Source organism: Coenobita brevimanus, chromosome 64 (assembly GCF_032717465.1).
Source record: "Coenobita brevimanus isolate Jiangsu-jjx chromosome 64, ASM3271746v2, whole genome shotgun sequence".
Classification (NCBI taxonomy): domain Eukaryota; kingdom Metazoa; phylum Arthropoda; class Malacostraca; order Decapoda; family Coenobitidae; genus Coenobita; species Coenobita brevimanus.
In genome coordinates, this window is record NC_137017.1 from 25,354,440 (window position 1) to 25,498,618 (window position 144,179).

At 43.0% G+C, this 144,179-nt stretch overlaps 1 protein-coding gene across 1 annotated transcript; it reads left to right on the forward strand.

Moving 5' to 3' along the window:
* Window positions 1-27,995: 27,995 nt before the first annotated feature.
* PolE1 (DNA polymerase epsilon catalytic subunit 1) lies at window positions 27,996-97,527 on the forward strand. The gene is made up of 29 exons (XM_080276090.1): window positions 27,996-28,063; window positions 29,082-29,211; window positions 30,523-30,603; window positions 32,684-32,821; window positions 33,106-33,177; window positions 34,101-34,255; window positions 39,360-39,603; window positions 40,573-40,722; window positions 43,105-43,271; window positions 47,002-47,134; window positions 49,942-50,055; window positions 50,694-50,906; window positions 54,655-54,903; window positions 56,540-56,739; window positions 58,242-58,461; window positions 59,183-59,383; window positions 60,434-60,673; window positions 62,337-62,564; window positions 65,273-65,523; window positions 68,422-68,602; window positions 73,713-73,874; window positions 75,905-76,105; window positions 78,451-78,666; window positions 80,496-80,789; window positions 81,600-82,529; window positions 84,553-85,662; window positions 91,934-92,112; window positions 95,107-95,239; window positions 97,345-97,527. Exons 1-29 carry the CDS (start codon window positions 27,996-27,998, stop codon window positions 97,525-97,527), a joined length of 6,843 nt encoding a protein of 2,280 aa, XP_080132216.1.
* Window positions 97,528-144,179: the final 46,652 nt, after the last annotated feature.

Below are 144,179 nucleotides of genomic sequence, written 5' to 3' on the forward strand. Positions count from 1 at the left end.
TTACTCATACTTCAGTATTCTATTTCATACTATTTTTACCTTCGTAATACCGAGTCAGATTGCATTATTTATACACAAGAGAATACTGAGGTGTCATATGCAGAAATAAATGGTATGGAAGAGGTGTTAGAATGTTTCCCAAGCTGACGAGAATAGGACATTATAATCACGTACAGCTGGTCACACATGAACATGGGATAGGATCCTTTTGAAGCGAAGGTCTATCTACACCTTTTAACAATCATTCATCACAATCACTTGGTCATTTCGTCTAATATTTGACAGCCCTGTTCATTCATATCACTGCCACCCACAAACATGTAAATACGACAAGCCTGTCCAGTGCAGCAGATGCCAGACCTCATGAGCTATGCACTGATGCTGTCCCAGGTTTATATGCAGCCAACTGTACATAATAATTTCATTGTGGTCCATGCAGAAATAAATGGTAAGGAAAAGGTGCAGCTATCAGAACTCCATATTATAATTACAAATCATAATAGATAGATAGATAAATAGATAGATAGACAGCTCTATGCGAGCCTGGGAATAGGAAATGAGCTTGTAAATTACACTGAGGAAAGCTGACGACAGTGGCCAGTAAGGAGATGATGCGGTTAGTTGTCAGCAATCCACCCGTGAACAAAGCCCTAATGACCATACACACACATACACACATACTCACACACAGGCTTCTTAAACTTTCCATCCACAAGGAAAACACGTGATACGTCTCCTGTTTCACCAGAATTTAGGAAAGAGAGCTCAGAAGGAGACAGGCCTTAGAAGAGACAGGTCGCAGGGAGAAGGGCTTGGCAACTTGAGAGAGAGACAGAGAGAGCGAGACAGAGAGATAGCTAGCGGGACTGGACTCTATACTTCACTCTGTGTAAGAGACTTGTTAATATTTCCAAGACAAATAAAAATAGTCTCATACTATTCTTTACCTCTCCTGTCACTACATGACAAATGGGAAAGAAGATTATCTACTACAAGCTACTCCAGTATAATAACCGCTCGTCCACAAGTCTAATATATATATAACTCAACCATAAAGGAACCACAAAGTCTTTTATGACATTTGGTAGCAGCGAATCTACGGACATCGTCTCCGAATCAAAAGCAAATTTCTACAAAAGCAGGCGAGACTCTACAAGATTAGCTTCAGTTCTACAGTGAATTCCTACAAAATACAGCCTACAATGCAAATAGCCTACAAGTCTACAAAACAACTCTATAATCTTCACGTAACTTCAAGCAGCAACAAGAAGAATATAAAACAAATCTTGTTTAGTAGATGATAGTCCAAAGCAACAAGCACACAAACCCCCACCACTCTCTCCCGCCTACGCTGACGCAGAGGTCAAGACGACGAAACAAACACCAAGTCCATATTCACAACTCATCTTACTCACCCGTCTTCACTCAAGTTACTCATCGCTATTCATTCACTCACCACAGCTACCAGTGTGGGAAGCCGACGTCACCATGTGCTGAGATGACATCACAACGCGAGTCTGCCATGCCAAGCAACGTGTGACTGACACCAGGCACTTCTCACCCACTACTCATTACTCATTATTCACATAGCTCCTACTCATACTCATTTATTTTCACAGTTGAATTGGAAATTCGACGTTCTATGCTGAGGTTTGCCTGGGACAGCTGTTAACCACCACAAGCACCAAGCCATGGAATTTCCTGAGTAATATCGTCCATCAACACACCACTAGAATTATCAAGAGATCTTCAATCAAACCTGTATTTTTCTTCCGAGATCGACTTTTGTATCGACACACCTCTACGATCTGTATCAAGTGGGTAAAATTATACTTACTCATTTCTTCTCAGTGCTAAAATTAGCTATATTCAACTTATTTACTCATCTATTTTGCTAGGACATAAATAAACAAGAGGCGTATTTCATAACACCATATCTTAATGACAGGAATATTTTCGCCACCACCCACGTTAACACCAGATGACACACAAATTGCCACAACATCAGACTCACAATTAAGAGAGCCTCAAGGCAGCCCACCCCTTGTACAAACCTCACCACACACTAAATATCGAGAAACAAATACGGCAGTTTCAGATGATGAGTGGGAAACCACCTCTGACGTAGGAAGTGCGGACTTTGCCGCTGCCTTGCACACATATGCCAATACACTTAACAGGGTTCATCGGTCCGGTCGTACATATTCCACCATTCCCTCACACAACGATAAACACGTCCAAGTTGAATTAAAAGGGCAAACAGTAAAAATGGATCAAGAAACAAATACCGCTGATCTAACAACCACACCTCACGTGTTTGTGTATCACGAGGATAAAACTGTCCCAAAATTCTCTGGCACAGACAAAGATCACATTGATGTCATTTCATTAGTCAGTCAGTGCGAACAAATGTTCATCAAGCGCCACATACTAGATGAACAAGAGAAAATTGCTATTTTTTCATCTTGCATAAGCCAGGAAAGATGTCCAGCGAGCAACTTGCTTCGCTCCGACAAGCTCTATCGTGCTAGGACATATGATGAATTTAAAACTGAATTTCTGAAGAAATTTTCTGGAGGTATGAACTTCTTGCCAGGTATAATTCCAGAATTACATAAAATTGTAGGTCTTGTAAGGGAGCACACTACAAACTATGTGCTCAGTGAAATAACTGCTGATGTCTCCACAATCAAGAGAACTTTATTAGCTACATTGGAGAATTCTAATTGGATAACAGATGATGGAAAGATGTCCCCAGACCTCGTCGTGGACATCACTGGTTATGTAGCTGCCTTGTGTAAATTACCTGATAGGACCCTTAAGATCGCTAAGACGATCGCGTACACCCCAGGAATGTGCTTGCTAGACTTAATGAACGAGGTAGAGATGCAGTGCAGTAAAGCAGGTGTGGTCGACACACATGCACATTCTGGTAGACTCAGGGTACCTGAGACAGTATCAGCTGTGAAAACATCTACACCGACCCCAAACAGACAACAAAATCGATCGCGACCAGCAATCAGGCAGGCCAAACAAGCAAACGCGCCAAGGCCTCGTTCCCAGACACCTTCCTACAGGCAGTTTCATAAGTTTTCGCGCAGCCCGAGCAGGTCTCGCGCCATAAACAACACTTCTTATGGGAAATCACCTCGTAGGTCACAGTCAAGGGATAGGTCCATTCTATGTCATTATTGTGCAAAACCAGGACACACAAGGTATGAATGCTTTATCAAGGCAAAAGAGGACAAACAAAAGACATAAGGATTTGGTCCTTACTGTAGGCATCATAGATACCAAGGGCACTGGACTAGTGATTGCAAAACAGTAGAAAAAACTGTGTCTATGTTCAAATCGGGGGAAGACCAAGTCATGACAAAAAATGAACAAACGTAAAGAAGAACAAGGCTAAACTTCACATAGGAGGCATGTTGGGAAATGAGTGTATCTTGATACCAGCTGTATGTGAGGATCAAAACGTTTCCTTATTTTTAGATACAGGCTCTCCAGTGAACTTAATAACACATGAAGAACTAAATAGAATTCTTAAAAATAAAAAGAAAGTAACTTTTCTGGATGAAGCTGATTTAGATTTTTACACAGTAGATGGACAAGAGATTACAGTGAAGGGTATGATAAGATTAAATCTCAGTTTCACAGAAACTACAAGACCATTCTCTGCATTCTTCTATATCGTTGAAAACTTAGCAATTAAAGCTCATATGTTACTGGGCTTAAGATCCATGAGAGCTGAGAACATAACTATACTCCCACAAATGAATGGAATAGACTTTGATAATGAATTCATAGAGGAAATAACTTCAGAGCCCTCACCGATTGGTAGAAGAGAGCCAAAAAGAATCGGTAATATTAAAAGCTTAAACAAACATACACAAACAGATGAGTGTATAGATCCACTCCCACCACCAACCCCATCCTCCAGAATTAGTGACCCAGATAACAGTACTGATTTATCAATTTTTCCAGCCCATCTCACTAATGATTTAGTTATACCACCTAATTCATACATGAAGGTTACCATAAAGAGCAAATTACGGAATAGTACTGTTCTTGTCTTAGAAGAATTATGTAAAGTAAAGGGATTGTCAGAAGAAAACGCATTATGTCATACGAACGACGAAGGGCAAACTCAAATATTCATAATTAATCACATGAATGGGGAAGTTCAGTTGAAAAAGGGAACTTGCATAGTTAATATTGAAAAATGTCCCGCCCCTGTGAAGGAAATAGTTATAGCTGGAGTAACAAGTGAGATAAAATCTACGGATAGAGAAAGAATAAAAGAGAATTTAATTCACTCAGGTGAATTTGATGAAGAAAATGATTTGTTAACCCTGCTGGAAACACACAGGGACACCGTAGCATTGCCCGGAGAACAATTAGGATGTACTAACTTGATTAATCACATGATTAATGTGCACCCAGAAACACCACCAATTTTCGTACCAGCTTACCGCATACCACACTCCCAACGTACACTTGCAAATCAGTATGTCGATGAAATGTTAAAACTTGGAATCATTGAGCCTTCAGTCTCCCCGTGGAATGCCCCCCTATTCTTCGTGCCCAAACGAAATGGAGAAATGCGTGCGGTAGTAGATTACCGTAAACTAAATAATCACACAATCCCAGACAAATTTCCCATGCCATTGCTAAGCGATGTTCTACAGAATATTGGTCCTGAGAATAATATATTCTCGACCATCGATCTCCTAAACGGCTACTATCAGATTCTGGTATCTAAGGAGTCACGTAAATACACTGCCTTTTCAACAAACAGAGGCCATTATCAACATACAAGAATGCCAATGGGACTGAGGACAGCCCCAGGCACATTCCAGCGTCTTATGAATTACGTATTGTCCGGAATTTTAGGACAAGGAATATTTGTTTATCTTGACGATATAATAATCGCAACGAAGAATATTAAGGATCATCTCAGGAAATTAGACTTACTCTTACAAAAGCTAAGTGATGCTGGATTAAAAATTAAACTTTCTAAATGCAAATTTTGCTTTAAGGAAATAAATTTCTTAGGCCACAAATTAAGTTCTGATGGTATTCACACCACTGATGACAAAATACAGGCAGTGGGAGATTTTCCTGAACCCACTACGACTGACGAAGTTAGACAATTTTTAGGTCTGGCTGGGTACTATAGGTCATTCGTACCACAGTTCTCTCATATAGCCTTTCCTCTATTCCAACTACTCAAAAAAGATGCTGTATTCCAATGGGAAGAAGAACAAAAAAGGGCATTTAATAATCTAAAAATTAAACTAACAAATGCACCTTGTTTAGCATATCCGGATTACACAAAATCACTTCTTATTTGTACAGACGCATCAGTTAAAGGATTAGGGGCTGTACTGATGCAGGAAGATAAAAGAGGAAAGAATCAACCAATTGCATTTGCCAGCAGACAAACAAGAGGTGCGGAGAAAAATTATTGCACTTAGAGGCACTTGCAGTGGTTTTTGCATTACAAAAGTTTCGAGATTTGGTATATGGTTACGAAATCCACTTATTCACCGACCATAAACCACTGGTGGGTATGTTTAAAGAAAAACTCCTTTCTGGGAGAAGAGCAAGATGGAAGTGTACAGTTGAAAACTACAATGTACAAATTCATTATATACAAGGTAAAATGAACATAGTAGCTGACGCTTTATCTAGGAACCCGAACACAATTCAGGTCGCGGCGTTAGATCTCAAAGGAAATATCCCAAACCACGAGGATATCGCAAAGGCACAAAGACTTGACCCAATATGGTCTAAAGTAATATACAAGTTAGAAAGTGGAGATGACATACAACTACCCAAACTGCATGTCCCACTTGAACAATTCACAATGGTCAATAATACATTATACAAAATTAACTCTAAACAACCAAAACGCCAAAGAAATACTAACCAGTTGGTAGTACCTAATGACATGATACCCCAAGTATTACGATTGATACACGACAGCCCATGCAGGACATCCTGGAAAGGATAAGACATTCAACCAAGCCCAGCTATTATATTACTGGCCTTCTTTACGAAAAGATATAAACAATCATATAGACAGATGCGAATCATGTGCGAAACACAAAGGATACCCAATCACACCTGCACCGATGGGTAATTACCCTGTACCACATCAACCATGGGACATTGTCGCTGTTGATTTACTCAAGATGCCATTATCATACAATAATAACCTATACTTATTCGTAGCAACGGATCATTTTTCCCGTTATGTCATTTTAGCTCCAATTAAAGATAAGACAGCAGAGACAGTAGCAAAGGCAATAACAGATAATGTAATATGTCGCTTTACTACCCCAAAGGTACTAATAAGTGATAATGGAGGAGAATTTAATTCTGAGATCTTACAAGAAATATGTAAACAATACAACATCAAAAAGGTTAACGTTTTGGCCTATCACTGAAAGCATCGAATGGGTTGGTAGAGACAAAATAAAAGGTATTAGATGTGCTACGACACATTCTCAGTGAAAATTATGCAAGCTGGGATGATTGGATTCCCAGAGTAGAAGCCTCAATTAATGGGTCTATAAATAAATCCATCGGTGACACACCACATTTCATTATATATGGCACAGATAAAAAATTACCATATGAGCTCCTAGAAGGTGACAGCATGCCTATATACAATTACGATGATTACTCTAAACTCCGATTACGTGAATTCCATGACATTCACAAAAGAGTCAAAAAACAATTAACGATGTCCAAGGAAGAAATGACGGAGGCATTTAACAAGAAGGCAAAAGATTCACCTATCAGCTTAGGAGACATTGTTTACGGTGTCATTCATACGAGAGACAATAAATTATCCCCAAAATTTGAGGGCTCATACAGAGTAATTAACATAAAAGCAAACAAAGTTTTAATTAAGTCACTTTCAAGTGGCGAGGAGAAACAAGTTCATATTGACCATTTAAAACGAGTTTCAAGGGAATTATCACACAATTATTCAGCCTCGGATACAACCGAACAGGTGAACGTACCTCAAGAAACCAAGCAAGAACACAACAATGATTACAAAAAGAAATTAAGGTCATATACCAAACAATCGAACATAGGTGCAACTGTTCCAATCAAATCTACAGTACATCATTTACGAGAATTAAATATCGATTTAAACTCCTTCTATAAATGAAATAACAATCAACCGTAACGCACATCATCACTATCATCGACCACAGCATTATAGGAAATTAATAGATTTTTTTTTCGGTAGGTTACGATGAAGGGACTTATGCTATGGATTCTCCTTTACATAGCAAGAGGATATGCGCACTTAGACCCCAAACATATAGTACGACAAGGATGCCTCATAGCTCCAACGGCCACGACTACAATCGTTAAGGACGTCATGAGTACTGAAATAAGTCTAGATTACTTGTATGACTTACCTACTTATCTAGACAGACTTGCGACGCCGATGCGAACTCTGGACTTCATGATAGGAAATTATGTTTCACAAGCACATAACACCAAGGAAGTGAATGAAATGGTAAAGTTAGCGAAATGGAAACTAGAACAGGCGAAGTCAACTATGCTCGTCATGATCCAAGATCTCCCATCTTATGGAACGGAGGTACTGAGCCACAGGAACAACATCACCCGTACTCGCCAAAAGCGCAGTTTGTTCGACCTGGGCGGCGCAGTTCTTGGAAACATCTTTGGATTGGCTACAGAGGATGACCTTAAAGAAATAAACAACAAATTTAATAAGATAACTCAGGTACTAACATACCAAGATAAATTCATCACAGGACAGAACTCAGCAATGAAGACAATTGTGAAAAATCTGAAACAAGCAGAAAACATAGCTCTCGAGAGTGTAGATAAAATAAATGAATTGGAGGGAAACGTTACACTTTTCCAACACTTCTCCATCATCACAGAACATATTGACACGATTCTACTACAATTAGAGAACACTAGAGATCGTTTCAGGGCACTTATGCAAGGAATTTCGAATGCTGGTGATGGCAAGATCACAATTGACTTACTCCCTGTTCATGAGCTACGTCAGATAATTAGTCAAGGCATACATAAACATAAATTGAAGCCGTTGTTCCGCAGTAGGGAATTTATGCAATATTACCTGTATTTAGAAGCAACACTAACACCAACATCAGTGGTAGTTCATGTACCATTCATCACTGAAGACCTGTTCACAGTATACCAAATACACCCCTTCCCCTATAAAAATAACAACACTTTGGTCATCATCAACATCAACACAGACACCGAACTCATCATGGTCTCCAAGAGACGGGACACTGTCACTTTCGCAAGTGAATCAACGATTGAACGAAAGTGCCGCACATCCTTACATGCTGTTCATCTTTGTCCTGCGTACATTTTCACGTTTCAGCCTACTGATACAGTCCCTTGTGAAATGGCTATCATCAGAAATGACAATATTCATCATCATTGCAACTTCACTTTTGCTCCAGATAAACTTGTACACCATCAACGCATTGGACACTCACAGTTTTTTTAGTTCCCTCATAACACATCAGTTTACATAGTCTGTCCAGATATACCACCATCTCATACATCAGCATCAGGATTATACATAGCACCAGACTACTGTGCGGTATTTACACCAGCCATGTCTACTTTATCCACCATCAATCACTACGCCATTCTCAGTCATACACACAAACATTTCCACCCACTGCCTGATATGAACTTAAACATGAGCACAAGTATTAAGCTGACTTCACCTAAGTTTGAAACTATGCAGCTGATCAATGAAACAATGAAGCCCTGGGAAGATTTGAGTTTGAGTATGTTCAACCCATATTATGTGTATAGCCCAGCACCTACTGTCTTTATAATCGTCTGCATTGTAGTTGCAGTACTGCTGTTCGCAATGCACAGAATGCTTGCAAGAATTGCTAATTTGGAGTCATTATTTAGTGGGGGGAGAGTTAACATCAAAGTTAACCACCCTGAATGAAGTGTATATATTTTGTGTATAGTATTAATTATATATATATATATATATATATATATATATATATATATATATATATATATATATATATATATATATATATACAAAGAAGAATGACCCATGTATGGCAGACCAGTACCATTATCTTTAAATGAAATATTAATAACTCTTACCATAATCTTAATTTTAAATTATTTTTTTTTTCTTGCATGTATTCATTTCACTACAATAACCCAAGTACATACTGTATTACAGTTAAATAATTTACTTTAATGCATTTATTCAAATATGTATACAACTTGTTTAAAATGTAATATTACTGAATAATCACTATTTACTATGAATATTATATGTATACAATATTCATACAATTATGTTACTTTTACAATATTATGTATTTCACTTAATTAGCTTATAAGTTCATTATAATGTGTATATAATGTGTATTAATATGTTAGGACTATTAACTGTCGATGGTACACCATTTTCGGGTGACCAAGCAGATATCAGAACTCCATATTATAATTACAAATCATAATAGATAGATAGATAAATAGATAGATAGACAGCTCTATGCAAGCCTGGGAATAGGAAATGAGCTTGTAAATTACACTGAGGAAAGCTGACGACAGTGGCCAGTAAGGAGATGATGCAGTTAGTTGTCAGCAATCCACCCGTGAACAAAGCCCTAGTGACCATACACACACATACACACATACTCACACACAGGCTTCTTAAACTTTCCATCCACAAGGAACACACGTGATACGTCTCCTGTTTCACCAGAATTTAGGAAAGAGAGCTCAGAAGGAGACAGGCCTTAGAAGAGACAGGTCGCAGGGAGAAGGGCTTGGCAACTTGAGAGAGAGACAGAGAGAGCGAGACAGAGAGATAGCTAGCGGGACTGGACTCTATACTTCGCTCTGTGTGAGAGACTTGTTAATATTTCCAAGACAAATAAAAATAGTCCCATACTATTCTTTACCTCTCCTGTCACTACATGACAAATGGGAAAGAAGATTATCTACTACAAGCTACTCCAGTATAATAACCGCTCGTCCACAAGTCTAATATATATATAACTCAACCGCAAAGGAACCACAAAGTCTTTTATGACACAGCAAAGTCTCCTGAGCTGACGACAATGCAGGGGGTGGTGTTTGGGGGCGCAGGTAAAACACCACCATTTAAACACCCGGTATTATGAACCATACATCACAGTACATCCATTTACTAACTCATTCAGGCCTTTCATGCTGGTAATTCAGACAACGTCGTTACACAGTTAAGTGGACCATTAAAATGTTTACAGCGATGACAGTGGCAGTTGATTACTAATTGTAGTACTGATAGTTAAAAGGCAGCCGATCACAGGGTACTGAACTTAGGAGGCTCCCTTGCCCATACACTCTATTAATCAACAAATTTTTATTACCAAGTGTATCTATCTGCCCATATATGTGTTTGTACAGCATATAATTTTCACATTTACGAAGATGGACAGAGTACAAAGTAAAACAATTCGTTCTCAATGTTCCAGCAGACCTCCAACCCACGACAGCAGATGGTGTCATACATCTTCACATGTCACCACTTCGACGCTAATACCAACCGCCCGACCACAATGATTACATACATATAAAATTAAGTACATGAATATGTAAACAAAACAATAAATAAATAAATGTGTGTGTGTGTGTGTGTGTGTGTGTCCACCCTCAGTATCAATAACACTAAAGGTCCAAGTCTTCCTCACTCCCCACGCCACCCCAGCCTATCCTCTCTCTCTCTCTCTCTCTCTCTCTCTCCAGTTCCCCGCCTTTCCTCCCCTACTCTCAAGGGGGGGGGGTCCAATTCCCCCTTTACAACACATGGGTAAATAATGGCCTTGTGCCTTTGTCCAGTGGAGAGAGAGAGAGAGAGAGAGAGAGAGAGAGAGAGAGAGAGAGAGAGAGAGAGAGAGAGAGAGAGAGAGAGAGAGAGAAAGAGAGAGAGAGAGATCCAAAAGGACATAAAACTAATACTGAAAAATGGGATGCCTGAGTATAATGTGCCGTTAAAGATGGCATTAAAGACTGGAATTGTTAGACCCCCCGTCTCTCTCTCTCTCTCTCTCTCTCTCTCATGCACCTATCCATTAAATTTCCAGTATCCAAGTCCCTTTCTTCTGATGTCTTAAATCACTCTCTCACTTCACGTCAGTAACTTAAAGGAATATATTCACAGCTGATGAGGTCTGTGTCAGGCAATCCATTCCTTGCTATACTCTTTTCACCTTAATTTGGCCCAGAATTTCGTCCTTTTGCAGCCTATTTCACGTAGCTCATTGACGGGAACAAACCATGCTTCAGGTCTGCATTCTTCCCACAACAATTCCTCGAGACTAGCATCATATTCTTGTGTTAATCTGTTACTATTCCTCAGCATTCACTGCAACTTTAAGCCGAGAAGAAGTAAAAGGAATATAGGAGGTGTGATCCCAGCTGTGGCAGAGAACAGCATTGGGAATTTGGCATTTCCATTAACCGCTTGCATCCCACGAGACATTATTTTATTCTGGCTACCTTCATATCATTTCATTCAGCTGAGAGAGAGGAAGCAGGCTGTGAAGGGGCATGTGGACTATGTTTCTAACCCTCTCACTTCACATTTTTTCCAAAGCTTTACAAAATCGACTGGAGGCAACAAGAACGTTTAAAATTTATATCTACTGTACTCGTATATGTATATCATCACAGGAAAGAGGTTAAAATTATGAAGCTAGGCTTAAAAAAAAAAAAAAAAAAGTCTTTGCTATGATAATATTTTAGATTTCATTCTTCCTTCCCCCAAACGATTTTATTCAACTTAGGAAAGGTCTCACGTACTCAAGGGAAAATAAAAACCGTATGTTATAGTAAAAAAAAATAGCCTGGAGAGGTACCATAAAATGATTTTTATTTTTATCTTTTCTCGATTTTATTCAGAGGCTTTTCGACCTGGAGGGATTATATACACTCCCTATTAATCCCTTGGCTACCTGGTGCCTCTCCTAAGCTCATGAAACCCCTCTCTCTCTCTCGCTCTCTGTATATATATCATCATCATCAGCCGTTTGAGTATCCACTGCAGGACCGGCCTATCCCAACTGAAGTCGGGACGATACAGCCAATGTATCTCTACCAATATATATATATATATATATATATATATATATATATATATATATATATATATATATATATATATATATATATATATATGTGTGTGTGTGTGTGTGTGTAAAAACATCATATTATTTAACCTTTCAGTTCGATGACAATTTTTATTTTACTCTGGCTATTTCAAGGTGATTATATTGAATTTACGGTAAGCATTTTTTTTTTTTTTTTTATGTAGTACGCACTCCTATTATTTTTCAGCGACCCACCCGCAACAGAAAATCTCCTCCAGGATGAATAAGAGCGTCTGGATGCAGCAAGAATTAATCAATGGACTATGTAATCGGCCTGAAGAGATCAAAACAAGAATGAACTACATTATTTTAAAAGAGTGAACTGAATGTGAAATGAGAAATGGTTGGACATGCCACTCATCATTACTCCTCTCTCCCTTACTCCTCTCTCCCTTACCCTTCTCCCCATTACTCCTCTCTCCATTATCCCTCTCACTATTACTCCTTTCTCCCTTACTCCTCTCTCCCTTACTCCTCTCTCCCTTACCCTTCTCCCCATTACTCCTCTCTCCATTACCCCTATCACTATTACTCCTTTCTCCCTTACTCCTCTCACAGTTACTCCTCTCTCCCATACATCTCCCTCCCTTACTCCTCTCTCCCTTACCACTTTCTCCCTTATTACTCTCTCCATTACTCCTCTCTCTCTTTCCCTCATAGTCCAGCATAGCCCTCAATTTCAGAACCAGAAAATAGCGAGGAAAAATGAGTGGAATGTCTGTTAATGAGAAAAAACAGATGAAAAAATAAACTGGTGTAGATTGAGATGAAAATAAAATACGTGAAGTTCAAATGAGAGGTACTGGGCCCTGTTCACATCTCATCACCGCACTCTGGCTCTCTCTCACTATCCTGCTTAACCCTTCATTACGCAACCACACCTGCGGCACGTATTCTCCTCTCTCTCTCTCTCTCTGGTTTTCGTGGACTACGGAAGCTGCCTGGCACCTCTGTTCCACTTTTCTTTCCTGACTGGGCAAAGTAATATTGTATTTATGTGGTTTGTGTCAGCTAGATGTGCGTTACCTGCGTCATGGTGAGGACAACTCTTGTTTTAATTCCAGCTGGCCTTGTTTTAGACGATTTTATTCAACTGGGACTGAGCTGAAGAAGCCGAGGTATTAATACTGTCTTTATTGATGTTTACAGCAACTATTTCGACGTAGGTGCTGATATTAGACAATACTACTTCTACCACTACTACTACTACTACTACTAGTACCACTACCACTACCACCACTACTACTACTACTACTACTACTAATGATAATGAGGGACACCTTCCCGTTGGTGCATCGAAGTAGCCTGGTGAGTCTGCTGTCACTTTTATAAAAACGTCCCTCAACTTCCCTATCCTCTGCAAGGAGGATGGTGGACTGCAAAAGAAGGCATCCTCAGCCTGCAGTTCGCTAGGTTCACATTCAGATGGGCTTGGACCTGCCACAGTAACATTTCGACGTTAACATGACCGCACCAACAGATAAAATAGTCATGTATTTAGTGTGATGATGATGATGATGATGATGATGATGACGATGACGATACTGATAATGATGAGGAGGATGACGATACTGATGATGATGATGATGATGACTGATTGATGATGACTGATTGATGTAAATGATGATGATGATGATGATGATAACTGACGGCGACGATGACGACGACGACGACGACGACGCTGCTGCTGCTGATGATGATGATGATGATGACGAAAGACATGAAGAGTGAGAGACGTATACACCGTTAAGAATGAGAGATCAGCTTTAATGTACAGTAAATATTCTCTTTCCTGATGAATAGAAAATGAATTGATTACAACCCCTCTCTGCCAGTACCCCATTTCTTATTTACGTATCATTTTACTCTTACCATTGCCAGACGATTTTATTTACCTTGATAGAAAGTTTTGGATGTAGAGGTTAGATGTACACTTAATTAAATTTTTCGTAATTTTTTCGTACGCTCAAAAACATTATCGCGCCAATGGGATTCGATTAATATGAAAACAGTAAAAATCCTTCATACACAAATGAATCTATTAGTTTAGTACCTAAGCTATATACCACTAAAAATTTTCAGTGAGCATAATTATTCAGAATGTTAGTGATCCTGTACTTCATTTATGAGAGAATGTACCATACTTTATGTAACACCCTGGCCTGGTGCCCTGAAAAGTATTGTGCTATAATACGTGTCTTAATGTGACCTAGTCCTTTGTAATGTATACTGTAATCTGTTTAGCCTATGCAGCACCCTGGCCTACTCCTCTGCAATCTACTGCATCGGTAATGTACTCTATGCAACACGATGGCTTAATCCTCTGCAGTGTACTGTACTGTAATTTGTGTAGTTATGTAACACTCTGGTCTACATACACACACACACACACACACACACACACACACACACACACACACACACACACACACACACACACACACACACACACACACACACACACACACACACACACACACACACACACACACACACACACACACACACACACACACACACACACATACACACACACACACACACACAGTTGGAAAAGCTAGTACCATAAATGACATTAGCATTCCCACTCACAGCCAGACTAACGACATCAACACTGGACCAAATCACATCAACCTTATCCATAACAAACAGACTCTCTCTCTCTCTCTCTCTCTCTCTCTCTCTCTCTCTCTCTCTTAAAAAAAAAAAAAAAACTCTTCAACCTGTCCTGGCATGCTAATTGCAGTAATTAATCATGTTTCCCGGAACCTGTCTTGTCTGAAAGCCCACAAAAGATCCGGATGGAATTTATCTGACGTTATTTCTGTGTATTTTTATTGAATGTTTTGTTGATAGTGATGTGTGGAGAGAGTCAGATGAAGGCGAAATTGGAGGGATTTTTATTGTAGTGATTGTTTACTTATGTGTTGAGAAGTGGCCGGGAGAATGGTAGGAAGTAGAAATAGGAGAGGAACAAGAAGGTGGTGAAGAGATTATGAGGGACTGAGTACATTTCGTTCATCTCAGCTTGGCGGAGATTACTGTCCTTTTGCAGCTTATCTCACGGAGCTCAATGACGGAATTAGACAAAACTATGGCTCTACATTCTTCCTAGCACCTTTTCGAGGCTAGCACCATATTCTACTGTTAGTATCTTGTCACAGTAAAGCATTCAAGTCGGAGAGATGGAATTTTAAGCTTATATAAGGCGGACACAGAACACGGGAATGCAACAGCTTAACTGGGGAGGGGTTGGAAGGAGGAAGGGAGGAGGACCGAGAACTAAGTCAGGTAGTACATGGAGCGAACGAAAATTATGAGAGCATTGGTGTGTTAGAAAATGGTCGTTGTTAGAAGAACAACAACGAGAACACGGTATGTTCAAAGGCCTAAATTACGGAGATGAGCACTGTAGACAAGCGTATCATGGCGTCTGCTTCTACCTTTACGTTTACCATACCTTTAGATGATCCTGCTCACATAAGGAGTATCTTTTCTAAGTGAAGGGGTTAGACATGGCCTTCACTGATCAATTATATATAGGGCGCTCCTAATCTAAATAAAATCGACATGTACCAACAACAATAAAATATACATGACGGACTTGGGCTGAAGCGGAAAAAACCCACATAATAATACGAGAAGTGCTAAGTAACATGCAAGAGGACATTATGACGTCTTATATTTTGTTTTGTCTATTCACAGTTTCTTAAGAGTAAGAAAGATGTCTGAGGGTAAAGGGGCAAACGCATACTGTATATAATCCCTTCAGTATGAAAAGTAGCAATCATCTAAACTAAACAGCTACAATCACCAGGCGACAGGGGGTAATACCCTCTTTATTAATATAGGAAACTATGTTAGTAATAAAATGATATAAATAACATTGAGAATATTCAAGTGTAATGTGCATAATAAATCGGTAAGCAAGAGGTGTTACGGATTCTCCAGTGTTAATGATAATACGGCAGTTTATAAAAAGTCACCTAATACTCTACCGTTTCTATTTCTGGCTTTCCTGAACGGGCTAAGTTCGTAGTGTGAGAGGGGCTTGGTACGTTCCTCTGCCTATAAATCATTCTCTCTTTGATACAACGCGTCAGGGAGGAAGATGACGGACATAGACTGAGATGGAGACACAGTGAATTAGTTGGCCAGATTTTGTGTCTACATAAAAGTTAGTAATATGGCACACGCGGAGAATATGTTAGCCTCCCTGTGCCCTGGTTATTTATCATGGAGTATATCATTTCAGTGTGTTTCTATCCACTGCTTAGTATACTTCCTCATGTATAAGCATCCTCTCTCTCTCTCTCTCTCTCTCTCTCTCTCTCTCTCTCTCTCTCTCTCTCTCCTCTCCACTGCGTCTGTTTCCTCATCCATATGCATCCTCCACTGCTATACAGGTTTGGCCTCTGAAGTATTTATTCTTAAGTCGCGACAATACATTCTGAATTTGTGTATATATATATGAATTTACGAAGTTCCAGGTCTAATCATCAGGTGGGAAAAAAATGATGATGATGATGATGATGGACTAAGATATGCTGAAGTGGCGTAGTCGGAAAGAGAGAGTGGGTGATGAGGGACTGATGGGAAAAAAAAAAAAAATGTGAGTCTCAGAGTTGGAGGGACTAAGAGGAAGGAGACCAAGTTGAATATGGAGTAATGATGGTGTGAAGGAGAACTGGAGAATGATGAACGTTTCCTATTAGGGACAGACGACTTCTTTGCCACTGCCACTGTTTCACATTTAGACCTCTATTCTTGTCAGTTATGGATGCTCCCTAACACCTTTTCCTGATCGACTTATTTTACTTATTACACTTTACTGCCCTTCTCCATGTTACGAATATGACGGCATTCTATTATCGCCATACTCTGCAAAAATGACGTGCAAACGGATTTTAACGAGCCTAATCCAAAAATAAATCGTTAAGGAAGAGGTGCCACGGAGCTTCCTTACTCGACGAGAATACAGGGCTCAAAGAAGGTCCATCATAGTCTTCTCAAACGCATCACAATATTATGAATCATCTATGGGCAGAGAAACACAGGACACCTCACTCAGCCTAGGTAATTGGCCACCTGAGGAGAGTGACATGTACAAGAGGTAAAGCATTATGTAAACTTTTGTACTCAGCTGTATATATCAAAATTAGGGGAGCGAGAGGGAGGTGGAAGCCCAAGAAAAGGTGGATGGATGGCGTGAATGAGACTGAATCATTGTGGAAGCCAAAGAAAATATGGAAGGATGGCGTGAAAGAGACTGAATCACTGTGAGAACGCTATCTGAAACAGTGAGAGAGGTGTGCATGGAAGAGAAGGGACGGGAATGAAGAGGGTTATGAGGAGAAAAACTTAGTGTCAATGATATATAACAGGAAAGACGTGAATGTTCTGAGGTAAACCGTAAATCAGCGGCGTTACCTGTCAATCTGTCTATCAATTATCTACCTATTCATCTATCTATCTATCTTTTGCAAGACGGTTCTATCCCGAAAGTACCCATAAACAAATCGTCTCCACGTCGCCCTGTTTTAAGTCGAATGACTAAAAATAGCTTTCAATGGACCACTACATCATAGAGCTGAAAGACAGCGTGAAAAAATGAGGCTGCTTCCTGCTATACTCGGTCCCCTCCCCCCCGCTGAAGCTTATAGTGGGAATACGCTTAGAATATAGACGGTGCGTACATGCAACAAAGCGGTGACATGAGAGGGTGTGTTTCATGAAGAACTGGTGGGTCTCTGGCAATGAACTGTCTATGCCTAAAGTCGGAGAACACACACACACACACACACACACACACACACACACACACACACACACACACACACACACACACACACACACACACACACACACACACACACACACACACACACACACACACACACACACACACACCATAATAACAGTACAATTTTCACCCCCTCCCAACGCACTCGACATCTACGAAGCCGAGCCGAAAGTGACATGGGAATCTCTAGAGGGAGCCGTAATGCGAGTTTTGACGGACGTGTAAGAGTAGACGTCACTTTAAATGTCCTGTCGAGAGAGAGAGAGAGAGAGAGAGAGAGAGAGAGAGGACACCAAGGACAAAGAGAAAGAATTTGGTTCTGACGAGCTCTTTAGGGAATTCCCCGCCCCTCTCCCTCCCCCGTCTCTCTCTCTCTCTCTCTCTCTCTCTAATTATCTCCCTTTTCTCTCTTTATCCCCTTTCTCATCTCATTTCTCAACTTTTCCTCTTTTTCCTTTAATTTTCCATTAATTTTACTCTCCCCATCCATCCATCAATTTCCTTCCTTTCCTTTGTTTTTTCTTTTTCTCCTTCTCCTTCCTCTTATCTCTCAGGGGGAGTGTACGTTTTGTGTGTCAACCTCTATCTCTCTCTCTCTCTCTCTCTCTCCAACATGGTCCCCTGAATAAAGTATGAAGGACAACACGAAAACAACTTGGGCAAGAGACATTAAGTGCTGGGGAGAGAGAGAGAGAGAGAGAGAGAGAGAGAGAGAGAGAGAGAGAGAGAGAGAGAGAGAGAGAGAGAGAAAAAAAAATGGGGGGATGGGGAAATTCCCTGAAGAGCTCGAGTCTGATCCAAACTCTTTGTTCTTGTCCTCTCTCTCTCTCTCTCTCTCTCTCCTTCCGCTGGTTGGTTATGCACGTGTTCCTTTTCCGTCAGAATTTATGTTCTAGTTTTAGGACGCCAGGTAAAGGGGTGAGTTCTGCCACGGCCTCCTCAGGTTCTGCCCATCACGGGAGAGGGAGAGAGAGAGAGAGAGAGAGAGAGTGTGTGTGTGTGTGTGTGTGTGTGTGTGTGTGTATCAGTACCCTGGGAGTCTTAACGCACATAACTTTGATGATAGTCGTCAGTAACTTGCACCTCCACAAATACATTCCAGACCTGAATGAAAGCCCTAGTGTATATCCGGTATGGACAGAGGGTATCAGTGCTCAAGTGGTAACATGAAACAGGACAACAAGGGCTTGGGGGACACTGAAAAAGGAACTCCAAAAAGGCAACGAATTAGAGATGTTAACTGAAGAGGAATCAGGCACAAATAACCTCGTTGAAACCATTTGCATGTCTGACCTTTCTATTAGCGTCATTATCCACTACGGTAAAAGCAATGGACGATAATTTGTAGCGGCATGCCAGTTGGTTTAACAAGCAGAGAGAGAGAGAGAGAGAGAGTTATATAAACAGTTAATAATGGTGCTGAAAGAATACGAAGGAAAGTAGACTTCATTCTGCAGAGGAAGTGTAGGCTGCAAGAACAGAGAGGAAAGTACAAAGGACTATAAAAAAAGAGTACAAAGGAAAGCAAACAGGAACAGACCTAATAGTCCTTTCGAGGCTATCTGTTACGGAGAATATGATTAATCTCTCTCTCTCTCTCTCTCTCTCTCTCTCTCTCTCTCTCTCTGACCCACCTCCAGTTCAACCCCGACCTTTTAAAAGTTGAGGACAGGCAGCGAGGGACACAAGTTTACTCTCAGGTGGACCAGAGGTTTTTATTAGTATGCCATCCATATTGTAGTGAGAGAGAGAGAGAGAGAGAGAGAGAGAGAGAGAGAGAGAGAGAGAGAGAGAGAGAGAGAGAGAGAGATCCCCACGCACCCAGATAACACATTAAAACCACCTTCATATTTAATTTCTTTTACCATTCGGCTCAAATTTTCCGGTTAAGCGAGTGCACCCGATTTCCACCTGCCGTTGTGGTAATCAGATTGCACGGTGGTGGGGGAGGGGGCAGAGTTAGCGGATAGACTGGATAGATATTGTATATATTGCGTTACTTCTTTATATTTGACCACACACACTCTATTTTATTGCCCTAGCTTGACGAACTCTCTCTGTCTCTCTGTCTGTCTGTCTGTCTGTCTGTCTCTGTCTGTCTGTCTGTCTGTCTGTCTCTCTCTCCTCCACTGTTTGGTTATACTTGTGTTCCTCTTCCCTCAAAATTTATGCTCGAGTTTTAGGATGTCAGATAAAAGGGTGAGTTCTGCCCATCACGAGAGAGAGAGAGAGAGTGTCAAAACATGTGTCTCCTCCTAATGCACTCCCAATGATACATGTGTTTGGCCTTTTGAAAACAAGCTGTGCATTGCAATAGATGGTTTTATGTGGAAGGAGAGGGAGATCGACAACAAAGTGCAGATGTAAGGTGCGAGAGTGAGAAACTGAGTAGGAGAGTGTATGAAAGTGATATGGCTGAGAGGAGAAGAAGAGAGACACCGATAATCAAGTGGAGAGATGATATGTGAGAGAAAGACTAGGAGACTAAGATGTATGAAAAGAGAAGACCGAAAAAGAGGTGGAGGGATGAGGTTTTAAGGTTGTGTGTGTGTGTGTGTGTGTGTGTGTGTGTGTGTGTGTGTGTGTGTGTGTGTGTGTGTGTGTGTGTGTGTGTGTGTGTGTGTGTGTGTGTGTGTGTGTGTGTGTGTGTGTGTGTGTGTGTGTGTGTGTGTGTGTGTGTGTGTGTGTGTGTGTGTGTGTGTGTATAGATGGATCTTTGCTGTGCAGGGACAAGAAAACGCCTGGAGGTCCTTTTGGTCGAGGCCACCCTGCATAAGAACAGATAGATATGCAGGGAGTAAGCAGAGGTGTAAATGGTCTCTTGTTCTCGTGTATTGTTTCTACATATAGACGAATCTTTAAGACAAAGGAGACATTTCGTGTGTTAGGGGTTATTGAAGGCGGTATCTAACCCCTCCTCTTGGAGAAAAACCTCCAAAGCAGAATAAAATCGTCTGGAGTAAGCATTCATATATTTACATCCTTGGACTAAATGGGTAACTTCAGTTGCACTCTGGCGTGTCTGGTTTATTCTTACTACCTTCAGACGATTTTTTTTTTTTTAGAAGGGGCTTTCCAACATGTATCGATTAAAAAGGGACTTAATTAGTCCTTTCCATACAAGGGGTCTTCCTTAGGTTTAATATAATCATTCCACGGTCAGGGATTACACGTTAAAATGAATTAAATCGTTAGGTGATAGCAAGACTTGAAAACAGAATGACACCATGGTTGTGAAGTGCTTAACCTCTTCATGGCAATGGAATCTCTTATTTTGTGCGTGGAAATGATACACTATTCTCTCTCTCTCTCTCTCTCTCTCTCTCTCTCTCTCTCTCCCCCTCCACATACATTATCCGTGTTGTTGGTGATGGCTAGTGTGGTGAGTTATATCCAAAGCATAAGACTGACGGTTAATCCTGCCACATCTGACACCACTTCCAACTTCCTGATGATGTAGGGAGGGTGCTCCGAGGAGGGGGGGAGGAAATGGTGGTGGAACTGCTGTGGGAATGTGGATGTGGATGTGGATGTGGATTAGTGTGAGTGTGTGTGGAGTGTGGATGGAGGTGTGGATGTGGGGCTGGGTGGGTGGATTGGGCTGTGTCGGGGCGGATGTGAGTGAGGGTGGCGATGTGGGTTGACTGTGTGGGTGGGGTTCGGGTGTAGATGGAGGTGTGCGTGTGGGATTGAGTGATGTGGGTGGGACTGCAGGGATAAGGGGTGTGAGGGTGACAGTGGGGTTTGGGCTATGTGGGTGGGAGTGGGGGTGTGGTATTGGATTTGCATGGAGGTGTGGATGTGGGTGTGGTTGTGGATATGAATGAGGCTGTGTAGTTGGGGTTGGGATGCGGGTGGGGCAGTATGGGTGTAGGTGTGGGTGTGAGATTACAGTGTAGATGTGTTGTGTAGGTGGAGGGTTGTGATATGGAGCAGGGGCATAGTTTAATAATATGGGTGGGAGAAAAGGTAATTTTATGTGGAGAAAGGTGACGTATCCCTTTCTGAAATACTCTGAGTGTTGAGCAAGTATTAATGAAGGAATGTGTAGAAATGAATTATATTAGTTATGCCCTATTCGTGACAATTTCCGAGAATTTAACTGTGTGTGTGTGTGTGTGTGTGTGTGTGTGTGTGTGTGTGTGTGCAATCTATGTTTTATCAAATAGTGCTGACAGAGAGAGAGAGAGAGAGAGAGAGAGAGAGAGAGAGAATATGAATGTGTAAATATATGTGCATATGTGTCTGTCTGCGTGTGTGTATTCAGTATTATGCGTGTACTGTCAAGCTTTTTTCTAAGCACTGGAAAGACTCAGGTTTTATATATATTTCTCCATAATGACTGCCAGTTCTTTTTGAAAACAATGATTCTATTTTGGGAAGACTTGGTGGGTGGTTTGGTTGAGAGAGAGAGAGAGAGAGAGAGAGAGAGAGAGGGGAGGGGGACCTGGTTATTAGTACGCAGGTAAACCCCATCATTAGTAGCCAGTAATGCAGGTATTCCCACACTGAAGTCTAATAATGTTTTTAATCTGCAGAATTCAAACTATTGACAGGCATACACACTCATTCACTCATTTACTCACACACACACACACACACACACACACACACACACACACACACACGAAACCATCACATCCCACATAAAACCTCTTCAGAAAATTCTCTAACAATTCTCCTATACACGCACTGTCAAGTCTCACGCAACGTAAAACCAAAAATAAAAGCTGAATAAAAAATAAACATAATCCGCACGCATAAGTCCTCCAGCCATCAGCCGGAGGACGTCTGCTTTACTTTATTCCATCTGTCTTTACTTTATATTTATTTTACTTTACTTTGTTCATAACGCCGCTGTACAAATTTATTCAGTTTAAAGGAGACATTATTTTAACTAAAGGGATTAGAGAAACCTTTCCTTATCGCCATTACCCGAAGGATATTATTAAAAATCGGATTTTTCAATATTCTGACGATTTAATCCATTTTGGGAGAGAATTTTCAAATCAGAGGTTAAGAATAGCTTTCACTACAGAATTCTCATAGTCTCAAGGAAATCATCAGAAGCTAGCAAGAATGAAGTAACAGTGATAAGAGGCTATCGTGTCGGTAGCCGAATGGTTTGCGATATTGGCTACGAAGACACCTTTCCTCCAGAGCAGCGATGGCAGCAACACCTGTACTCTCCACGCCTTCTACACCCGCCTCGGCTTTCGACCCTTTGAGGGGGGCCACCACAGGCAGGGAGCAGTCACCACGAGCCGTTACCATCACGGGGACTGTGAAGTGGTACAATGTGAAGGCGGGGTACGGATTCATCCGGCGCGAGGACACCGGCGCCGATGTATTCGTGCACCGCCTGGGGATCGTTGCACCTGCTTCACCACGTCTTCAGAGCTCGTTAGGCGAGGGCGAGACGGTGGTGTTCACTCTCCACCAGACACCGAAGGGTCCTGAGGCCAAGGACGTCACCGGGCCGGGAGGTGCAGCCGTGCAGGGCTCTGCCCATGCACGGCGGCGCCCCACGGGCCGGGGGCGGCGGCCCAAGGATCGTCGATGTACTGGGGAGATTGACACCATCGTCAGCATGTGCATCGCGACGGCGAGTGCTTTCTGTGGCGGTGACAAGGCTGCGTTGCTTATTCTCCTCCCCCAGATCTTTGAGGAGAATGGCCTTCCGCGCCTTGTCATCCCCCAGAGCTTCGCCCGTGGTGCACAGCCAGCCCCTCGTCAGGAGCATCGTGCCCCTAAGCTGCAGCCTTCCCAACCCCGCACAACACCGCGGAAAAGGCTGCAGCTCGATGCTCCTTGGAACCAACGGACTGCCTCTATCGCCACCACTCCTGCTCAACCCATGGAGACCTCCACCACCACCACCGACAGCCACGGGGAGCCTCCTACACCCCCGCCACAGCGTGCAGCCGACCACCCTGACCACCAAATTACCACCACGCCACCCTGTGCTTCTCCACCGACACCCAGGAGAGCACAGAGGAAGCGCAAGGCCACCGAGACTGACACCTCCCAGGCAGTCCTGTATGAGACAGCCCTAGCATGTATTCAATATGGACGGTGGGTGTTAGCGCCGAAGTGGTGACATGTAGAGGTGTATGGTATGTAGGAGGACTGCTGGGCCTTGATAACAGGCTGTGAAGCCTATGCCCAGAGTCGGACACATAAAAAAAAAAAAAAAAAAAAAAAAAAAACTACTTCCGGATCTACGCCACCGACAGACCTACGTACTGACGTTGACCCCACAACTGACATCACCGACTTCAACGACAAGCTCAACGACTATATCGCCAACAACACCGATCAGTTTGTTCAAAAAGTCCAAAAGAACCTCCGGCTAAGCCGGAACATGGACCTGTTCAACACCCTAACGCAGCAGTTCCCTCTGGACCACCGTTAATCAGACAACACACCGACTGGGCTAATGTATGGCCCGGCCTGCACTACGGGTGCAGGAAATCTTGGACGAACGAACGAACGGCTACGAAGCTGTAAGCTCGTCAACACCAGGGTTCCAATCCTGATGTGGGTAGCTGCTGCCACTCGTCTCAAGCTGATGACGTGTTTATAGTTTATTCTTTGCTACTCTTCAGACGGTTTAATCAGCTTATGGAGGAAACTCAAATTATGGAGGTGTTAATGGGGACCATATCTAACCCCGTCACTACAACTGGTCTCTTCGAAGCTTAACAAAATCCTCTCCAGGAATTGTGAATGCAGATGACGCTCTCTACAGAGCAACGAGGAGGCGGCGAGTTTATGGCCACCCTTCACAGGAATTAGGCGTCTGGTAATAGACAGATTGACAGACAGACGTTCTCTGGTTGAAAGTGTGAATGAAATCTGGCTATCTACCGTTAGACTTTGCCTTATATTGGTAAACGGTGGCCAGAAACGAATCGTCTGCATGTCACCCTGTTCTTGCTCCATCAGGGTGCCCTCTCTCCAGCTCACATCTCCCTCTCCTCATATGCCTCTCCACCCTTCCCTTCCATTCATCTCAACCTTGGTCTCCCCCCTCCTTCTCCGTCCACCATTGCCTCACACAGTTTCTCATTCATCTTCCTCTCCACATGGCTAAACTACCTCAAAGTATTTCCCCTAATGCTTTCTAGCACATCCACATCAACACCAAAACACTCCCTCGCTTCCTCATTAGTCTGTCTCTCCACATAACTCCACATGCTCCTTTCAGATAAGTTATTTCCACTGCTCTCACTCACGACTTGTGTGAAGGAAATATATTGTATGAATCCGTGCATAGCCGTGGCCATGTCCCCAAACGATTCGACCCACAAAGCCTTTCGACTTGTGGGATTTTCCTGTATTGTGCGAGGGTGAACTGGGTCAAGTCAGCAGGCTGAGATTAACACGCCTATTACATGTCAGCTGAGCAGTGGTTAGCCTGGTGGGTGGGTGGGGGTGGCGGAGAGAGAGAGAGAGAGAGAGAGAGAGAGTCGATAAAATAAAGTTTGTAAGACTCAAGTTTTTAGATTAGCAGTAAAGCTGATGAAGATAGACAGACAGATAGATAGAGATAGATAAAAATAAATCAGTGTGTGTGTGTGTGTGTGTGTGTGTGTGTGTGTGTGTGTTTGTGTGTGTGTGTGTGTTAAGCATGGGGTAGTGCAAGAGTTGAAATATTGCACTGAATAGGTTTAAGACGATCTGGGGGAATGTGGAGTGGAAGAACGTGCGAATTACCTAATGACAGGCGGACTGGCAGAGTTGAAGTAAAGGCTGACTGTTGTATTATGATATATTGGGTGGATTAATGAAGTATACTGAAAGTAGAGGGAAAGTATTCGTATATTGTGAGAGGGTTTCAGTATTTGTGTAATGTGAAGTGGGAGGTGAACTAATTAGTTACTGTCCAGTGGGAGGAAATGGATTTGAAAGGCGTTGAAATTGTGTTATATGGAGTGGGAAGGAGACTGGCGGGGTGTAAGATGCAGACCTACTGATGCAGTGCTGAGTTGAGGGACAGATGGCTGTACTGATTGGAATATTGTAATTACACCAATCCTGGATTTGCATGGGTGTCCAGAGCTCTTCATTTCTAATTTACACAAAATCACATCCATTCATCCCAGACCCGTATCCAAGAATTCAATGGGGGGGAGGGGGTAAGATTCATTTGGTGGAACGTAACTCTTAAGAGAAAGGTTATTAAAACCGAGAATCAATTATCTGTTCTGTACTTTAAATTATATCTGGAACAAGCTTTAGGTAAATGTACTGTACGCCGTACTGTAAGCAGCAGAAAGTCCTTACTAATTCCCTTGCTATTACTCCAGTTTGTTTTCTGTATTTTTCTGTTATCGTGGTGGTAACCACTGAGCTCTATAGTATGAAGAGGCTATTATAGCCTCTCCATAGTATAGAGCTCAGAGGTGGTAACCAACTGTTTTCTGTTGAATTTTTTCCCCTTACTGTTATCATCATGTTCCTGATGCATCACCGACGTTTGTAATGGCGGGCTTCTTAAACTATGCCTAAATCTTACTCGAATCCTGGGTAAGTTAGGTTTGGTTTGGTTAAGTTAAAATGCAAGTTTAAGACGAAGTACTAAAAGGTAACCGGGACGCATACTGGAAATGTCCGCCACTAAGAAACAGTTTTTCAGAAACAGTTGATACAGCGGAAGGAACATGGCTAAATACAACAGGGAAAGAAATTTAACGTGAATCGTTCATTTACCACCTCAAGAATAATAGGAAAATTATAAATGGCTACCATGAAGAACTCTGATTTGGTAAGGTGCTTCTGATGCTTCAAGTAAAACGTGCCGGTATGTTTACCAACTACCATGAAAACGTATAAGAATTTTGTTTGTCAACGGGAATGTCTGATATTAAATACCTATAAATGAAAAGTAAAGGCATTCAGATACGGAGTTAAAAGCGAATGAATGGATTTAAAAGGACTGGTTAGGCATATGAAAGCTTGAGTGAACGCAGGTTGCTAGTCATTTATCGAAAAAATACTTGCCTACAAGGTCTTCAGTTATCTTACGATAAACAGGAATATTGAAGAGTTCTCGGGTGATACTCAGTTCTTCAAAACATTCTGAAAATCTCAACACTCACAAAAATATGGTGTACCGACAGCACTTCGATGGCCATCTTAACACTTGCCATTTTAGCAAGTCAGCTTCCAGTATTTTGTTATAGTTTGAACTGTATAATACATGCGTACCCTTGGGTCATTGAATGAGTGGCTGAGAAAGAATACATTTTAAAAGTACGAGCAAAAAATATTAATCGGGGTAAGTCAGGAAATATTGGAAAAAATACGAGTTCTCTCTTTCCGACACTGACATCATGCCACTCGATTTGATACTATTATACTTACACGATTGTCGTTGTTCTGGCATGAATAACTGCGTTTGAAACATGAGCAATCGTAGTGAATTGTCAGTCAATGTTTTTTTTTTTGCTGTATATGTACTCTGTATACCTTCACAACAATAAATATAATAGTCAACAGACAAAAAATTACTGGGAAAGATGGCCTCTTACTGGCTTCACCCAACATGTGCCATCCGGTGTATAACTTTAACTTCCAAAGCGATTTTCCAATTGCAGAAAAATTTACTGGAGAAATCTGATAATTTTAGATTAAGTTTAATGCATAAATTTTGTTGGAAAATGTACGCCATTCTAATACTTAATCGGAAGCAAGAAGGAAGATTTTGGCGCGAACCGCGAAAGCCCTGAATCAAAACAAAGTTCCTACCATCGGGGTGGGATGCTATTCTCGTTGAATTTAAACATATTTGTGGCCATAAACAGTGTAATTAATATGAAATTTTTATAGTAGTTATTGGCAGCTGCCTGGGATGAGAAAATTTGATGCGAGCATTTCATAATTTGAGAAAAAAGACGTGGGCATAAACTGTGTGCCTTGCGGGCCCTGAGGTATCCGCCGAGGTAGAGTTAAAAGTTCATTATAAAGACAATATGGTGCTTCAGAATTCGGGAAGATATCGCCCGGATAAATTTGAAAAGAATAAGGATGGAGAGACAAGGTATACTTATCATTTTGCATTTGAATATTGGCTAAGATAAAAGTACCGGTATGTTACCAAACCTGAATATGATTTATCACTGACAACTAAGGATTTCCACTGCAAACAAAGATAAAGTTTCATTATCAGACAATTAGTGCTTAAATATCATTATATCCAGTGAAAAAAAAAATGTCAAGACTTGCCACAACTTTGATGTAGCCAGGACCTATTTCAGATTTGTCAATGGTGGTCATGTTTCATTATAAGAGTACGGTATGAACCCTTTCAGATGATGTTATTTTGCCGTGATTTTTGCCTTGATACTGACCCTATATAGGTTAGGTTATGTAAGTTAAGATTATCATTCATTCATTGCCAGACGCCATGTATCCTAGACGGGGTGGCCAAGGGCTTAGAGTTAATTGTTTTACAGGGAGGGGCACTAATCCTCCACCAACCCCACTTGACATGTAGGGATGCCAACAGCATCTGGTGTTCCCAGGCGGTCACCCATCCAAGTACTATCAGCCTGTAGGAAATCCATGTTAACCCCTTCAGCTCAGTTTATGATTTTAATTGATATAGGAAAGACTGGATTGAAGAGGTTAGATAGTCTATACTGTATCCCTCAGTATCCCCTCCCTGTGAGGTCATTCATAACAGTTTCAGGATGCAAGAATAAGTTAGAAGTGTACTGTACATCATCATGTTGAAAGGGTTTATCCCCCACAACACACTCATGAGACACACACACACAGAAACAACAGTAATAAACATCATAGCTATTCCAGGAAGCCATTATTATTACCATAGTGTTGTTTGCACCTCTGTTCTTGCCTTGACAAATATTCAGAAAGTCTCAAAGTTGCCCATCCACTGTTGATACTGTAGCTCTCCCACATTTTTTTCTCTTGCACTGGATCCTGCCTCATCCAATCCAATGGTGGAAAAAACAGGTCAGGATGATAGTGGTGGTGATGTCATTGCTCATGTTAGAGGACTGGTAACAATAACCTGCTGCTTTCTGTTTCCCCAGTGGTCTGGATGAAGGATCTGACAGGCGGTTGCAGCAGAGTCTGGAAAATGATGCCATTGATGCCAAATATGGGTTTGTCCGCTACAAGGAACCTCAGGAAATTGTTGGCTGGCTCCTCAACATGCATCCAGTGGGTTTATTGGCAGCATTGTACTGTCAACCCCTTTGCTGCAATAATGTCTTCTTCACTTGAAGAAGATTTATTGTAAATGTCCTCAAACAGACGTGGTTAACCCGTTTAGCCAGGATGTCACAAGTTCTTTGTCCTTGCTCAGTAGATTTTTTTTTTTTTTTTTCTAAGTTTTGCAGGGGTTAGGTATAGCCTTCTTTAACCCTTTCACTATGATAAGTCTTTCCTAAGATGAAAAATTGGCTGATGGTAAGAAGACTACACTGATAAAGGCATCACTGGATTCAAAAGGTTTTTCAGGTTACAACCATATTATTACATTTATCTTGGGAAGGATCTTTAGTAGTGAAGGGGTCAGTGAGGGCTATACTATATTTAATCCTTGCAGTTGAAAGCTTCCCCCCCTAAACTGAAGTATTGGCTGGCAGTAACAAGAATGAAATATACAAAATATCAGTTTGTACCATTCCTTCATGCTAGAAGTTTGCTCTCATTTAGCCTGCTCCAACAGTAATGAATGACTGTTTCCAGCCCTCTTACTTATCCCATCCATCCATCTGTCATCCAGTCTTTTTTTTTTGCCTCAACAGGAGCATAGGGAACCAGGGCTAAACTATCAGTCCTGACATTTACAACAAGGGTGACTATCCTCCCTTGTCCCTGAGTGGCAGTATGTGGGCAGTAAACCCCAACCATCTCTCAGATGTAAACATTTATGGGCTCCATCCTGTTGGAGCATCTTAGCCCACCAAACCACGCTCCATCATTTGCTTATTTGATTACCACCTAATATAGTATGATTAACCATTTCTGGATTACAAAGTATTTGGCTTGTCATTGAGTGCAGAGTCATTTTAAAGTTGCAGAACATCAAGTGTGTGAATGATGATTACCTCCAGCTAATCAAAAATTTCTTAAATAATATACCATAGCGTTTTGATGTCATTAGGTCAAACCTTAACTGGATAAATTTAATAATCCTAGTTCCTTCTTTTTCCGACTGTATGGGTTCTAAGGGCACTTCATTGACACTCGGATTCCTTTCAAAACTGTTGGCTTCTTTTGTTTTAGGATTTGATTGAAACTTTTGTTTATGTAACATGTTTCATACCAGTATTGTTGTCACCACCAAATTATTTAATTCAATGTAGAAGAGTTTTTTGATAACTGGGAGGGTTAGACATAGCTTTAACTTTCCCCCTCACTAGATTAGGACTCATCCTTAGCTGAAAATTTTTTGGTAGGGTCAAGAATTAAATAATAATCACATTCTTCATCTGAAGGAGTAGCTAATATTTTACTCTTCTTCAGACAGAAATACTAGATGAGGACAAACGACTGATCAGTGCAGTGGACTACTACTTCATACAAGAGGATGGATCCAGGTTTAAGGTGAGATATCATTTGACTTGGGCCTTTATTCATATTAGCTGAGGACCTGCTAGCACTTCTTCCTTGCCAGCATGTTTCTGTAAATTGTATGTTAGCTACTAATATCTTGTAGTTGTGTGGTAGGTGGGGGTTCTCACTGGCCACTCATTCGATGTAGTTCTGCTCTCGGGTGCCTGCCCTTTCCTCTCCTCCTTTCTTCTTGTCTTCCTTCCTCTTCTGCCTATATATTCTTCATTCATTCCTTTTCTTTCTCTCAATGGGTGACTGTACACTGAGTGACAGGTCAAATGGTTTCATGTACACCAGGAAACCATTTACTATGCTGTGTGATATCCATATAACCAAATAATGGTGCCTGGTGGTTTAGTGGGTAATTTAGGCGCTCCAGTCGGATTGAGCCATTACAGGTTTATATCCAAGGGGTGGCTAGGGTTTATTGCTCACTTAATGCCACCCAGGGATGAGTGAGGCTGGTCACTCTTATCTTAAGTGTCAGGGTCAGCTTGCCTAGCCCCGGGCTCCCATGCTCCTTCAGGGGGCAACACTGGATTAGATGCTGAATGATAAATGACTGAGAGTGATTGTATGGCATGGTATTTGGTAGGTAATATGAAGTGCATGTATAAAATAAATACCCAAAATATATGTGCATATGCCTAGGTTTTTGAGATGGTAAGGATTACAGGGGTGTGAATGGTGTTTGATTGAGTGTCTGACCCATTTCACCGGACATTCTGTTGATAATGAGTTTGGCCATTTGTAGTGGATAGAGGAAGGGAGCTGGGTGTGGAGGTTGAGAGGTGTGAATCATGAAGGTCGGTAGAGTTGTGAGAGTCAGATTGAAAAAGACTTGGGATGAGGTTATAGAGTGCGATCCCAGGGATAAGGGACTGAATAGAAAGGCTGCTAGAGATTAAATGATGTGGAGAACTGCCATTAAATGACCAAGGCCAATGCATGCAAGGTTGTTGGAGGCTGTATGTACTAATTTAAATTAAATAATTCTTTACCATGCTTTCTGTTTTCGTGCTTTCTCAACCCTAACTCACCCCATCCATAGATAGGAAGAACAGGTCAGGAAGATGATGACAGTTAGCTGTGTAGCATGTGGAGAGAATGGAGGAGAGACTGAGTAGGAGAGTGCATGAGTGAGGTAGAGGGGGAGAGGAGGAGGGAAAGGCCAAGGATGAGATGGAGGAATGGAGAGGAGAGATATACAGTAGACCTCTCTATAACAGACAAACTGAGGGGAAGCCTGATCCGATAAAGCCAATATCTAATCCGTTATGTCCAGTGGTCCACCCCTGAGGTGGTATTTCAAGCACATGGATGAAAATAAATGAGTAGCCTAGCTACAATATCATTTTCTTGTCCTAGAAATGAAAACTCTACCCATTTTATACTAATTGGCTCATAGTTTCACCCTTTGTAGCTTATTTTACATCATTGTCATAGCACTTTCTCATGACTAGTAAAGTATTACTATAGTTTGTTAATACAACTCAGCAATCACAGTGGAGAGAGGGCAAGTTCAGGCCAGGTTGGAGTAAAAACGGTAGGAAACACATGCACTGCAACCAACTGCGCCACATTCAGGCTAATGGACATTGTTATATTCATTCATTCATCATCTAATCCAGTGTTGCACCATGAGGAGCATAGCTGATGAAAATCCAGTGGCCTTCGTAATGTCCGGTAAATCTGATACAGTATCCAGTCTACAAAGGTCTGTTAAATTGAGGGTCTACTGTAGGAAAGAGGGGGTGTGCATTGGAGTTAGGGTAGCCAAATGGCAGAGGACAGGATTACATTCAGGAGATTTGTTTTGGCCACTCCTTACAGGATTAAGGTGTCTGGCAATAGATAGATAGATAGATGTGTTAATATTAAGACATAAATAATAGATGTGGGAATAGCAAGTGTAGTATGCAAAATATATCACCAAGAAGGAGGTGTACAAAAACCTGTAAGCTGACCTGAATACATGACTTGAGGTTTAATCGCTTATGCATGTCTGCCATCATCATCATCACAGTTGTCATGATTGTGATCAGTATTCATACCATTATTTTACCACCAGGTATCGCTGCCATATCGGCCATACTTCTATGTAATGACGAGGAAGGAGAACATACAAGATGTCACCACGTTTCTGGCCAAGAAGTTCTCTGGTCTCCTGGCCAATGTAGAAGTCGTCAGCAAGGAAGACTTGGATCTGGTAAGTAATTTTATGTAGGGCCAGATATTGGTGTTACCATCCATTGGCTTCCCAGCACCTCACTCATATACACAGTCCCAGTCAGTCTTTCACCCTTCATTCTCACCACATGGACAAACCACCTCATGCACATCTCCATCTCTTTCATGGGTTCTTCTTCTGCCAACCATATCACTGAGATATATACACTTTTCAGGTCAGTCTTTCACTTTCCTTCTCTCCACATAACTGACATATTTTTATGTATTTTATGTGTATGTCTGATGCTCTCTCTCTCATTTCAGGATAACCATCTGACAGGACTAAAGCAGACCTTACTGAAGCTGTCCTTTATGACTGTCAACGATTTGGTCAAAGTAAGGAGTTCTTTAGTAACTTGTCTTCTGCATTAGTATTTTTTTTTTAACAATCCTCACTAAACGATGACTTTCATAGTCTAAATGATTTGGTGAAAACGCCTTGAATCCCAGTAACACCCATTTCAATTTATTTTCACTGGTACCGTACCCGGGTAGTTTATTGAGCATGGGAAGGTCCCTTTTTGAAGAATCGATTCTAGCAGAAAAAACTTGCAGGAATACCATGAAAAATAAATCCCAAGTCCCAGGGTCAACCATATTACTTAATTCAGCATTAGGCAGACCTCTTCTAATGAAGGAGTAGGAGACAGTCTTGAACATAACTCTTTTAAAGTGATGGTACCTCTTTATTTTGTTCATTGTTAGTGATGGCTAATGCTTCACTCTGGGCATAGACTTGACAGTTTGTTCCTTGGGATCCAGCAGTCCTCTTACATGTCATAGCTACACCTCATATCTCACCACTTCAGCATTAATACCCTCTTAGTACACAGAGTGGCTCATTCAGGACTGAAATTATGGTATTAGTCTGGTGATTTTTATGACATTACAGTGGATTTTGTGAAAGGTTAGTAAAGTATTGTATAATAAGTTTATACAAACTTTCCTGCCAAATCTTGGACTAAACTTTCATTCTTTCAGAAAGCAGATACTACCATACCTCCTAAATATGTGACCACACCTCCCCAGTGTATGGTGTTATTGATGCAGATAATGATAATGGTGATGGTGATCATGTTGATAGTGGTGATAGTGATTTTGATGGTGGTGATTGTCATGGTGATGATGATCATGATGAGCTAAACATATACAGTATACTGATATAGTACTGTATACTGTATTCCAAGTTCATCAGACCATACAAATAGCAAATGATGATAATGAAACTGACAATGATTTACGGTAAACCCTTATTCCAGGTTCGTCAACCCATACAAGCAGCAGTTAAGAGGAACAAAGAGGCAGCAAAATCCAAGACAGTATATTCAGAGATGATAATGGCTCAATTTGCTGGTGAAGTGAGTGAAGGGAGTAAACGCTCACAGGATCACATGGAGAACATTATAGACATGAGGTAATATACTATAAATTACATACATACATACATAGGATACAAAAACCCACAGTGGCAGACGAAAAAAGATGTATTCCAAACATTTTCGGCGACAGCTGTCGCCCTCTTCAGTGGATCTACAGACCAAGAGTGGTCTGTAGATCCACTGAAGAGGGCGACAGTTGTCGCCGAAACTATTCGGAATACATCTTTTTTTTCGTCTGCCAGTGTGGGTTTTTGTATCCTATTTCATGGTCACGATAGTGTGACTCTTCAGCCGTCATACATACATACATCATCCAATCCTGTGTTGCCCCATGAGGAGCATAGGAGCCCGGGGCTAGGCAAGTTGGTCCTGACATTAAGATGAGAGTGACTGGCCTCACTCATTCCTGAGTGGCATTACATGAGCAATAAACCCCAACCTCCCCTTGGATATAAACCTGCACCAGCTCAATCTGATTGTAGCTCCATAATTACCCACTGAATCACCAGGCGCCATAATTTGGTTATATGGTTACCACCCAGCATAGTAAATGATTTCCTGGTGTACAGGAAACCATTTGGCTTGTCACTCAGTGTAGAGTCACCCATAGGCAGAAGGAAGAGGAAAGAATGAAGGAAAGAGAGACAGAAGAGGGAGTGTAAAGTCACCCATAGGTAGAAGAAAGAAGATATAAAGAGGGAAAGAAAGGCAGACGAGGAAGGAAGATAGATAGATAGATATATATATACTGTGTATATATATATATATATATATATATATACACTGTATGTATATATATATATTTTTTTTTTTTTTATGCGAGGAAGAAGGAACCAAAGGCCATGAGCCCGCAGTAACAGTTCCCTCCAAGAGAAAAACAAAATACAATAGAGAGCCAAATTCTAGATCCGATCATTTTGAGATGCCTGGACACACTGCGTTTGAAAGACTGGAGATCATAGGCAGGAGGAAATACAGACAGAGGGAGACAGTTCCAGAGCTGACCTGTTGCATGAATGAAAGACTGGGAGTAACGGTTAACTCTTGCATTAGAGAGTTGGACAGAAAAGGGATGAGAGTTTGCTGCCAGACGGGTGCTACGCGCCCGTCGTAGAGGTGGAGGAATGCAAGCAGACAGTTCAGAGGAGCAGTGACCATTAAAGTAGCGATAGAAAAGAGATAAAGATGCAACAGTGCGGCGAAGAGACAGAGGTTGAAGGGAGTCAGTAAGAGGAGGAGAGTTAATGAGACGAAAAGCCTTTGACTCCACCCTATTGAGAAGAGCTGTATGTGGGGAGCCTCTCCACACATGAAAGTTGTACTCCACACAGGGGCGGATAAAACCCCTGTATAGAGTCAACAATTGTGCAGGGGTAAAGAAAGAGCGGAGTCGGCTTAGCACACCCAATCTCTTGGAAGCAGATTTTACAAGAGATGTAATATGATCTTTCCAAGATAAGTCCCGAGTAAATGAAACCCCAAGCATGTTCAAGGATGATGCAGGATTAATCTGAATATTATTAAACATTAGTGGGTATACCTGTGGAAGATTTTGTCGGGTTGATAGGTGTAAGAACTGAGTCTTAGAAGCATTAAAGACAACCATATTATTTTTACCCCAGTCAGAGATATGAGCCAAGTCAGACATTAGGTGTGCCATAGCCTCATCCCTTGTTTCTTGAAGTAACTGTTGAGATGGGCGTTGCGGGAACCGAATGGAAAGGTGAAGGGTGGAGTCATCAGCGTATGAGTGGATAGGGTTAGATGTACAGCTTAGAAGATCATTGATGAATAAAAGGAAGAGAGTTGGTGATAGGACAGAGCCCTGAGGAACACCACTGTTGATAGATCTAGGAGAAGAACGATGGCCGTCTACGACAGCAGCTATAGAACGACCAGAAAGGAAGCTAGCGATGAAGGTACAGATAGAAGGATAGAAACCGTAGGAGGGCAGTTTGGAAATTAAAGATTTGTGCCAGACTCGATCGAAAGCCTTTGAGATGTCAAGTGCAATGGCAAAGCTTTCGCCAAAGTCCCGAAAGGAGGATGACCAGGAGTCTGAAAGGTAGGTGAGAAGATCGCCAGTGGAGCGTCCCTGACGGAACCCATACTGACGATCGGAAAGAAGGTTGTGATAGGAAAGATGCCTTAAAATTTTTTTATTAAGAATTGACTCGAAAACTTTTGAAATACAGGACGTTAAAGCAATTGGACGATAGTTGGAGGGTTGGGAGTGGTCACCCTTCTTTGGGACTGGCTGAATGAGAGCAAACTTCCAGCAAGAAGGAAAGGTACAAGTTGACAGACAAAGGCGAAATAGTTTGCCTAGGCAGGGTGTAAGCACAGAAGCACAGTTTTTGAGAACAACAGGAGGGACCCCATCAGGCCCATATGCCTTGTTAGTACTGAGGCCAGTAATGGCAGAAAATACATCAACTGAAGAAATTTTAATGTCAGCCATGAGGAAGTCAGAGGGGGGAAGTGATGGAGGAACAGCACCGGAATCGTCTAAGGTGGAATTGGAGGAGAAAGTCTGTGCGAAGAGATCTGCTTTATCAGTAGAAGAAATAGCTACAGAACCATCAGAGTAGAAAAGAGGAGGGAAGGATGATGAGGTAAAGTTGTTAGAAAGATTTTTGGCAAGGTGCCAGAAGGAGCGGGAAGAATTCGAGTTGGAGAGTTGAGAGCATTGAGTATGGATGAAATTATTTTTAGTAGAGCGAAGAACAGACTTAGCACGATTCCGGGCAGAAACGTAAAGATTATGTGATTCAGGGGTGGGTTGGCTCCGGTACCTTTTGTAGGCCTTCTCCTTGTTGCGGACAGCATTAGAACAAGCGTGATTAAACCAAGGCTTTCTTGCGTTAGTCAAAGGATATGAGAAAGGAATGTATGCTTCCATGCCCGAGAGAATAACCTCCGTAATGCGCAAGGCACACTCAGATGGCTCACGGCCATGGAAGCAATAATCATTCCAGGGAAAATCAAAGAAGTACTGCCTGAGGGCCTCCCAGTCCGCAGCTCCAAAATGCCAGAGACGACGTTTCCCTGGAGGGTCCGCAGGCCGTACTGGAGCGATAGGACAGGTTAAGGTAATAAGGTTGTGATCGGAGGAGCCCAACGGAGAGTAAAGATTAACAGAGTAAGCAGAAAGATTAGTTGTGAGGAAGAGGTCAAGTATGTTGGAGCTCTCTCCAAGGCGGTCAGGGATACGGGTAGGGTGCTGTACAAGCTGCTCTAGGTCATTAAGGATAGAAAAGATGTAGGCTTGTTCACCAGGTGGATCCGTGAAAGGAGAGGAGAGCCAAAGGTGGTGGTGAACATTGAAATCTCTAAGAATGGAGATTTCAGAGAAAGGAGAAATGGACAGAATGTGTTCCATCGTAGAAGTAAGATAGTCGAAGAATTTTTGATAGTCAGTAGAATTAGGGGATAAGTAAACAGCACAGATATATTTAGTCAGAGAATGACAGGAAAGCCGAAGCCAGAGAGTGGAGAATTCAGAAGAATCAAGTTCAGGAACACGAGAGCAAGATAAGTCATTGCGTATGTATACACAACAGCCACCTTTGGCTTTGAAATGAGTATAGAGAAAGTAGGAGGATACAGAAAAGGGTTTGCTGTCAGTTGCCTCAGACAGCTGAGTCTCCGTTAGAAAAAGAAGGTGAGGTTTAGAGGAGGAGAGGTGGTGCTCAACAGAGCGAAAGTTAGATGAAAGGCCGCGAATGTTGCAGAAATGAAGAAGAAGAGAGTCAGACAGTGGTTCCAGGCACCTCGAGTCGTCACCGGGAGAGGGGCAGATGGCGGGGGCATTTATGGTCCCCCCCCCTGGGGACTCCGAGGCTGGGTGAATTGACGCCATTTTGGTAAATTTTGAATAGGAAGTGTAGTGTGTACTGTGCATGTAGTTTGGTGAAGATAGATAGAGAAATTTGTACTGGAGAGCATGCTGGCCTACTCTCTGTGTAACTGAGACACTGAAAAAGTTCAGCAAAGGGGGATGGTCAGGAACTAGTCCTGAGAGCTGATGAAACGGGAGCTCCAGCACTCCCTGTCATCAGCTTTCCATCCACCTCGGGAGTACTGCCCTGCTCGACTGGTGCTACAGTCTATCTATCTTTTGCCAGACGCCTCAATCCCATACGGGGTGGCCACAAACAAATCGCCTCCATGTCACCCTGTCCCCCATCATTTCATTGCCCTGCTTAAATTCACACCCCTCTCTCATATACCTCTCCACCCCATCCCTCCATCTCATCCTCTGCCTCCCCCTTCCTCTCCCCCCTCCACCTCACTCACATACACTCTCCTCATCAGTCTCTTGCCCTCCATCCTCTCCACATATCTATCTATCTATCTATCTGTCTATCTATCTATCTATTGCCAGACGCCATAATCTCATACGGGGTGGCCATTTGACTCTGAGTTATTTGTTTTACAGGGAGGGGCACTAACCCTCCACCAACCCACTTGACATGTAGGGTGCACGTATGGTTTGGTTATATGGTTACCACCCAGCGTTGTAAATGGTTTCTTGGCTTACAGGAAACCATTTGGCTTGTCACTCAATGTAAAGCCACCTGTAATGGAAAGAAAAGCATTAAGTAGTGACGGGAAAGATGGTAGAAATAGGAAGAGAGGAGGGCAGGCACAGAAAAAGAATGATAAAGGCTAAGGAGAAGTAGGCAGCATTACATCAAGTGAGTGGATGATGGTCACCACCACCTACCACTACATATATATATATATATATATATATGTGTGTGTGTGTGTATCTGTGTGTGTGTGTGTGTGTGTGTGTGTATATGTATATTTAATTCTCTCACCCTGTCTGTCCCCTCCCTCCCTCTCTGCATGCATGCAGGCATGCATGCACACATACAGAATAATATGCATAGGCTGTTGATAGTTTTCCCACATTCTTATTTCCTTTGTCTTTTTGTGGATCCATCTCCACCATGTTTTTAGATGGAAATACGGTTAAGGATGCTGCTGCTGCTGATGAAGGTAGGTCTCACATTTATATGCTTTCATCTTCTGTGTTTCTGGATCATGTCTCATCCTGTCTTTAGATGGGAAAAGAGTTTGTGATGATCATAAAGATGTTTGGGTTATCTGGATTTTAATTCATGCCCACAGAGAATATGATGTTCCATATCATGTGCGAGTGTCCATCGACCGCAGCATCTTTGTTGGTTTGTGGTACTGCATCCGAGGTTGTGGTGCCGGTACCCTGCCCACCATCACTCGACGGGAGGATCTTCTGGTGTGGCCTGACTGCATTGTCCTTGCCTTTGATATTGAGACCACCAAATTGCCACTTAAGTTCCCAGACCCAAACACAGACCAGGTCATGATGATATCCTACATGATTGATGGACAGGTGAGCAATTGTGTAGTGTGAGAGAATTGTACCTACGTGTGTGTGTGTGTGCATATCCATCCATGCATGCAGGCTGGTTGCGTATGTGTATGGCATTGATCTCAGCCCAAACACAGATGAGGTCATAATGATATTGTACATGATTGATGACAGATTTGTAGTTGGGTTTGTGTAGCAACAACAATTATACATCCATCCATTATCCAATATTTTATTGTCCATTAAGTCCATCCATCCATCGTCCAATCCTACGTTGCCCCATGAGGAGCTTAGGAGCCTGGGGCTGGGCAAGTTGGTCCTGACATTTAAGATGAGAGTGACCAGCCTCACTCATCCCTAAGTGACATTATGTGAGCAATGAACCCCAACCATCCCTTGGATATAAACCTTCACTGGCTCAGTCCGATTAGAGCTCCTTAGTTACCCACTAAACCACCAGGTGCCAAAATTTGGTTATGTGGTTACCACCCAGCACAGTAAATGGTTTCCTGGTGTACAGGAAACCATTTGGCTTGTACCTCAGTGTAGAGTTACCCAGAGGCAGAAGGAAGAGGAAAGAAAGATAGAATAGGGAGGGTAAAGTCACCTGTAGGCAGAAGGACAAGGAAATTTGAAGGAAAGAAAGACAGAAGAGGATGGAAGAATATAGAATTATACTCACAATGAAATATTTTCTGTAGTGAATTTGCTAGGTGGTGGCAGGATTCCAGAGGCTTGAGTGAGTCTAAGGTGATTGGTTGGACCTATTCACTGGGTGTGCTGTTGATAGTCTTCCTACATTCATATAAACTTTCAAAATCTTTCCTTGTTTCTTTGTTTTGCCTTACACCATCTTTGTGTGAGAAAAAAGGATGAGTGAATGAATTTGTTGTCTATTTCATTGGCTATTATGTTGATAGTTCTCCCACTTTTGTACGTTTTCTTTCCTTATTTCTTGGTGATGATGCCTCCCATCCTTCTCTTTTGCAGGGTTATCTGATCACCAACCGGGAGATCGTGAGTCAGGATGTGGAGGATTTTGAATACACCCCTCGCCCAGAATTTGAGGGACCCTTCATTGTCTTCAATGAACCCAATGAAATGGCCCTCATTCAGAGATTCTTTGATCATATATTAGAGGTGAGCTGAGCTGTTTACAGATGTTAACACATTTGCTACAAAGATGTCATTTTTATTTTGTTTCATTTTACCCTGGTACAAAATTACTTTAAAGAGCATCATCCTAATCTGACATTTGTTTAATAAGTTATTATAGTAGGACTCGCGCACGTTTGCGGCTGTGGTGTGCCCGCACCTGTGTACAATGGTGCCACGTTTCCCCAACTTGCGATATGAAACGGAAGCTATTTATGTACAAGGCATCACAAATTCGATAAATTCAGATGAATAAAACTTACACTTGTGTATTTTGATGGATGAATCAACAGTATTCTTATTATGCATAAAATATTTATACAGTAACACAGAAACATGGCATACATATTGTACAGTGTTGCTAAAAGAAATTGTAGTCACTTTTAATGGTTTTTAGCGTAGTTTTAGGGTGGGTAATAATATCACAGTTATGGATATAAGATAATGAGCCTGAAAAAAGAACAAATATGCCAATATCCAAAGTAAAAGAAATAATTCATGTAATTCTTGTGAGTGGCAACACTTACACACCACAGTCTGGCCTAAGGTAAAGTACGTACCTCCGTAGACCCAACCATAGCTTGTACAGGTGTTGCTAGGGAAAAATGCTCACATTTACCGGCTTTTACCATAATTTTAAGGACGAGGAATAATCACATTTATAATCATAAGCTAATATGTAGGACAAAATAGTAGGCATATGCCAATACCGAAGTAAAAAAAAAAATTATTCACTCGCAAGCGGCAACACTTCCACACCCAGTCGGTGAGAGAGAGAGAGAGAGAGAGAGAGGCAGGAGAGGGGCATGCATTGAATGCCATGTCGGCATCACTAAATATAACAAAACCAAATTAACAAATGAAAGCACAGTTATAAATAACTTATAAAAGAATCAAAAGTACTCAGGGTGGCTCACATTTCCCGCCAGGAGAGAGAGAGAGAGAGAAAGAGAGAGAGAGAGAGATAACGGTATAGAAAATGTGGCAACACTGTACAGAGGTGCGGACCACACCACAGCCGCAAACGTGGGCGAGTCCTATTATAGGATTGGGAGATACTGCACTAACAGGAAACACAAACTGCAAAGTAAAAAAAAAAGTATGATCACAGTGCCCAGTAACTTGGGTCATGATCCATTCAGTCATTTGTTAACTCAGGTTCAGTCAGATAGATGACCATGCTTCTTATTCAGCTCAAATTCAGTCAAATGACCATGCCTCCTCTCAGAGTCCCCACATGATTAGAAGTTTGTTAAAATTTCTGTGCCAGCTGTGGTGATTGGAGGTGTTACATGAAATACTGTACTTTGTATTTCAGTGTGCTACCAGTGTGAAACATGCAGTAGTTCAGTATGAGAAGGAAGGATACTTTCTGACGTTTGGAAAAGAGAGAAAACTATGGAAGGCAGGACACAAGCTGGCAGGAGGTTATCTAGAAACTTTAACTCATGATAATACCTCCAAGTGGGAGTTCATCAGGTTAAATGGTGTTATTTGTTGGTGGGAATCTGAAACAAGTGCCAAAACCAGCTAGCTACTTACGCAGCAGTACTTCCCAGCAACTGCTGAAAACTGTTGGAAAAAGGAATTTTAAAGGAATGTTAGATGAATAATAAGAGCAGGAACAGTGTAATAGTCTCAGTGCTGTTTGTTAGGAAGGCTTCCTTGAATCTGTTTGTCAGCCATTTATTTCTGCATATGTCAAGGTGAGATCAGTGTTTGAAAGATATAAAATGTTATATGACTAAGGGAGAAATGCTAGAAAGTCTTCCAAGCAGATGGGCATACAATTTTCAGTGCCTTGTAAGGCCTTGGCATTACTGAAAGTACAGTCATGAGCCAGGGTTTCACATTGAAGATCTGTTGTACAGTGTTAAGTTTGTTGTTCGAAGCTTTGCCAAACTACATGAGGAAAGTTTTGTGGTGATACTTTTTAAGTCTAGAAAGACTTCAAGCTGCCAGCTACAGGTCTTTGTTTAGTGTAACTCCCAGGCAAAGACTGTTCTTGCTACCACGCGTAAGGATAGAGTGTGAGCAAAGAATATCACCCTATCTATCTATCTATCTATTGCCAGACGCCTCAATCCCGTTTGGGGTGGACACAAACAAATCGCCCATGAGTGAATAATCATCCTTAAAGTCATGTTGTCAGTTCCAGTCCATGGTGAATTGTTAATGTAAGACTTATTTTGAAACGGTAGAGAGCAGCATATCTCTAGTAATTATGTAAGGATATGATTTAGTAAGAGCTCCACAGGAAGGGTGATAGATGATCAAAGGTGGTGGTGCCAACCAGGTTCAACCACACAAGCCTACTTTTGTGAACCTGTGATTTGTAAAATACTCAGACATGTGTTCCTCATGCAGGTGAAGCCTCACATCTTTGTAACGTACAATGGTGACTTCTTTGACTGGATGTTTGTGGAGGCCCGAGCAGCTGTACATAACCTGGACATGTTCCGTGAAATTGGGTTCTCAAAGGGTCGTGATGGTGTGTACTCCTCACGTCCCAGCATACACATGGACTGCTTCTGGTCAGTCATACCATAGTTGTTTTTTATATGTTCATCTGTTTATTTATTCCCAGATGCCATTATCCTGGAGGGGCGCAACAAGTTGCCTTTATGTCATCCTGTTGTCCACCATCAGGCAGCCCTTCCTCAGCCAGCCTTATTTACAGTCCTCTCATGTCCTTCTCCATCGGACTTCCCTACTTTCATATTACACTCCCCCCTTCCGTCTCCATCGGACTTCCCTACTTTCACATTACACTCCCCCCTTCCTTCTCCATCGGACTTCCCTACTTTCACATTACACCACCCTCATTCGTATATCTCCCCACCCTATCCAAAGCCATCCCTCCATCTCATCCTCTCGTCACCTCCTTCCTCCACCTCACTCATGTACACTCTCCCAGTTAGTCTTATTCAGCGATCTCTTCATATGGCCAGTCCCTCACATCAACACTATATTCTCTTTCAGTCTCTCTCCATTGCTCTGTCTGTCTCTCTCCATGTAGCTTCACATGCTCCTCTCAGATAAGTCATTTCCATTCTTCTAATTCTTAACTTGTGTTACTTCAACACAGTCCAAGATTCACTTCCATACTTTATGGTGAGGATCACAATAGGGTAATACCATGCAGTGATTTCTTTACTCTTGTGCTTACTTTCCCTAATCCTTATCACTGCTTTCATTGTACAGTCAGGGAAAGTTCCTCATTAACCACTGTTTGGAGCATTGGTGGTCGACGAATATTCACGAAGCAGCAACCAGACCCCACGTCTGGTAAATGTGAGTGGGAGGGAGGGTGGCCGGGGATGGGAAGGTTTGGAGAGTTGCTCATATCATGGTATCAATAGCCAATGATAATGGATCCGACGTAGCCTCAAAGTGCAAAAGCGATGCAGATGACCCAAGAATGGATCATCAGGGGACGAATAATCATTCTGTGACAAGCTAGGCACTCCATATGAGTGATTGCCCGCGTGTTAAGGGTTTCGATCCCCACAGTGAGGAAGTGGACTAGGAGATGGGCCGAGACATGTAACCTCCACGACATAGGTGTGTGTTGATGAATAGTAGCTCTTTGACATAAACGAGGAATATTCATATCTATCTTTTGTGGTAGGTGGGGTCACTCACCATCCACTCACTTGATGTAGTGCTGCTCTTGGGTGTCTGCCCTTTCCTTTCCTCCATCCTCTTCTGTTTTTCCTTCATTCTTTCCTCGTCCTTCTGCTGGTGGGTGACTTCAGACTCCCTCTTCTGTCTTTCTTTCCTTCATTCTTTCCTTTTCCTTCTGCCTTTTGGTGACTCTGCACAGAGTGACAAGCCAGTTGGTTTCCTGTACACCAGGAAACCATTTACTAACTACACTGGGTGATAACCATATAACCAAATTTTGGTACCTGGTGGTTTAGTGGATAATTAAGGCACTCCAATCGGATTGAGCCGGTGATGGTTTATATCCAAGGGGTGGTTGGGGTTCATTGCTCTCGTAATGCCACTCACAGATGAGTGAGGCTTGTCACTCTCATCTTAAATATCAGGACCAACTTGCTAAGTCCTGGGCTCCTACACTCCTCGTGGGGCAGTGTAGGATTGGATGATGAATGGATGGATATATCTATCTCTTATCTCTGTCTGTCTATCTATCGATCTATCTATGTATCTATCTGTCTATCAGTCTATCTATCTATCTATCTCTGTCTGTGTATGTATGTATTGATCTATTTATGTATGTATGTATCTATCTAATTCTCTCTCTCTATATATATTTATATATATATGTATGTATGTATGGTAGTTTTGTTGTCAACACAAAATATAAATATGTTATAACGTTATGAATACAGTATCTCCCGTGAAACGACTTGTGTTAAAATCAAGAGGGAATGAAAGCATTCAAATCTCTGTCCGAATCCAGCCAACTTCCATAACTTTTCTGACAACACAACTACAAACATCTACATAATTTTTTCCAAAAATGCTAGCACCATATTGTCATGATCATCTATCCTTACTAAAGTATTTCAGACAAACTGTCCAAGCCATACATTGCAGACTTACACATGACTCCCAGCCTATCACCAAACCCTCCTCAGCCCCAAATCCCCCGCCTCCCCCTCCTTCACGCGTACAGTTACCAGACACATGAGGTCTGGCTGCTGCTTCACATTCACCCATCTCACACCAGTGCTTTGAGAGGTGGGTAATGCGGAACTCTCCCTGACTGTACATGCAGCCTTCCTCCCATGATAATGGTGATGACTTTAGCTGATGGTACTGATAATGAAGAGGTTGGTAATGATAACTGTACATGGTGATGATGAGGTATGATAATGATGGCAAAATAATAATGCAGTAAACTCTCAATTATCTGGCATAATTCACCCAAGCCCTATGCTACTTTCCTTCCTTGTATCACTCTACTTTCCACTTCTTTTGCACATTTTCCTCACTTTTCAATGACTGTACCCAGGTATTTGAACTCTCACCAATTCCAGTCTCTCTCCATTCACTGTAACATCACACTGGGAGTCACCTTCTCTCTCAGTAACCATCACTTTACTACTTTCTATACTTACTCTTAAGGCGTGATGCTCACAGGCATCTACAAAACTCTGCACTAGTCTGCCAACCTCTTGTCTGGTGTTTGCAAGTAGCACTGCATCATCAGCATACAGCAAATTTGAGATATTCCAATTACCAATGCCATCCCTCACTCCATTACTCTTGTTTTTACATCTGTTATCACCCCATTCATATATATATTGAACAACCATGGGGACATCACACAACCTTGTCGCACACCCACATTTATTGTGAACCAATTTTTTTATGCCCATTTCCCCATACACATGCCTTACTACCATCATAACAATAATAATAAGTAACATCTAGAATTCTGAAATTCCTGAAGCAATTTTCAAAGAGCTTCACATTCCGAATGAAAGTACTTTTGTTATCATTGTAGATGTACAATTAAAGAACATTTGAAATGACTCAAAATTTTTTTTGGAGTTTGACCTGTGACCTTGAGATCAAGGTCAAAGTCATTATAGTATGCAAATCATGTTCATTCATGACCCACTATATTTTCACCGAGTTTGGTCAAATTCAGCCAAGTGCTTTCCAGTCTAGCAGTGTCAGGCATGAAGGGGCCATTTTGATTTTCCTGATTACAGTCTCTCAAAAAGTATTTGTTGGATCACAATATCACTACCCAGGTGTGCACTGGTATATGTTGATGACTACCTACTTTAACATTAGCAGAGCAATTAGTTTAGTAGTTTTTGCTGCACAGAAGAACAGAAACGAAAAAATAACATAGAGGGTTCCAGTGCTAGGAAGATAATAATTTTGTATCAAAAGATGTGTGCAGCCAAGATACATACCCTTGAAAATTTCAAGTCTCTATCTCAGACGGTCTTGGAATGCTCACCTCCTAGATCCCCCCCCCAAAAAAAAAAAAAATAATAATAATAAAAATAATGTATACAATATCAGTAAAACTACACAGAATGTGGAGTTCTTAATACTGTAATGATAATAATAATTAATGATGGTGCTGATATCAGTGCTAATGATGGCAATATTGTATGATGGCAATGAATTAGTGATGATGATATTAGTGGTACAGGTAATTATGACAATGATTATAATGGTAATGATGGTAACTGTTGAAATAATAATGGAAATGATAATGCTATTGATGGTGATGCCAGTGATGACAGTAATAATGATAGATGATGCTTACAGTTGGGTGAAGCGAGACTCGTACTTGCCGGTGGGTTCGCACAACCTCAAGGCAGTGGCCAAGGCTAAGCTGCGATATGACCCTGTGGAGCTCAATCCAGAGGATATGTGCCCCTTGGCTGCTGAGAACCCGCAGGTTTGTCCATAAATACATAAGTAGTAAGTCTCCGTTATGGGAGGTTAACTGCATTCTTTACTATTGCAGTTGCCAGCCAGTTTTATTCCACTGACAAAAAACTTTTCACGCTAAAGGAGATAGGTATAGGTTTCATTAACTACTTTCTACTGTGATCTTCTCAAGATGGGTAAAATAATATTGTAGTAACAAGAGTAGATTATGAAAAAGTATGTTCTTGGGCAGAAAGGTTGAAGCACATTGTGTTCCTCCAGTTTGAAAAGCCTGTCCCAAGTTTAATGAAAATTATTTGGCTGTAGCAAGTATTTTATAACAGATTTCATCTTAGTGTGGCTAACCTCTTCAACTTAAGAATGTCTGTACTGTATTTTGTTATTTTTTTCTACCACAAGATTAATTTATTCTGCTTAGATGAGACTTCAATGGGATGAGGGAGTTAAGCTGGTATTTTTTTGGCCATTTACTTTGTAACATCTACTATATGCAACGAAATTTGGACTTTGATATTGGTCCTCTTCATAGCAGTAAATAGTGAGGCTGTGAGCAGTATGCGATTTATGCAGCCCCCCACATTTATCAGGATACAGTACAGTATTATGTAAGTCATCATCAATATCATCATCCAATCCAGTGTTGCCCCATGAGAAGCATAGGAGGCAGGGGCTAGGCAAGTTGGTTCTGAAATGTAAGATGAGAGTGACTAACCTCACTCATCCCTGAGTGGCATTACATGAGCAATAAACCCCAGCCTTCCCTTGGATATAAATTCACACAGGCTCAGTCTGACTGGAGCGCCTTAATTACCCGCTAAACCACCAGGCGCCCTAAGTATTATGTAAGAACTCTATATGGTAATTGTTCAAATAAAAAATAGGGTGATACTGCTGACCACAGTGGTACTGACATGCTTGTGTTCAGGTTGGTAAATATATGCTGTATGCAGTTCATTATATTGCATTGTGTAGTAGTAGTAGTAGTAGTTGTTCCCTAGGCAGTCTGGCCGAACAGCTCCGAGTCTCTTAGGAAGGCCATGGCCGAGACCGGGCTTTCCCACAGAGCTCTCAAAGAGTGTATGTTGTGTTGTTGGCGTATGTGATTGTGTGCAATGCAGTCTTCCATAATGTGCTTAATAGTATGGGGTGCTGTGTTGCATCCTGGACAGGCATCAGTGACGGAGTCATCCAGCCTCTTCTAGTAGCTTAAGAGGGCTGGATGGTGCCCACATCTCAGCCTGGCTAGGTGAACCCTGTCCTCACGAGAGAGATAGCATTCAGAAGGGTGGATGTCAGGAGGCCGTGCATGCAGCTGTGTGTTGTCTTTAAGGGACTGAAAGGAGCGGCGAGTGATCTGAGTGTGGATATGCTTCTGGAAACTGGTCTGAGGTGGGCGAGAGGGAGAGATGACAGTATTTGTGTATGGTATCGTGTGCTTGGTGTTTTGATGTTCCTTGGTGTGGGTGGATGTGCTGCCATGTAATGTAGTGGATGTTGTGGGTTTGTGGAGGCTGCAACAAGAAACTGGGTGCCTATCTTGTCTAGGTGATCCTTGACTTTGAGGACTTTGGTTTCTTGATGTAGGTGGTCTGTGGGTGTAGTGGCTGTGCAGCCTGTGATTATTTTTAGGGCCTTGTTCTGCATGGTCTGTAGAGTGTTGTAGTGTGATTTGGTGAGGTTAAAAGCCCAGGCAGGGCTTGCATAATTCATCACTGAACGTATGTATTGTTTGTATACTGTGGTGGTGGTTTTTCTTTGTTGTGTCTGAATGTTGTATGGGCAAGTGACCTCAAAGCATTGAGTCGTGGTGTTATTTTATTTTTAATGTTTGTGATGTGTTGTTTAAATGACATTGATGTATTGTATGTTACACCAAGGATTTTGTGTGTGTGTGTGTGTGTGTGTGTGTGTGTGTGTGTGTGTGTGTGTGTGTGTGTGTGTATGGTAGGGGAGTGTTGTTTATGGTGAGGTGTGGGATGACTGTGTTCTGCTGTCCAGTTTGTGGGAAGGGTCACTGTAGATTTGGCTGGGGCTATTTTGAGCCTGTTTGTGGTGAACCATTCATGTAGTGTGTTGAGGTAAAGTTGAATGATGTGTGCAGATGTGTTTGTGTTCTAGTGCACACATGTAAATGTTATATCATCTGCATAGGACGCTATGTGTACCACTGGTGTGTGGGGTGTGGGTATGTTGTGCATGTATAGGTTAAAGAGTGTAGGGGACAAAACAGATCCTTGAGAGATGCCGTTTGTGAAGTTTCTGATGTTAGAAGACTGACCGGCAAATGTTACGTGTGCACATCTGCCTGCTAAGTAGTTTGCAAGCCATCTTTTTGTGTTATTGTGCATGTTTGTGTTGAGTATTTTGTTTGTGAGGTTGTGGCGGGGGATGGCATCAAAAGCTTTGCTAATATCTAGTGTGATTAGGAGTGTTCTGTGTGGTGGCCTATCTGAATTCATGCCATCGAAAACTCTCTGTGTAAGGTCTGTAAGAAGGGTGTTTGTGGAGTGTAGTGGCCTAAAGCCATGTTGTGCCTAGGCTAGGGGAAAGTGAGGTGTGACTAGTTGTAGTACCAGTCGTTCAGTGACTTTAGAGGGGGTGCAGAGGAGTGTGATGGGGCGGTGTGAGGAGAGTAACGTGGGGCCTTTGTTGGGTTTTGGGATAGTGATGATAATGCCATACTTCCAGATGTTGGGTATTATGTTGTGTGAGTAGCTGCAGTTTGATATGTTGGTGAGTGCTTGTATGCCTTGTGGTCCAGGGTGTTTAAGGTGAATGTTGCTTATGTTGTCTGGTCATTGCACTGTCTTTCAGGTGTTGGCTAATTACTCTGTGTCAGATGCTGTGGCCACATACTACCTGTACATGAAGTACGTACACCCGTTTATCCTGGCTCTCTGCACCATCATCCCTATGGAGCCTGACGAGGTAAATCATTGCCTATAGTTCATTGTCCTGACTTTCTGGAAACTTTTTTTTTTTCCTCTGCAGCTTATTCCCTATTGTTCGGTGGCAAAATATGACAATACTGTGGCTGTACATCCCTGTGGAACTCAACAAGTTCAATTTATGCATCATTCCTATGGAGCCTGACAAAGTAAATCAGTGTTTATAATTCTTTGTCCCAGCTCTCTGGAAACTTTTTTTTTCCCTCTTGTGGCTTATTCCCCGTTGTTCAGTGGTAAACTATGACAGTGCTGTACTGTGGCCGTCCATCCCTGTGGAACTCAACAAGTTGAATTCATGCACAGTGGACTACCCGCACTTTTTCCTCACCAGCGTCTCCCTCTTTATACATTAAATGTGCTGCTTCCTTCCCTCTCCTCTCCTCGTCCTCTTTTTCATATACCTCATCCCACGTTCTTCCCTGTCGTGATGTCATGGGTTAACACATAACCCTGGAAAGGTGGAAGTGCATGTTCTGGCGATGGGTACACTGGATTTTTCTGTCCATTGTCAATGATTCCTACTTGGCTACATGTGGTTATGAGGCTACATATTGAATGGATAATTTTGCCCTGAATTTACACATAAATAATTTGACCCATCTCCATTAACTGTTTCAGGTGTTACGCAAGGGGTCTGGTACACTGTGTGAGGCCCTTCTCATGGTTCAAGCCTACCATGCCAGCATTATCTACCCTAACAAACAAGTGGCCCAACTCAACAAACTAACATCAGATGGCCGCGTCCTGGATACCGAGACATATGTAGGGGGTCATGTGGAGGCCATAGAGTCGGGAGTCTTTCGTGCAGATATACCCTGCAGGTTCAGAATGGTGAGGCTTTACATGCATTTTGTTCCAGAGACATTTATATTATCAAGGATTTTGCATTACTGCCACTCTCACTTTTGTATTTTCTCTCCTCTAGAATTTTGGATCCTGCTTCACTCAATCTTTAGGTGGAAAAAAAGGTCAGGATAGATTTATAGTAACAATTAATTGTGTTTTAATTTCCTTGACATTTCTTTTGTGTATATAATCAGAATATTCTAGAAGCAGTTAGACAGTGTGGAGTGCATAGTTGTTGTTTGTTGCCCAATCCTAGTCCATCTGATCAAACAGACTCATTGACTGCAGATAAGCATTTGTCCCTATGGGGTTGTCCTGTAGGTTCCTTCACCGTTGATGTGTGTGCATCTTAGTGTTGCATGTGCTGTGCAGTGCTCCATTATGTGTGTTATGTTGTGTGGGCCTGTTCTGCAAGCTGAGCATGTCATCTGTGATTCCATCCAGTCCAACTCTAAGCTAGTAGCTGAGGAAGGTTGGTTGATGCCCTGCTGTATGTCTAGCAAGGTGAACTCAATCACCTCTATTTAAGGACACCTCCGATGGGTGGATGTCAGAAAGGGGGTTTCTAGTGTGGTGCGACGATCGAGGTGCTACAGTTTATTGTCCTGCATGTGAAGTGGGTATGTAAGTATTTCTTGGTTGAGGACTTGGAGAAAGCTTATGACAGAATAGATAGGAAAGGTATGTGGAAGGTATTAAGAATATATGGAGTGGAGGGGAAATTGTTGAGTGCTGTGAAGAGTATGTACGAGGGAGCTAGGGCTACGGTGCGAGTGGATGGTGAGCTGAGTGAGTTCTTTGATCTCAGTGTGGGACTGAAACAGGGGTGTGTAATGTCTCCATGGCTGTTTAATATATATATGGATGGGGTCGTAAAGGAGGTACAAGGTAGGGCAGTGGATGTTGGGGTGGCCCTAATGAATGAGGGTGAGATTTGGAAGCTTCCGGTGTTGCTGTTTGCTCATGATACAGTATTGTTGAGTGAAGATGAATGGGAGTTGCAAGGTTTGGTGAATGAATTTGGGACAGTGTGTTGGAGGAGGAAGCTGAAAGTTAATGTAAACAAAAGTAAAGTTATGGTGTTTGAGAGGAATGAAGTCACAGAGTGTGCAGTGAGGTTGGATGGTGAGGATATGGAGAATGTGAGTGCATTCAAGTACTTGGGTAGTGTGATGAGTAAGGATGGAACTTTGGGGGATGAAGTACGTGAAAGGGTACAGCAGGGAAGGAAGGTTGTTGGCACACTGAAAGCAGTGATGAGAAATAGGGAGGTGAGTATGGAAGTTAAGAAGTCTCTCCATGATGGTATTGTGATCCCTACCCTGACGTATGGAAGCGAGGCGTGGACCTTGCAAGAGGGGAACAAGTCAAGAGTGAGAGCAGTGGAAATGAGTTACTTGAGAGGAGCATGTGGAGTGACATGGAGGGACAGGTTGACGAATGAAGAAGTGAAGGAACGTTGTGGGGTAGATGTGGATGTGGTTGAAAAGATTAGGAGAAATACACTGAGGTGGTTTGGACATGTGGAGAGGATGGAGAGTGAAAGACTGACTAAGAGGGTGTATGTGGGTGAGGTGGAGGGAGGGAGAGGGAGGGGTAGACCGAGGATGAGGTGGAGGGATGGAGTTGAGAGGTATATGAGGGAGGAGGGGTGAGTTGGGGGGAGGGGAGTCAAATGGTGAGTGACAGAGTGACTTGGAGGCGTTTTGTCTGCGGCCACCCTTTGCGGGATTAGGGCGTCGGGCTATAGATAGATAGATAGGATTGACCTGTATCATCATTATTATCATCATCATCCAGACCTCCTTTTCCACCCTAGGACAGGGTGAGGAGTAGCTATGTCCAGACTGCTTAAGTTTGTCCAGTTCAGTGGGCCACGCTTCCATTCATTCATCATCCCAGCCCACAGAATCCTGACTCCATCAGATAGACCAAAAAAATTTCACCATGTTCAGTAGCTTCACATATACCTGTCTGATAGAGTCAATCCAAACACTGTGACGTTAAAAAGGAATACCAAATCCCTGGTTATGTGCATCTCTGCACAAAATTCATTCAGCCAGCTAGGTCTCTTGTCAGTTCCATAGAATCACCAACTACCATACCTCTCTTCCTCACACACTCATCCACCTATCCCTCCACCTTTTTCTTGGCCTACCTCATCTTTTTCCTTCAAATTAGCTCAGATATACCTTGTTCACCATTCAATTGTCATCCATTCTCTCCACGTGACCAAACCATCTCAGTACATTCTCTTTGATTCTGGTGTCCACAGACTTCCTCACTCAGCATCTTTCGCAAATCACATTATTCTGTATCCTATCTGCTCTCTGTACTCCACATACATTCCTCAGCAGTCCCATCTCCACTGCTCTTATTCCTAACTTTTCATTTTCATGCCACACCATAGCCTCACATCTGTATGTCAAAGTTGGCACAAACACTCCTTCATTGTAAGCCTCGCACAGCTGCAACACGCAAGCCTATGTTTTTTATCAAGGCCTTCAAAGCACAAGCTACTTTCTTTCCTTGTGTCACTCTATTTTCCACTTCTTTTGCACATTTTCCTCTCTTTAATATCCCTGTACCCAGGTATTTGAACTCTGTCACCAATTCCAGTCTCTCTCCATTCACTGTCACATCACACTAGGAGTTACCTTCTCTCTCAATAACCATCACTTTACTCTTTTCTGCATTTACTCTCAAGGCACGATGCTCATAGACATCTACAAAACCCTTCACTAGTTTACCAAGCTCTTTTCCGGTATTTTTAAGTAGCGCTGCATTATTCCACTCTCTCAAAATTCATATTTTAGCCCCTTGGGGCCAAGATAAGAGTATGTGTGTGTGTGTGTGTGTGTGTGTGAATGAGTAAATTGGGAGTGCTTTGTCCAGTCTCAGTTACCCCCCTTTCTTGGGGGAAGCAATCTAGGTATAGATAGATAGATGTATGAATGAAGCATTCCTAAAGCTTTTAGAATAGGTTGTAATTCATCGTACAGTATAAGTTATCTCCATTGGCATTCTTTTTTGCTTTTATTTCAATGTAAATAAACAAAAAATTGCTTGGAAAGTTTTATTGTTACCTATATTGCTGATTTATCAGTGTCTCCCAGCTTATGATACCAGTTGGATGGACAAAGTTCTGATGTTTTAGAACACATCCCTGACATTTAATTAGGACTACTTGAATTTTTGTTGCTTTTCTTTTCACTCCAAAGGCTTATAGCCATTATTACAGTTCATAGTACAGTGATAAATTTTCTTGCAGTTGTCAAGATAAAGTTGTCTTAATGATTCAGTTGATAATATGGGACATTCGTTGAACATACATATTAATAGATCTTATACTTACATACTTTCTCCACTTCCTAATTGTACCTCACCCTATCGCTAGGTGTGAATTAGGGGTCAAGGCAAGGATAATGGTGACTATGATCGTAATCTATTTCCTTTTTTTTTTTTTTTTTTTTTTTCAAGCAAGCATCAAAAGCTTTCCAAAAGGAGAGTGTACCACAGTTAAGGGGTTAACCTATATCATGCATTATATTTCAGTTAACTTTCCTGCAGTTACTTCTGTGTCATTGTCTGAAACCTTCCAGAAACACAGCCAGTACAGATTTCCGTTTTTTCTTTTCCTTAATTTTGGATCCAACCTCAGCTCACCTGTAGGCAGGAGTAGGATGCAAGATGATGGATCATGATTAATGTGCTTTTGACTTTTTTTGTGCAGGTATCTGAAGCGTTCCAGAAATTGCTAGACAATGTAGACCGCACCATCAAATTCTGTGTGGAGGTAGAGGAGGGCATCCCACTGGAGCAAGTTACTAATTATGATGAGGTTGTGGCTGACATCAAGAGCAAGCTGGAGGACCTACGAGACAACCCTTGCCGTCTGGAGAACCCACTGATATACCACCTGGATGTGGGTGCCATGTACCCCAATATTATTCTCACAAATAGACTCCAGCCTTCTGCTATGGTAAGTTGCATTATTAAATCAGATTATGATGTGGCCATTTCCCTTCCCTACCTCAGTACCAACACAAAATACAGCGCACAAATACTGCATCATGCACTTACTACAAATTTTAATGCAACCCTTCATACCCCAACCCATGTACCCACTTCATAGGTACTGGAAAGGGATACCTTCTCACCTTGGCAGTGATATAACTGTTTGGCTATGCTGCCCAGTTATAAAAATATTCCTTTGTCTCCTCCCAGTCCATAGAAGGAGGGTGGTGGACTGCAGCAAGACAGCCATCCAAATCAGTCTGGAGCTAGAACAATGATAACAAGACTAGATCTGTTCGGAATATTTTTTGCAATTTATATCTTTCACCTCCCTTCTTAAGCTATCCCATGTGCTGTCATCATCATCATCATCATTCCTCCTCCTCCTCCTCCTCTGGCCCTGTGTAATGGTGACCCTTAGTCCTAAACTTCCGTCATGTCTAGGGTCATGGAAAAGGCATATACAGTATAAGTGAGTTAGAGGGTGGGAGTATAATTATGCAATAGACCAAGAAGAAAGTGGATGGAGATAGTAATTTAATGTGTGATAGAAATATGTAAGTGGATGAGACTAGGGAACTGACAGAATCATGTTTATTGCATAACCTGTGCACATGGACCATGTAACAAGAAATTAGCACTACTAGACAGTAGATGGATTGATTCCCTGGCAGATATAAGTGACACTTCTTTTTGGGAAAGCAGAGAAAAGATGTGATCATGTGGTTAAACCTGTTATGTAGAGTTGGGATTTGGAAGTTTGAATGATTGTGTGGGCCATTTCAGGGAGTATGCATTGATGTATCTCCCACATTTTGCTTTCTGTTTCCTTATTTCTTGATCTTTCCTCATCTGATCTTAAGGTTGGAATAGGGTCATGTTGATAATGATGAAAAGATTAATGTGAAAGAAATTTAGACTATAGATTCCATTTAGATTTATGATGATAGAATAGATATTGGATGACATTGATGATGATAATGGAATTTAGTAGCTGCTGCAAGATTATGATGATAATGATGATCTTAATACTCATGATGGTGGTTTTGGTTTAGGATGATGATGATGATAATAGAATCTGTTGAGGAAAATGATGAGTTTTATAGATTAATTGATTAAGATAATGATTAGGTAGCTTTAGGATGGTAATAAAAATGTGATGTGCCCTAAGATGAATCAAGTGTATCATTCATCTAAACAACAGGTCATTGAGACAGTATGCACTGCATATGACTTCAACAAGCCTGGCATCTCAAAGCATTTTAAGATAATATATGTTTACAGTGAATGTACAGTAGAGAAAGAATGTTAAAAGAATGTTGAAATGTTCATAATGGATTAAATTATGGATTATGATGATGATAATGAAAGTGAAATACTAGTAGGTTTTGATGAAAAAGGTGATGAAATACTATAGGTTTATGATGATAATGGAGATTCAGTACAGAGAGTATAATGATGGAATTGACATAGGGTGATGATAATTGAACAGGATTATAATGATCATGATGATGGAGTAGATTTAGGATGATGAAGTTAATACTGTACTGTGATATGGCCTAAAGATGAAGTAGCTAAGCTATCATTTTCTTCAACTACAGGTTGATGAGACTGTGTGCGCTGCGTGTGACTTCAACAAGCCAGGTGCCACGTGTCAGCGCAAGATGTCATGGGTGTGGCGTGGTGACGTGATTCCAGCGACACGCAGTGAGTACCAACGCATACAACAGCAGCTGGAGACTGAACGATTCCCACCAGCAGAACCAGGAGGAACTCATAGGGCTTTCCACCAGCTCACTAAGTAAGGCAGTTTAGAATACAGTACCTACTGTATTGTAAGTCCTCCTTATAAGTCATCTTCTTTTAATGTTCCATTTATCCATTGATCCCTTCAGTAAAATTATACCTTTATTATATTCTTACTACTTTCAAACAGCTTTACTAAGTTTAGGGAACTTTGTGAGTTTGAGGAATTTATAGCCTTTGTATACCCCACCATTATAATAAGTTTCCCATAAGCAGAACAGAATCGCTTAAAGGTAGGAAAAATAAACTAAAAAGGACATATCAGGGCTTTCTGTCAGCCTGCTAATTAATGCATTTTTTAGAACCTCTGTTTCAGCCTTTTAGCAGCATAGGTAATTTTTTGGATGGTACTTGGACCTAACCATTAACCATAAAATCATGCAGGCTATGGAATATACCCGCATGATAGTGAGACTGATTGCGATGTAACACAATCATAAGGTGACTTGACACTGAGTGTCAGACCAAATTGTTTCTTGTAATCCCAAAAACCATACTATATACTGTATATTGGGGTGGTAACCAAATGATGTTTGGTGGATTAGTGGGTGAAGGCACTCCAACCAGATCAGGTTCATAAAAAGTTAGCTACATCTGAGGGGTGGTTAGGGATTATTGCTCACATGGTGGTAGGTGGGGGTGCACACCATCCACTCACTCAGTGTAGTTCTGCTTTGGGTGTCTACCCATTCCCCTCGTCCTCCCTTCTCCTGTCTTTCTTTCCTTCATTCTCTCTTTCTGCCTGTGGATCCACAGACTTTACACCCCTTCTTGTGTCTTTCTTTCCTTCATCCTTCCCTCTTCCTTCTGCCTATGGGTGACTTGACACTAAGTGACAAGCCAAATGGTTTCCTGTACACCAGGAAACCATTTACTATGCTGGGTGGTAACCATATAACCAAACAATGGTGCCTGGTGGTTTAGTGGGTAATTAAGGTGCTCCAGTTGGATTGAGCCGGTGTAGGTTATATTCATGGGGTGGTTGGGGTTTATTGCTCACATAATGTCACTCAGGGATGAGTGAGGCTGGTCACTATCATATTAAATGTCAGGACCAACTTGCCTAGCGCTGGGCTCCTACGCTGCTTATGGGGCAACGTTTGATTTGATGATGGATGGATGGATGGATGGATAATGCCTTGCTGGGGCAAGTGAGGCTGGGCACTCTTGCTTTAAGTGTTAGGTTTGAGTAGCGTAGCTCCAGGCCCCTATGCTCCTGTTAGGGCTATAAAGGATTGGATGATGGATGGATATTGATAATGGTATCTATCTATCTATCTATTGCCAGACGCCTCAATCCCGTTTGGGGTGGCCACAAACAAATCGCCTCCAAGTCACCCTGTCCCCCGCCATTTCACTCCCCTGCTCCCAACTCACACCCCCCTCTCTCATATACCTCTCCACCCCATCTCTCCATCTCATCCTCGGCCTCCCCCTCCCTCTTTCCCCCTCCACCTCACTCACATACACATAATGGTATCCTTTTGCCAATTACAGAGAAGAACAGGCTGCGACGGAGAAGAAACGCCTACAGGAGTATTGCCGTAAGGCTTACAAGAAGATGAAGGAGACAAGAACAGAAGAACGCTGGCAGACAATATGCCAGCGTGAGAACAGCTTCTATGTAAACACAGTCAGGTCATTCAGGGATAGACGATATGAGTACAAGGGTCTACTGAAGGTGGCTAAGAAGGAACTGGCAGAGGCCCAAGCAAAGGTAGTGTATTAAGCATTCAGTGATGAGTGAATGGATTTTCAGTCAGGAACAGAAGTGTATCTCTTACGGTAAATACTGTACTTGCCATAAATAAATTTTTATAATGTTAATTTTGCTAGTAAGTCCATAGTAAATTGCAGAAGTATTGTCTATTAAAGTTCCATTGTAACTGGCTAGGATCCACCATTTATTCATGATTTGCCAGTTTCCTCCAGTTTGCCAATTTCTTCCAGTGTATAGTATCTTTTAACTGGAAGAAGTAGATATTTTAGAGGGTATCTTTAGAATTTAATAAAGACAACTTATTTTCCAGTGCACCAACTTCACACTTAGGATGTACCTGTCACAGTTCTCCCTGATGCATCATATAAAAAAACATCCTGTGGACAGAGAAATATACCAAGATTATCTCCACTTAGGAATATTAGTCAGCAGAGAAAATGATAGGTAGAAGAGGTAAAATATTAGGTGAACTTTTGTCCCCAACTGTACACAGTAAAAGGAGTTGTCAGGTCTGTGAAAGCTGGAGTGATAAGTAAATGGATGTATAGTTGCAGTCAGTATTTCGTTTACACTGTCTCAAAGCCCCCATATCCTGAGATAGTCCAGTCATGTATGGTATATGCAGGTTTGCAGTATTGTAATGATGCTTCAGTAGTTCTGAGCCCCAGATGTGTATTGATTGCAGCTGTACAAATGATTTACTGTACATCTTTTCTAGGGTGACCCATCAGACATCAAAGCAGCCAACTCCCGTGCAGTGCTTTATGACTCACTACAGTTGGCCCACAAATGCATTCTCAACTCCTTCTATGGGTATGTGATGAGGAAGGGGTCACGATGGCATTCCATGGAGATGGCTGGCATTGTATGTTACACTGGTGCCACCATCATCACACGGTCCAGGGAGATTGTTGAACAGGTGGGTTAAAAAGACGTGAGCCCCTTTAACAGGATTACGTACAGTATTTTATTTGTTTATTCTTCCCTGTAGGTAATGGATGGGTGGCTATCATCGGCCCTGGAAGTTATTACTGTAAGGGTGACATGTGGCCAGTCTCAGTAACCAGCCATACAACCATCACTCATGCAGAAAAAATTCATCCATAATGACATAAAGTCAGAGGTCAAGTTGCAGCTCTCACATTGTTACATATCATACTTTACATATCTTAGATTTCTTTTTTCCCAACTGCTCAAGCAAGTAATTTGCAGGTTTTGGTGTATGGTTTAACTTCCAGTCCATAGAAAACATCAGGTGTGCCACGGCTAACCTTAATATGAAAATTCCATAGAAGGAAGCACGGTATCCATTTGATGTATGCATGATATGTATTCTTTTCACTTCCAGAAGATTTTTATCAAATACCATCATTATTATATGATCCCGGTAGATTGTTAGGGAGAAAAAAAATGGGTGAGAAAAAGAGATTGGTGTGATGATGATGATGATGATGATGATGATTGGCCTACTTTGTACTCTTCCTTCTTTCACCATCTGTATATATATAGCCAGGCACTTTAATCCTGGAGGGGGTGGTCATGGACAGATAGTTCCTTTCTTTCATCAGTAGGTGGCCCTTCCTTCATTCCACCCTACTTTCACGCATATACTGCTCTGCTCTGTCCTTTTTCATCCTCGGTCTCCCTCCACCATACTCAGATGCATTCTCCTAGTCAGTCTGTCACCATTCATGCTGCCTGGGCAAACCATCTTAGGGTACATTTCCAAACACTTTCCAGCACATCTGTATCAGTGCATCAGTGTTTCTGAACTTTCTTTTTTATCTTTCTGTCACTCCAAGTAACTCCACTCATTTTTCTCAGACAACTCATTTCCACATCTTATGTTCTTGATTTGGTTCTACCCAGCAAAGCCCAGACTTATCCATCCCATTGAGTAGTGGAAAATAGGATTCCTGTTAAAGAAATGAGGATAATGATGATAAAGTATTAAGTCCTTGTCTTTCAGATTGGTCGTCCACTTGAGCTAGACACTGATGGTATCTGGTGCATCCTACCATCGTCCTTCCCAGAGAACTATGTGATCAAAACCTCCAACCCTAAGAAGGCTAAGGTGACCATCTCATACCCTGGTGCCATCCTTAACATCATGGTGAAGGACCACTACACCAACCATCAGTATCATGACCTAGTAAACCCAGAGACGCTTGAATACTCTGTCCGCTCAGAAAATTCCATCTTCTTTGAGGTGAGTGTAATATTTTAATACAGGTACTTTTATTTCCAAATTCCACAGTCCTCAGCATGCCAGTCAAGTTTCTCAACCCTGAGGTTCCTTCTCAAAAGAACCTCATCCTTGGTCTGCCAGCAGGGACTATCCCTTCCATATCCAGGTGTGTATAGCACTTCTTCCATTTACATTCACACATTATCTCCACACGTCCAAACCGCCATAGCTTATCCATTACCAGTATCCAAGTGTCATCTTAAATCTTTACACATACTCTTGCTCTCTCAAAGTGTGGTGCTACACATCTGTTGCACCTCTTTGAGTCCACTATGCTCAGTTCTGCATATGTTTTCCTCATTTTGAGCCATGTTATGCTACCATGTAACATTACTCTGTACACACAAATACAGTAATTAAGTTTCTGTCGCATATATAGAGAGAGTCCTTTTGTTGACAGTAGGGGCAACAGCTCCCTAAACTTTTTGTTCAACCACTTCTGAGTTCTGCAGCTCAACTACCTTCTGCACCTCCTCTTGCACTAATCATGTCCCTCATGCCATACCATGTCGAGTGCACCACTTCTTGTGCAATCTGCAGATCAGCGTTGGGTGTGGTTAGTACTTGGATGGGTGAGTGTCTAGGAACACCAGATGCTGTTGGCATTGAGTTTAGTGGTAGGTGGGGGCGCTCAGCATCCACTCATTCGATGTAGTGCTGCTCTTGGGTGACTGCCCTTTCCCTTCTTCTTTCCGTCCTTCCTCAGCTGTCTTTTTTTCCTTCTTTCTTTTCTCTTCCTTCTGTCTATGGGTGACTCTACACTGAGTGACAGGCCAAATGGTTTCCTGTACACCAGGAAACCAATTACTATGCCAGGTGGTAACCATATAACCAGACGATGGTGCCTGGTGGTTTAGTGGGTAATTAAAGCGCTCCAATCAGATTGAGCCGTTGCAGGTTTATATCCAAGGGATGGTTGGGATTATTGCTCATGTAATGCCACTCAGGGATGAGTGAGGCTGGTCACTCTCATCTTAAATGTCAGGACCAACTTGCCTAGCCCCGGGCTTCCACGCTTCTCATGGGGCAACTCAGGATTAGATGATGTATATATGTATCAAATTTTGTCAACACATTTAAGAGCCATATCCCAAGCATGAGGTTCCTTCAACCTTGGTGGGAAGTAAAAAAAAAATTGAAAGGGAATGTGCAAGTGTGCTGTCATAATAAAGTACTATATTGAAAAATTGTTGTTGTTGTTTACCTATGGTCTCTCTGACTAAACAGACTACAGGAATCAACTGCTTCAGTGAGGCAGTCCTACAGGTACAGTACAATACACATACGCCATGTAGGTATCGTATGTTCCCTTGTTTCAGTCAGTGCCTCACCAAGGTCGGACCAGGGTCCTTCCGCCATTGAGGTACAGGGAAATAGGAGATTTGGCACCTGGAACAATGGTACAGCTACTCCATCCAGGGTGCACAGCACCACCACATAGAGGCTTCATGTCAGTGTTGGTATTTGAGTATGATATACAGGACTTACGTGTGACATATATACAAGGTGTCCAAGAAGGTTGATTGGATCGGAGAGAATGTTTATGAGACAGTTACAGTATCCAACAATCCACCTTAGACCAGGCTATAACAACCCAGTCCTTATGGTAAATAATTCACTTCAGGTTGATGGTCCATACCAAGCCATGATACTGCCTGCATCCAAGGAGGAGGGTAAGAAGCTCAAGAAACGATATGCCGTATTCAACTTTGATGGGTCCCTGGCTGAGCTGAAGGGGTTTGAAGTGAAGCGGCGAGGGGAGCTACAACTTATCAAGATCTTCCAGTCATCAGTGTTTGAGGCTTTTCTTAAGGGAGACACACTGGAGACTTGTTATGCTAGTGTTGCTAAGGTGAGAATATAACATATTATGTCTGTGTTGGTATCTGTCTACCATGCAGTCCATTATGGTGCTGTCAGGAGCATACCTTACGTGGGCTAGACTAACTAGTTCAGACATTTAACTCATGGAATGCAAGCCACAGTTCCAACTGTGTATATGAGGAAGTGCGAACCGCAGCTCAAGCTGTGCCTGTTTGAAATTTGCATTTCATGTTCTACCGCCAACAGCCAGCAAAAATGTGTGTTAGCATCTCAGAGTAGCAGTTCTCTTATGACAGCTGCACTTTAAATTCCCTTGTCACAGCAGAGAAAGAGCATTTCATATTAAGAGACTACTCTTGTCCCCCTCCCCCCCAGCACTGTCCCAGTTTCTTTTGTGATGTCATGGAGGGTGGTAACACATCATCAGTATCTCATTATATCATGCATAATGGTTATTCAGTACAGCCTTACACACAATGCTATATCCAAGCTAAGACTGATAGGATTTCATTTTCTTCATTGTCATATATCTTGCATATACTATACAGTACATCTGTCACTGCACTAATGAAAATCTTGGCCATTGAAAAACTAATTATTTTGCAATTTTTTGTGCTCATGGTGACATCCTAGCATAGGTACAGTAAAGGACAGAAGTCGGTTCGTAGTTTTGTCTGAAGATTAAATGCAGCACTTGAAACATTATGACGCCTCTACCACAGTTACATATTTGTGGTTGGCTAGCCTGACTTCCTCAAACTTCATAGCTGCTGCTGATGAGCTAACGGTATAAATGAACACAAGAAATTCCGAAGCCATAACATCATCTCACAAGAATTTCTGACTCCAAATTTCGTATGAGAGACGAAATACTAATTGGACATTTTATTTTACACTGTAACACAAAATGTCGAGCAGACCTACTATACCTTGGTATGGAGAAGGAAAGCAACATGCATCCAACTGTTAGGGAGGTGAGAAGTGGCATGATCTCCCTTTATTTATGGGAAGCAAATCCCGAACAGACAGCTCAAACATAATTTGGTATAATTTAGATAAATTCAAGAGGAAGGCACAACGGAGTACCATTATTGTTCAGGTTGCCCTCGCGTTACCACACCACTTTAGGACCAAGTAATAATCACAATGATGGAAGCAGCACCTGCAAGCAGTGTTTACACTAACAAACAAACTTCACCAACATGGAACACACAAACAATTGTGGGTAGACTTCGGTCGTCAAGTTTATGTGTTCGAACTCATCTGTGGGATTCAGTTTGCCAGCCATTCTAAAAAAAAAGAAAAAAAAAAAATTGATTATCATAATACAGTAACTCTTCACATGTGTTGAATACTATAGTCAGTTTTGTTTTACAATACTGTTAAATAATGTCAGTCCCAGGTCATAATTATCAACTTGATTAGCTAATTTACAGTTAACAAAGATGGGGTACTGACTTATGAACACTTAATGAACTAATTGATTTGTTATATTATGGACATGGTAATGAAAAAGAAAAGGTGAGAAATGCATCATATATACTAAATAAAAACAGCAGTCAGAAAGACCTAATACTGTATGTAGATTGGTTTCATTTAGTTACAAATAATGTCCTGGCATCCACAGACTGGTCACCTAGAGCAAATGGCAACTCTAGTCAATGCTACCAATCGTCTGACTCAAAGTAGACCGCACCAAAACTATGGTCTTTCAGCAGATATTTGCACCAAAACTATGGTCTTTCAGCAGATATTTTCACCAAATTTCATGACATGACTTAGTTACAGTCTTATGCTGTACAGTACTTGCATACTCCCCATCACCATCATCATTCTCACCATGCTGTTTGTTTCCATTCTTCATCCATCCATCCATCATCTAATCCTACGTTGCCCCATGAGGAGTATAGGAGCCCGGGGCAAGGCAAGTTGGTCCTGACATTTAAGATGAGAGTGACCAGCCTCACTTATCCCTGAGTGGCATTACATGAGCAATAAACCCCAACCACCCATTGGATATAAACCTTCACCGGCTCAATCCAATTGGAGCACTGTTATTACCCACTAAACCACCAGGAGCCAAAATTTGGTTATATGGTTACCACCCAGCGTAGTAAATGGTTTCCTGGTGTACAGGAAACCATTTGGCTTGTCACTCAGTGTAGAGTCACCCACAGGCAGAAGGAAGAGGAAAGAATGAAGGAAAGAAAGACACAGGAAGGAGTGTAAAGTCACCTGCAGGCAGAAGAAAGAGGAAAGAATGAAGGAAAGAAAGACAGAAGAGGATGGATGGAAAGAAGGATGGAGGAGAGGAAAGGGCAGACACCCGAGAGCAGCACTACATCAAGTGAGTGGATGGTGAGTGCCCCCACCTACCACAAATTACATTGCTGATTACTGGCTGGAGGTGTTGATAAAGTTGGAATACTAAAAAGATATCATTCCTCTACAAGCACATTAAAAAGCCCGAGTTTTCTTTTACATATTTTAATTAATCATCATCAATTCTCACTCTTGTGTTTCCATCATCACCATTTTTTCAATTATTATCCTTCTCACTTTCTTGGATCCATTTCTAGGTTGCTTGCTATTGTTTGGATATGCTTTACAGTAAGGCAGCCAACATGCTGGGCTGTAATACTGCCTGACTCAGAACTGTTTGCTTTCATCTTTACAGCATTTAGTTTTTATTATCCCAATCATCATTCTCACTGAGCTGTTTGTTTCCATCCTTAGGTTGCTGACTACTGGCTGGATGTGTTGTACAGCAAGGCAGCCAACATGCCTGACACAGAGCTGTTTGACCTCATCTCTGAAAACCGTTCAATGAGCAAGAAGCTGGAGGAGTACGGTGACCAGAAGAGCACCTCCATATCCACCGCCAAGCGACTGGCAGAGTTCTTAGGGGACCAGATGGTCAAGGATGCTGGCCTTAGTTGTAGATTTATCATTTCGAAGAAACCAGAGGGTGCACCAGTTACCGAGAGGTGAGGGGATATGGAAAGGGTTTGTTGTATCATAATCATCATTGTTGTCATCACCATTCCTGGCACCATTATCATTGTCGTTGTCATTGTTTTTTTCATCACCTTTGTGATCGTCATTAGCATTGTTATCCTCATAATCAGTCATCAGTATCATCATCATCCTGGTAACCGCTCAGCTAAGGATTCCATTGACAGAACCTCCTCCATGCCTCTTCCAGCATGACCTTCACTCTCACTATCGACCAAAGACTGTTTTGGCACTCCAGATATGTGCATTCTATAAAAATATTGATACTACTTTGATGTATTTCTGTTTATCCATTTAGCCTTTCACGTAGATGATGATGATGATGGTGATGATGGATGCTACTCACATATCGCACTACTTGTTATGAGTTTGAGCTTCAGTTTCCCACCTTACTATTGCAGGTACCGTAGCCCTTATAGTTAACCCTGTTTCTCACTGTTCTAAAGTCTGTTGGTAGAATGTCCCAGCTGAAGTGATGGCTTTGCATAGCTTTGATTGACAGGAGGTTGTTTGTTGTGTTTCTGTTGTGTGTTATACCACCAAAGGGAGTAGTCTGACCATCTGCTTGTGAATCTACTGGGCTGTGATTGTGTAGTCTTAAATGATTTTTTTTTTTTTTTTTTTTAGATAAATAATAGTAGGTGGGATAGAAGTTGTAGATGACGATTAGTGATCGTTGGTGATGACAATGATGATATTGGTTATTATAATTATTATTAATATTTTTATTATTATAATTATTATTATTTTGTGGTAAGTGGGGGCACTCACCATCCACTCACTTGATGTAGGCTGCTCTTGAGTGTCTGCCCTTTCCTCTCCTCCATCCTTCTTTCCTTCCATCCTCTTCTGTCTTTCTTTCAGTCTTTCCTCATCCTTCTACCTACGGGTGACTTTACACTCCCTCTTCTGTCTTTTGTTCCTTGATTCTTTCCTCTTCCTTTTGCCTGTGGGTGACTCTACACTGAGTGACAAGCCAAATGGTTTCCTGTACACCAGGAAACCATTTACTACACTGGATGATAACCATATAACCAAATTTTGGCGCCTGGTGGATTACCGTAGTGGGTAGTTTTTGTGCTCCAGTCGGATTGAGCCTGTGAAGGTTTATATCCAAGGGATGGTTGGGGTTTATTGCTCACATAATGCCACTCAGGGATGAGTGAGGCTGGTCATTCTCATCTTAAATATTAGGACCAACTGCCTAGCCCCGGGCTTCTACACTCCTCATGGGGCAGCGTAGGATTGGATGATGGATGGATGATTATTATTATTATTATTATTATTATCATCAATCAATCAATCAATCAATCAGTCATTTCCTGTGGCACCCTCGGGGATGCATAGGGCCTCGATGAACTCACACCACCACATCCTATCTTGTGCTAACTTCTCAAGATCTCCCCAACACTCATCTCCAGCTTCCCGTCTCATTGTCCTCATCCACGTCTCTTTTGGCCTTCCTCTACCTCTCCTGCCAAGTGCCACCCACCCTGGTGTACCTCGTACTATTCCCTGTCTCCTATACACATGTCCTAGCCACTTCCATCATGAGAATCTAACATATTCATCGATCGGCTGCACTCCCGTTATTTCTCTAATTCTACTATTTGGTATCCTTTCCCACCACTTAACTCCTAATATTCTTCTAAGTGCTTTATTTTCAAACACCAAGAATTTATTTTCCATAGTCACTGTGCTGTACCAAGACTCGTGTCCATAAATTAAGATACTCCTAACCATTACCTTATAAAGTTTGATTTTTGTATGCACAGAAAAATTGTTATTATTCCAAATATTTTTAAGCATTCCCATTGCCTGATTAGCCTTCTTTAACCTTTCCTCGAATTCAAAGTTCAAAGAACCATCCTTGGCTAAATAAGTACCTAAATATTTAAACGTATCAACTTGCTTTACAACCAAACCTCCAATTACACATTCCTGCGCATTTTCCATATTCATATTGATTATTTCAGTTTTTCCACAATTAATAACCAAACCCACCTTGCAACCTTCACTCACCAAACAGTCCAACACTCTCTGCATCTCTTCTGGCCCATCACAGATCAAAACTATATCATCTGCATAATCTAAATCCAAAAGTTTCCTGTTCTCTCCCCAAAGTACACCTGCACCGGTTTCTGTTCCAACGCGTTTCATAATGTAATCAATGACCAATATAAATAGTAAAGGCGATAGAACACCACCTTGAATTACTCCGGACTTGACTTCAAACGAATCACTCAGACAACCATCAACCATCACTTTACAAAATGTGTCCTCATGCATGTTCATAATGACCCTCACAAACTCCTCTGGTATTCCATAATGTCTCATGATCTTCCCCATAGTCTCTCTCGAAACACTATCAAAAGCCTTTTCAAAATCAACAAAACAAAGACTTAACGGTACTCTCATTTCATTAACTAGCTGCATCATATGCCTGACTATAAAGATCTGATCATTGCAACCACGTCCCTTTCTAAAACCAGCCTGTTCATCCCTCAGAATACCCTCAACCACCGGTTCCAACCTATTTAACAACATTCTACTGAAAACTTTCAAAGCTATCGGTGACAAAGAGATTCTCCTCCAATTACCACATTCACTCAGGTCTCCCTTCTTCGGAACTTTAACAATTACACCATTCTTCCAAACTGATGGTAGTAACCCCGTCACCCATATCTTATTGAATAGCTTGGTCAAGATCATTATTATTCTATCCCCCTCCACTTTAAACATTTCCGGAAATAAACCATCCTCCCCTGGTACCTTATTATTCTTTAACTGTTTTACCGCTTTCTTCACTTCTGCAAGCCTCAACTCTCCTGTTTCATTATTATTATTATTATTATTATATATTTTTCCAGGGCCATTCCACTGGATATATTCCATGCTGAAGCTTCAGTAAAGCACCACTACCTACGACGGTGGCTGAAGGACCCATCACTCACTAACTTTGACATCCGCAATGTACTTGACTGGGAGTACTATATTGAAAGACTGGGTGGCACTGTTATGAAAATTGTTACCATTCCTGCTGCCCTACAGGTAAACTCATACACTGATTACCTGATTGATCTGAATGCCCAAATTACTGATTAGATGTAATGAGTGATCCACTTGTATTCATCATCATCATCATCATAATCATCATCATCATCATCATCACCCTTATCACCACCCTCATCACCATCGTCATCGTTGTCATCGCTGTTGTGACCCAGAACTCCCTTCATCCCAAAGGATGGGGTGAGGTAAGGTAGAGTCCAGAGAGCCTGAAAAAATGTGATAGAAGGAGACAGTATCCAAAAGTCTACCCAGTTGAATGGGTCAAATTCTCTTTCACTAGCCTTTCAATCACCCAGAATTCTGACTCCATCACACAGGCATAAGCATCCACACTTACATTCTTCATACCATCTATCTGCTAGATTCAGTCTGATAACTGTCACTTCATCAGAATAGAACAGGAGTGCCAAACTCTTGCCATGCATTCATCTGTACAAGATTTTCCAACCAGCACAATCCACTGTCAGTTCCATTCTCCATACCTTACAGTCTCACACACTCATTTGCTATATATGTCCACCTTCTTAGCCTACCACACCTCTTCCCAATTTTAAATTTGCTTAGATATACCCTTTTCACCACTCTGTTGACACCGTTTCTCTCAACATGACCTTATTATCTAAGCACACACTCCTCATTTCTGGTGTCCACAGACTTATACACACATATCCTCAACAACACCATTTCCACTGCTCTTACCCTTGACTTTCCATTTTCATGTCATACAGTAGTTACATCCTCATGCTTATGTATGCACTACATTGATTCTCCTTTATTAATTCCAGAGGCTTGAATGATGTATGAATATGTTGTAAATGGTTCTACCAAATTACCAGATACACTTTCTCTTTCCTTGTTTTTGGGTCCTATCTCACCTCATCTTTAGGGTGGGATATTGGATTATGATGATGGTTTTGATCAGCCTCTACTGAAAGGCTATGAAAATTGTCACCATTGTTGCTGCTTTGCAGGTAAATGTGATGTGCCAGCGGAAGACCGTGCGAGCAGAGTGAAAGAAGAGTTCTAGGCAAATGTGGAAGCGTGCATGGAAAAGTTTGAGAGAAATGAGAGAGTGTAAAAAGCAGGGAATGTGAAGATGGATGGAGTAGTTGGTGAGTGCAGAAGTGGATGAGAATGGCAGTGCTCTAGTGGACATTTATGTAGGGAGGGTGTTGGTGATAGCCAATACCCTCTTTAGGCACAAAATGATCCACAGGTATACATTGCGAGTGGTAAGGGTGGATGATGAATTCAGTGAACAGAAGGCAATGATTGATTATGTATGTGTGGATGAGAGAATAAGAAGGTACTGTATATAATGGATATAAGAGCACACAGAGGTTGTGGGAGAAGGACTTTCTGACCACCACTTGGTGTTGGTGAAAGTCAAGGTACAAATGCGATGGATGAATAGAAGGAGAGAAGGACAGGAGTAAGTAGTCCATACAAGGAGGGTAGAGAGGTTGCAGGATGATGGAAAAAAGTCAGAATATAAGAGAGAAGTGGAAGAGCATTTGGATAAATATGATTTGAACGGATGGGGGAGGTGGAAGTTGGGTGCATGATGTTCACGGAATAAATTAGTGCAGCATGTGAGGTGGTGTGTGGGGTGAACTGAAGACAGAAGAGGGTGCAAGGAACAGACAGCATGGTGGAATGAAGAGGTGAAACAAACTGTGGTGCAAAAGAGGAAAGCATATAGTGAGTGGATGGGAAGCAGAGGCATGGAGGAAACTGAGACACAGAAGAAAGAGTTATATGCAGAGAGGAAGAGAAAGGTGAAAAGATTAGTATGAGAGAGTAAGAAGAAAGTGGATGAGGAATTTTGAAGGAATTTTGAGTATAAAGTGGAGGGAATGTAAGAAAATGTTGAAGAAGGAGGTAAGAAGAGTTAGACAGGGTGATAAAGTTGTTAGTAGGTGAGCTTTTGTTTAACCACCGTGTCCCCTTTTCTTGATAAGGGCTAAGGTGCTGCCCCTGGGTAGAGGACTTAGGTTTTTGAAACTTGTGGCAGTTTATGATCGGATGCCCTTCTTGATGGTTAGCAATGACCCTTTGGTGGACTCAAACCTCCATGAAAGATGAAAATGGTAGATTGATGGTGGAGAAGGGAGAAAACTTGAGCAGATGGAGAGAACACTTTAAGTTGTTAAACATAGAGACTGAAAGTAATGCGAGCATGAGTGGTTGGGGAATGGCTGGGAGACAAAGGGAGATGAGAAAGGAGGAGGAAATCAGTAGGATGGAAGTAGTGGAAGCAGTGAAGAAAGCCAAAATGGGGAAAGCCCCAGGAATTGATGGAGTGTGGGGTGAAATGCTGAAGCATGAGAGAGAGATAGTAGCAGAATGGATATGGAAGATGTGCAGAGTGGCCTGGGAATAAGATAGAGTCCCCGAGGATTGAAAGTCAGGCATAATTATTCCCCCTGAACATAGGAAAATGGGAATAATTATACCTGAAGTTGTGGTAATCATAGGGGCATTTGTCTTTTTACTGTAATAGGAAAAGTAAGTGGGAGGATACTTATTGACAGAGTTAGAGAAATAACAGAGGAACTAGTTGGAGAAGAACAGGGAGATTTTAGGAAGGAAAGAGGTTGTGTAGATCAGATAGTCATCATTAGGTCTTTGGTGGAAAAGTTTCTAGAGAAGGGAAAGAAGTTGTATATTGCCCTCATGGATTTGGAGAAAGCATGTGACAGAGTGGATAGACAAGGAATGTGGAAAATATTAATCATCATCATCATCCAGACCTCCTTTCCTACCCTAGGACAGGGTGAAGAGTAGCAACATCCAGACAGCCCAAATTTGCCCAGTCCAATAGACCATGCTTTCATTCACTCACTATTTAAGCCCCCGGAATCCTGGCTCAGTCTGATATGCTGAAAACATTCACCACGTATTGTAGCTTCACATAAAAGTGTCCGATATATATGGAGTAAATGGGAAGCCATTGAATGCTGTGAAGAGAACATATGAGGGTGCTGAGGCTGCAGTGCGTGTGAGTGGTGAACCGAGTGAACTTTTCTGTCTGAATGTCAGATTGAAACAGGGGTGTGTCATATCTGCATGGTTGTTCAATCTGTATATGGATGGGGTTATAAAAGTGATACGAGGTAGGGCAGTGGATGTTGGAGAGGCCCTAATGAGAAAAGGCAGTGTTTGGAAACATCCTGTTCTGTTGTTTGCAGATGATGCTGTATTGTTAAGTGAAGACGAAGGAGAGCTGCAAGGCTTGGTGAATGAATTTGTGGGAGTGTGTAAGAAATGGAATCTAAAGGTCAATGTAGGGAAAAGTAAAGTTATTGTTTAGAGAGTAATGAAGTCACTGAATGCACAGTGATTTTTGGATGATGAGGGGATGGAAAATATGAGTTCATTTAAGTACTTGGGTAGTGTGATGAGTAAGGATGGAAGTTTGGAGAATGAAGTGTTTGAAAGGGTACAGCAGATGTGAAAGGTTGCTGGTTCTTTGAAAGCAGTGATAAGATATTGGGAAGTGAGCATGGAATAAAAAAGTTGCTGCATGACAGTATTGTGATACCAACTTTGACGTATGGAAGCGAACCTTGGACCTTGTTGGAAGAAAACAAGTCAAGAGTGAGAGCAGTGGAAATGAGTTATTTTAGAGGAGCATGTAGAGTTACATGGAAAGACAGACCTATAAATGAGGAAGTGAAGGAGCATTGTGGTGTGGATGTGACTGTGATAAAGCAGTAGGAGAAATACACTGAGGTGTTTTGGCCATATGGAGAGGATGGAGAGCAAAAGACTAACAAGGAGTGTGTGTGAGTGAGGTGGAGGGGGGAAGAGGAAGGAGGAGGCCAAGGATGAGGTGGAGGGATGGAGTAGAGAGGTATATGAGAGAGGGGGATGTGAGCTGGGGGGAAGGCGGCAAAATGGCGGAGGACAGGGCAACATGGAGGCGATTTGTTTGTGGCCACCCTTTACGGGATTAAGGTGTCTGGCAATAGTTAGGTAGATAGACCTTTTTTTTAAGTTTGATGGCATCTTTTTTGTTTTATTCTTTTTAACCCAGGCAGTGATATTTAACTTGTGAGATGATGTTGTTTAACTTTTAGAATTTATTATTGATGATTATAGTAGACTGCTTGAATTTTGTTGGCCAGTCAGAGTATAGATCAGTCCATAATATTACCTGCCTGACAGCTGACTGCCTGATAGACACAACCAATAGGATATACAGGGTGAGAGGGAAAACACAGTAAAGAGTTTTCTCCCATTATTTATGTAACATTTGGAGCACACACAAACCATCAACCTTGTCTCAGTGTCCTATCTCACCCTGTCTTTCCAGATGGGAATAAGGATTTGAATGATGAAAATGATGATAGACCTTGTATCTTCATTTTCCCAGTGCTGTGAATTGTTCTGTTGGATGAATTGTACCTACAAATTAAAATTGTTTATTAGACAGGGATCATACCTTAATTTTTTTACTGCTTCGGTTTACCAATCTGTTGCATGAAGAAAATCATTTGGTGTAAGTCATAATGTTTTCCAGATGTAACTTTTGTATAGAGAGGGTTACTTGAGTTATTAAACCTTTGATTACTAGGAGTTTCCTCACTTATACAAAGTCTAGTATTAGCATCAGTAACATACCCAAATGCACCAAGTGCAGTGAAGGTGATAATATGGTCTAAGATGGTAAACTTTACTGCATCATTCAATTGTATAAATGTTGGGAGTTGGTAGCCTAGCCCCATCTCCCAATGCTCCTGTTTATGTGGGCAAAATTGGATTGATGATGACAATTTTGCCCCTGGATGTGTCCAAGCTACCATTATTTTTGTGACTCATCCAGACTCACTCCACAGGAACATTCTCGAGCACAACAATTCATTCAAACAGTGTCACTTTCCAAACATATTCCTACTTGTGAATAAACCCATTTAGTGTTTTAATTTAGATAATGCCAGCTTATATTGTATTCATCTGGTAGTAAGTCACAAGTGCCTGAGAATAATAAAAACTTGATGTATCTTATTGCATCTAATAACAGATAATTGAATTCAGGTTATAGTGAGTCACAGGAGCCCAAGTGTTCATATTTGCCATTTTCCAGGGTGTGGCAAACCCAGTACCACGTGTTGCCCATCCGGACTGGCTGCACAAGAAGGTCCTGGAGCGCAATGACACTTTCAAACAACGACGCATCACTGATATGTTCTCCGTTGTTGATAAACCTGCTAGGCCCAGGAAAACTGTAGTACAGGCAAATGATAGTGTAAGAAAATTTACATTTTATTTTTGCTATTACTATTACTGTTGTTATGATGATGGCAATGATGATTATTATTACTGTGTTATTACTATTATTATTATTATTATTATTATTATTATTATTACAATTGTGATAGGTGGTCGTGCTTAACATCCAAACACTTGATGTGGTGATGCTTTGGATGTCTGCCCTTTTCTCTCTTCCTTCCTTCCTCTTCTGTCTTTCTTTCCTTCATTCTTTGCTCTTCCTTCTGCCTGTGGGTGACTTTACACAGAGCGACAAGCCAAATGGTTTCCTGTACACCAGGAAACTATTTACTTGTACTGTGCTGGGTGGTAACCATATAACCAAATTACAGTAAAACCTCGATATAACGTACTTCAGTAGAGCGGAATTCGCTTTTATCGAAACCAGGGAGCTACCGGACTAAATCCCTATATATTGGAAAATGTCCTTTAAAGCCAGAAGTAGTCCGGACTGCCTCACCACATCAGCTATGTTCACCACAATAAGGTAATTAACAGACATGTTTATCAGTGTACAGGACAGTATTATTATACCATTTGATGAATGCAGTGAAGGTATAACACAGTCTAGTACTGCACTGGTAGTGAAAACAGTTTAAAAACCATTGGTGCAATCCGGACTAATGTCTGGTATATCGGAGAAAGTCCGGATTAGCAGGGGAAAGTCTGGATGTTGCTTTTATCGTCATTTTGCTTTTTCCAGAATGGCTTGGGCCCCAATTAGTCCGTTATAATGAGGTCATATTGTATGGTGCCTGGTGGATTAGTGAGTAATTAAGGTGCTCCAATCGGATTGAGCTGGTGCAGGTTTATATCCAAGGGATGGTTGGGATTTATTGCTCACATAATGCCACATAATGTACGTTTAAGTACTTGGGTAGTGTGATGAGTAAGGATGGAGGTTTGGAGGGTGAAGTGCTTGAAAGGGTACAGCAGGGAAGAAACGTTGCTGGTTCTTTGAAAGCAGTGATAAGAAACAGGGAAGTGAGCATGGAAGTGAAAAAGTTACAACATGACAGTATTGTGATACCAACTCTTAACGTATGGAAATGAAGCTTGGATGTTGTTGGAAGGACACAAGTCATGAGTGAGAGCAGTGGAAATGAGTTATTTAAGAGCAGCCTGTGGAGTCACATGGAGAGACAGGCTGACGAATGAGGATATAAAGGAGCTTTGTAGTGTGGATGTGGATGTGATAGGAAACGTTATGAGGAACACACTGAGGTGATTTGGCCATGTGGAGAGGATAGAGGGTGAAAGACTGATGAAGTGAGTGTATATGAGTGAGGTGGAGGGGGGGAAGAGGGAGGGGGAGGCCGAGGATGAGATGGAGGGATGGGGTGGAGAGGTATATGAGAGAGGGGGGTGTGAGTTGGGAGCAGGGCAGTGAAATGGCGGGGGACAGGGCGACTTGGAGGCAATTTGTTTGTGGCCACTCAGGGATGAGTGAAGCTGGTCACTCTCATCTTAAATATCAGGACCAACTTGCCTAGCCCCGGCCTCCTACGCTTCTCATGGGGGAATGTAGGATTGGATGATGTGTGGATGGATTATTATTATTATATGAGCCAATGTGGATGTGGATGTGATAGGAAACATTAGGAGAAACACACTGAGGTGGTTTGGCCATGTGGCAAGGATGGATAGTGAGAGACTGGTGAGGAGAGTGTATGTGAGTGAGGTAGAGGGGGGAAGAGGGGGGGGGGAGGCCAAGGATGAAATGGAGGGATGGGGTGGATAAGTATATGAGAAAATGAGTGTGTGAGCTGGGAGCAGGGCATTGAAATGGCCGGGGACACAGTGACATGGAGGCGATTTGTTTGTGGCCACCCCTTACGAGATTAATGCGTCAGGCAATAGATAGATAGATAGGTTATTATTATTACTAATATTATTATTATTACTGTATTATTATTATTGTTGCTGTATTGTTCTTGCCCCGTCTTTATATAAGAAAAATAGTCATAGTGAAGATGATGATGATGATGGTGTTGGTGGTGTTTTCAGTCTGAAGAAACTGTGCCTGCTTCCCAAGACACCCAAGATATTGAGGATGTTGTGAGTCCTCAGAGAAAGAACATGAGAGGCTTAGGTGTAACAGCCACGTGCAACAAGCGCAAGAGACACCACAACACCGACCAGGTTGATGATTTAACCAAGAGCTGGAGGGAGGTGTTGGGGAACCCTCCTAGTAAGGGAAATTCAAAGGTAAGGTCATATAAGTATCCCAATTACCTTTACTAAGCTTGTGAGGAGCATATGTAAAGCCATGAGTGAAAATTCACTGACACATCTCTGATGAAAGTGGTTATATGAGCTGTTTTTTTACTAGGATTCTAGGGACTTGAATAACTCTGTGGCCCATTTCATTTGACATGCTGTTGATAGTTCTCCCAATTCTGTACTTTTCTTTCCTTGTTCCTATATCCTGCACCACCTGTTTATCAGACCGGAAAAAGGGTGCTGCTCTCGGGTGTCTGCCCTTTCCTCTCCTCCATCCTTCTTTCCTTTCATCCTTTTCTGTCTTTCTTTCCTGCATTCTTTCCTTGTCCTTCTGCTTACGGGTGACTTTACAATCCCTCTTTTGTCTTTCTTTCCTTCATTCTTTCCCCTAACTTCTGCCTGTTTGTGACTGTACACTGAGTGACATGCCAAATGGTTTCCTGTACACCAGGAAACCATTTACTATCCTGGGCAGTAACCATATAACCAGATTTTGGTGCCTGGTGGTTTAGCGGGTAATTATGGCACTCCAGTCGGATTGAACTGGTGAAGGTTTATATCAAGGAGTGGTTGGGGTTTATTGCTCACATAATGTCACTCAGGGACGAGTGAGGCTGGTCACTCTCATCTTTCATGTCAGGACCAACTTGCCTAGCCCCGGGCTCCTACGCTCCTCATGGGGCAACGTAGGATGTATGGATGGAAAAGGGTCAAGGTGATGTTGATGCAGGTGACTGGGACCAACATCATTGTTTAATTCTCGTGAGTACCAGGTGATTACATTTTACATAACAGAGGACCTTCATTGTGGCTGGAGGGAAGAGCTGAGGAACCCTCCTAGTAACAGTAAGATTTGCCCCTTCAGGTACTAGAGAGGAAAGCTTTCATGTGATAGCACTGCTGTAACAAAATAGCTCTGCTCCCTGCTTACATGAGCATCTCTCAACCTACTCCATCTCTCCCAAAAAGGAGGTGATGGACTAGACAACAGCAGCATCAACTTGCTATCTGTAGAAATTATATTTCAGATGAACATGGGGCTATTATACTCCTACTGCTGGCCCCTTTTATGCAATGATGTTTTTTTTATACTCTCCCATCTGTTTAGTGATGTTTTTTAATTTGTTCTTGTTACCACCAGACAATTTTATTCAGTGTAGAGGAGACTTTTTGAGCTGTTGAGGTAGTTGCTGCTTCTACCATACAAACATTGTATTGGCTGAAATGATCTGGAACATCAGCAGGGACTATCATCCTTTTTATGCAAGTTATATAACCTACCATGCTCTTAAGTCCAGTTCTTCTAAGAATGTCTGGGTTAACATGAAACTTAGAAAGCACACCAATGGTAGCTGCATATTAAGATTCTCCCTGAACTTCCCAATTTCTAAACTAAGTTTGCCGATTAACTCACAGAAAAAACAAAAGTTAAGTTCTTCCACCCTTACTATAACCAGAGTGTTTTTAGTGGCTGGAACTGGGCTACTTGTGTGACAATAAATACAGTATTATGGTTGCATGAAATAAGATGAGCCGTAGATTTTAGGTAGGAGTGAGTTTTATAGGCTATTAGTCAAATCAACCCTTTTGTCTGACTCTGCTTGGCAATCAGCTAAACTGAAAAGGGTTAGAGTCTTTCTGGATCTGAAATAACATGCTATAGGTCGTGTACATGTTTCTGCTGACACATGAAACAGCTGTGCTGATGAGCTGCATGCTGGAGAGGGATATCTTCTTGCAGTGGCACTAATATGACAAGAGTGGCTTCCTTGCTCAGTTATAAAAATTTCCCACACTAATTCCTCCCAGTTCCCTGAAAGGAAGATTGTGGATTGCTGGAGAGGGGCACCTGCAGTCTGCAATCCACAGGGTTCTATTTTCAGATGAATCTGAGCCTAAAACAAGTATTACAGTACTAAAGATGAGCTGATAGCATGGAGGAGGGTATAGTGGATATCTATGAAGGTTGTGGTCAAGTGTTTAAAGAGGTGGCCTTTTATCTAAAAGAGGAAGATTTCCATCTCAAACTGTGGCAGAGAACAGTATGCTTATTGAATTGTTAAAAAATGGACATGACTGACATTCCACAAAATCCACTGATGTCATAAAAGCACCCCAGCTAATGCCATTTATATACAGTGGTCTATAATGAGAGAACTCTTGCATGTATTCAGTATTGATGATGAGTATTAGTGCAAAAGTGATGTCATAGGAAGATTAGGAGATGTGCTGTCAAATCTGTGTTCAGAGTCTTACTCGTAAAAAAGTTCATCTGAACACACTTAGCATTACAGGCCAGATTGGAAATAATATTTCCGCTTAAATTTCAGGAGGAATTGGAGGAATGGATCAGGTTCCAAAAGAAGAAATGGGAGTTCCAACGACGACAGCGTGAGCAGCAAGCCAAGCGGATGAAAATGGGAGATCGCACCACAGCCACTGTTGTTGACAAAAGGCGGTCAGTTAGGTCTGCAACAGGCACATTGGGAGGATTCCTTCGTAGAGCTCACCGCACCCTTCTTGATGTTCCTTGGCAGATAATTCAGGTGAGAATGAGTGATATTGAAGAAAACTGTGTGGGTATCCAGCTGTGTGATTCCTATGTTTACATCTGTCTTGGAGCTGGAGAGGGATGCCTATCTGCGGTGGCACTGATATAGCCAGATTGCAGCACTGCCCAGTTATACAAATGTGAGCTGCAGGACAAGGGCAACTTCAGTCTGCAGTGCACTGAATTCACATGTCACATAATTTTGGGGGTACTACTACTACTACTACTACTACTACTACCACTACTACCACTACCACTACCGCTGCCGCTATACAGTAAACTCTCAGCTTTCCATTGTAATTCAGCCAAACCCTATGCCAAATAAAGTGAAATGCCAGATATTGCATGGCATACCCCATCTTCTCAACATTGGCATCATGTTGGATATTGTACAGTATCACTGTCCCTCTCTACCCTCTATCCTAAAAACTTTCCCATGAGTAAAAGTTGAAAACTAAGTATAAAATACAGTAATGATGCAATACAGTAATACAGTACATAGTGTACTACACTATTACTGTATGTACTCACCAAGTGTTGACATCAGTGGAGGGTGGAATTGTATACCATGCAGTACAGCACTGTACAGTGCACTTAATTTTATGTGCTCTAGTGGTGAATCCACTCATAGAGTACAATATTTTCTGGATCACAGTAGAGCACTAGGACATGAACACTAACAGGCCATAGGCTTTGCAACAGCAATGAACATAAGATGCCAGAGAGTTAGTCACAGCACTAGGGTTTTGCGGCCACATGGTCTGAAGGGCAGAGTGCACAGACGTGTCTTACTACACGACATCCATGGGTGAGAATGAGAGCATGGCGGTATTCTTGGTAAGCTGGGTGAGCTGCTTCTGCAATGAATTCTAATTGGCTGGCGTGTAGTGGTCATTCTCGTTGGTCAGCGTGTTTCGGGGTTTTTCCTGGTGCCAGTTGGCTACTCCTTACCAGCTGGTTGATATGCTTCAATGCCGGATGTTTTTGAGAACCACTGGTTATGTCCTGTTTTGGCGCCGGATGTTGCATAATTTCGCCAGATGTTGCTTTCATAGAGCCAGGCCAACGGTGCTGGATAGTGCAAAGACAGATAATTGAGAGCTTACTGTGCAGGACACTGTACTTTTAAATCCACTTACCTGATGTAGTGCTGCCAACTTCTTTTTTTGGTGATTCTAGACTGAATGACAAACCTTCCTGTAACTCAAAAAACCATTTACAGTGTTACGTGGTAACCAAATAAGAAAATAATGGGGTGATTTTGAGACTGCTATGGTGTCCCTGTTTACTGGATGGAAATAGTAAATGCAGCGTCTATCGAGGAACCCAACCTCCACCTTTCCCTGCACCTCACCACAGCAAGGCACTGTCCACTGCAGGGGAACATTAGTTCGTTGTACGGGACATCCTTTCTGGGGCAGTTCTTTGCATGCCAGTAATGGACCTTCGTGGCCAGACGAACCGCAGTTGCTCAGCTACTACTACATCTACCACTGCTGCTGTTGCTGCCACCACCGCTGCCGTTGGTACTAATACTAATCCCTTTATAGCTGGCAGAAACCAACACATCAGAATTCTACAAGCTCTGGGGTCTAGTTGGGAGCAGACAGTCTGAAAAGTTCTTAATGTCAACCAGTGGATGTCTTGCTGCTGTCATGTGATTATTTCATCTTCGGAAAGACCTCCTATAGTGTGGATTAATGAAAGCTACATCTCCCTTCCTATGTCTTTCCCAAGTTATTTAAGAGTACTAGAGCAAGCAAGAATGAAATTAAGTGATGTTCTCATGATCTCAGGTTTAATTTTCTTCAAACCTGTTTACAGCTTGCAGAAACCAACACTCCTGGGCTCTACAAACTGTGGGCTCTAGTTGGCAGTGACCTTCATCTGATAAAGTTGATAGTGCCGAGGATATTCTACGTTAACCAGCGAACCCCAAAAGATGAGAGTGAGGATAATGATGGTGTGTGGCGCAAGGCAAACAAGACCCTGCCTCGCTCCCAGCCGGTCTATCACTTGTATGAGTATAGCGTCCCAGAGGAGGTGTTTCGAGAGCATTCCAACGAGCTAATGGCAGACCTCTCAACCCCAGATATTGAGGGCATCTATGAAACACAGGTTAGGAAATGTTTTCTAATTTGGTTTCTGTAAAGTATAGCAAGTCTTAATTAGATGTTTCCTTGTTTGATGTTCTTTTTATTATTAGATCCAAGGGAATGTAAGGAAGATTTCTTATTAATGGTATCTGCTACAGTAAGTCATCGTTCTCTCTTACCATTTTAAATGTTACTTTTGTTATCAAGTTTATTGTATAAATACAATACAGAAAGCTTGCCTGTTGGTTACATACTGCCTGTAATGTTGATGTGCCAGTGAACGTTCCAAGTTGATGGCCAACCTCTGAACATCAGGCTAGGAGTGATTGTATGTAACATACAGTAGAGCATAAAACTGATGTCTTGCTTCCTCTTAAGGAATCCCCATATTGAAGTTGGACATTGTACAGCTGATGTTTTCTGTTAACTGAAAGTTAACCCAAGTGCAAAACCAGCAAAATACTTCCCAACTGCTACTTGATGGTGTTAGGGAAATAGAATTTTTGTAATGTGTAATAAGATATTAACAGTGTGCATATCTCAGCTTGGATTTGACTCAGTTTACATGTGGCTGAGTTTCCTACCTGAGAGTGATCATTATGTGGCAGGTTACCATTCTTCTGACTATACCTGTACTTTTGTGGAAATAAAGTGGCTACCATCCAAACTTGGTGGTAGCCATCTACTCCTTAAACTCAGGTTTAAGGTGCGGTATCTTTCTATTGGTTTTTTAACTCTCATCATTCAAGTAATATAATTTTCAGATAGCAAGAATAAAGGGAAAAATACCTCCTCATTTTGAGAAGATTAAATCTTTCTGTTATTTTTTCAGGTACCGTTAGAATTCCGTGCAGTGTGTCAGCTTGGGTGTGTATGTGTGGTTGACCGCAGCACCACACATGCAGAGACTGACACATTTGAGTTGAATCAGCTTAAGTTCAAGACAGTGGCACAGTTCCGTTACCTTGAAGAGGGCAGTCTGCACCATGCTTTTCTCTACCATCATCGCAGTGGAACAAAGGCAATCTTTGGCTTGTTCTTCCAGCAGGGCACGCGGTCATACATATTCGTGTTGGACACAGTGCGAAGTAACCAGATGCCCAACCTGGGTAACATGTACAATGCTGAGAGGAATGCAGCCATAGCAAAGGGATCAGAGGAGGCTGTTCTCCCTGAGGCCAACTATACTTTTGAGATCAAGTTTGAGACAGAGATTAGGCAAGTATACCGGCAGATCCAAAAGGTTTTGCAAGGTTATAGGGATGAGAAACGTGGCCCTACTTTCCTGGCAATTCAGTCTTTACTTGACCTTCCCACCTTGACGACCCTCATGCCAGGCTTAGGGGAGTTTCCTCAGGTGCCTATACATGTCAGAGATAGTGACTCCTTGTACAATGTGCTGGACTGGCAGCGTGTAGGGGCCAGGACTATGGTACGTCACTTCCTGGGACTCCAACAACTGCTGAACACTGCTCTGGAACAAAGTAGGTATTTCCATGTACCAGTGGGGAATCTACCACGTGACACAACAGCATTCGGAGCTGACCTATTTTACGCCCGGCACCTTGGGAAGCACAACACTCTGGTGTGGTGCTCGCCTGGCCCTCGACCTGACCTGGGTGGCCACGAGCATGACGACAACCGCCTGGTGGCCGAGCTGGAGGAGACAGCAGCTGCAGCCCAGATCAGTAACCCCGGCTGCTACACCTCAGTGTGTGTGGAACTGGATCTGGATGCACTTGCTGTTACTACACTACTGCAGGTCATTGTACACCTAACATTTTCCTCCTGTAATATCTGGTCCTCTGAAGTTATCTGAGAGGTTAAGACTTGAGTTGTGGAAAGGGGAATTAGACTAGTGATGAATGGTGAAGGGTGTTATAACTGTAATCTGATGTATAGCATGCAGAAGTGTTGCTTGCTAAAAGTGAACAAGATCTTTGCAAGCTGGTTCAGAGTACTGTGAATGTTTTGGTGGTATAATGTGCTGGTAAATGTAGATAAAAGTTAACGATAGTGGTTGATAGAGAAGATAGGTAACTGTGTGATTTCCCGATAGATGTATTAGTGAGTGAATTTAAGCATTCTGGTGCTGTAACAGAAAAAGAGAGAAACATGTATCATTATAGAAGTAGATAGTATAGTGACTGAAAGGAAAAAGATTACTGGTGGTACAAAATTCTTCGTATGAAACAGAAGACTAAGCATAGAAACTTCCAGAGGAATGCATGAGAGTGAATTAGCATCCACATTAACATATGCATGTGCAGTTTTGGTATGGCATGAGTGTAGAACTGGGATTGATTAGGAATATGTGCGCATTGCATAGTGTGATGAGCACAGTGATTTGTCAAAGACGTAGAGTAAGGAAGTTCTTTAATATTAGAGTAGAAGCAAGCATGGTTTGTTCATATGGAGAGACTGAATATGAGGAAAGTGGTGAAATGTATGTATGTGTGTAAGTTTGAAGGTGAGACAAAAGATGTTTAACCAAGAAAAAGGTGGATGGAAATGGTAAATCAGAATGTGAGAAAGTGCAGTACTGGTATGGAAATTTATAAAGCTAAGAAAATGCCTTGGAATCCAAATAATGCATGAGGTATGTACTGAGAAGCACATGAAAAAGGTTTAGCCAGTACCCTTGTTATGTAATAGTCACAGGTTTATAAGAAGTACACTCACCAAAAAGTTCTTGAAGCTTGAGCCACGTTGGATGTGAAAATGAATGGAACATACCGGTAGCTAGCCATCTCAGTGTGGTTGGTATGCCGTATTCTGATGAAGCACTTCCAAGCCATTGCAGTGATATCTAGTGCAAATTGATGTATTAATCACATCTGAAGAAGTTAATTGTGTCGCAGTACAGGCAACTCCTGAAACCGGGAGATGCATTTCTGTGGCATAATTTATCACTGATTCTCCTAGTACTGTATTACCATTAATCTGTGAAAATGATGAGTGTTGGAAGTGAATGAGCAGCCACACAGAGTTGAGATGCCACATGTGGGTATCAGGCCTCCATGAAGCAACCTCCGTATATGATATACTTTTCAAGACAATGCTGAATGTTTCGTCTGAGTAGATGGACTTTGTAAAGGGACCTCACACCAGACCCATATTGTTGGCCATTCCCGTAAGTCGACATCCTAATATAATTTAATCATTGTGACGCATAAGTAACATCGCATTGGCTAACTCCAAACTACAGTATTTTATCCAGCTGGTGGGAAAGCACATGCCGAGGTAATGTGTTTCTGTCAAATACAACTATTAAATAATGCTACAGTGGAATAATCTGAGTATTTATTACTGTGACACTTCAACATTTCATGTTAATGGCTGTAAATTATGACCATCGAGTGACAAAGATGAAAGTGTTATGATTACACAATAGGCATGGGCTATAGGCCACTGGCAACTTTTCCAATACCTAGAGAATGGTTTATCAGGGCTACCACCTGCTGCACACAGTGAGAGCTATTTCTAAACTCTTTGTTCCTATTTCTCAGAATGCATGGTGCCTACAGGGTTTGAGAACTTTTAATGAGAGTACATCCATGAGAAAAAAATGTAGCTACAGATGGTTATGCTTGTGGAAAGGAGTCAGGATCCTGCAGGTTTCAGTGATGTGTGAATGATAGTGTGGCCCATTTTGTAGGGTGTGCTATTGATAGTTCTCCCAGTTTTTTGCATCCTATTTTTATGGTTATCATAAAATGGTGGCTAGAGCTTGAATAGTAATGATAATAATGAGGACTAAGGATTGACTGTATTTGTCCTTGTAGGCTCAGCACATCAACGAACTGGAGGGCACCAGCAGCAGTGTGGCTTTTGATGCTGCCCCTCAGGCATCACTACAAGACATGATAGGTGGGGCAGAATCATCTCTCACTGCTTATGATGAGACAGCACGCTGTGCTCCCGCCTTTAGGGTGCTGCGTCAGATGGTGGCAGCTTGGCTGCGTGACGTCACATTGTACCAGAATGTTTTTGCAGACTTCCAGATCCTTCACTTCTATCGGTGGTTACGTGATCCTGGCTCCCTCATGTTTGACCCCGCCCTCCATCGCATTCTCCGCACCCTCATGCACAAGCTGTTCCTGCAGCTTATCGCAGAGTTCAAGCGCCTGGGAGCCATTATGGTCCATGCCAACTTCAACAAGATTGTCCTGTGCACCAAGAAGAAGCGTGTAGAGGATGCCATAGCATATGTGCAATACATAGTGAACAGCATCAGAGGCAAAGAGCTCTTCCACTCCATTGACATCTCTTTCAGCCAGTGCTGGGAGTATCTCATGTGGTTGGATTCTGCTAACCACGGTGGAATCAGAGGCAAGTTACCGAAGGACATCACGCAAACGGCAGAAACTAATGGTAGTGGTGACAGACATTCAGATGATGAAGAGGAACCCCAGAATACTGAGGAAACCAATAATGAGGATGACGATGATGATGGCCCTGTGATTGAGATGAATTGGAACCTTGCCGAGTACCTACCCAAATGGTGCGGCTGTCACACCAGCTTTAACAATGTGGTTGCATCATACATGAATGCCATGTATGAGAAGCTACAGGAGGAATCTAGTCGATTTGCCCCTGGCCACACCCCAGTCAGGCGGAAGGTTTCATCCCAGACTCCACGCAAGCCATTGGATCCACAAAAGGGCTATGCCGAGTTTGCACAAGAACTTGTAGCTGGGGAACTGGCTCAAAAACTATACTTCATAACCCAAAAGATTCAGAAGCGGGGCATGAACAGAACAGATGACGATGATAATAATGAGGAGGAGAGGAGAATTTTAGCTGTTACCTCAGAACATCCAGGCAGCCCTGCACTACAGTTTGTGAAGAGTATCACCAAGGTTCTGTCATTAGATGCAGTTGTGTCTGAACAGGTGGGTTTTGCAGTTCCATATGAACTCTATCCTCATGTACTCTAGCACCAAAATACATTGGAGCACAATATGCTTTAATTTTTATGACATGACAGATCAAAGAATGCCAGGAAATGTAGGTCTGTCTTCTCACACATTGGCAACTCGTATCATAGATGACGCTCATATCAGCTATGACCAGTAGCCTGTATGAATGTTAGAAATAATTGTGTATATTAGCTTTATATATATATATATATATAATCTCTCTCTCTCTCTTTCTCTCTCTCTCTGTATACATATATATATAATCATCATCATCATCATCACCAAAATATATATATACTGTATATATATATATATACAGTATATATACTGTATAATCATCATCATCATAATCATCATCTGGACCTTCTTTCCCACCCTAGGGGAGGAGAGGAGTAGCAGCGTCCAGACAGCCTAAGTTTGCCCAGTCCAATGGGCCACACTTCCATTCACTCACCACTCAGACCCCCGTCTTCTGGCTTTATCTGATACACCTCAAAACTTTCACCACATTCTGTTGCTTCACATAAACGTATCCGATTGAGTTAATTCAGACACTGTCACGTTTAAAAGGGAAGCCAGATTCCCGACCATGCACTACTCAGATCATTGATCCACCCAGCTCAGTCTCTTGTCAGTCCCTTAGCCTCACCAACTTCGGTACCTCTTTTCCTCACATACTCATCCACCACATCCCTCCACTTTCTTCTTGGCCTGCCTCGCCTCCACCCTCCTTCGAATTCACTCAGATATACCTTTTTCACCACTCTGTTGTCATCCATTCTCTTCACATGACCATACCATCTCTGTACACTCTTTCACTTCTGGTGTCCACAGACTTCCTTACTCCTCATCTTTCATGAATCATATTTCGTATCCTGTCCATTCTCTGTTCTCCTCATACCTTCCCTAGCAGTCCCATCTCCACTGCTTTCACTCCTGTCGTTACATTTTCATGCCACACCAGGGTCTCACATCCATTTGTTAAAGTTGGCACTAACACTCCTTCATGTACGTCTCGTGCAGCTGCAACACTCAAGCCTCTGTTTCTTATCAATCCCTTCATAGCACCAGCTACTTTCCTTCCTTGTGTCACACTGTTTTCCACTTCTTTTGCATATTTTCCTCTCTTTTCTATCACCATACCCAGGTATTTGATCTCTCTCACCAATTCCTGTTTCTCTCCATTCACTTACATCACACTGAGATCACCTTCTCCTTAGATTACCATCACTTTACTCTTCTTTTAGACACACAATGTATTGAAACTTTTTGGTGCTAGTGTACATTTTCATCATCAGCTGCATCCAGACCTCCTCTCCCACACAAAGATGGGGTGAAGTAGGGTTCAGAGAGCCAGAAAAAAGTTCATAAAATAAAACACTGACCATTGTTTTCTCAGTTTTGAATGGGCTGCACTTCCATTTACTCACTATTCAAACTCCCAAAATTCTGGCTGTACTTGATGGGTCAAAAGTTATTTTACATATAGCTTTACATTCACCTGTCTGATAGAGTCAAGTTAATAAAAGGTGCCGAACCCAGTATTACATATTCAGCCAACTCAATCTTTTGTCAGTTCCGCACCTCGCCATCTTCCATGCCTTTCTTCCGCACACACTCATTTACTATATTTATCCACCTTCATCTTGGCTTACCATGCCACCTCCCACCTTCAGACTTGCTCAGCTATGTCCTTTTCACCACTATTAACACCCATCCTCTCTACATGACCATACCATTGAGACACATGCTCTTCAGCTTTGGTGTCCACAGACTTCCTTCCCATGTTTCACGAATCACATTATTCCTTGTCCTGCCTTGTCTTCACACACATTCCTCTACAGTCCCATCTCCACTCCTTGAACTTTTGACTTCTCATTTTCATGCCGCACAACAGTATCACACCTCTGTGTTGTAATAGGTACTAAAACTCCTTCATGTAAGCCTCTTGCAGCCACTACATTCAGATCTCTGTCTCTTATCATGGTCTTCATAGCACCAGCCTCTATCTTTCCCTGCACCACTCTACTTTCCACTTTTGCATTTTTCCCTCTCTGTTCAGTCACTGTGCCCAGGTGCTTAAACTGTCTGACCAGTTCAGGTCTCTCTCTCTTCACAATAAAATCACACTGGGAGCCATCTTCTCACTCAGCAACCATCACTTATTCATATTTACATTTACTTTTAAAGCACAGTGCTCACAGACATCTACATAACTCTGCCAGTCTACCAAGTTCTTGTTTGCTATTTGCAAGGTTTCATGGCTTACAAGAAGCTCCTGTGCATTTAGTATATAGACTGCAGTTTCCAACTTATGTAATAGTAAGAGAAAATGTTAGTGCCCAAAGCCAAGTACTGTAATGTTATCTTATGAAAACTAACCTTATTTCAGTTTGAAACTCTTACTAATCATGACTATCTCAGAATAAACCAAGAATCTTTCTATCTATCTATTGCCAGACACCTCAATCCCGTTTGGGGTGGCCACAAACAAATCGCCTCCAAGTCGCCCTGTCCCCCGCCATTTCACTGCTCTGCTCCCAACTCGCATCCCCCTCTCTCATATACCTCTCCACCCCATCCCTCCATCTCGTCCTCGGCCTCCCCCTCCCTCTTCCCCCCTCCACCTCACTGACATACACTCTCTTCGTCACTCTTTCACCCTCCATCCTCTCCACATGGCCAAACCACCTCAGTGTGTTCCTCACAATGCTTCCTATCACATCCACATCCACACCACAACGCTTCTTTATATCCTCATTCGTCAGCCTGTCTCTCCATGTGACTCCAAAGGCTCCTCTTAAATAACTCATTTCCACTGCTCTCACTCTTGACTTGTGTCCTTCCAACAACGTCCAAGCTTCACTTCCATACGTTAGAGTTGGTATCACAGTACTGTCATGTAGTAACTTTTTCACTTCCATGCTCACTTCCCTGTTTCTTATCACTGCTTTCAAAGAACCAGCATCCTTTCTTCCCTGCTGTACCCTTTCAAGCACTTCACCCTCCAAACCTCCGTCCTTACTCATCACACTATCCAAGTACTTAAACGTACTTGCCAAGAAGAAGTCCAAAATTTAGATCATTTGTAAAATTTTTAAAATACAAAGTAGAGAGACTTTGATTTACGTGTATGTTAAAATATAGAGCATATTTGAAAATAATGCTCGACAGTATACCGGTAATATATTGGATGTTCCTAGGGCAGTTCACTCCACGCCCAGCACTTATATCCCATCACTGAACTTCAGCTTATAAGAATGTGGGTGGGTTTGGGAGATATCATGTAGGAAGTAAATGCTTCTTATGAACTGTTATTGTTCTTAATCAACCCCAGTCTGCCTGGCTGAGCAGACCCATCAACTGCAGGCAAGCAGCCCTTGCAAAATGATCCCACATAGTGGACTGGTGTTCCCTTGCGGTTGACAGCATCTCACGACAGTAAGGTGCGGGGAAAAGTATGGAAGTTCAGTTTTTGGATGGATGCCACATTTGTGCCCCGACCCAGTTAATAGGGACACTGTAGTAAGCTCCAAATCACCCCATTATGTGGTTACCACCCAGTGATATAAATGGTTTCCTTGATTGCAAGAAACCAATTTTGTCTTCTCAGTCAGTATAGAGCCACCTGAAGTGGAAAGAAGAGTACTAAAAAGTGACAGGAAGGTAAGGGTGAAGTAAGAAGAGAGGAGGAGAGATACAAATACTCGTACAATTATGAAGGTGAAGGAAGGAGTAGGCAGCACTACATGAAGTGAATGGATGATGATTGCCATGACCTAGCATGATTTCATGAGCTGTAAAATATAGGAGGAGAGATACAAATACAATTATGAAGGTGAAGGAAGGAGTAGGCAGCACTACATGAAGTGAGTGGATGATGGTTGTCATGACCTACCACGATCTCATGAGCTGTAAAATATATCAGTTAGAGAAAAAGAAATCATGAAACTGATTACTGTACTGTATTGTAAAGAAATGCATTTGCACAAATGTAATACCATTATTATTGTTTGCCTCATTGCATTGTTCTTTACCCTGTTGAGTGTATAAACAGATTTTTGGTAATGAAATAGTGACTGCATTCAGTACCATAATTTTTTTTCTGTATAGAGTACCTTAGTGGCTAACCTATCTATCTATCTATCTATTGCCAGACGCCTCAATCCCGTTTGGGGTGGCCACAAACAAATCGCCTCCAAGTCGCCCTGTCCCCCGCCATTTCACTGCCCTGCTCCCAACTCACATCCCCCTCCCTCATATACCTCTCCACCCCATCCCTCCATCTTGTCCTCGGCCTCCCCCTCCCTCTTCCCCCCTCCACCTCACTCACATACACTCTCTTCGTCAGTCTTTCACCCTCCATCCTCTCCACATGGCCAAACCACCTCAGTGTGTTCCTCATAATGCTTCCTATCACATCCACATCCACACCACAACGCTTCTTTATATCCTCTTTCGTCAGCCTGTCTCTCCATGTGACTCCACAGGCTCCTCTTAACTAACTCATTTCCACTGCTCTCACTCTTGACTTGTATCCTTCCAACAACGTCCAAGCTTCACTTCCATACGTGAGAGTTGGTATCACAATACTGTCATGTAGTAACTTTTTCACTTCCATGCTCACTTCCCTGTTGCTTATCACTGCTTTCAAAGAACCAGCAACCTTTCTTCCTTGCTGTACCCTTTCAAGCACTTCACCCTCCAAACCTCCATCCTTACTCATCACACTACCCAAGTACTTAAACGTACTCACATTTTCCAATTCCTCACCATCCAACCTTGCTGTACATTCACTGACTTCACCTCTCTCAAAGACCATCACTTTACTCTTCTGTACATTCACCTTTGGATTCCGTTTCTTACACACTCTCCCAAACTCATCCACCAAGCCTTGCAGCTCCCCTTCATTTTCACTCAACAACACAGTATCATCTGCAAACAGCAGTACAGGGAGTTTCCAAACACTATCCTCTCTCACCAGGGCCACTCCAACATCCACCACCCTACCTTGTACCTCTTTTATTACCCCATCCATGTACAGATTGAACAATCATGAAGACATGACATATCCCTGTTTCAACCCAACTTTCAAAGAGAAAAATTCACTTAGTTCACCATCCACACGCACTGCAGTCTTCGCACCATCGTACATACTCTTCACAGCATTCAACAACTTCCCATCTACTTCATATATTCTTAACACTTTCCACAATCCTTGTCTATCCACCCTGTCATATTCTTTCTCCAAATCCATGAAAGCCGCATACAACTTCTTTCCCTTCTCTAGAAACTTTTCCACTAAAGATCTAAGAATGAATATCTGATCTACACAACCTCTTCCCTTCCTAATGACTCCCTGTTCTTCTCCAACTAATTTCTCTGTTCTTTCTTTAACTGTGTCAATAAGTATCCTACCATACACTTTTCCTATTATACTAAGAAGACAAATGCCCGTATGATTACCACACACTTCTTTTTCCCCTTTTCCTTTGTACAAGAGAATAATTATACCTGACTTCCAATCCTCCGGGACTCTACCTTCCTCCCAGGCCACTCTGCACATCTTCCACATCCATTCTAGTACTATCTCTCTCCCATGCTTCAGCATTTCACCACACACTCCATCAATTCCTGGGGCTTTCCCCGATTTAGCTTTCTTCATTGCTTCCACAACTTCTATCCTACTGATTTCTTCCTGTCTTCTCACCTCCCTCCTTCTCCCAGCCATTCCCCAGCCACTTATACTTGCATTACTTCCATCCTATATGTTCAACAATTCCTTAAAGTATTCTCTCCATCTGCCCACTTTTTCTCCCTTCTCCACTAGTAATCTACCATTTTTATCTTTCAGTCCCCTGCTAACTTCACTTCCTCCCTGTCTTACTCTTTTCACCTCTTTCCAGAACATTTTCTTACAGTCCCTCCACTTTACACTCAGATTCCTTCCAAATTCCTCATCCACTCTCTTCCTACTCTCTCTTACTAATCTTTTCACCTCTCTCTTTCTTTCTACATATAACTCTCTCTTCCGCCTCTCAACTTCTTCCACGCCCCTATTTCTCATCCATTCATTGTATGCTTTCTTCTTTTGTGCCACAGCCTGTCTCACTTCTTCAGTCCACCATGCTGTCCCTTGCACCCCCCTCCATCTTCTCTTCCTTCCACACACCACATCACACGCTGCACATATTTCTTCTGTAAATATCCTAGTGGCTAACCATATTTTGATATTTCCCATCAGGTGCACAAACTACGAAGGGACCTTTTGAAGCTTTTGGGCCTGGGGGAGTTTTCACCTGAGGCAGAGTGGCAGGACCCCTGTGTGTCGTATGTGCTGCCAGAGGTCATCTGTCGCACCTGTAACCACTGCCGCAACATTGACCTATGCAAGGACCCATACCTCACTGTGGAAAATGGAGTGTGAGTTACAAGAACACTAGTAATTTTTTTTTTTATATATACAGTATATCAGTTAACACATTTTAACTCTTGTACAGTATAGTACTTCCCACCATGTTTCTGAATCTCTTCTCACCCCATCCTTAGGTTTGAAGAAAGATCAAGATATAGCAGATAATACAATACTCATTTTTCTAGCTGTAAAATCTATCCATCTATCCATCCATCATCCAGTACTTTATTGTTCCATAAGGAGTGTAGGAGTCAAGGATAGGCCACTCAGACTCAATATTTAAGGCAAGGGTGACCCATCTTACTCCCCCCAAAGTGACATTATGTGGGCAACAAACCCTAAGCACCCCTCAGATGTTAACCCTTGCAGACTCAGTCTGGTTGGAGCACACCTTGACCCACTGAGCTGCCAGATGTCATTTGGATATACAGTTATCACCCAGGCAGGATAGTAAGTTGTTTTCTGGTTTACAAGTAACCATTTTGGTAATTACTTTGTAGAGTCATCCAAAGGCAGCACCATATTGAAAGTGAATGATCTGCCAGTTTCACCCAGTTTAAAGTGCCAGATGTTTTGGGTAAATTGTGATATATTGGAAAATGCCCATGACTAGGCAGGATAGTAAGTTGTTTTCTGGTTTACAAGTAACCATTTTGCTAATTTCTTTGTATACAGTACTCGTCAGAAGTATTCAGCGTTGTCCGCCGGGCGTACAATACTTATGGCCCAAAAAGAATCACCCATTTTTGGGGGTAAGAATTGAGCCACAAGTTTGAGCTCCGACGCATGACGTCACGGTAGCCTGAGGCCTGCCGACACACTGGTTGGTTCCCGCCTCAGTCGCCCACGGGCTGCCTGAGAGAGAAGAACTCCGCCGAGTGTCCCTCTCAAATTGCGCCATTTTTTACCGAGTGTCCCGCAGTGTTTTGGCCTTTAAAGCTTTGTTATGGCACCTACCAGTGAACTATCGAGTGAAATCATATCCCAGATCATTGCTCTAAAGGAGGAAGGCCACCAGACAAAGGAAATTAGTGAATTGGTTGGTGTGGCACGATCGACAGTGCGTCGTTGGTGTGCGCGGTTTCGGGAGGAAAACAGTGGTGAAGTTCCCACAAAGAAACCGAGGTCTGGTAGGCCTAGGAAAACTTCCCCAAGGTCTGTTAATGTTTTATAACATGCAGTGGAGTTTAATCCTCGTGTGAGTGCAAGGAAAATTAAGGAGAGCAACCCTGAAGTGTTTGGTGAGGTGTCAGTGAGAACAGTGTCTCGTAGGGTGCATGAGCTTGGTTACACAAGTCACAGGCCTGTGAAAAAGCCTCTTCTCTCTAGCAGCCAGAGAATTCGTAGGCTTGCCTTTGGTAATAAATATCTAAACTGGGGTGAAGAGCAATGGTTGTCAGTGTTGTGGTCTGATGAGGCAACGTTTAGTGTTACCTGTAACAGAGGAGCACGCAAAGGTAGTGACCCACTTGACCCACGGTATGTAGAAAGCACAGTTAAACATCCTCATTCACTCATGGTATGGGGGTGTTTCTCAGGGAAGGGTTTGGGGAAGCTTGTTGTACTTCCCAAGAACCTCAGAGTGAATCAGGAAGTTTACCTGGAGCTTCTGTGTGATCATTTAGCAGACTCCTTCGAGCTAACAGGTGCACGAGTGTTTCAGCAGGACGGTGCACCTGCTCACAAGGCCAAATCGGTCACCAATTGGCTTCGTGACTGCGAGGTATCATTCATGACAGACTGGCCAGGAAATAGCCCAGACCTCAACCCGATTGAAAACCTCTGGTACCTCGTAAAGAAGAGTTTCCAAGGGAAGGACGTGATCTCTCTGCCTAAGCTGGAAGCCGCCATTCGTGACTCCTGGGACAAAATACCCCTCCAGCACCTCAGGAGCCCCGCCCTTTCACTTCCAAGACGTCTCAGGTCCGTGAAGAAACGTAAAGGCTACCCTACGAAGCACTAAAGATAAATAAAATGCATTATTTATATGTTTTTTCAATGTTGAAAGGTTTGTTTCTCAGGAGGGACGCAGGGCGCTCCATACTTCTGACGAGCACTGTAGAGTCATCCAAAGGCATCACCATATTGAAAGTGAATGATCTGCCAGTTTCACCCAGTTTAAAGTGCCAGATGTTTGGAGTAAATTGTGATATATTGGAAAATGCCCACGACTAGTAATGAGGACTGTACCAACAAAACCTACTGGTACTGAAATTATATGTATTGTGAAGATACCGGTATACTGGTATATGTTGAAATGGAATTATTTTACCCAGATACTAACATTTTGGTTATTGTGGTGTTGCAAATCATCATAGTAAACAATTTCATTGTGTGTGTGTGTGTGTGTGTGTGTGTGTGTGTGTGTGTGTGTGTGTGTGTGTTTGTAGCCCTACATTCCTGATATAATGAGGTTTTAAAGATTTGGATGATATATGGGAATACCTCCTTGGTTTACACAATTTATGGCACAAAAATTAAGATGTATTATGTAGTTTGTGTTGCTTTGTTGTCTGAGCCAGAGTGTAAGAAAGATTTGGTAATACAGTGAGTTCTTACTTAAAGTGTAAGGTAGTGGAGGTAAACCGCTGCTTTAAATGAAACATCTTTATATGAGACATGATTCCAGTTCATGACTGAGGGGTTAAATACCCAAAAAACACTTATTTCTGTTTTGAAAATAACTTTGTAATGAAGTACAAGAAACTTTTAAGTGAAGAAGATGTGTTATTTTCATCAGCTTAATACTGTACTGAAATGGCTTTAATCCTATCACCCCAGTGATGTATTTTCCATTTTAATCAAGTAGACTGACAATTATAAGTAACCTATGATTTACTCTTGCAGGAGGTTGACATCTTAACATTATTAATTGCTAGCAGGCAAATTGATTTATTCAGATGTTTCATAAGCTGCATCAGATACATAACCATTGCCACCATTCAAGCTGTATGTATTGCCTTCTTTCAAGCTGATGTATAATTGTATGTTGTTTTATGCAGACATGTGTGGCAGTGTAGTCAGTGTAGTGCCAGCTACCCATCAGTGGAGATTGAGTACCAGTTGGTGGGCCTCATTCACAACACATCCATGGCTCATGTACTGCAGGATGTACAGTGTGACCGATGCTCTCAGGTGGGTTCAAATGCCTGTTTATCTATCTATCCATCTGTGGCCAGACTTCTTGATTCCAGAGGGGATGGCCACAAACAAATATCTTTCACATTATTGTGGCCCCTGCATTTAGGCAGCCTTTCTTTGTCTCCTACCACTTCCATTCATATGTCCCTCTGCCCAGTCTTTCCAAATCCTTGGTTGCCCTCTCTTCTGCTGTCCCTTCACCTCATTCATGTTAAACATAGGATGGCCTTTTTTTTTTCTTTTTTAAGGAGTTGTTGCCTCATCTAGAAAAGATCATACTGATAACTTGAATATTTTGGGCTGCAAGAGGTGCCAGCAAATATTAATATAGCTTTTAAGCACTAGGTAAGATTTCATTCATTTGTTCGTTTAGAAAGGCTCCAACATGCATCTCTGCGCCTTGGTTACCTGATTGTGGCTGTCCACACTGCTCAGTCTCTAGCAGCATCTCTAGTCCCTTAACCCTGAGGTCACAATGACTTCATCCCAAGTTTTTTTTTTTTTTTTTTTTTTTTTTTTTTTTTCCCCCAACAATCAAACCTCTCACCCTCTGCACCCGTTTGTCATCCTCTTAGTCTCTCCACATGCCTAACCATCTCAGTCTACCCCTTCTCATCACAACACTAATACATTCAAACCCCATCCTTCCTCTCAATTCATCAGTTTCAGTCCACCCCCCCCCCCCCCAAGCTAGTCATTATTATCTCTCTATATTTGAGCCTACAAATATCCTCCTCCTCATTACTTCCAAGTCTTACTGATGTACAGTATTAAATTCCTAGCACATGCTGCATACAAGGACCCCTTAACAAAAAGGAAGAGCCCTCTCAATGCCAGGTGGGGCAACAACTTCCTAAACTTCTTTCAACATTCCTTACTCTTGGTACTGAGCTAGTTCCAGCCCCACCTCTAGCACATATCACGTCCTACAAATAACAATACTCCACACGCTCAGGAGGCTTTCAAGCAAGATTAATCCTTTCCTGCCTCTTTGCATTTGTATGTCTTTCTTTACACATTAAAATTCTACATTATTTTGCAGCTTACCTTTAATACCACTACATCTCGTTTGCATTCACATATCACCAATACGGCACAAAATGGAGTTACTTTCCCCACCCTTGTGGCAAACTGCACATGGCACCACTCATGCTTTAGCAGTACTGTCACCTGCCATAGATATCATCATTTGTTTTTTCTGCATTTACTTTCACACCATTGTGTCCCATTCCATCTCTCCACTTCCTGAATCTTTCCTCCACCATCATCTCATTCTCAGTCGTCACTAAGTCACCAGCATACAACCCCTCCCATGGGAGTTCAGTTCTGAAATCATGTGAAAGAACCTGAAGCACCATGATAAACAATGCAGAATTTAAATCTGACCCCCAGTGCATACCATTGTTCATGAAAAATTCTTCACTCAAACCTGCATTCACTCTAAGCTTTGGTGTGATCACTCCATACATTGGCATAAACACTTTAATCATTCATTCCACAGAATGTAATAATCTTGAATTATTAATTGATTTCCTCTTGTGCCTTATCTCCACTAGGCCCGATGGGTACTATGGTAATGGTGAGCATTTTATTTTTATTGCAGTGGCGTAGTGGTCAACCCTTAAATTATTTAGTCTGCAAAAGCTTAGTTTTGGGATCAAGAGGGATAAGAATTATTGCTTTCATTATAATCAGGAGGTTATTTAGGTAACTTTCCTGCCAGAAAAATAAGTTAATATATAAGGTACTGTACTGGTAAGTTATTTTGTAATGTCAGGTGAAGCAGCCCAACATGAGCCTTCAGTGTACTTGTGAGGATTGATTCATGGTGGTTCTTTCTCTTCTGCTGCTCTTTCAGTCTTCATATCCCACCAAGCTGTACTGGTTGCTGCCGTGAGGAAAAAGTCAGTCTGCTGATAACCAGATCCTTCAGTCCTGGAGAGGGTTGCCACGAGCATACTGCCTCCATTTCACTCTGTCCTCCTCCATCAGGCAACCCTACCTCCATCTCACACCATTCTCATTCTTATCCTTTCTATCCCATCACTTTAACCACTCCTCAGAATAAGTGAATAATGAATGTTTTTTTTCATTGTCAGGTGAAACAGCCAAACATGAGTCTCCATTGTACATGTGGGGGTCGGTTTGTCACACTTCTGCGTCGTGAGGACTTCAGACACAAGCTTCGAGTGTTTACCAAAATTGCTATGTACTTCAGCATGCCACTGCTCGCTGAAACTGTACAGTGGATGATGGCCAATAACTCATGGACAAAGGTGTAAGGGGATGGTGGTATAGTCATTATCACCACCACCACCACCACCATCACCATCCTCACCCCTTTTCTCACCTTGAGGTAGGGGGTGTATCATATCATCATCACCACCTCTAGCACCTTGACCCCTGTTTTCACCTGTGGTGGGATGAGGTAGGATCTCAAAGCAAAGAAATGGAGTTAGGGATTTTTGCAATAGAATTGCAGTCAATATCATCATAATCATCCTGACTCCTTTTCCCACATAGAAAATTATGTTGTGAGTGGCTAAATTGTCAAAAGCACCATAGCCATCATTATCCTGACATATTTTCTAACAATAGATGAGTGAGTTGGAGACCCAAAACAATGAAGCGGAAAGATATATGCATTAAAATTATAACCATCATCATCCAGACCTTCTTTTCCTGCCTAAGGGTGGATTAAGGTAGAATCCAAAAGCCAGGGAGGAGAATCATCATCATCATCATCATCATCATCATCATCATCATCATCATCATCATCATCCGGACCTCCTTCCCCACCTTAGAGGAGGAGAAGAGTAGCAGCATCCAGACAGCCTAGGTTTGCCCAGTCCAATGGGCCACACTTCTATTCACTCATTATTCAAGCCCATGAAATCCTGGCTCCATCAGATAGACCAAAAAAAAATTTGCCATGTTCTGTAGCTTCAAATATATCCATCTGATAGAGTCAGTCCGAACGCTGTCACATTAAAAGGGGTGCCAAATCCCTGGTTATACGCTTCTTCGCACAAAACTCATCCAGCCAGCTCAATCTCTTGTCAGTCCCTTAGCCTCACCATCTTCCATACCTCTCTTCCTGTCACACTCATCCACCATATCCCTCCACCTTCTTCTTGGCCTACCTCACCTTCTCCCTCCTTCAGATGTGCTCAGATCGATCTTTTTCATCACTCTTGTCATCCATTCTATCCACATGACCAACCCATCTCAGTACGCTCTGTGATTCTGGTGTCCTCAGCTTTTCCTCACTCTGTGTCTTTCACAGATCACATTATTCCATATCCTGTGCACTCTCTGTACTCCACATACCATCCTCAGCAGTCCCATCTCCACTGCTTTTACTCCTGACTTTTCATTTTCATGCCACAACATAGTCTCACATCCATATGCTAAAGTTGGCACTAACACTCCATGTAAGCCTCGCGCAGCTGGAACACTCAAGCCTCTGTTTTTTATCAAGGCCTTCATAGCAACAGCTACTTTCCTTCCTTGTGTCACTCTACTTTCCACTTCTTTTGCACATTTTCCTCTCTTTTTCTATCGTTGTACCCAGGTATTTGAACTCTCACCGATTCCAGTCTCTCTCCATTCACTGTAACATCACATTGGGAGTCACCATCTCTCTCAACCATCACTCTACTCTTTTCTGCATTTACTCTCAAGGCATAACGCTCACAAACATTTACAAAACTCTTCCCTAATCTACCAAGCTTTTGTCTGGTGTTTGCAGGTAGCACTGCATCATTAGCATACAACAAATTTAAGATATTCCATCCATCACCATTCCTTACCAATGCCATCCCTCTCTCCATTACTCTTGTTTTTACATCTCTCATCACCCCATCCATGTAAATGCATTATATTGATCAACCTTGGGGACTTGACACAACCTTGTCGCACACCCTCATTGATCGTGAACCAATCACTTAGATTCTCATTTACCCTTACACATGCCTCACTACCATCTTAAAAACTTTTGACGGCACCTAGCAGCTTACCATTTACACCGTTCATGCACAAAACCTTCCACAGTCCTGGTCTGTCTACTTTGTCTTATGCTTTTTCCAGATCCATTAATGTCATGAACACCTTACAGTCCTTCTCACACGCCTTCTTCACTATCTGTCTTGCTGCACGTATTTGATCCACACATCCTTTGCCACTCCTAAAGCCACCCTGTTCGTCACTCAGTAGGACTTCTGATCTCTCTCTTACTTCATCCATCCATCCATCATCCATTCCTGTGTTTCCCCATGAGGAGCGTAGGAGCCTGGGGCTAGGCAAGTTGGTCCTGACATTTAAGATGAGAGTGACCAGCCTCACTCATCCCTGAGTGGCATTACATGAGTAATAAATCCCAACCACCCTTTGTATAGAAACCTACACAGGCCCAATCTGACTGGAGTACTTTAATTGCCCACTAGACCACCAAGCACCATAATTTGGTTATATGGTTACCACCCAGTGTAGTCAATGGTTTCCTAGTGTACAGGAAACCATTCGGCTTGTCACTCAGTGTAGAGTCACCAAGAGACCCTATAGAAAGAGAGACTGGACAGCCGGCATGTTGCTTCAGCAAATGGATGTTTCTGGACATCACCCAAGTACATATAAGGATCAGTAGTCACTGCTAGGTAACACCAGGCCACTTAACTGCTTTTCATATTTTGTGGTGTTTTTAGAACATCTGTTATGCTGTGTTTGCACAAGTGGTCCTTTCTTAATAAGTGAAGCTGTATAAAAGTGAGATTTTCCTCTCTGCATCAGCTTGGCAAATTTAGAAGCATACAAAGATCTGGGATGAATTTCCAGATGATGCTAGATTGTTTAACACCAGCAGCGTCTACTTATTTTGCTGTGGTTTGTAAGTTTGATGGAATTTTGGTTGAAGTTAAAGATTGTTGTTGTTTTTTATATCCATAATTGCGCTCTCCATCGGGATATTACAGTACCTAGGCCTCCATCCCCTGTGCGGATGCGGACCAAATACACGTAAAATAAATAAAACTTGCCGAGCAATGCAGATGATGCTCACAGACCAGCTTGCAGTCTTCATCTTAATACTGTATCCCATAATTTCCATCTTGTTGGATCACAAAGTTGCATAGAGGGTCCATCAGTGTTATTTCACCCAAATGCAACACAATCAAACCGTTAATAAGAGCAAAGAAGCCACAGTAAAAGAACACATCATCACTTATTTTGCAGCTACTAACAGTTTGGTTTGCCAAAATTATAATTCAGCGATTGTCTCGGTGTTTACCTGTATGTATTCAATGTGGACGGTGGGTGTTAGCGCCGAAGCGGTGACATGTGGAGGTGTAGGAGGACTACTGGGCCTTGGGATAGGCTACTGCCCCCGAGATATAGGCCCTGAAGCCTTTGCCCTGAGTCAAAAAAAAAAAAAAAAAAGTAAAATCTATATGTAGAGATGAAGATTAAAACAGTAACTACAGTTATTGTGAGATTTGGTGATAACCAATCATGTTGTATCACAGCAGATGATGTGATATATGTTTAGATGAATCTGCAGTCAGTCACCACGTGGGCTGTGAGCTGTTTGAACTAAAATGCTGCCATGTCGGCTGACCAGTCAGCGAACACCGGAAGATATTGGCTCTCCAATCTCTTTTCCCATTGGATTTCTAAAGTCACCATAGGCAGAAAGAATGAAGGAAAGAAGACAGAAGAGGAAGTGCAGAGTCACCCATAGGCAGAAGGAAGAGGAAAGAATGAAGGAAATAATGGCAGAAGAGGAAGGAAGGAAGAGAGGAAAGGGCAGTCACCCGAGAGCAGCACTACATCGAGTGAGTGGATCGTGAGCGCCCCCACCTACCACAATTCCCTATAATAATTCTTCCATATAACTTCCCTTCCACACTCAGTAGACTTATGCCACAATCATTCTTGCACTCACTTTGCTCACCTTTATTTTTGTACAGGGGTACTAACACTGCTTTTTTCCACTTTACTGGCACAGTTCCATTCATCCATGCCTTCTTACATATCTCCAACAAGCACTTCATTCACCTCTCTCTACTGCAAAAAAAAAATTGAAGAACTGTTCATGTCATTCCCAGTGAAAGGCCATACAGTCATTTACACATCATTTAAGCCATCAGAATCCTGACTTCACATCACAAGCCTAATGATCTGCACACATTACACTACTGTATTTAGTATTTTTGTGTATACAGTAGATCTATGTTATAGAGTCAAAATCATCATTATCAACCCATTTTCACACATAATGTGTTCAGAATGGTTTTGTAAAGTCCATGCTGATGTCATAATTTTAATTAACTTGAGTGAGACTTTCATGAAGCTCACCTAATCTGAATATAAATTTCTGGCAAACTTCATTGTAATGAAGTAGGTTATGTCAGGGATGTCAGTTTAATTTCATTAGAGATTGATAGAGGAGTGTGTGTTTAACTCTTTCATTGCAGTTTATTTCTTTGATCTGAGTAAAGTCATCTGGCATTAGCTGGAACAAAATGCAGTTTGGTAGGTGGGGGTACCTACCATCCACTTACTCGATTTAGTGCTGCTATGAGGTGACTCTACACTTAGTGTGATGCTAGAGGGGGACACCTTCATGCAGTAGCACTGATGTTGCTGGGTGGCTCTGCTGATCTGCTCCTCTACTCTTTCCCTATCCCCTACAAAGGGTGGTTACCTGCAGTCTGCTGGGTTCACATTCAGATTAACCTGCAATTACAATAACAACGGTAAGTAAAAAGCCAAATGGTTTACTATTATCCAGGAAACCATTTACATGTACAGTACTGTAATGGATGGTAAATATATAATGAGATGATTCTTGGTAGTCTAGTGGGTCAAGGTTTACATCCAAGGTGTGGTAGGGGTTTATTGCTGGCATAATGCCACTTGGGGGCAAGTGGGGCATTAAAGCTTGGGAATGAGTAGCTAATCCCCAAGCCTGTACATTCCTGTCTTGGGGGAGGGGGGAAAAAGGAAATAAAAGAGAATGATAGATTGACTTTAAACTTTTTGTTGCAGTGTTTGTGTCAGAACTGATATAGTTGTCTGGTGTTAGTTGAAATAAAATACAGTTATGATACCACAGCTTAAGGGTTGTCACCCTTCCCCTATCATTTGTGTCTTTTTTTTGTCTTCATTGTCAGTAATGGTTTATGTAAATACCTGTACAGCACTGATTGCTTTGTCACCATTGCTATTTGGTAATAAATTTTAAATTGATGTAAAAGTTTATTATTGCACTGAATATAGAGGAGCTAAAACAGCATTAAGTGCTTGGTGAACTTTGGCAAATTTTATGTGAATGGTGGAGTTCATGAGGGATCTCTCTCTAGCTCATTCCTGCTTATGGTGTTGGGAGATTTTTACCAGGGTTCTGAACTGGAGTGTCATGGGAACCGTTATATGCCAATGATCTTGTACTGACTGTTGTATGGAGGGAGTGAAGGAAAAGTTTCCAAAGTGGAGAGATGGCCGGCATGGAGTCCAACAGTCAGAGGGTCACTGAGGGTAAAACCAAAGTACTGTATAGGCCTGCAGTAATGGTAATCAGGATGGAAGTTGGCCCTGTGATGGTATATCGAAAATGACCTAGCGAGATCTGTTTAGTGCCTGTAACAGATGTGAGGTAGTGTGTAGTATAGGTTCCAGAATGTTGTGAACTGTATGCTGTATGAGTGCTGCAGTTCGAAGGGGAATCATGTTTACCAGTGTGTGTGTGTGTTTTTTTTTCCTGGAATATGTGAGAATTTTGCTTTTTTAGTGATAACTGTCAATGCTGGGAGTGAAGTGAAGGCTAGTACTATTACCAGAGTCAAAGTGGCTGGAAATCTGAGAGAATTGCTCCCTCTCCTGATAACTGAAGAACTCGGGCTACATGAAGTGCAAACTGTATGTTGCCTTGATTCACTGTTCGTTGATAAACTGGAGAAAGAAACACTGATGTGGGATTTAGTGTGTATTGACGTTTCACCTCGTGGCTTCCTCAGAATACAAGCGCTGAATATACACCACATTTCTTGCATATATACAAGAAGGCAGTAGGGTTGTGAGGGGGGTTGAGGTATTGGCTAGGGGTGGTAGAGAGGCAAGTAGGATAAGGAAGGTGAGGTCACAGAGGAAAGGGATTACAGATCACGGCACGAGGACGGAAAGAAAGAAAAGAAACAAGGGACAGGTTAAGTAGGAAGTCTTTAGGGAGGGAAGGAATGTTGGGTAAGGAAATAGAGGTCACAGTATTGCCAAGCACAGCACGGGTAAGGTGTGTGTGTGTATTTACCTATTTGTATTTACCTATTTGTATTTACCTATTTGTAGTATACAGGAATTGAGCAATGCTCGTGTTGTCCTGTCTCCATATCCACATTTATCAAGTCTACCTTTACACACATGAATGTTTTTCTCATGCACCACCTCTTTGTCTAAGTCGTTCCAAATATTTAAGAATATACCTAATTGTGATATACACGGAATGTACTATGCTCGTGGGTTTCCGTCGCTGTTTCTCAATAAGTCGAATTTAACTTTAAACTCGTTTAAGCTTTTAGACTGGACGATCTCTTTGTCCAGGCTATTCCATAAGTCTATACTTCTGTAAGGAAAACTATATTTCTTGATATCCTTCAAGCAGCTTGACTTTTTCAATTTCATTCCATGTCCTCTTGTTGCTCTCATATCCCATACAAACAGATCTTCTTTGTCAATTTTATCTACTCCCATCATGGTCCTGAACACCGCAATCATGTCTCCCCTCTTTCTCCTTTCCTCTAACGAAGGCAAATCCAGTTTTTCCAGCCTCTCTCTGTATGACAGGTCTGTCAGACTGGGGACCATCTTGGTTGCTGTTCTTTGTATTCTCTCAATCTTGTTTATATCTTTCTTTTTGTGTGGGGACCACACTACCGCTGCATATTCTAACCTGGGGCGGATCATGGCCACTATCAATTTTTTCATCATTCCTCATCCATATAATGAAATGCTACTCTTATGTTAGTCAAGAGCTTATAAGTCTCTCCAACTATCTTGTTAATGTGCTTTTCTGGTGACAAACTATCTTGGACCAGCACTCCCAAATCTTTCTCTTCTCTCCTTTTGTGATTAATTCATTACCCAAAAAATAATTCAGTGATGGTCTCCTGCTACTTTTACCCATTTCCAATATTTTACATTTCTTTACATTAAATTTCATTTCCCAATGTCCGGCTCCAATTGTGTATCCTATCCAAATCCTCCTGCAGTATTTTACAATCCTCCTCAACCTCTATCTTCCTCAAGATCTTTACATCATCAGCAAACAGACTCGCATAACTGTTCACTCCATCTACCATATCATTTACGTAAATCAGGAACATTACTGGCGCCAACACTGAGCCTTGAGGGACTCCACTTGTTACTTCCCTCCATCCAGACATCTTTTCCTTATTACTGTCCTCATTTGTCTGTCTCTCAAAAAGTCTCTCATCCATTCCAGAAGTTTCCCCTTTAGTCCTCCTATATATTCTAGTTTCCACATTAGTCTCTTATGAGGTACCTTGTCAAAGGCCTTCTCTACGTCTAAGTACACACAATCCACCCAACCATCTCTCTCTGTACCACATCAATCGCTCTTGAGTAAAAGCTCAACAAGTTTGAAACACATGACCTTCCACTTCTGAATCCAAACTGACATTCAGCCAAAATATTCATCTCTTCCAGATATTTTATCCATCTGTCTTTCAGGATTCTCTCACACAATTTTGCGACCATGCTGGTTAGAGACACTGGTCTATAATTCAGGGGTTCTTCCCTGTTTCCTCCCTTGTAAATTGGTACCACATTTGCCCTCTTCCATTCTTTTGGCACTTTCCCCTCTTCCAGTGAGCATACAATTAAGCTGTGAATTTTATCCGCCAGTTGTTCTCTGCATTCCTTCAGTACCCAATTAGAAATTCCATCAGGTCCTGGGGCTTTCCTTACATCTTGAGTTTCCAGTAATTTATACACTTCCTGCACCTCCACTTTTATATCTTTCATCACCGGAACATTTCTAATCACTCCCTCCCCTTCCACAAGCTCCTTTTCTTTAGTGAAAACTGACTGGAAACGTTTGTTCATTATTTCTGCTTGCATTGCCGCATCCTTAAAGACCTCTCCATCTACTTTCAGCTTGGTGATTCCTTCCTTTTGTTTCAGTTTGCCATTAACAAATCTATAAAACAGTTTGGGTTCATCCTTGCATTTGTCAATTATACCTTTTTCAAAATTCCTTTCTTCTTCCCTACGTATTCTTGTGTATTCGTTTCTTGTTCTTTTATATTCTTCCTTTGTTCTGTCGTTACCTCTCTTTCTCCAATTGTTCCACGCCTTATCTCTCTCTTTTTTTGGCTATCATACACCTTCTATTAAACCACTCCTTTTTCCTGTTTTCTTTTCCCTCTTACTCTTGGTACAAATTTTTCCACTCCCAAATTATAGAGGTCTAGAAAGATATCCCACTTCCTCTGTATCTCTCTTGTTTCTCTGAATTTTCTCCAATCCGCATTTTCAAAAAAGTTTCTCAATCCTGTAAAATTTGCTTTGCCAAAGTTGTATCTTCCCTGTCTATGAAGCTCGTCTCTTGTCTCGACGTTTCCTATTAACATCTGGAACTCAATGACCACGTGATCACTTTTTCCCAAAGGACAGAGATATTCCAATGATTCTATTACATCGGGTTCTTTGGTGAACAGTAAATCTAACCTTGCTGGTGTATCCTCACCTCGAAACCGTGTCTCTTCTTTGACCCACTGCGTCATCACATTATTCATTATTATATTTAATAACATAGTACCCCACGAATCCTCGCCGCCTCCCGAGTACCATTCCTCCCAGTTCACCTCTTTACAATTAAAGTCACCCACCAAAATTATATTATTGCTTTTCTCAATTATTTTTTGCAAGTAGCTAGCCATATCTGACAACATCTCATGGTATTCGTCATCCTTCCATGCTCTCGTCTTTGGGGGAACATACACTACCGCCATATCTCGCTTAACATTCTCTTCAGTTTCTAATTTCATATATATCACTTCAGCCTTGCCTTCTCCCATTTCCACAGTATCTACATTTATGTTGTTCTTCACTGCTATCATCACTCCTCCTCCCTTTTTTTCTTTTCTGTCTTTTCTCCACAGTTTGTATTTACCATCTCCCAAATGAACATCAATATCTCTTAATTTGGTCTCTACAAAGCACATGACATCAGGTTCATGTTCTCTCAAGAAATCATTAATTTCGATCCTTGTCGATATGAAACCATCAACATTAGTATATATCACCTTCAAATTATTTTTGACATTATTAATACCCTCTTCTCTCCTACTCTCTGTCCGTACCACTTCCTCAACTTCTGATCTTTCACAACCATCCCCCTTATAGTTTCCTTCACTTCTATTTCCTTAAGTACCATTTCCTTACTTTCATATCCAATACTCTCCAAAAAAAAGTATTACGTTCTTCCTCTGTCCTCTTATCATTTTTTTCCTTTACTTCTTCCTTTAATGATTTTAAAACTTCTCTTTCCTCTTCATTCAGATCTTTTCTTATTATAATATTTTCCATCCCCGCCTCTTTGCTTAATTTCCAGGTCACTTTAAGTATCTCATTTATTACACTTTCTGATGTAAACTTGACTCTCATTGGTCTTGTTTCCCCTTTCTTATAAGGCCCTATCCTCCTTACTTCCTCAATTTCTTTTACCCACTTGTCTCCTTCGGGGTCAATCTTGCCTAATATTCCTCTCACCATGTTCGTGTCTCTCTCGAGTCTTGCGAACCTAACCTTTTCTTCCTCTTCCCTGTGTGTGTGTGTGTGTGTGTGTGTTCTTACCTTAGCTAATTGTATCTTTACAGGAATGAGTCAAGCGCGTACTGTCCCGTGTACAAAATTTTAAAGTTCCTCTTTCTCTCTCGGTTTCTGTCTCAATTTTCTGTGATGCAGTACGCTATCGTTTTCTGTTATTTCTTATGCCAAACCTAAAAATATTGCGCAGACGTGTGTGCCTCCTGCCCCGGGCATTAGTTACGTGGCATTCTGGGCTATCCTTCCTACTCGTTGTGCAGTGTTACTAACATTAATACCCGGCAAGGTCAGGGTTGTGGGTAAGGAGAAACGCAAAGCCAAACTAAAGCGGGTTGCCGGCCCCCCCAGTAGCACCACACAAACTGTTACTACACCCAGTGCTGCCCCCCCCTCCCCCCGGCTGTTGTACGTCATCACACACATTCTCCGCCGGACACTGGTGCCCCCCACACTTCAGCCTCGGCTGTTGGAGATCCAGCTGCATCCAACGAACCTACTCCTGGAACAATTAAACGCATCAAGCTCGATGATGCTCGTGGTAATGATGATGATAGTGCTTCACGCTTCCCAACAAGGGAGCGTGCTGAACTGGCGGTCACCGACCCCAACATCCCGGCACCAAGTGCCAGCGACCCAGAACGACCCTCCGCTATGAAGTCACACCTTTCCAGCCCTGATGACCCTGCCTCTACCGTTACCACCAGCACCCCGCCTGTGACCCCATATCCCCCTCCTCGGCCCCGGCACCCTCCTTTCATATCACGAGACCAATATGTGCGCCTGGCATTCCCCTTCATATACCCAACTGCTGTCCGCGGTGTCTGGCGCCAGCGTCCATCCATGCACCACCTCATCACTCGACACCCTGATGCTGTTCGCCCTGTGTCTCCTGCACCTCCTAACATCTACTTCGACAGGAATTATCCCGATATCATCCAAACCCTACCATATGAGAGGCTCTTGGGGGTCAAATTTGTACTTCTTGATGCCCCAGTTCAACAGAAAAAGCTGTCAGAGTACTTAGTCAAACACCTGGCAACTGACTGTTCTGTTATAGCCCCCACACAACATACCTGGTGTCAAGCAGGCACGTCGCCCGCACAACTGTTTGGACTTTGGGCGAGCCCATCGACCGTGCCATTGTTGTATGGGAAGGATCGAGGATTTCTCTCCCCCCCCCCCTCCCGAAAACGCTATGAGCTACTCCTTCCCCTCTGTACCTTCGTTGAGGCCACACCATCACAGCCCTTGTGTTATCGCTGTCATGAGTCCGGCCACATCTCACGCTACTGCCGGTCTACAGAACGATGTGGTCTGTGCAGTGGCCCCCATTCAACCACAACCTGCCCTGTCAGGCACTCCGCCACCGTTCACCGTCCCAGACCCCGTGCACTTGACACCCACTCATCTGAGTTCCCGGAACTGCCCCTACCACCCACGCCACCAACCCCCACTGACCCCATGGCTGCCCACCCTCGTCTCCTACATTCACCGCAGTTCCAGTGTCCCCGGGGTGGGTGTGTGGGCGTCACTGCTTGGCATCTGGACTGCCAAGTCGCCAATCATCCGCCCTGCCCCTGCTCCTGCCCCCACCGCCACCCCAGCTCCTGATCATCAGCCGATACACCCTCCCACCGCTGGTTCTACATTATGCCCCCTTTCTTCCTCAGCCCCTGCTCCTCCTCGTGTCCCGCAACAAGCTGCTCACCCCCCCCCCCATCTCACCCCCTGCCCCATCCATCAGACCTTCAACTGCGACTACTGCAACAACAGTACGAGGAACTAAGCAGTCTCCTTTTGTATGTACTTTCTCACATTAATATTCCTTCTCTGCCTACCCCACAGCTCCCACAGACCAACTCCCACGTAACTACCACCCCTGCTGTTATCCCTGCTCCTTCCCCGCTTCCCGTCTAACCACCACCCAGCCTTGTCCCCCCACCTGCGCCCCAGCCTCACCCTTTCACACAACCCTCGTCTGTCTGTATTCCCTTATCCACTCCTTTCTCCCATACATCCTCGCCTCTCTGCCACCCCCTCCCCTCCCCCACCTTCCCCCTGCATCTCTCTCTCACGGCAACCGCACATATGAGACTCCCTTTTCTACTACCTCCCCACCCACTCTCCTCCTTTTCCCCACTTCCCCAATCATCCGTTCCCCAACCCTCTCGTGACAATTCTCCGTCTCCCTCCTTCTCCTAATGGTTCCCTAACCAAGACACTACAAAATGTTATCTTGGAACATACGGAGCGTCCACCGCAGCTTGGCTGACCTTTCTCATTATGCTTCAGCTCATCACCCTACTGTTATCTGCCTTCAGGAGACTTTCCCTCACTCTCGTCGCCCCAGACCTCCTCCCAGGCTTCGGAGATACCACTGCTACAATACCCATTCTGGTCAAGGCTTGGTCACATACGTTCGTCACTCTATATTCCCCACCGCGCTTGGATGTTTCGGCCACGGACGTTTGAACCATGGGCCACCACCCTAGGAAGTTTTGGGCATAGGATATGTTAGGTTAGGTTTGGTTAGATAAGGTTCACAACACTTCACACTTCAAAACGTCCTAGGTTGGTGGTCCATGGCCCAAAAATCCGTGGCCGAAACGTCCTACATTCATTCCTTACACCCTCGTTAGCAAATCACCTGCCTTTTCTCACTCCTCCGTCTTTCAATTATTTTGCCTCTCTGTCAGCGATGCCTCTTCATATATACGTAACGTCTATCTCGGTCCAACTGGGGGTGACCCCAACACTTTACCTACCCGCAGCTCCTCACCTATCACCTGGGCGATTTTAATGCCTCTCATCTGTCATTTGGCTGTTCTCGTGCTCTCCTACTGGTTATCGTCTTCAAGACTTTGCCAATAACCATAATTTGCATACTTTCCCCATTCCTCATCCTACTCATGTTGGGGGAGGCTATCTCGATCTCGTCCTTGGTAGCAACGTGGTACAACATTCTGTCACTGTTGACATTGTTCCTACACTTATCTCCGACCACAGTGTCATCCTTGCCATGTATTCCATTCCCATACTACACTCCCAGCACTGCCATGTCAGGAGAAAGTTTAATAATATCCCTAATAAGCTGCAACCTACTTTCAAGGACATGCTAACCACTTGGTTTGCCAGTCATTCGTTCACACCAACTGAACTTTACACCTCCCTGTTACCTTAGTACAGACCTTCTATGATCATTATGTGCTGCAAGTCAACCATATGAAAGCGTTTGCTCGCCAGGCTGAGGAATGGGTACGGGATCGCGTCTACTTGACAGCGAGGAGAACGTGTGGCGAGCGGCGGCTGTGTACCGCGCTGACCTCACCGCAGACAACCTCCACTCCTATCCCACTGCACCCAGGTCCTCTCGTGACCTCAAACACAATGTTTGCTAGGAATATTGACATGACTTTCTCTAGAATATTAACGCACACACTCCTCAATCTAAGGCTTGGCGGCTTGTTAATAGAGTTGTTCAGTTACGAGAGTCCCCCTTCCCTCCTCTCCACCTCAATCCTGTGGAGTATGCCAGCAACCTAGCTGATAAATATTCCGCCCAGTTTCAACTGACATCCCTGCCTCCCCCCACCAAGGCTCGCCTCTCGGCAGCTAGCGGAAACAGGCTAGCAAATATTGCAGAGGCTCGCTTCACGCCCTCTCCCCTCAATGATCACCCCATCACCGGTGATGAGTTGCTCCTTGCGCTATTGCAGGGCACGGCAACTGCCCCGGGTGATGACGGGATCACGTACGCCACACTGAGACTCATCGCTCATGTCTCTGGGAATCCCTTACTCTCACTGTTCAACCTGAGTCTTTATGTAGGCAGTCCCCCTGCAGAATGGACCCGTAGTACCATCATTCCCATCCCTAAGCCTAACTCCTCTGATTTCCGTCCCATCTCCCTAACTTCCTGCATATGCAAAGCCCTCGAGAAAATTCTTTTAGCAAGGCTCCGCAATCTTCTTCAGGAACAGCTCTCTTCCCATCTTTTTGGTTTCCTCCCAGGCCGAAGCACACACCGTTGCCTTGCAGAATTACTCATTCACCTCACATCCTCCTCCTGTACAACCTTCATTGACCTCAAAGGTGCGTTCGACGTCGCAAACTGTGACGTCACCCTGGACGAACTTGCCCACCTGGGTGTCTCCGGCCACCTGTTCTGCTGGCTGGAAAGCTACCTATCCCATCGTCACTCTGGGATTCTGTTCTGTGGGTCGGTCAGTGATTGCCGACCCTTCAAACCTGGCACACCTCAGGGTAGGGTACTTAGCCCCTTTCTCTTCAATCTTCTCATGAATAGTCTCCTTCGTCTTTTAAGTCTTATCCCTGACTTCTCTCTGATCCTAACCTATGCTGATGATATCTGCACCCACTCCTCTTCTCCCATCACTCTTCAGCGTCCGCTAGTTAAGTTCGGCCAGGCTGCATCTGCTTGTGGTTTGATTATCAACACTGCCAAAGCCAAACTGTTTATTCGAGTCCTCACTCATAGGCTTGCTTGCACAACCATAACCTTCATCAGTTCTTATCTTGAGGTGGTGTAAGATTATACATACCACGGAATTTCTCTCTTTTCTCTCTTTAACCCCTCCTAGTATGTCTCCATTATTTGCACCCGCCTCCACCTCAGACTTAAACTCCTTGGCACGCTCACTTGTGACTCGCATGGGGTTAGCATCCCCGTCGCTCGATCATTTTACCTGTTATGTTTTCGCTTCTTCCTTGATTATCATGCTATCCCTCTCTTTCTCTTGTCCCCCCAGCACAGCTCCGACCACTTGAAGTGGTACAAAATCGGGCGATGCGTCGCATTCTTCGCTGCCCCAGGTCTACCAGAGTAGTCAACATGCTCCATTAAAGCAATCTGTGTCCCATCACCGAGTCTGCTTTGCCACACAGTGTCTGACCACATTTCCGTCTCCTGCTTCATTCTTTTCCTCCCGACTGGTTGACATTTTCTCAGGTTCCACTCACCTAGACCGGATCCGGGATACTCACGTGCCAGGCCTGGCATCCTAGCTGAAAAGAATTCGTTCAGCACTCAACTGTTCTCTCCAGCTTTCTGGCCGTGATCCCGCCAGTAAACGTGCTGACCTTGTCACTCCCATCCCTACTGATCCTTTGCCCCCTACCTGGACACGTACAATCCTGCTGTGCATTACACACCTTCTGCCACTGCTTCTGACCGCTTACCAATCCCCTCACAGCTCTCCTTCACTGAAACGCTTATCTCCGTAGCCCGCACCCACCCTTCCCATCCTTTTCACGTCTACACTGACGGTTCTGTCCTCGCTAACGGCCGGGCGGGAGCTGCTTGCATTGCCTTTACTAACTCTGCTTCCTCCGTCTTCTCCATCTCCCACCGCCTTCCCAAGTGGGCCAGCAGTACCCAGTATGAACTATCTGCAATACGGTCTGTCCTTGACTTCCTTTTCTCTCATCACCTACCAGGTCTCATCATTGGCGATTCCCAACCCGCCTTTGCCCTAATTCGCAACCTCCTCGACTCCCTTCCCCTCTCTTCTCCTCCCGCTACTCCCGCCTCCATCAGGCTCATGCTCTTGATCTCAGTGTTTCTTTTATTTGGATCCCAGCCCATGTTGATCACATCCGCCACGATCAGGCAGATCGCCTGGCCCGAGCTGCCTGTAACCTCCCCCTTCCTGCCATCCGCCTCCCTGTGTCCACAACGATTTCCCGGAGAATCCTTCTTGAGGAGTCCAGGGAGGACCTAGCCATGCGTACCGATGCTGAACGTCCCACTAGTGTCACCATCCAGCACACTGACACCTACCGTAGCGTGAGACACACCTATGGCAAGCACCCCAGCCATAACCGCCGCTGTGATGTGGCCGTTGCCTGCATTCGCCTGGGCTATTGCTCCCCAGGGGATATCACCGGACGACCGGCCGCCAACAGGCCATGTAAACCGTCACAATCCCATGGATGAAGCATTATCCCATCATATCGTTTACTGCCCACTTATTACCCCCTTCAGACTCCTTGGACTCTTGTTTTCTGCTTTGTGTACTTACTTCATCACACATCTTGATGTACTCGAAGACATTCTCGTCCTTCACCCCGACTTCCTTTCATGGTAATGCATTGGCACTAGGACAATGGTGGAACACTTTGGTACACACACACACACACACACACACACACACACACACACACACACATATATATATATATATATATATATATATATATATATATATATATATATATATATATATATATATATATATATATATATATATATATATATGTGTGTGTGTGTGTGTGTGTGTGTGTGTGTGAGTGCGTGTGAGTGTAGCATATGTATATGTATGCACGTCTGTGCACATACCCATATCTTTATACAAGCGTACCTGCGGTATCCTGTACATACAATATGTCTATGGGTAGATGTGCGTGAATGTACAGTATACATATATACAGTATTTAGATATGTACGTATATGTATGTGTGCATATGTGCCTCTCTCTGCAAACGTTTGTGCATACGTATGTGTGCGTCAGTCTATCACTTTGCTTATTCCTGAACTTGTAATGATAATTTCTGCAACAACTTTGTACCATGTATGTGTCATTTTATCTTTTTGTTTATTACTTTCTTTATTACTGTAATGATAATTGCTTCTGTACCTTTTATGGGGTGAGACGAAATACCGAATCGGCTGCCATTTACCGAACCCGCAGATGGAAAGACAAGGAGGGGAAAAGAAGGAAAGGAAAGGAGGAATTAGAAACAATGAGAGAGAGAGAGAGAGAGAGAGGGGGGGGGGGAGGTGGTGGAAAGAGGGAAGTTAATAGAAGGGGAGGTAAGAGGAACGGAGGCTGAAAAGGAAGGATTTCTGGGGGAAGGAAATTTTGCCTACACTTTGGTTAGTCTGGCTGAAACCGTGACTGGCGAAGACTCGATACGATTTGGTAAGATTTGTCCTTTTCTTCACTCTAATGGCTTTTATGACGTTACTGATTTTAGTTTGTAATTGTAAACACTCCTGCATGGGTGTTTCCATAGCTTACGCAGATAATTGAAATCGTAATAACTAAAAACTGAAGGATAACAGAGCTGTGTGTGGACTTGGGGGTGGGGGTCTCTGTATGGAGATTGGGGTATTTGTGTGGAGTTTGTGTGTGTGTGTGTGCGTGTGTGTGTGTGTGTGTGTGTGTGTGTGTGTGTGTGTGTGTGTGTGTGTGTGTGTGTGTGTGTGTGTGTGTGTGTGTGAGTTGGTGTGTGTGTGGGGGGGTGTACTTTTGGTTTGATGTGGAACTCAGGTGTTGGGTTTGATTTTTTTTTTTTTTTTCAGTATGTTTATGGGTATTTTATAGTTGATGTTATTGTAGATTATAATGTGATGGCTTGCCTTATAAGGTCCTTCCTCATGGGAGCTGGGGGAAAGGGCAGCATGATGACGAGGAGCAAAATGACATAAAGGCGAAATGGCGACCGAATTTCCCGGTTTCAAGACATTAACTACAAAAGAACTACCACCATCACAGCTTCCAGAACTACCACCACCACCACAGCTACCAGAACTACCACCACCACAGCTACCAGAACTAGCATCACCACGGCTATCAGAACTACCACCATAGCTACTAGAACTAGCACCACCACAGCTACCGGAACTAGCACCACCACAGCTACCAGAACTAGCATCACCATGGCTATCAGAACTACCACCATAGCTACTAGAACTAGCACCACCACAGCTACCAGAACTAGCACCACCACAGCTACCAGAACTAGCACCACCACAGCTACCAAAACTAGCACCACCACAGCTACCAGAACTACCACCACCACAGCTATCAGAACTACCACCACCGCAGCTACCAGAACTACCACCACCGCAGCTACCAGAACTACCATCACCACAGCTACCAGAACTACCACCACCACAGCTACCAGAACTACCATCACCACAGTTACCAGAACTGCCATCACCACAGCTACCAGAACTACCGTACCACCAACACAACTACCAGAACTACCACCACCACAGCTACGAGAACTTCTACCACCACCACAGCTATCAAAACTACCGTACCACCAACACAACTACCAGAACTACCACCACCACAGCTACCCGAACCACCACAACCACTACTTACATAACCAAGCAATTCTTTGGAGGGGATATTTAATTGAAGACTGTGTGGTGAGTATACTAAAGTCTTCAGGTATTTTATATTATTATTATTATTATTATTATTATTTCCACAAGGTTTTTCTGGAGTGGATAGGTATATTCACATTCACAACTAAATTGTAATAATGCGTTATACTTCTCATCTGACGAACCGTGACCCCTTTTCAGGTATTTGAATGCCAGGTGTAGTTAGACTGGAGAGGTAATTTTGACTAGTAGCCAAGGAGGCACATTCCTTAAGACACAATAAATTCCATGCAACAACTTCCCAGCTTCTTTTCAGTTACTTTATGGTCAATTTCGGTCGGATTAGGAGGGCAGTTTTGACTAGTAACCAAGGGGACTCAATAACTTGATCCAGATTTTCATTTTGTAAGTTACAGTATATCACATTCCTCACTGGCAGAAAGACAATGGTATGGCTCTACATTGTCCCATTACACTTCATGACTAGCCTCATATTCTAGTACAGTATTAATTATTACAGTTTAGCATTCAAAATAGAGAGAGAATTTTAGGTCAAATTAAGGTAAAAGGAGTAAAGCAATCAAGGAAGACTCAGTAGCTAATGTGTCACTGGAAATCATCATCATCATCATCATCATCATCATCATCATCATTCAGACCTCCTTTCTCACCCGAAGGTAGGGTGAGGTAGGGTCGTGAGCCAGGAAATAGTTATGAGGTTAACCAGAGTTTGCCCAGTTGAATGAGCCACACTCCCATTCACTCACCATTCAGGCCCCTGGAATCCTGGAAGTAAATCCTAATTATGAAGTGCTATAGATAATTATGATATGTTGAAGCATAGTCTAAATGGGAATAGATCTGCTCTACCCTAAAATGATATAAAAATCCCTCCCACTCTCTCTCTCTCCCCACGTAACTCCACATCCAAATCAACACCACAATGCTCCTTTACTTACTCATTTGTCTGTCTCTCCACGCAACTCCACATCCAAATCAACACCACAATGCTCCTTTACTTCCTCATTTGTTTAAAGCATGTTCTCTCATAGACTCGCGTTCTCTTTCAAACTTACATTCTCTTCAATGTGTACTCTGTTTCCTCACGTTCTTTCTAAGGCTTACACTATCTTACGTTCTCTGAAGCTTACGTTTTACCTTAACACGTTTTCTCTTAATCCCCCAATTTCTTTCATCGCCTGATTGAGTTGCTGGTTAGGCGTTAGGTTTAAATATTTGAACTGAGAGGCATCCGAGAAGCAGGGTGAATTTTTGATGACGTCACATTTCCTGTGTTCAGTGCAGGCCATGTTGTCGAGGTGGAGGTTGTAGCCGGCTTCCCTGGGCCCTCATTAAAGGTAAATATGTACAAAACCTCGTGATATCTTAATTTAGACTAGGTTAATACGCACGTGAGGCAATGTAGGTTAATTTATGAGAGAAGGATAGGTGTATTGCGAGTTAGTTTGAATTGGAGCCGTGCTGTGGAGGAAGGAATGCCGATTGTTTTTCTCGGACAATATTTTCCATGAAAGGTAAAGTATAAGTTAAAAAAAATCACGATACACTAACTTATAACAGTCTGATGTCCACGTGAGTAATCATGTATGGACTTACGCTAGGATGAGAGGTGTCTTTCAGGGTTAGTGTGTTTCTGAAATATAACCTACCAGACAAGCTTGTGGTTGGGTAAAGTTGTTTGATAGTTTCATAGTGGTTGTTCTATGTTAGGTGGCATTGGAAGCTCCTTAGCAATTCTTACTTAGCGAGTTGTTCTGAAAACTATGACTATCTGTCGTAAACTGGTGAAGGCCAAGGGCACAGGAGAGAGTCATATAGCTGACCCTCAGACCAGTTGGCTAGCTCTGGTATTATTCTGAGTGCCCCTTGTAGGATGTGGCACTGTTGCTATTGTTGTTATGGTTACCATGGATTACTGTTGCTAGCACCGTTATTACTATAGCTAATGTTACTGTTGTTCTACTGTTGGTATTGCTGTTAAGATTCTCCGGTAAACATGTTTTCCTTTAAGCAACGGAAGCATCTTACTAAAAATTTCTTCCTGATTTTTAGATTTTTGTTTTTGTTTTTGAGGCGGTAAATGAATATTGAACGTTAAATTCTTTCGCTGTTGTTTTTAGCCACGTTCCTTCCGCTGTTGTCAAATGTTTCTCGAGTGTAATGGCGGACACTTACTCCAACACACTTTCCGGTCGCCTTTAGTACCTCGCCCTAACCTTACATTTTAACCTAATCTAACCTAACCAAACCTATAACAACCAAGCTTCGAGAAAGTTTTAGTAAGTCCACCATTACGTACTAACGTCGGTATGGTATATGGAACAGTTCATAGGGAAAAAATTTCAATTGAAAACAATTTTTACCATCAGGAAAGTAAAAAAAAAAAAAAAAAAAAAAAAAACACTAAAACAACTTGGATCAATAGGAACTGAATTGGTAACGTCCTTGTGCTGCTTAAAGTAATAGGCTACATACAGAACATTTACCCGATTCACTTATTGGTATTGGTGCTGTTACTTTTATTACTCTTATTACTATCATCCGTTACTAGTTGTTATTACTCCCATTACGGTTATTCATTACTTATAGTTATTACTCTTGCTATTACTATTATTACTTTTATTGCTATTACTGTACTATCGCTGTTATTGTTATAATTATTACTGCTATTATTACTCTGTTACTTCTTCCATTTTCTTATTCAGATAGTTTGACCAGGATAACTAAAGAAATGAGGACAAGACGAGACGACAGGACAGAAGGCAATGGCAGGAGATGGGACCAAAAAAAAAAAAAAAAAGCAGCTACTGCAATAACACCGCAGTCACCACCACCACCACCACCACCACCATCACCACTAAGTGCCACCACCACCATCATTATGTGCCACCACCACCACCACCATTACTAAGTGCCACCACCACCACCACTAAGTGCCACCACCACCACCACTAAGTGCCACCACCACCACCACCACCACAACTAAGTGCCACCAGCAACATCACCACCACTAAGTGCCACCACCACCATCACCACCACTAAGTGCCACCACCACCATCACCACCACTAAGTGCCACCACCACTACCACCATCACTTAGTGCCACCAACACCGCCACTAAGTGCCACCACCACCACCACCACCACTAAGTGCCACCATCACCACCACCACCACTTAGTGCCACCAACACCGCCACTAAGTGCCACCAACACCGCCACTAAGTGCCTCCACCACCACCACTAAGTGCCTCCACCACCACCACCACCACTAAGTGCCTCCACCACCACCACCACTAAGTGCCTCCACCACCACCACCACTAAGTGCCACCAGCAACATCACCACTAAGTGCCACCACCACCGCCACTAAGTGCCACCACCACCACCACTAAGTGCCACCACCACCACCACTAAGTGCCACCACCACCACCACTAAGTGCCACCGCCACCACCACCACCACTACCACTAAATGCCACCATCACCACCACCACCACCACAAAGTGCCACCATCACCACCACCAAGTGCCACTACCACCACTACCACTAAGGTCCACCACCAACACTACCACTAAGGTCCACCACCATCACCATCACTACCACTAAGGTCCACCTCCACCACCACCATCACCACTACTAAGTGCCACCACCACCATAAGTGCCACCACCACCATAAGTGCCACCACCACCACCACTAAGTGCCACCACCACCACCACTGAGTGCCACCACCACCACCACTAAGTGCCACCACCATTAAGTGCCACCACCACCACTAAGTGCCTCCACCACCACCACCACCACTAAGTGCCTCCACCACCACCACTAAGTGCCTCCACCACCACCACTAAGTGCACCACCACTACCTCTAAGTTCCACCACCACCACCACCACCACCACCACCACCACTAATCGCCATCACGACCATCCGATTATCACTACCATCCCACCACCCCACCACCACCTCCATAATCACCGCCACCACCTCCATAATCACCACCACCACCACCCATAATAATTATCGGTATTATTATTTCTGCCTTTCCCACTTCAGTGAAATAATGTTAGTGTTGTAATAATAGACTCTTAAAGTTGCAAAACGTTTACATTTCCCAAAATTTTGTTGACATGGGTATAATGGAGAATATTCTGTTCTTATTAGCTGTCTGAAGAGCTTGTATTAATTTTATCTTATTTTTCCAGATTAATTTGAACCTGAAAAGTAGATGATAAATGAGAAGACAAGACAAAACAGGAGCAGAGAAGAGTTTTCATTGGGAAGAACCACTATAACCACAGCTACCTGCACCCCAACCATCACAACCTCCACCCCAACCATCACAACCTCCACCCCCACCACCACCACTCAGAAGTAAGGTTATTCTACTCGAGTCTACATGCAGGTGTTTGATACTGAGGGTGGACCTTGCTTTTTCTTAATTTTGAATGGATTTGACCCTTTTGTATGTTTGTGGCACTGTTTGCCTTTTAGGCATACCGTTTTGCAAAGTACATGTTCATAGATTTTCTTTAACGAACTGTTTAAAGTATTCACACACACACACACACACACACACACACACACACACACACACACACACACACACACACACACACACACGCACACTGAGTCACGCATGCAAACGCGCCTGCGCGCACGGACGTACACGTTAGCACACAAGCACATGTACACATGCACATATATATAACAGAACATGCATACATGCATGTACCAGCATGCAAATATTTATACTCACTGACATGCTTCCATACGTATTTTAATTCATGTATAAATGCATACACAAATATCTATATACGGTACACGCTAACATACAATCATATACGTGCATATGTATATACACATACAAAAGTATCTTCAGATAAATAACTACACACAAGCTCATTATATACATGTTGACGTACAGCTCCGTTCAGAAGTTCGTACTACACCCAAAGTGGAAGGCTCAAGCCTCGGTCCGCTGTTTCTGGACGACATGTTAATACCCCGAACCTCTCGCCACCACAGACAGAGCAGCAAGTACCGGAACAGTTTCAGTCACACGGATATTTATAAAAATATTGGCAAGTATTATTACATATTAATGAAGGAAATACGTGGACAAATTGCGGTTGTGATGAAAATATGTATACAAATAACAAGTTACAATACATAAATGGAGGGAAATGAAGAAGTCTGATATGAATCAGTAAGTGATTTGTGAGCTGACTATTCTCCCACTGAAACGCGCACACGCGCGCACACACGCACACAAACACACAAGAAGAACAATAACAACAACAGCCACCACCACGACCGTCTCCGCCACCTACCACCACCCACCACCACAGCCGTCACCCACCAACACCCACAATCCACCACCACTGCCGCCGCCGCGACCACCGACCACCACCACTGACGCATTAACAAGTCGCATATGGAGGTAAAGACACTGAAATAGTTTACTTCATCCGTCCTGTTTGTGTGGGAAGGCCAAGGAACACATTATATTTATTACGTGTGAGTGATCTTGCTTCCAGTAGGCGGTGGAAAGTATTTAAGACAATTTCATTTTCAATTCTGTTTTTTTAGTCTCTCTCTCTCTCTCTCTCTCTCTCTCTCTCTCTCTATCTATCTATCTATCTATCTATCTATATATATATATATATATATATAATATACATGAGCCTCTGTGATACAGTGGTAAAGTGTGCGTTTTCGTACACTGAAGAACGAGGGTTCGCGCCCCGCCATGGTAATGTGTAGGAGGACTACTGGGCCTTGGGATAGGCTACTGCCCCCAAGATATAGGCCCTGAAGCCTTTGCCCAGAGTCGGACACATAAAAAAAAAAAAAAATAAAAATAATAATAAACTTTGGGAGCGTTCTTCTGGCCATGTACTGCATTGGCGGACGCAAGGGGTGCTGTGGTTGAACCAGTGTCACATACTAAAGTAAGCTTGTACCCAGTCGGCTTGCGCGGGCCGATTACACTTGGTTCACAGACTACACACACATCCAAAGCCACTCCAACACAACAATTACATTTACAAGCACTTCTCACCCTACATACAATCTCGATTAGACAGCCTAAGCCACTTGGTACAGATATATTGGCTGTATCGGCCCCACTTCGGTAGGGATAGGCCGATCCTGAAGTTGACACTCAAACGGCTGATGAGATAAGATGTATCTATCCATCTATCTCTCTCTCTACATATATATATGATCTATATTGTATTTATATCTCTCTATCTATATTATACCTATCTATCTATATCTGTCTATTATATCTATCTGTACTATATCTATTAATCTATTATATTTATCTATCTATATCTATATTATATACATCTCACATCTATCTATCTATCTATATTATATCTATCTATTGTATCTATTATATCGGTCTTTCTATTGTATCTCTATTATATCGATCTTTCTATTGTATCTCTATTGTATCTGTCTATCTGTATATACATATCCTTAATATAATGATAACAGTTGCCTAACTTTTCATATCAATATCGGGTCCAGCTGCCCTCTTTCTCAATCACTGCTTTGCAACCTGTCAGGCATGGAGCTTACAAGGCCACGGATGAAGTCATGTTGCGCCGGCAATGTTCCCACTGGGCGTTTGCATGGTTGAGGAGTTCATTTCTTGTCCTCTCGTCAGTCCTGGCTGCCAGGTATTAACCATTTCAGCCCAAACGTGTTCTATTACATTTAGATCGGCCCCTTTGGCGAGCCAGTCTAAGAGCTGAAGTGTGTCTTGTCTCTGAAACCACTGCTGTACTACACGTGCTGTGTGGATGGGGCACCGGTCATGCATGAAAATAATAGGTCCATCTGGGAAAGGAAAACCCTTTGCGCGTAAAGATGGCAGGAAACGTTCCTCCATGATATGGACATACTGGTCAGCAGTATAACGCCCCTCGTTGCTGAACAAGTCACCCAGGCCATGTAGAGTCAGGTATCCCCAGATGTTACAGGTAACATGACCCGATCATGCCTCATCACAAATTTTGACCCTCTCGTACCTGCATGTGAAATATATATTTACTTTTATTTTTTTTTTTAATTACTGCAGCCATTAGACAGAATACTAGGTGATGACATGTCCCCCTAACCTTATATTATTTAGAACTGATCACATTTTTTCTTGGCACTAATGTCTTTATACAAAGAAAACAGAGGCAAAGAGTAGAAGGAATCATATCTTTTTCAGGACATTATGAACAGACTAAGACCAAAAATAAGAGATCCTGATTATTTTAGATGCCTGGTCATATTGCCTTTAAAAGACTTGAAATCAAGGATGGAGGGTTATGAAGACTGCGGAAGACAGCTTCATTATTGACCTATTCCATACGTAAAAGTCTAAATATCGGTTAATCACCGAAACAGAGTGATAAAATACAGATGACTGCAACGAAGACAGAGCCTGGAGGGGGGCAAGAAGAGTACGGAATTTTATCAGTAATAAAAATGATACATATCTGGTGTTGTTTCTCCTCCAGCAGTGAACCCTACCATGCGAGGTGGAGGGGAAACGCTTCTCATCTGTGAAGATGACTCGCGACCAAAAGTCTAGGTTCTCCTGGAAGTAGCGTTGAAGGCTAACCTTCCCTCTCTGTGTTGTAGTGTCAGGCGTTCCTTCATTGCTGGAATTCTATGGTGTATACCAGCGTCATGCAGCCTTCGCCTGACAGTCAGCGCAGACACGTCTAACTGAAGACCGTCCCTTATGGGTACCGCGTTCGTAAGGGGAGTTGGCTCTTCTGCCACGACAATAGCAGAATCTTCAGCCTGGGTGGTTCTTCGAGGGGTTCCCATCCTTTCTAGCATGAAAATATTCGCTATTAGTAAATATGGAGCTAATAAAAATCAATGCCGAAAGTCTAGTTTGGAATAACATTACGAGTATGTATACTTGTGTTAAAATAAATTATATGATATGAAAATATTGTTACAAGGGCAACTGTTGTACTAAACAAACTGCTGCCTATAAAGCTAGTGGCGTAGCGAGACTAAATGCACCTCAAGGCCAGATATCCTAGTTTCACCCCATCATTGCACGGGACAGCCCTGCAGAGGCGATTGCTTGACTGTGGTTCATGGCTCTGCTTGGCCAGACAGACCAGGGTTACACAACAGCAACAACAGCTATAAATCAGGAGCTGGGAATTGAAGTCTCGTTCTAAGAATGACTAGGACTGATTTGTATGTGACCGTCATAAATCAAAGCTCTGTCAGTTCCTTCCAAAGAAACGTAAACACACAAATATCCATTCCATTGAGTTGCCTGGACACACTGTGTTTGAAATATTGGGCACTGTGCATTGGAAGAAGACATGCTGAGACATTTCAACAAATAACTAGTCGTATACAAGCAAGACAGATTACTAGTTAACAGTTGCATTGCAGAGTGGGTGGGAGGATGGGGCAAGGCTGGTGCCTCGTTTCAGTCATAATGGGGAAGAGATGCTAGCAGAGAATTCAGGTGGGTGTGGGTGTGGGTGTGGGTGTGGGTGTGGGTGTGGGTGGGTGTGGGTGTGGGTGGAGAGAGAGACCGACGGTTATGTAGTTATGCAGGGGAAACATCATGTAGGTTACTTCATCATAAAACATATGATTTCCATTATTCTTTAGACTCCACCAATCGTCTTCATCTGGTTTTGAGTATGAATATGAGTTTTAACTGTTCTGATATTTCTTAAATGTTTGAATATCTTGACTGCATACAAATTATTTTTAGCTGCTTGGATTTTCCTTGAAGCGGTAGAACATGTCATAGATACTGAGCTAAGATGGTTAGCTGAAATAATGCCCGTGTCTAGGGATTAAGACATGTGATAACTCGCTAGCTCGCCTAATCACACTGATTCATAGCCGAACTTCATATATTCTGTTATGTGCATTTCTGCTATTAGTACTGTATTATATTTTTTGAGGCACGCGAATATAAACATAATATCATCATTTAATCAGCAGTAAGATTGTCTGATACCTACAAGTATGAAAATAAAATTCTCATTTCATTTAACAGTCGGTGAGTGAATGACACTGCTTTGATACTAGCTAAATTCTGGTTGCTCGTGGGAGGTTCGAAACTGTAACCTGTCGTCTGGGAAGGAGAGGCCGAGACTAGCTCCTTCCACATTGGGTGTAGTACGAATTTCTGAACGGAGCTGTACATGCTCTTATTCTTGTATACCTACATTTATGCATACATACGCGCCAAAGTACCGTACATTCGTACTTAAATACACACACAAATATGTGCATGTGTTAATACCTATATAAATGCATATAATCATGCAAGAGTACTTATGCAATTCCCTACATAAAAGCATACATACTGTACATAATACACATGTAGCTGTCTACACATTAATGCAGACTCATATTTCTTAATAATTATGCACATATGAACACAGCATACACATATACATATAAATATAGATTTTGTATACACATCAATGCGTACTTAAATATAGATACCCAAATGCACATAAGCATGCACACCTACACCTACACACAATCAAACATTTATGGACATCTCCATTTGCACATGAATACACGAATACTGTAAACGTAAATACACACGTACATATGCACGAACATGGATGCATGCGCGCGCACACACATGAATACACATTCATTCATTCATCCATCCATCCTTATGCCTTTCCGTTCATAAATATTTTCACTGTCATACACACTTCCCCACCTGCTAATCCCTTCACCTCCATGACCTACTGTATATTAGTATAATCTTCGCATCTGCAGACGATTTTATTCCCATCAGGATAGACCTTTGGAATAGAAGGGCTGAGCGTAACTTATTAACAAGAGGATTTCCCTAAGCTGAGCGAAACCGTCCGTGGCAGTAGGAATAAAAGATGTTATTTCTCTCTCTCTCTCTCTCTCTCTCTCTCTCTCTCTCTCGTACTTCATTCTTTTTACCAAATTCCTCTCCCCCCATTACACTGGTCTCCCTTCCCCTCCAATTTCTCGGCTGCCACCACCTCCGCTTCCAGCTTCACTGATGCCCCACCACCTTCTCCTCCAACTTCACTATTGCCACCACCTTCCCCTCCAGCTCCACTACTGCCACCACCTTCCCCTCCAGCTCCACTACTGCCACCACCTCCCCCTCCAGCTCCACTACTGCCACCACCTCCCCCTCCAGCTCCACTACTGCCACCACCTCCCCCTCCGACTTAACTGCTGCCACCACATTGTCCTTTAACACTACTGCCACCACATTCCTCACCACCTTTATTCCTGCCACCACCTCCCTCCAACTTCACTGATGCTGCCACTTTCCCGCAGCATCACTGCTGCCAGCATCACTGTTGCCATCATCATCGTTGCCACCAATTGTCCCTCCAGCACTGCTGCCGCCACCCCTCCCTCCAATACTGCAGCCTCTACCTCTCTCTCCAACATTGCTGCGACCACCTCTCCCTGCAACATTACTGCCACCACCTTCCCCTCTGACTATATTTCTGACACCACCTTTCCCTTCGACTTTATTGTTGTCGCCACCTGCTCCCAACTTCACTTCTGCCACCACCTCCCCCTCCAACTTCACTGCTGCCACCACCTCCCCCTCCACTTCTGCCACCACTTCCACCTCCAGCTTCACTGCTGCTACCACCTCCCCTTCCAACTTCTCTGCTGTCACTAATACCCATTCTTACTTCAAACTTCAACTTCTTTTCTTCTTCCATCTCCCTATCTAATATTCTTTTCGTTCGAAAAACAAATTTTTCCCAAAATGAGTAAAATATTCTCTAATGACCTGGAATATACTAAATAGTTGTTTCTGGCCTTCTTTAAAATTTTGTTTTACAGTGTTACTTCTTGGCCCGTTTATCCTTTGGTATGGAAGCTCCTTAACACCTCCTTCTGAGCTATTTTTTTGTTTATTACACCATGCTATCGCGTTTTGTGTTAAAGTAATTCTGAAATCAGCATACTCTGCATAGATAAAAGTCAAAAGGATATTAACATGGTGTTTCCAGGCCAACTCTGGAGCTGTCTTCCTCTATCTGTATTCACTACTGCCTATGATTTCCAGTCTTTCAAACGCAGTGTGTCCAGTATCTCGAAATGAACAGAGCTTGAATTTGGCTCTGTTATATATATATTTTTTCTTGAAGGGAACAAAATCACGGGCTTCTGGCCTTTTGTTCCTTCTTCCTTGATAAAAAAAATGCGGGGGGGGGGGGTGGCAACTCTTACCAGACGAAAATACATGCTTATATAGTTTATATTTAAACCCTCCAGTTCAAAAAATCTGAACTGAATAAAATCGTCTGGAGTTAGCAAGAATGATATTAAGCCCTTTCTTAGTTTAATCTTAGTGTCTACTTTGTTTACTCTTTATCGCCGGACGCTTTTATTCAGCTTGAGGGAGACTGTTCAAACTGAAGGCGTTAGATATAGGCTTATGCTCTGGTCGGATAAGGAAACTCCCTAACACCTCATCCTTACGGAGTTATTTTTGGATATGGCTGGCTAGTACAGTTTTGTGCGTTATTTCTGCATAGTATGGCTATGCTTGAAGGATTTATATATCACAGAATAGGACAGTACGGGGTAATAAGCAAAACCAATCGCTTAGGAAAAGATGTTAGGAGTCTTCTCAGTGCTCGAGTATACCGGCCAGAGCCTTCACTACTGCTCTCTTAGCCTGAATAAAATCGCTTCAAGATGGCAGGGATAAGATAAATTACTTCACTGGCTTCAAGGGCCGCATTCTTGTCGGTTAAGGCTGTTCCCTAGTACCTCTTCCTTAGCGATTTATTTTTGGATATGGCAGGGTAATGTCCTTTTGTACGCTATTTATACGGAATATGGAGGTGTGGAAGGATTTGTATAACACGTAAAAGGATAATACTGTGTAATAAGCAAAAATAAATCGGTTAGGGAGAGGTGTTAGGGAGCCTTCTTTTCCGACGAGAATTCCGGCCAAGGTGATAGTAAAATCGCCTCGAAGCAGCAAGAATATAAAAATTTTGTTACTTGAGTGAAGAGGTTAAGGTGTGTGTGTGTGTTGGTGTGGTGGAGGAAGGTTTTGTTGTAATAGTTGTGGTGTGGCTGTGTATCTAGGAGGCACGGTAGTCGTTGCACCTCTTCCTAAGCGATTTATTTTGTCTTCCATCTACTGTTGATTCAAACTGGTATGTAAACCATGTTGATGAGAGAGAGAGAGAGAGAGAGAGAGAGAGAGAGAGAGAGAGAGAGAGAGAGAGAGCATACAAGTGGATATCAAGGCGTAATATGCGGAGTAAATTGCTATGGAATAGGCATTACGAAGCCTCCTATGCCACTTTGAATATAACCCTGTGAATTGTGTGGCTGTGTTATTTTGGTTGTGTGCGCGTGTGTGCTTGCATGTTTATAGGTCTGCTCGTGTATGGCGCTTATCGTTTAGTTTCGTTTGTAAAAGCTCCAACATGCTTGCATGCGTCAGCCTTTGTCACCTATGGCTGTTCCCCATGCTGCTTGATCTCTAGCAGCCTCCCTATTCAGTTACACTCAGCTCTCATCGGGTCTGTTTTGGTCTGCTTGTCACAACCTTTCCCTCGACGTTCACACCTCTCATCTTCTGCATCTAACTGCCATCTTCCATCCTCTCAACGAATGCGGGAGAATATCCCCTCGGGGCTGCATCACCATTTATTCATTCACAATTTCTCTCCAGTCATTCCTGTCGTGTGCTGCTACTCTTCCTTGCTCAACAGACGTCCCTCTCGCATCTAATGCTCTCTTCACACTGTCCATCCATCCTATTTGTGTCTTCCTCTCAGCCTTACACCTTTCACATATGATCCAGCTATCTTTTTCACCAATCACTCTTCATCCATTCTCACCATATGCCCAAACCATCGCAACACTCCCTACTCAATCAGCCTTTTCCCGCATAACTCCAGTTCCCCTTCATACCTCATCATTTCTCACTCGATCCATGCATGTCACTCCACACATAGTCCTCAGACACCTCATCTCCATTACAGTCAAACTTTTCCTCTCTGCTACACCATATTCTATGTTTCAGCCCCATATAACGCAGTCAGTACCACTACACCCTCATACAGCCTTCTCTTTACATCCATTCTAAGATAACGACATCTAAACACTTTTTTCATTCCTCTCAGCTCTTTTACTACTACATTTATTCTAATCTTCACTTCTATATCTATTCTTCAGTCCACAGCAACATGTGACCCTAAATACTTAAGACACTCTACCTCCTCAAGCAACTCTCCTTTCAAAACAATATTCATCCTCCTACCATCCACCAAGCTCGTATACTCCATCACTTTACTCTTATTCTCATTTACTTTCAATTTCCTCCCTTCACACACCCTTCCAAACTTCTCTATCGACCGTCCTAATCTCTCCTCCGAATCAGCCGCCAGTACAGTATGATCCGCAAACAGCAGCTGATTCAATTCCACCCTCTACCATCAGCATTCATCAGACTCAAAACTCAACCTAACACTGTCGCATTCACCTCCCTTACAACACCATCCATAAATCAAACAACCAAGGCGACATCGCACATCACTGCCGCAGCCCCACTCTCACGGGAAACAAGTCTTTCACAGTATTTCCCACTCTTACACACGCTCTACTATTTACATAATAACTTTTCGCTCCTTTTAACAATCTGCAGTCTCAAAACATTCCACAAAGCCTTCCAATGAATTCTATCATACACTTTCTCTAAATCCATGAACGCCCAAAACACTTCCTTACCTTCCGCTAAATACTTTTCACACACCTGTCTCGCAGCAAACACCTGATCTACGCATCCCGTCCCTCTCCTAAAGCCACATTGCTCATCACCAATCACTCCCTTTGTACTCTCTCTCTCCTAATTAACATTCTGCCATTCACATTACCTACAACACTCAACGAACTTACACCCCTAAAGCCAGTACATTCATACTTATCACCCTTACCTCTATACAGTGGAACCATACAAGCACTTGCCCAGTCAATCGGCACCATACTGCTCACAAAACACACATTCAGCAATGTTACTAACCACTCAACAATAGTCGCTCCACCACCTTTCAAACATTCCACAGCACACCCATCCTTACCTGCAGCATTCCCTGCTTTCATCTCCTTTACTGCCTCCTGCATTTCCTCCATCTTGATCAAAGAATCATTCAACTCTCCCAACACATTTACTCCTTGCACCCTTCCATCTGCCACAATCTCCGCCTCCATATCCACCTCTGCATTTAACAAACTTTCAAAATATTCCTACCATCTCTTCCTTAATGCATCCATCTCAGTTAACATCCTTCCATCCTCTGCTTTTACTTGATCTTCCTTCCCAGATTCTCCCTTTCACACCCTTTTCACCTCCTTCCAAAATAATTTCTTTTTCTGTTGAAAAATCTCAGTCAAACGCCTACCCCACCTCTCATCTGCTGCCAGTTTAGCATCACGCACAGCCCTCCTTGCCCTATTCCTCTTTTCCTTATACCTCTCATATGACTCCTCATTCTTCCTCTGCAGCCACACTTCATATGCACGTCTCTTCTCAGCCACAGCCATACTTACTTCCTCGCACCACCATTCACATCCTCTCTTACACCACCATTTACTTCTCACACAACACACCTCTTCCACATGCCCCACCAAAGCATTCTTAAATAGCTGCCATTCCTCCTCCACACTGCCATTTTCCTGATCTTTCACTGCGTTCCACTCATCTTTCAACTTCTCCTGATACTCTATCATTTTCTCTCTCTCATCCAAAACACTCACTTTCAAAACCTCCCTGCCACACCTAACTCTCCTACCTCTCACCCATCTCATACCTACTCTCAACTTTCCCTCCACCAGGTAGTGGTCAGACATACCTCCACCCTCCCCTCTCAAAAACAATCTTCCTCTTACATTCCTGGACACAACCACATAGTCCATCAATGCTCTATCAACAACCCTTCCACCCAACCCGTCTCACCCATGTATACTTATAAATATCCTTCTCAAACTAGGTATTTCCAATCGCCATCTCGTGCTCCATACTCATCCCTATCATTCGTTCCCTATTTTCATTTCTTCCAGGCACACCATGCATACCAACTACATCTTCAACTGCTATACTTCCCTCTTTAGCATTCATATCTCCCATCATTACCACATTCACATTTGCTCCAAGACTGCAGACACTCATTAACATCATTCCAGAAACACTTCCTCTTTTCTGCAACCCTTTCGCTACCAGGCCCATATGCACTTACAAATACCCACAACTCACATCCAGATTTCGCATTCACTCACCTCAGTCTCGATGACACCTCCTTCCATTCAGTCACACACTGCTGCACTTCCTGGCACACCAACAAGCCCACACCTTCTCTTGCCTTTCCTCTATCAACACCTGATATCCTTCCATTCACATTTCCAAACTTAGACCCACTTTTCCCTTTCATCTTTGTTTTACTCAAAGCTAACACATCCAACTTTCTTCTCACAAACATTCTCCCAATCTCCTCCCTTTTAGTCTCAATAGTATTACATCCACGCACATTCATAGACCCAGTCTTCAGGGTACGGGGGTAACTCAGTCCCCCATCCCTTTCTCTTCCCTGTCTCTTTGTAGGAACTAAAAGAAAACAGAGATGGGGTCCCTAGTCCCTCACCCTGCCCTTTTTAGTCCCCTCTTACGACACCCAGGGACTACGGTGGCAGAATTCTTCCTAACACACAACCTGGCCGCAGAGTGGTAACACCACTCTATAGTGCGGCCAGATTGTGTTTCCGTAGCCACAGGGAGAGGGGGGTCACAATCTGGCCTAATTGCTTACTTCTTCCACAGAAACCAATGGCAGCAGCAGTGCATCAACGCCGCAGTCTTACAAGAATGGCAACCAAAGACAAGAAGATGGCAACCCCCAGAAAACAACATAACTCTAGACATCAGGATAGTAATATATCACAAAGAAACTACAGCAGACGACGAGATGGCACCCTAGGTTGACGAGACAGCAACAGCACAAGATGAGATGTCAATCCGCGATGACAAAATGACAACCTTGAAGGACAAGATGGCATCCTAGGATAACAAATGACAACCTTCGACGACGAGATGGCAACAGTAGAAGATAACTTAAGAGAGCAAGGCAGCAAACCTGGAGAGCAAGACTGGCAACTCAGAGAAGCCATCAGCGTCCGGGTCAAAATGGGCATAGGAGGCTTCATAGCATCTTCACCATTGAGAATTATTTTCCATTACACCCAAGCTTTCTCTCGCATGCTATTTATAGTTTTAATACCGATAGTTTGCATCAGTAACAAGACTGAAGTGAAATCTGTAAACTAAATCGCTAAGGAAGAGTTGTTATGAAGCCTCCAAAGCTACATAGACCCTGTAGTGTGTATTTGTAGGCAATGTAGCAGGGATGATTGAAGCAGTTATGGCGGCACTTGTATACCGTTACTCTGGTAGGCAGTCCAGTCCTTAAGCACCTTTAATGTTCCTGTGTTTTCTCAAGCGATAGAGACTCTGATGCTAGGGAGAGAGGAGAGACAAAATCGGAGCCAGCTGAGAGACTTTAATGTTCCTGTATTTCCCTGGGCAATTGAGAGACTGATGCTAGGGAGAGAGGAAACTTAATCGGAATTGGCTGAGAGATCAAAGGGGATGTGGGAGCACGAGACAGGACAGGTTACAGGTTGTATTTTTCTTTGTATTCTTCCTTTAGGGTGTGATGTGTCTGTATTGTTCTAGAGTGAGGAGGGTGGAGAGGAGTAGCAGAGCAAGTGGGCTGGAGATGGAGATAGATTATTGCACAGCAGGGTGGAAAGGAGTAGGCGTGCAAGTTTTGCCTGTGCACTTGACATCTCAAAGGCTTTCGAATGAGTCTAACATAAATCTTTAATTTCCAAACTGCTCTCTTGCGGTTTCTATCCTTCCATCTGTGCCTTCGTTTCTAGCTTCCTTTCTGGTAGTTCTAGCTGCTGTTGTAGATGGCCACCGTTCTTCTTCCAGAGCTTTCAACAGTGGTGTTCCTCAGGGCTCTGTCCTATCACCAACTCTTTCTTTTATTCATCAGTGACCCAAGCTGTACATCTAACTCTGTCCATTCATACGCTGATGACTCCACCCTTCACCTTTCCATTCACTTTCCACAGTGCCCATCTCAGCAGTTACTTCAACAACAATGAGAGATGAGACTATGGCACACCAAATGTCTGACTTAGCTCGTATCTCTGACTGGGTTAAAAGTAATCTTGTTTTTAATGCATCAAAGACTCTGTTCTTTACATTTTTCAACTTGACATAATCTTCCACAGGAGTATCCTCTAGACACTAATACACATAATCAAGAACCTAGAAATCAATAAATTAATCAATGATCGGCAGTATAAATTTAGACAAGAAAGTTCGACTGTAGACATTCTTTGCCTTCTTGCCCATCAGATTAACAAAACATTAGACGAACATGGTGAAACACACACAATGGCACCTGATATTTCAAAAGCATTTGACAATATGGCACCAGGACATTTTTTACAAGATGTCACACTATGGCCTTGCATCATTGGTTCCTCTAATTTCTTCTTACCTTCATAACAGAAAAAATGCGGGTCATGGTAGATGAAACATATTCCCAACTTCATTCCATAAATGCTGGCGTACCTCAGGGATCAGTTTTGGCCCCAACCCTCTTTCTCATTCATATAAATGACCTACTATCTGTCACTCACAACCCAATACACTCTTATGGTGATGACTCGACACTTAATAGTTCTTTCACATTTAAGCCCTGTCCACACGAGCGGGCAATACCCGCGGGCACAAGCGGTGAGCCCGTCAACAGGCAAACTGCTCGCTTGTGCCCGCGGGCATTGCCCGCTCGTGTGGACAGGGCTTTAGTACCTCCTTTACACAATCTGATATTATTAATTACAAAATAAACACAGCAGTCAGTCTGAACCAGGACCTTTCTAAGATTAATCAACGGGGACAAATAAATCTGGTCTCATCTAATGCTCAGAAAACTAAATACATTAATTTCTCCAACAGCAAGAATCCCTCGGACTCCCACATAATTTTACATGATGTCAGTATTTCCCTATCCACTACAGTTGATATCCTAGGTGTCACACTAAACACAAAACTGAGCTGGACAGCTTATGTTAAATCCCTTGCTAAAAATGCATCTAAAAAACTGGGACTTCTGTACAGAGTTCGTGCATTCTTCACTGACGATTAGTTGGGCACAATATTCAGAAGTTATGTGCGTTCGCAGATCGAATACTGTTTGCCACTGTGGAGTGGATTTAGAGCGGTTGCACCGAGGCAGTTGGACAAAATTCAAAATAAAGCCATTCGATTAATTGATAATACTGCCATTACGCAGGACCTTCCTCCATTATCAGTACGAAGAGATGTTGCATCTTTAGCATTATTTTACCGATATTTTTACCGTAAGTGCTTCGACGAACTTGTTACGATTGTGCCTCCCCTTCACATTTTCTCCCGAAATATTCAGGCAGCTGGGAGCGCCCATGAACTTACACTCTCTCCTTCGCTGTGCAGAACCTCTGCTTATCAAAATTCATTTATCCCCAGAACTACCACTATCTGGAATTCACTTCCTGTGATTTGCTTCCCACAAACATTTAATCCACTTTTACTTCAATCCAGTTGTTATATTGTATGAATGGAGAATGCCTTTAGGCACATGGAATTTTTTTTTTTTTCTCCTTCATTTATCCTTCCTCCATTCATTCTTAAAAATGGCAATAAACTATCCAACTCAATCCTGCAACATCTTTAAATATAATTGGGGTGTTCTTCTCTCAGGAATTATCATTGAAAGATCACATTACCTCCCTTGTAAAATCTGCTTCCAAGAGATTAGGTGTGCTAAGCCGACTCTGCACTTCTTCTTTTTTTTTTTTTTTTTTTTTTTTTAACCCTTGCACAGTTGTTGACTTTATACACGGGTTTAGTTCATCCCTGTGTGGAGTACAATTCTCATGTGTGGGGAGGCTCCCCACATACAGCTCTTCTCGACAGAGTGGAATCAAAGGCTTCTCGTGTCATTAACTCTATTCCTCTTACTGGCTCCCCTTAACCTCTGTCTCTTCGCCGCACTTTTGCCTCTATCTCTTTTCTGTCGTTACTTCAATGGTCATTGCTCCTCTGAACTGTGTGCTTGCATCCTTCCATCACTACGGTGGCCGCGTAGCACCCGTCTAGCAACAAGCTCTCATCCCTTTTTGTCCAACTCTCAAATGCAAGAGCTAACCATTACTGCCAGTCCTTCGTACATGCATTAGGTCAGATCTGGAACTGCCTCCCTACTGTCCATGATCTCCAGTCTTTCAAACTCAGTGTGTCCAGGCATCTTGAAGTAAACTGATCTTGATTATGGCTGTCTGTTATCTTGTTCTTGTTTCTTCGATGGAATAATCTTGCAGGCTCCTGGCCTTTGGTTCCTTCATTCTTACATTAAAAAAAGCGGGCTGGAGATGGAGGTAGCTTACTGCACAGCAGGATCGAGAGGAGTAGGAGCAGCAAGTGAGCTGGAGCTGTAGATAGCTTATTGCACTAAATTCACTGATATACTTTCATAGTGCTTGAAATATTTTGTGACATACTTGGGACTTTTGTGATGTACTGTACTTAGAATATATTTTGATAACACTACCTTCTGCCAGAGTAATAGTGGCGTATATGGGGGGGGGGCACTCGCCCTTGGCCCCCCCTTTTGTCCCAGCAGGCCTACATATCTGCCCATATGGCATAGACCCCCATGAATACATAAGCTTCTTCATTGTTTTGCCATTGGATATCAGATTAGTGCAATATAGCCCTCATGAGGCCTCAAAATGCCTGTAAAAAATGCTTGGTTTTCAAAAAAATTTCCTGGGAGGCTTAATGTGCCCCCCCCCCAAACTCCCCAGCTGTAGAGTTTCGCTTCGCTCGCCCCCTCCCTTATAAAAATCCTGGTCTCTCCCCTGTGCCCCCCTCCCCCTTTCCCTGGACCTATATACGCCACTGCAGAGTAACTTAACATGCTGCCGTCAGAGCTATTAATGTACATTGTAAATATGCATTGCAAATGTGAGCACGTGTAAAAGAATATAAAACAATAAAAGAAGTTGTATATTAAGTTTATTCGACCTTTTATGGTATGGTTACAAAAAACTGTGAATTACTGGAGAATAACCAATACTTAAATAGGAAAAAAAAAAAAAAAAAAAATGCTCCATAGGAACTCTAGTGGCACAAAAACTCTCAATTCAGCTTTTGATTATAATCGCGAGTTGTGGAATAAAATCTAGGGATACAAAACCCACATTTCGTTTTAGTATTATTTTAAATAATATTGAACTGGGTAAAAGGTCGACGGATATAAATCCCACATTTAAACTTAGAGTTTTTCCGAGATCCAGTGGCGTATGGTATAAATGTTAAGTATCAATACCTCTTATTTCAACTTAGAATATTCAGAATCCAGGTATATGGAAAGCAAAACTAGGCTTCCATTACTTAAACTTTAGTAATATGTACAGTAATATACATGACCAGGGAAATTTGTAAGGTTATGACAGCTTGAGTCCCAGGTGCTATTTACTGGCATGTTAAGTGACTAGCCCTAATAGCCTCATCTTGACTGGACTTCATGATCCTGCACAATGCTAGTTTCACGTAGAACCTGCAGTTTTTCTCGCTACTGCCAGGCTATTTCTTACAGCTTAGGAGAGATACCTGGTGATGCTCCTGTACACTAGTCGTCCAGGTCATCTTGTGTCTGTAATTACTCAGGTTTATGCTTTATATAACAGCACTATTATACCTTGCTTTATACCAATAGCCTGGTTATCGGTCCTCTATCAGGTTCATACGTTTATATTCAAGATCTTATTCAAAATCTGTCCACTTACCAGTGTATACAGAATGTCCTTACAACTTCGGTACACAGTGACGTAAAAATACTGTTAAAAGTCCCATCGCTACCCATTAACAGATTAACCAGCTTCCCCCAGCTTAGTACGTTTTATGTAACCAGTATATACAAAAAGTCCTCATGACTTAGGTCTATAGTGGCGTAAAAATACTACTAAAAGTTCCATTGCTACCAATGGAACAGATTTGCCAGTTTCCCCCCAGGTTGGTATGTTTTCTGTCAAGACGTATGAAGAGGCCTGCCCCTGTTATCAAAGCCACTGCTCTTGTCCAAGCCATTCTGAGTGTAATTATTGACTATTCCTTTTACCTATGTCCTTATTTCAAAGGACAACCGAATACCGATTCCTTTTGCACTATTACCAAGCCATTCTGGCGACTTAATATACACAAAACACTTCAGTTTCCCCTTGTTTATTACCGATACCAAACATCCAAAATACAGTAGCAGTTCTGGACGGTTATCTAGCGGGGACGTGATGGCTGAGTGAGGAGAGCGTTGGCTTGCCAATGCTGAGGACCTGGGTTCGACTCTCGGGAATTAGAGATTATTGAAAGCATATGGCAGTGTCCTTAGTGGACTGTCATTGGACCCGGGTTTGACTCTCGGTTGATATAGAGGTGAATTGGGGCAGTTTGGCAGCCACTTAGTGGTCTATCAGGGGTGGGGTGTGTGCCTTTGGGAGTTACATATACAATCACACACACACTCCTCTCACACCTACCAGACACACACCCACTCACTTACACAATGCTCACACACATACCACATTTACACAAGACATCCACACACCACACCCTTACACAAGACACACACCTCACTTACACTAGACACACACACACCCTAAGACAGACACACAGGAAGGGTTATACGAAACAGTGGGGGGGTGGAAAGTAGGGGGGGTTTTATTTCAAAGTCCCTAAAAGGGTATACCCTTTTTGGGACTTTGAAATAAAACCCCTACTTTCCACCCCCCACTGTTTTGTATAAGCCCCCCCTGTGTGTCTGTCTTAGACGTGTGTGTCTAGTGTGAGTGAGGTGTATGTGTGTGTGTCAGATGTGTGTGTGTCTTGTGTAAATGAGGTATGTGTGTGAGTGAGAGTGGTAGTGTAAGTGAGTGAATGTATGTATGTGTGCCTACTTTAACATTCCCCCCAAAGGCAGCCACTACGTGACTGCCAGTCCCACGCCTCTGACAGACCACTAAGTGGCTGTCAAACTGCCCGAATTCACCTCTATATCAACCGGGAGTCGAACCCGGGTCCAATGACAGGCCACTATGGACACTGCCATATGTTTTAAATAACCTCTAATTCCCGGGAGTCGAACCCAGGTCTTGAGCATTGGCAATCCAACGCTCTTCTCACTCGGCCACTACGGCCCCGCTAGGATTGCGGCCAGAACTGCTACTATATTTTGGTTGTTTGTGTCAATATTAAAACGATACTAAGCTCTAACGTACAGAGTAAGTTTCTAAGGAAGAGTAATTATGATCCAGAACCACGTGAAATATAAAAATGCTAATTTAATGCTAGTCACGATGAAGTGAAGAGTACCGTGTATCGACTCATATGTAGGAAGCAAATAAAAACTGGAACACACTTTTTTTTTTTCATTTTTTATTGTGAATAATTTACAATACGCTCTTTACTCCCACTGTGTTATTTTTATTTACGTGTCTCTCAAGCTCCTACGTCCCACTCGGCTGGACCAAATCGCCTGGAATCAGCTGTAAAGAATATGCTGGTCATGGAGAGGTTAATGCTGACAGTTTATTAACTTTCTCAGGCTCCTATGACTCACTCTCAGCTGAATAAAATCGTCTGGTTTAACTGGAATGTCACTAGAACTGTACAGATCATCAAAGGGTCAATAAATGCCTAGGTTAACCCTTTAATGCTCGAAAGTACTCTATGTTCAGCTGACATGGGGGACTAGGTTATTCATTTGAGAGTGAGTCACAGGAGCCTTAGAGAGACAGTACGATACTTTATTCACATTAGCTTGGCAAAAAAAGTATTTGCAATGTCTCCATCTTGATTTCTGACCTGTAGCAATACATTAACACTAGAATACTATGCTAGTCAACGAAAAATGATATGGAAAGGATGCAGGGCAGTAGCATTGTCTCACTCTGCCTCTGAGCTGCGGGAAATAACCTACAAAAGGACGAAAAAGTCTGCCCAGCTAATCAATAGCTACGACTCAGCATTCAAGATGGAGAGATGGCAGTTTTAGGTCAAGTTGGAGTAAAAAGAGCAGTGTCGTCTGCTTGACCCCTTCCCTTAGCGGCAATGCAGAGGTGGCGCCACCTTGTGCGTGGAATGCAGGAATTCCAGGCCATTTAGCACGAGAACGCATATCTGTAATTTTCCAATTTGGATGGGTTAGAAACAAAAATTCACTGAGTCCTTACATACGACAGGGCTGCCCAAAGCTGATTAAAATCTTTTGAAAGTATCAGAAATAAAATATAAAACGTCTAAATGATATAAAAACATCTGGCCATACCTGGGACTCGATCCGTAGCACCAAAAACACAGAGCACTCATCTGTTGAAGTCATTTTTTACATTTACTCTACTAGATTCAGACGATTTAATGCTGGTTTAAAAAAATTCTAAGGATGATTGAACAGGTACAGTCTTTATTAACCCCAAGACTGAGAATAATTATTTATTTTGTTTAAGCTAATATCACACCCCACCCAACCCAATCCAACCCCCTTTCCTCCCCATTCAACATCGCTCGTACTCCACTCCACCCCACTCAGTATCTGGTCTTACCTTACTGCACTCCACACAATCCTGATCTTACCCCACTGCAACTCTCCAAAAAAAGCGATCCTACCCCACTACACCCAAACAAACCCAGCTCCAACCCCACTCCGTTCCAACCCCACTGCACCCCCCAACCCCAATCCTACCCAACTCCACCCCATCCAACCCCGATCCTACCATTCAACCCCGATCATAGCAAACTGTACCCCACCCAACCCCGATACTATCCAACTGTACCTCACCGAATCCAGATCCTCTCCCATTGTACCCCAACCAACCCCGTTCCAACCTCAATGCACCCCAACTAACCCCGATACTACCTCTTTGTACCCCACCCAACCCGGATCCTAACCCAGTGCACCGCACCTAACCCCGATCCTTCCCAACTGTACCCCACCCAACCCCTATCCTACCCCAATGCGCCCACCCAACCTCGATCGTACCCCACTGCAAATCCAACCCCGTCTGTATCCGACTGCACCCAACCTAACCCCATTCCTACCCCACTGCACCCGACCCAACCCTAATCCTACCCCACTGCACCCCAGCCAACACCGATCCTACCCCACTGCACCCCACCAAACCCCGATTCTACTCCACTGCACCCACACAACCCCTATCCAATCCCACTTCACTCCACCGAAACCCCCTCTTTACCCACTGCATCCCACCCAACCCTGACCCTACCCCACTGCACCTCACCCAAACCCCGATTCTACCTCTTTGCACCCCTATAAAAACTGCCATTACTCCACTACACCTCACCCAGTCCCTCCCTGCCCGACTGCGCTCCACCCAAAACCGCTATTCCCCCACCTCACCCGATCAAACACCTTTTCTACCTCATTTTAAACCAACCCAAAACATTATTAACTTACGGCACCCCAGCAATACATTAACACCAGAATACGATGCTAGTCGCCAAAAAGTGCTATGGGACGGATGCAAGGCCGTAGTATTGTCTCAATCTGCCACTGAACTACGGGAAATGACCTACAAGAAGATGAAATATTCCGGCCAGTTAATATAGAGTTATGACTCAGGGTTCAATAAAGAGAGATGGAAGTGTTTTTTCTAGTTAGTGTGAAAGGAGCAATGTCGTCTGCTTGACTTCTTCCCTTCACAGAAATGCGTGGAATGCAGGATTTTCAGGCCATTCAGCACGAGGACGCATATCTAATTTTTCGAACTGGAGAGGTTAGATATAAATATCACTGAGTTCCTCTGTACGACAAGGCTACCTAAAGCTGATTAAAAGTTTCTGGAAGTATCAGAAATTAAATATAAAACGTCTGTATAATATAAAAACATCTGGCCACCCCTGAGACTCAACCCGTAACGGCTAGAACACGGAGCACTTATCTGCTGACGTCATTTTATATACTTACTCTGCTAGATTCAGATGATTTAAAGCAGGTTTAAAAAATCTCTTTGGATCATTGAACAGGAACAGTCGTCATTAACTCCCAAACTGAGAATGATTTATTTACATTGTTCAAGCTAATATCACACCCCACCCAACCCCATTCCTACCACCTCCACCCCACCCAACCCCGACCCTACCCCTACGCTCCCCATCCAGCATCACTCGTATCCCACTCCACCCCACTCAGTACCTGGTCCTACCTTCCTGCACCCTACCCAACTCCGTTCCAACCCCAATGCATCCCACCTAACCCCGATACTACCCCTTTGCACCCCACACAACAATGTTCTAACATCAAAGCGCAGTATCCAACCTTGATCCTACCCTACTGCATCTCACCCAACTTTGATCCTACTCCATTGCACCCCACCCAATCCCTATTCTATCCCAGTGCACCCCATCCACCCCATATCCTACCCCACTGCATCCCACCAAACCCCTATCCTACCCCATTGCACCCCACCCATCCTCGATCCTACCCCAATGCACCCCACCCAACCCTGATTCTGCCCCACTGCACCCCACCCAATCCCGATCCTAAGCCACTACATCCCACCCGACACCGATCCTACCCAACTGCACCCCACCCAACACTGATCGTACCCAACTGCACCCCACCCAACCCCGATACTACCTCACTGCACCCCACCCAACCCCTATCCTACCCCACTGCACCCCATCCAACTCCGATCCTACCCAACTGCACCCCACACAACCCCGATCCTATCCCACTGCACCCCACCCAACCCCGATCCTACCCCACTGCACCCCACCCAACCCTGATCCTACCCCACTGCACCCAACCCAACCCCAATCCTACCCCAATGCACTCCACCCAACCCCTATCACATCCCACTGCACCCCACGCAACCCCTATCCTACCCCACTGCACCCCCCCCAACGCTGATCCTACCCCACTGCACCTCACCCAACCCCGATCCTATCCCACTGCACCCCACCCAACACTGATTCTACCTGACTGCATCCCACCCAACCCCGAACCTACCTCACTGCACCCCACCCAATCGCGATCCTACCCCACAGTACCCTACCCAACCCCGATCCTACCCCACTGCACCCCCCCCAACGCTGATCCTACCCCACTGTACCCCACCCGACACCGAACCTACCCCACTGCACCCCACCCAACTCTCTCCAACCCCAGTGTACCCCACCCAACCCCTATCCTACCCCCTGCACCCCACCCAACCCTGCTTCTATCCAAATGCACCCCACCCAACCTTGCTCCAGTCCCACTGCACCCTATCCAACTCCAATCCTACCCCATGGCACCCCACCCAACCTCGATCCTACCCCACTGCACCCCACCTAACTCTGCGCCAACCCCACTGCATCCCACCCAACCCCACTCTTACACCACTGCACGCGACTCAACCCTGCTCCAACCCCACTGCACTTCATCCACCCCCGATCCTACTCAACTGTACCCCACCCAACCGTGTTCCAACCCCAGTGCACCCCACCCAACCGTGCTCCAATCCCAGTGTACTCCACCCAACCCCTACCCAACCCCACTGCACCGCACCCAACCGTGCTCCAGCCCCACTGCACCCCACTCAATCCCGATACTACCCCACTGCACCCCACCCAATCGCGATTCTCTCCCACTACACCCCACCCAACCCCGATCTTACACCACTGCACCCCACCCAGTCCCGATCCTATCCCACTACACCCCACCCAATCCCAAATCCATTGTACCCCACCCAACCCTGCTGCAACCCCACTGCACCCCACCCAACCCCGACCTTACCTCCCTGCATCCCACCCAATTCCGACCCTACCCCATTGCACCCCACCCAATCCCGATCCTGTCACACTGCACCCCACCCAACCCTGCTGCAACCCCACTGCACCCCACCAAACCCCGATCCTACCCAAATGCACCCCACCCACCTCTGATCCTACCCCACTACACCTCACCCAAACCCCGGTCCTATCCCACTGCACCCCACCCAACACCGATCCTACCCCACTGCACCCCACCCAACACTGATCCTACCCAACTACACCCCACACAACCCCGATCCTACCCCAATGCACCCCACCCAATGGCGATCCTACCTCACTGCACCCCACCCAACTCGCTCTAACCCCAGTACACCCCACCCAACCCCGATCCTACCCCCCTGCACCCCACCCAACCCTGCTCCTACCCCACTGCACCCCACCCAACCTCAATCCTACCCCATGGCACCCCACCCAACCCATATCAGACCTCACTGAACCCCACCCAACCCTGCTCCAACCCCACTGCACTCCACCTAACCCCAATCCTACACCACTGAACCCCACCTAACCCTACTCCAACCCCACTGCACCCCACCCAACCCCGATCCTACCCCACTGCACCCCACCCAACCCTGCTCCAACCCCAATGCACCCCACCTAACCCCAATTCTACCCCACTGTACCCCACCCAACTCTGCTCCAACCCCACTTCACCCCACCTAACCCCGATCATACCCCACTGCACCCCATCCAACCCTGATCCTACCCCACTGCTCCCCACTCAAACCCACTCCAATCCCAATGAACGGCCAATCCCAATCCTACCCCACTGCACCCACCCGACCTCTATCCTACTCCAATGCACCCCACACAATCCTGATCCTACCCCACTGCACCCCTCTCAACCCTGCTCCAACCCCACTGCACCCCACCCAACCGTGCTCCAACCCCAGTGCACCCCACCTGACCCCTATCCTACCCCACTGCACCCCGTCCAACCCGCTCCAACCCCACTGCACCCCACCCAACCCCGATCGTATCCCAATGCACTCCCAATCCCACTCCTCCTCAACTCACAGTCCTCACCTTCACATTGGAAGTGCCTAGTTAGCAGAGAAGTCGTCAATCAGTTTCTCTCTGGCAATGTATGGAATCGAGTCGGGGTAGTAGGTCTGGAAAGGGGGAAAATAAGTGATTTTAATGTGAAATTGCACCTATCTATGTATTTCTCTATCAGTCTAAGTACTTATCGATCCACATTATGTCTATCTCTGTGTACTAATCTATATACCTATCTATTTATCTACATAACAGTCTGTCTAACTGTATGCCCATCTTTTGTCTGAATCTTTCTATCTATCTATCTAGCTATCTACCTATGTATATATCTGTCTGTCTGTCTGTAACTGTTTCTATCTCGAGACGCCTAAATCCCGTAAGGGGTGAGTTAAAACAAGTCACCTCCATGTCACCCTGTCCTCCGTCATCACGCTGCCCTCCCTGCCTCTCACACCCCACTTATCCTGTACATCTCTCCATTCCACTTGAAACAGTTAACAAAAGACTCTCTGATTACGCAATACCACCAAGGGAAGAGGGCTGGTCATGTCCCCTTAAATATACAAAACCAAGGTGTCAAAGCAGGAGAGAGACAACTTCAGCCTGCAGTCCACCGAGTTCACTTTGATCCTGGCCTACCTTGAAGTATGATAGTAGGTGTTCTGAAGTGGTGATTCCCTCAAACAAAGGGAAGGTCATGAAGAAGGTAATAGTCCATGAACGATCTTGATCGGGTAAGGTGGATCATCAAGAATTGTCCCTGTAGCTAGATGTACGGGTAGCTAGCAGGCATGGCGAGCTGGAATAATGTTGATGAGGTGGCGGATATCAGTAGTAGTAACAGTAGTAGAAGTAGTCGTAGTAGTAGTAGTAGTAGTAGTAGTAGCAGCTGTAGTAGCAGTAGTAGTTGTAGTGGTAGTAGTAGTAGTAGTAGTAGTAGTGGTAGTAGTAGTAGTAGTAGT

Coding starts and splice junctions, on each gene's coding strand:
- PolE1 (XM_080276090.1), top strand. CDS start 27,996: ATGGTGCTTCAGAATTCGGGAAGATATCGCCCGGATAAATTTGAAAAG. Junction 28,064..29,081: donor AATAAGGATGGAGAGACAAG/GTATACTTATCA, acceptor CTGTTTCCCCAG/TGGTCTGGATGAAGGATCTG. Junction 68,603..73,712: donor CCATTCCTGCTGCCCTACAG/GTAAACTCATAC, acceptor GCCATTTTCCAG/GGTGTGGCAAACCCAGTACC.